This window comes from Nannobrachium achirus (genome assembly GCF_963921795.1).
Source record: "Nannobrachium achirus genome assembly, chromosome: 18".
Classification (NCBI taxonomy): Eukaryota; Metazoa; Chordata; class Actinopteri; order Myctophiformes; family Myctophidae; genus Nannobrachium; species Nannobrachium achirus.
In genome coordinates, this window is record NC_137825.1 from 61,416,089 (window position 1) to 61,560,267 (window position 144,179).

Here is a 144,179-nt window from a genome sequence, read left to right on the forward strand (position 1 = left end):
TGCCTGACTGTACCTCGCCTATACATTTCTGACAAATAAAAGTATTCAATCAATAAATAATCAATCAATCAATCAATCAATCAATCAATCAATCATAACACTGGGTTCAAAACCGTTGCAAAATCCAATCATGTTCCACGCTACAAAACGTGCAGCAGATCTTGAATGCTGCCTGCCTGCTGGTTGTCTGCGAGGAGAAAACAGTAACACCAGCTTTGACATCCCATTGGCTGGAGGGACAGTGGTCGCGCCGTGATTGGTTGGGTTGGTGGGTTGTCAGGCAACGGAACGCACTATGGTTTTTAATGTGCATACCAGTTTTACACACACACACACACACACACACACACACACACACACACACACACACACACACACACACACACACACACATAATTCTGTTCAATAGAGATTTGTTGAGTGAATTTTGGATGGCATATTTGATTGCGACCGTCAGGGAGCAGTTTACTATGAAAACCTCCACCGGCCGTCCGTCCGTCCGTCCGTCCGTCCGTCCGTCCGTCCGTCACACGTCACACGTGACCATCAACAAACGTCACACCTTTGTTGATGTTTAAATCGAAGAGTCTTGGTCAAATACTTCTGTTGGTTTCTGCACTGATCATTTATACAATTCAGCTGTGTTTGCTCGTGTCATCATGATGAGGTCATAAATCAGCCATGCCCAAATATAGATTTTACGGGTTTACATGCTTACTCAGTTATTCGTTATGTGAAAGTCCTATGACGTCTATGATATCTGACATCATCATACATACATTCCCTTTTATGCCCATAAATGGAGATCCCCTCTGTAGAACCAGCCACTGACATCACTGTAATGTCAGGGGAACCAAATCCCTTTTATGCCCATATATGGAGATCCCTGTGATGCCAGGGGAACCAAATCCCTTTTATGCCCATATATGGAGATATGGAGATCCCCGTGTTGCCAGGGTAACCAAATCCATTTTATGCCCATATATGGAGATCCCTGTGATGCCAGGGGAACCAAATCCCTTTTACGCCCATATATGGAGATCCCTTATGTCATCAATATTAAGCCCATATCTGTGAATATCTTTGGGTACCAGATGTCTCCATATATGGTTAAATGGTCCGATATACATCACTGGCCAGAAGACCAAGAAATGGTGCAACCTCGCCCTTTGCTTTTCTCCCTTAGGCATCTTACTGGTAGGTAGTTTAATGAGGAATGCAGTATGGTGGTAGGTAGGTAGTTATGGCCTTTGATGTAAGATTTTCACTTTCTAGGATAACTATATTTGCTATTCCCAGATGATGCCCTTTTAGGGTACCCCTCATGCCCATATATGGAGATCCCCAGGCTTTACTAATTAACATAAGTTTTATGCCCATATATGGAGATCATTGTCCCAATGTCATCAGATATATGGGCATAAATGGACACAGGCAAACTAGATGGGCTGTATGGATATCCAGATGTGTGATGTAAGTGTTTTATTCCAAATGTGGCACCCCACAGACATATTTCCAGAAACAAAATCCCTTTCATGCCCATATATGGAGATTTCTGATGTCATCAATCCCAGGCCCTGTAAAAAAACATGGTTGCTATGGTAAACAGTTGGTTGCTAGGGTAAACAGTTGGTTGCTAGGGTAAGAAAACATGGTTGCTATGGTAAACAATTGGTTGCTAGGGTAAACAGTTGGTTGCTAGGGTAAAAAAAACATGGTTGCTGTGGTAAAAAGTTGGTTGCTAGGGTAAACAGTTGGTTGCTAAGGTAAAAAACATGGTTGCTATGGTAAACAGTTGGTTAGTAGGGTAAACCTTCAATGATTTTGACATCTTGTTACTAATCTGTCGGTAGATAATGCCGGTCTTATATAAGGGTCATTTGTGTACGGTGTGGTGTCATACTGATGTCAGCAGTGTGACAGGAGATAAGCGACCAACGGTCGCTTATCTCCCGATTAGGGAGTCTTACTGGTTGATTGATTGATTGATTGATTGATTGAAGAAGTATTAGAAAAAAGTACAGTTTCATGACAGTACACTTCACTGGTAAAAGGAGATCCTAGTAAGCTTTATAGCTTATTTACACAGGAACCAATTATGTATCTCATATTCATATAGCCTAATATTGAAAGACAGACGGATAGAACACAGTAGTAGGCCTACTTTGCATAGGGAATTGTTAGTGGGTAGAAAATAAAAAGTCATAAAAAATAAAACAATACGTTTCGAATATAGTAGCCGTTTGTAGGTGACTTTTCAGACAAATTTTGAAGGAGGCTATGGATTTGCACTCCTTTAAGGCCTGGGCGTTCCACATTAGTGGGATGCATTTTAATTTGTAATTGCACTGTGTAGGCCATTCTGTTATCGTGTCTGAAGCATTTTGTAAACTAGTTTTTCCGTCTTTATTTCTGTATCTATTTTTATGTATCTATATGGATTTATTTAATATTGAATATTTATATTATTTTCTATGATATAAAATGTTATAGTCTAATGTCTAAACGGAAAGGCTGTCGAAACAGATAACACATTTTGGATTCAACTTAACACCTTCTAAGCCTGGCCGTACTCCCTCGGACTTCCTACTGGGTCCCATCAGCCACGCCGTCTATTCCCGGACTTTTGATATAAATTATAATAAAAAAAAAAAAAACATCGGAAATTCTTCTCTGTGTCTTTTTGGAGCGATCTGAAAGGGTTAATATGCTCTGACAGTCATTTTCTGGTGCTGGGTGTGATACTCCTAATATCCAGCAGGCCACGCCGTTGACTCACATTCTGGATGGATGGCTGGCCAGGAGGAGCCTCATCCTCTCCCCAGTGTTGAAACTCAGCAAGAAGCTCAAACAAGATGGCTGGTCTTTGTCTCTGTTCGTGGATCGCGGTTTCAATCACGTTCGGGCGCCGCTTCTCTATCGCTCCTTTCCCTGCTTCGCCGCACGTAAACGAATGGAATTGATCTCCCCTCCGCCTCGCCAAAGTAAGATCGCCGACCTCTGCAGGATGAATATGTACGCTGTGTCGAGCACTCCAGTACGTGTTGTTATCATGTGGGCTTTGTTTTTTTAAAACATGTTTGTAAATAAATGGCTTATTTCTTCGGCGCTACCTCTGTTCAGAGGGTTCTGCCGCGGCTTGCAACGTGTTAATTGAACTCTAAACTAGGATTATAGGAATGTATTAATGACATTACTCGAACCTTTGTCAGCCGGGTCGCCGTGACAACCGCCCTCAGCCAGCCAATCACCGCGCGGGGACCACCCACCGAACGTCCCTCCGGACCATGGGATCTCTAAACCCTACCGGGTTGGTTGGTTCAGCCCGGAGTTGTGCTCCCGTCGTACGACGGTGTCACACGGGAGGAAGAAGAAACACCCGACCTGCAAGCTCACAACGCGCCGCGTCCGCTGCGCTTTGTGAGCTTGCAGATCGGCTATTTTTGGTGTGCGAGACACCCTCGTACGACGGAAGTATAACATGAGAGCGAGCGAGTCCAGCTCCGTTCTGGTGGCAAATCTAGGACGTCCGGATTTTGAGTAGGCAAACATAAGCCTTGGGGTCGCCTTAAAAATAAGATCAGACTAATTAATGTTTTTAAAGGACATACATGTATATATATATATATATATATATATATATATATATATATATATATATATATATAGTCTATATATATATATATATAGGTCTATATATTAATAGACTGGATTATTATATTACAGGCAGCAGCCGTTCACAACTGGTAAAAACCTAGCCCAACCCTACCCTCCCTGCCCCTTCCTTGTATATACTGTACTGATTGTTTAGACTTACTGTTACCTGCCCCTTCCTTGTATATATTGTATATACTGTACTTACTGATTGTATAGACCTACTGTTTTCTTTTTCTTTCTTTTGTTCTTTACATGTCTACTGCATAGTACTGTGTTCTATTTGTCTGTCATTCAATGTTATATGAGATACTTAAATGGTTTCCTGTTGAAATAAGCTTAGTCTTTTCATGGATCTCCTTTTAGTAGACCTTGTACCAGTGAACTGTACCGTCATGAATCTGTACATTTTCCTATGCAAACTTCTAATAAAGCCTTCAATCAATCAATCAATATGGGGGCTGTTAAGTCTGACTGTTAAGTCTGACATCATTTTGTAGGCAGAGGAGAACTTTTGGGGCCAAAAGGCCCCAGCGCCCGTGAATCCTTTTACTATTTTACTATTTACACATTTTTCTTCTCTTTGTTGTTGAAAGGAAAGTGGTAGAATTATACTTTAGTCGTTGTTTTTGAGCACAGACCAGCACCAGCACAGACCAGCATGAACCAGCATAAACCAGCATAGACCAGCATGGGACCAGCACAGACCAGCACAGACCAGCACCAGCACCAGCACAGACCAAGCATGAACCACCATCTAAACCAGCATGAACCAGCATAAACCAGTATAGACCAGCATGCCCACTAAACAGTGTCCGTCTATTATACGTCTAGGCTAAATTTATACCGAATTTAGCCCGGCTATTTTTGGTATATTTTTAGACCGAATCTAGACCTTTGAATTTTAAAACATTATTCACTAAATACTGATTAATAAAACAATTGTACGTTACATAATGATCTCCAACTATTGGATTAAACTTTTGCCATTGATCCATACAGTTCAGTATATTTTTAGACCTCATTTAGATGTTTAATCCACGTCTATAATTATACCACGTTAGAATTATTTTAAATAACCTTTTTATTCGCTGTTTGAAGAAAAATAAATGAAGCCGGAAACAGCTCTTGTCTATAAAGTGCTCCTCGTGCCTATATTCAATATAGAAAAGATGAGATGTAGTAACAGCGACACGCTCCCATTTTAAGCTCAGAAAGATATGCGTAATCCTAAAGTTATTTCTAACCTTATTCTCAGTAAAACAAATACAAGAATAAAAATCTCTGCAAGTTTCTTTCCGGCCACTCTACCAGTACCGGTCACCAGCACTTTTGCCTAAAAAATATTCACCTAAACGCATTTGGTCCTTTCGCCTGGCATTAGCCATGGAGGAGAGTCTTTTCACCTTCTGCTGTCAGACTGTCCATGTTTGCTTATTATCCCTTTGTCATTTAAATATTATATTGACTGTGACAGTGGTGTTACAGTACCTGTCAAACGGTGACCATTACACACGGCTATCCTATGCACTCCATAGTAATCACATCAATACAGATGCCTGTCTGTCTGTCTGTCTGTCTGTCTGTCTGCCCACAGACGGACCCAGCATTTAAAAAGTGCGTGTTGACAGTGAAAGTTGATTCTACTAGGCTATTACATATATATTTTGTATAGCCTAATGTTAAAACAATTAATATACAATACTGTTCATTGTACAATACTGTTCATAGCCTATACTGCACCAAAGAATCGCCATGTCCATAGTGTTTATAATATCGGGACATTAATTAATTAATTATTTGGACGCACCTGATTCCAATAGCTCTAATCTGTATTGTTGTGATTACTATGGAGTGCATAGGAAAGCTGTGTGTAATGGTCACCGTTTGACAGGTAACACCACTGTCACAGTCATTATAATATTTAAATGACAAAGGGATAATAATTATGCAAACATGGACAGTCTGACAGCAGAATTGAGGGTAGGCGAACTGGCTCAGACAGGAAGGTGAAAATACTCTCCTCTGTGGCGAAAATGCCAGGTGAAAGGACCAAATACGTTTAGGTGAATATGTTTTAGGCAAATTCGCCTGACACCAACCTACTCATGTACCTGACAAAATACTTCCAAAACGTCAAGGATGTTCACAACACCAGAGGTAAGTCATGGTGACGCAAGGTTACGCCAGAGGCAGCTCCACAAATCACGTCCAACCCAGATTTAGCACAAAAGAAAAAGGTTAAATTTGTTCTCCTGTTATGCCACATAAATGTGGAACGCCCTGGCGGCCTTAAAGGGGCGTACTCCCCTCTACTCATTTAAAACCGCTCCGAAAAGTCACTTACAGGCTGTAACTGGAAACTGGTAAAAAGGACAAAGCCTTTCTTTACCTCCTCCTGACCTTTCTACTTTAAATACCATACCTTTTATTTTTATTTCGTTTTCTGACTGTCTTATGATGATATTTTCTGCATAGTAGCTACTGTGTTCTATTTGCCTGTCATTTGTATGAGTTGTTAAATTGACCCTTGTATGAGCTTTTGAAATTGATATTATCCTAGATAAAGTATTATGTTCTATCCATCCGTCTTTCAATGTTATATGAGATCAAAGTGTGGAAATAAGCCTCGGCTTTCTAGGATCTCCTTTTGACCTTGTACCAGTGATTTGTACTGTCATGAAACTGCCCTTTTCTATTGCAAACTTCGAATTCTTCAATCAATAAAAAATTTAAAAACAAACAAACAAAGCCAAAAGCTTTCTTGTGGTCTTTACTTTTTATCCTTTTAGTTGACCTTGTACCAGTGAACTGTACTGTCCTGTACCTTTTCCTATAGGCAAACCTCTAATAAAATCTTCAACCAATCAAAATCATATCTACAAATTAATCGTTTTCGGCCCGTCTTATTCTGAAGAGATCCACCACCGGAAGTATCAGATTTGCTATAGCAACGCAGCTTGCTAGCCAGACGTCGGGTATGAAATGGCAGTTTATGCTGCCTGGCTGCTGGCTCAACACTGCTGCTTTATTTATATTAACAAACACCACACGTTACACGACCATGATGATGCACTGACGATCCGGGACGGATTCTAGACTTTAAAACCTGAAACCCCAGACTGGACTGGATCCGGAGGTTTTTGGAATCATCATTACAGATATTAATATTGTTTTAGTGTTTGTTTTTCTTTCCCCTGTTGGACACAGACTGTGATTTGAATTCAAAGGAAGGGGAGAAGGAAAGGGAAGAAGGATCCACTACTGGATCGGAATTATAAGTCAAAGGAGGAGAAGGAGAGAGAGAGAAGAGGGTGAGTGGTCATGCATACGTGCGTGCGTGCGTGTGTGTGTGCGCGCGCGCGTGTGTTTGTGCGTTTTTTGTATTTGTTTGTTTGTTTATTCGGACGCAGGCCGTTTTGTTTTTGTGTCAGGCAGCGGCCGTGCGTGAGGGGGGTGGTGTCACGCGCCGCGACGGTGTAAAAAAAAAAAGAGGATATGATATTGATTTGTTAGCTGTAGGTGGTGTGTTTTTAAATGACACACGCACGCACGCACCCACACACACACACACACACACACACACACACACACACACACACACACACACACACACACACACACACACTCCTGCTGCCAGTGGTTACTCAAGTAGCCTGTACTTAAAGGGATATTTCACTTTCAAAAAAACTTTTGGTCATTTTATCGTCTAACCAGGCTTTTATGAACACCCTGAACAGTTTTTAATTTGCTTGATTCAATATTTAGATATTTGATGTAAATGTTACCAGGCCCTCCTCCTGCAGGACGTCTCCACATACACACCCATTGTAACTTCAAACTCCATTTTAACCATGATAGATTAATTAAAAACACCTATTATTTTTTCTGGTGACTCATACTACCCCCCTAATAGAGAAACGAAGCCATGTCGTCATTTGTGCGTAATGTCGCCCTTTAGGGGGTTCATGCTGGTATTGTTTTGTATTCAAATCGCCATTGGGGAATCTGCGATCGCCGCATATAAGGACTGTGTTAAAAAAACTAGACCAGGTCAACCTGGTTGTGCCAGACCCCCTGTCTGTCATCATCATTTATGACATCATGCCTTTTGTAGGCATGTCATCATCATGTCATCATCATATATACCCTTTATATAGAAAACCCGGACAGACCGACATTTGCTTATGTAGGCCTACCCATTTCATGGGTCTGGCAATAAACACACCATGTGCGCGTTTCTGTCAGCGGGGGGGTTCTGCATAGTTTATGATATTCATTCATATCTGATATAGCCTGTTGTAACTCGTTTCTAGCGTTTATTGTGTTACTCTTTGGGTAAATCTGTACATTTCCACCTTAGTCGATGCTTCATATCCATTTGGGTCAATCCGAGAGCATGGTGTGTTTATATTTTTAACACAGTTCTTATATGCGGTGATCGCAAATTCCCCAATGGCGATTTGAATACAAAACAATACCAGCATGAACCCCGTAGAGGGCGACATTTCACGCCATTTCACGGAAGTGACATCACACTTCGCTACTGAATATGTGAGCAGGCCGTGTTTTTTCATTTATTTTTAATAATGTTTTATTGTATTTCGTTTAAAATGGAGTTTGAAGTTACAATGGGTGTGTATGTGGAGGAGCCCTGCAGGAGGAGGGCCTGGTAACATTTACATCAAATATCTAAATATTGAATGAAGTAAATTAAAAACTGTTCAGGGTGTTCATAAAAGCCTGATTAGACCATAAAATGACCAAAAGTCTTTTTTAAAGTGAAATATCCCTTTAAGTATTATTTATTTATTTTATTTTTTTCAATTTCCAATACTTTCACTTCTACTCAGCTACATCTCAGAGAGGCAAATGTTGTGCTTTTACTCCACCCCAATTATTTGAAAACAGTTACTAGTTACTATTTTCAAATGGCCTAGATATAAAATAGGGCTAAAGTGGCCTATGTTTTATTACATTATATCTCCAAAGTAACTATAGTAAAAAGGTTTCATATAATTAGTGGCGTAAAAGAACAATATGTGGATCCCAGATGTAGAGGATTGGAAATTGGAAATACTCAATTAAAGTACAAATACCTCAAAATTGTACTCAAGTACAGTACAGTAGTAAGTGCATGTACTTAGTTACTTTACACCACTGCTACTGCCAGGCCACTGTAACCAGCAGCACACCGTGTTACTTCGGGATTGGCGACCTATAGAATTCCGTCACTCCCAGACTGGAGGTGTAGACCTAGGCTGTGTGAGACGGCAGCTTTTCTCTAACCCCCGTTCTCCGTGATGCGTTCTCTTTGGTTTTACTCTGTGACAAATGATTTAACTTGCTGTGGGAACAAAATGGTGATAATAAGTTGGACATAATTGATTGTAGAGTTGTTGGTCCCATCCTCTTTTACAGTACACTTTAAGACATAATAAGACAGAATAAAGCCATAATAAGAAATAATGTGTTGGTAATTAGAGCTAATATATTTTATTAGACAGAAACAAAGACAGAATAGTAGAAAGAGCGAATACATTCTCTGGCACCGTCACCTGCCGCGGAACTGCAGCGGCAGACACTGCCGCACGACCGCTAGTCCGACCAGCAGTCGCACTGCATCGCCGGCGATAGGACCAGCAGTCCCGCCAGTAGGACCGGCGGCCGCCGCACGGACCGTCAGGTCCCGTAGCGGTAAACTGCCCGTCCGTGCGGTGGTGGCTGCCGCGGCAGTTACCAGCGATGCCGGTGCCAGATAATGTATTCGCTTTCTGCTATTCTGTCTCAGCCACCACTAGCGAACTAGCGGTCGTGCGGCAGTGTCTGCCGCTGCAGTTCCGCGGCAGGTGACGGTGCCAGAGAATGTATTCGCTCTTTCTACTATTCTGTCTTTGTTTCTGTCTAATAAAATATATTAGCTCTAATTACCAACACATTATTTCTTATTATGGCTTTATTCTGTCTTATTATGTCTTAAAGTGTACTGTTAAAAAGGATGGAACCGAGTTTTTCACTTAAAGTGATAGTTCGCCTATTTTGTAACCAAAGCTGTATTTAATACTCACCTGTACTGGAGTTGTAGCAAGGGCATGAATTGGTCAACTCATTCGCGTGGACAGAGCTGTGGTAATTTTTGTGCTCAATTAAAAGTAGTTCCATTGAGTTGGCGGTCCCATTATTTTTTAATAAACTAATCCACAAAACTGCCGTCATTATTATTGTTGAAATATTTCTACTTCTACGAGTAATGCTCGTTCAACTTTGACCCCTCTGTAACATGGTACTATTTCTTCTCTCGAGTAGATCACTGCGCCGCACTATAACTTTATGGTGCCGCATCACTCACGGCGTATGCTCTGTGCTGCTATGAGCTGCTGCAGCACACGCTGTTTGTTGTGTGGTCGCTGCTGATCGCTCCTACTAGCCTTGAATAGCAGCTTAGCTAACCTTTATCTGCCATTGCTAACACAAGGGAGATATATCCACGCATTTCTGGGTAAAAGAAAAAACGTCTTCACCGTTTCCCCATGGATAAAGACACCAGACAACTTTGGCTTGTTAGAGCCAGCGACTTTTCCCCTCTGGTCCTGTATCTAACACTACGCTATGTCACTGGTGAGCACTTGCGCTCAGAGCCGCGGCAGCCCAGGCTGCTCAGCCTCTCGTCTGTAGTAAAAAATAAAATATACACTTTCACTACTCACCAAAACAAAGGCGGTTCTAAGATGTCGAAAGCCTACTGTCCTTAGTGGCAACACTCGTAGACCCCCACCTCACGTCTAAAATACACATTTGGTCCAGAAAAGAAAATATTTCACTGGAAGTTTTAGCTACTCCACACCGCCCTCTACAGATCTTGTAAATAGAAAAGTCCATTGACCAGATTTTGCCTTTGGGTGAAATATTTTTTCTTTTATGGCAAAAAGTGCATTTTAGACGTGAAATTTAGACAGATTGCCCCCACTTCTGAAAGTAGGCTTTTTACTCTATGAAGATGTCTTTGTTTTGGTGAGAAGCGAAACTGTACTTTGTATTTTTACTACAGAGGAGAGGGTGCACAGCCTTTCCTAAAGCACAAGGGCTCATCTGTGACATAGCACTACGCTATGGACCAGAGCTACCGTTCTTAGATTGCCGAGGGTAAAACAACACAGGACTAATAAAATATATCGTCTGTACCATTGGTTCTCAAAGTGGGATCCGGGGACCCCCAGGGCAGGGTCTTTGAGGGAATATAAGGGGGTCCCCAGCTAATAGTTAGGACGAAGGCGAGATTTCAGCTTTCTGGAGCGACCAGGCAGGCAGCTATCAGTGCAGACTGTTTTGGGGGCGTATGCTGCGGCTGCCGCGGGATGCGCCTGTGATACACTCGAGAGAAAAAATAGTACCATGTTACTGAGGGCTCAAAGTTGAACGAGCATTGCTCTATAAAGTAGAAATATGTCAACAATATTATTGACGGAAGTTTTGTGGATTAGTTTATTACAAAATAATGGGACCGCCAACTCAGTGGAACTACTTTTTATTGAGCACAAACATGACCACAGCTCTGTCCACGGGAATGAGTTGACCAATTCATGCCCTTGCTACAACTCCAGTACAGGTGAGTATTAAATACAGCTTTGGTTACAAAATAGGCAAACTATCACTTTAACATGATTCGTTGGAACTGTTGTGCATTGCAACAGATTTAATGCTATAGACCTAATAGTTCTACATACAATTCATGTCAATTAGTCAATTAAAGAGAGTGCCCTTTTCCAGTCTTTCACAAGATGAATTTCTCTAGAAAGCAGACTATTTCCCCACAAATAAAGAGGTTCCATGATTCAGAACAATGTCACAACATTGCTAACGCTGCAAGTATAGCGACCCCTGGAGTCACACAATCCTATAGGTTCCATGTTTCGTTACATCTTAGCAGAAACTAACCTTTATCTTGTCTCAGCTGTGTGCTTGAGAGTGGCAGCATTGAGCCTCATGTTTGTGTTCTATTCTATTCTATCTCCTGAGAGAGAGAGAGAGAGAGAGAGAGAGAGAGAGAGAGAGAGAGAGAGAGAGAGAGAGAGAGAGAGAGAGAGAGAGAGAGAGAGAGAGAGAGAGAGAGAGAGAGAGAGAGAGAGAGAGAGAGAGAGAGAGAGAGAGAGAGAGAGACCACAGGGCAGGTGGTGTGTTGTGTGTGAGACCCAGCTGGTTGGTTGGAACAAGCAGGTATGTTGTTCTGTGGGGTGAATCAATGTAGCTGTGTGTGTGTGTGTTGCAATTAATATTCCATCGCAACATGTTTCTATATGAAGACTAAAGACTGGTCGTTCATCAAAAGGCCTGTGTGAACTGATACTAAGCTGCACATTATTTAGTAGTGGCATTAATACTAAAACTCACAGACATTGTCTTCATCAAACTGAAGACACGCAGACAGACGCACACACACAAGGACAGAGCTGGCCTGTCACAGTGTCTCTGTGTGTCTGACAGACTGGCAGAATCGCATCGTCCAATGACAGTCCATGGACCTCCATTTGTTAAAAAATAAATGTGTCTCTAGGACCCCAGTCCAGTGTTGTCAGTTCAGCAAAAGCTAAGGTATGGCAACATGACTGGTGTCTTCGCGCGTGTGCAAGACACCAGTCATGTTGCCATACCTTAGCAACAGGCATGATACATTTATTTTAAGAAGTACATTTTATTTGTTTTCCCCCCTTTCTAATAGTGTTCACTATTATCATTTCCAACAACCAATCAGAAGCAGTGATCAATCATTTAGAGCAGCTGTGTTAACAGTCATGTGACCAAGTTAAAAATACAGTGTCTATGATGTCCTTTAGTATCATTGAAAATAAAACAAACAATACAAGGAATTACTAGTCATGCCAAAATAATACAAAGAAGTCAACAATACAAAACATTTCCAATAATATCATAATGTCCTACCACATTTTTTAATCACCCGCATACCGGCAAGAAGTTTAAGATAAACAGTATAATAACCTGTATCTCGACCCATGTAGTATATGATCAGATGCCCGTGTGGTCTGGCATATAATTGGTAAAACTACTAGACAGTTGAAACAGAGAATGAGTGAACATAAGAGCTCTATCCGCAGAAATGACCGTGATTATCCAGTTGCTATCCATTTTAATGACTGTAAACATGACATCTCTACTTTTGTTTTATTGGCATAGAACAAGTCAGTCTACCAAGGAGAGGTGGTAACCATGATCTTCTACTCAAACGCCGTGAAGCATACTGGATATATACCTTACAAACCCTACACCCTAGAGGTCTTAATGATGAATTGCTATTGAATGTAATGTTATAATTTAATCTTTTCTAAAACTTCTTAGCCGGTCCCTGCACAGTGTGTATATTTGTATCGCTTTTTCTTCTTCTTTTTCTTTTTCTTTTCCACTTTAAAAAAAAAAAAGTGTAGGACATTATGATATGATAGTATTGGAAATGTTTTGTATTGTTGACTTCTTTGTATTATTTTGGCATGACTAGTAATTCCTTGTATTGTTGTTTTATTTTCAATGATACTAAAGGACATCATAGACACTGTATTTTTAACTTGGTCACATGACTGTTAACTCATTCTGTGCCTATCCCGAACATGTTCGGGATATGTTCAATCCAAAACAATTTTTTTTTAATTAATTGACTTACCCTGAGCTGCTTGTAGAGTCGTGGGTGGTCCTGGCTCGTCCTACGCTAGCCAGCTAGCCATTTTACATGGTCCGACGATATATTCCATTAAAAATGGTTTAAAATACATTTTTGAGACCCCCAATGTTCACCGAATGTTCAGCGCCGCTTCCGGAACGTAGTCCAGTGTGCCTATCCCGAACATGTTCGGGATTTTTAATGAAATGAATAAAATGATCCGAGGCCTTCTGAAGCCTGAGCCTAAATTTAAAATCCAGTGGTCCAAATCCTGGGGAAGCCATGCCGGCCGTGAGCCGCGAACGTAGCCGCGAATCGCCGCCGAATCCAATGAAAAACCACATCGTTGGAGGCCCATATCTCTGGATTGTGTTTTTAGGGATGTGGCGTGAGGTTTATTTACGGCGAAATCGCCGAAAAATGATCTTTAAAATGACAAAATGGGAATAGCTATTCTGTTAGCATTATCATCCGGGACATTTCCATGACGTGCACGAACGTGAGCACGCGCGTCACTGCAACGTGAGTCCCCGGATGCTAATGCAGTCCCCTATGGGAGAAAGTCTGGCATTCTTTGGCGCCATCTAGGGGCTGGCACTGGTAGGGTTAACACAGCTGCTCTAAATGATTGATCACTGCTTCTGATTGGTTGTTGGCACCAGTGGAAATGATAATAGTGAATGTGTCAGCCACTGTTTGAGAAAGGTCTGGTGACCTAAACGTTGCTAGTTTAATAAATTCTCTGAAACGGACAAGTGGCAGTGTGCGGGTCAGTCTGTCTTTAAGTCAGATCTCCTCCTAAAGCTCCACAGCAATAACATTCATAGTGGATATAGCAGGTCTACAAGCTCTCAACACGTCGCATTGCAACGCGTTGTGAGCTTGTAGATCGGCTATTTCCACTATTTTTGAAAATGTTTGAAAATATAGCATTCTTTTACATTTTTCAACATGGAAACGATTATGACCAAATAATTATGATTATGACAATAGAATTGATGCAACATAATAGGCATTAATAACTGCAGGACATGTGAATTTTTGAAATGACACATCTGTACCTCACAGGCATACAGCGGAAATTGTAGATCTACAAGCTCACAATGGTGACACATAGTGTGAACTTGGAATGATGGGAATTCTGGTCTGAAAGTTAGACTACTTCTGCAAACTGTCTCTGTACTTTTGATCAGAGTCGTGTATACAATATGGCATTTATTTATTTTGTTTATTATTTTGCTGTCAGCTTGTTGGCACTGGAAATTCTGTGTTCTTTCAAAGGTGTCTGAATGATCCCGTAAGGCAGGGTTCCCCAATAGGCGGCCCGCGGGCCATTTGCGGCCCGCGGGGGGCTACTGTCTGGCCCACATCAACCCTAGTAATAATGGTGGTATAAGAGCAGCAACAACACTAGTATATCGTCGTTGTCGGGTGGAAATCTCGTATCTCCAAATTTGTACGTTATTTCGCAAATCATACAAGGCCGTCGCACAAAAGTAGTGAAAACAGCAGATCTTCAAGCAGACAACGCCTCGCACCGCGAGGCGTTGTGTGCTTGTAGATCGGCTGTTAGTTTAAATCATTTTTAAAATGATAAATTAAAAAGGAACAGTTTTGGACATACAAGATTTTCACCCGACAACGACAAAAACTGTCGCTGGAGTAGTGGGAATGCCACCGTCGGTCCGTCGCCCCCTGCAATGTTGTGGCCCTCGGCTTGGTACCCTAGACATAATTCGGCCCTTGGGGAAAACTAATTGGGGAACCCTGCCGTAAGGGACGGGCCACACTGAGGCAGCCAGACCCGGACATATTCATATTGGGAGGCCTGGGTTCATGTGGTTAAACATATAGGCCTGTGCTTTAATTTGAGAATGTTCAACAACATGCCTGAAATCAGAGTGTCAGGGTCATTGTCGTTAATAGCAACAATTGTGAGATATTGATGTTGATCAGGGTGGGATCCTTTTTGGGATTTGAATGATTCCAAGTGGACCCTTAACAGGTCTGTAACTTGTACCGAAAGTGTACAAATGGAACCAAAAATGTACAAATGGAACCACATGGATCACCATAAGTCTCCGAGTTATGGTGGTCTTTGAAATTAAAAAGTTTGAGAACCATATGATGCATATTGTCATTGCATAGCAGATACAGTATGAAGTCCACATACCAGCTCTGAAAGTGTGATAAAAAACATTTCCTGGAAACAGATCCAAATGTTATGGAATCGATATTCGATCCGGTTCCTCCCAAACCTATAATTTTAATGGATAGTTTGTTTCCCCCCTGCAGGGTTTAAAAAGCAAATGGTTTATGTGGTGGGGAGGAGTCACTACTAATGCATATAGGATTTGTTGGAGTTTTTAACAAAATGACATTTGCATTTCATGCAGCAGGACACTCTAATCCAGTCAGACTAATCTATGAGTACAATAGTAGAATGTTCCGTTCCTATTAATGCCAACATCACACGCAAACCACTATAAGTACAAGGGTCGTTGGCACTGGGCACCCTGCACATTATGCCTGACCTGGGACTTATTGTTTCACTGCTTTTAGCCACTGAGAGATTTACAGCATGATGCAGCACATTGCACATCGCTCTGTGTGTGTGTATGTACTAGGGCTGTCACGATAGTGGCATTTTACATGACGATTAATTTGCACAAAAAACAAAGATTGTGTTAACTCTTTCTCAGCCACGTGGAGCCACTTAATATTAAAACCGGATTAAACCGTACTTCATCTGTACTCGAATTAGCCGACCGGAATTTTCCATACTAGGTCATTAAAACCGAAATAAATGTTAATTATAAAAAATAAAAAAAAACGATATGTACTGGTCTTTCAAGTCCTTACATTTTTCACTTGACGGGGGAGTTTCTCCGGTGGGATGTAACGTGTGGAAGGAGCACTTCATTCCCACCAGTTCCTTTCCCCTCCATCAGGCACCCTGTCTGACCAGGGGGAGGCAGTATAGAGACCAGGATTACTGCATGTTTTTTTTTGTGAGCGTACCAACCAGTGGTGCACGACCCACAGCCCGAACGGAACGTAAATCAACGAATCCTCCCGCCCCGCAACCCGCATTTAAAAAAAAGATGGTATATCATCTCCACAATAGCTCATCTTTATACGGCTCTTCTAAGTACCCAAAGTCGCTTTACAGAAAGGTTTACAGTAGCGCAATATTGTCATGGTCTAAATAAACAAACGTGTTGTTAAAATTGGGGTTTAGCCTAAAAGACATTCATTCAAAGACGTTCGGCGGTTTTATGTCAATCATATTTATACAGCGCCTCGCACTTTAAACAGACAGCAAAAAAAAGACAATATTAAATCCTGTTGGTTGATTAATCACCAGATTGGAGAGATGGGACGACTCGAGGTAAGCGTGGTTGGTTCATTCAGTCAAAAAATCCGCCTCACTTACGAAAGTTGTGTTTCAAATCATATACTTTTGACTGGCTGGTTATATAACTTAACCGACAAAGTATTTAGCTATAAACGGACTTGTGTGGATGACAGAGACATATAGACCTAAGTGAAATCCTGATCAGTGACACGCGCTGAATTGTTTGTGCATCTTCTCTGCTGTGCTCACGTTGTGTCAAATGTTGGCAAGATGTGGTTCGCGGCCCCAACAGGAGCGGAATTGGGACGGTCCTCGCACCAAGGAGAGGAGGAGAAACCTGGCGCAATTTAAAACTTGCTCGCTCGTGCTCGTATTCAAACGTTCTATTCTTATAGGCCTACTCTTATTAAGAATAAAAGGCAAATAAGAACAGGTGATTATTCTTATTTATTTTTTGCACGTGAGAGTGGTGATAACCCGCCCGCCCGCCGCCCGCCTGAAAAGGTCTGAAACCTTGACCCACCCACCCGCTTGCGGGCGGGTTGGCGGGCGGGTGGGGGCACCGGGTTGACCCGCGCATCACTAGTACCTACCCTAGGGGACACGGGGAGAAACCTACTAAACCACACCGTACAGCCGGTGGAACAAATTAGCAGATGGATACGCAAACCTTCTGCTGGGCTGTTTCTGGAGCTAACTACGACTGTTTCCCTGTGAATTGTGAGCAAAAGCTGCTTACCCACACAGTGCAGTCTCTGGCGGGGTGCTGCATATAAATGCTGCATCATTTCACCAAGGATGTGCGTTTAGTGAAGTGAGTTTCTTTTTCTTTTTTTCATTGAATACACCTGCAGCTGGTAATGGACTGAATTATAGGCTCTATGCATAGCAGCCACGTTGGAAAGAAACTGGGCCGACTGAATCGGGTAGAATTAAACACTCAGGGCACGAACGGTTCTCTGCTCTGCCTCTGTGTGATGTGAGGGCTGACCATAGGGGCTGACGTACAAACGTAACGCACGAGCAGCACGCAACGCGTCTCTGAATGAAATTCAGTAATGTAAAAGTTCTCCATTAGAAAAATTATAGTTGTTTTACAATAGACTCGAACAAGTATTGCATAAATACAGTTACAGTGCTTGAAAAAAAGGAGTTTAGGTGTTTTTTGGCCAAAAATAAAATAAAATAAAATAAAATATATTTTTTTATATTGCCCTTTGATATCGCGATATGGCCTATCATAGATCAGGATGGGCGTGTACTTCTTTGATGTGATGTGCTGGTCGCAGTCTGTGACTGACTCCAGACAGTGGCTGGTAGCGTTATTTCTTCTGTTTGTTTGTTTTTTGGATCGCGTTACCGTTGAGTTTTAATTTAAATCCCAATCATTCATGATACAACCTAATGGACGTACAGACGCTATGAAAAGTGTGTGTGTGTGTGTGTGTGTGTGTGTGTGTGTGCGTGTGCATGTGTGTGTGTGTGTGAGAGGGAGAGAGAGATGGAGAGAGAAAAAGAGAGAGATCTGTCACATACTATGTTCAGATTTGCGCAGCGGCTGTATTTTCCTCGGTCCCGTGCTGCTGTTCCAGTCTTGCAGACCAGTAGTGATCCAGGAAAATATCAAACATTTTTGAAAAGAGTCGGGCTGGCCCCCCGATTATCGCGTAGTGCATGGCCGCCTTAAGGCTAGGCAATATGTAAAAAATGTATCGATATCGAGCTATCAACATGCATACATATCGACGAAGACAGCTTGAAATTAGGTATTGGTGTATGTGTCAAATTAATTAACAGACACACTATGCATGCGCGTAGCACATGCAAAAAAGCATTGGTTATTTCAATAAAACCATTGTTGGAAAATAAGGCATTTAATTTCTCTATTCTATGTGCAATGTGCATGCACGGATAATGCTATTCATTATCTGGGTTAAGGGCCGTTTATATAAGTGTTAACCGAAGCATTTAGCCAAAATATGTAGAACCACGGATTTCTTGACCCAACGTGATGTTTGGTAATAAGTGGTAACAGTCTGGACTGGTTCTGCTGCCTTTCGGCAATGTTACATCGCGGTAAATGTAACTCCGGCTGGGTACAGATTTAACCACATGGACCCGGTATCTTCTCACTCCTGGAATAAATATAACAAAACACACCCGCTCATAACGGTAGCCAGCCTATCAGCTATTCTTGTGTGCCTCGCTTTCTGTCTGTGTGTTGTGCTTTTGCTGCACTCATCTTGCTGTTGGAGGAGTGGCGGCGTGTGAGTGTGTGCGCGTGTGTGTGTGTTTGAGGAGTCGAAGTGTCCTCTTCACATGGTTGCAAGTGCAACGTTCCGTTTTCCTGTTTCTTGATATAATATATTTCTTATTGGGACCCATGGTTTGAGAACCACTGTCATAGAGCAAAGGAAAAGTAATTTTCCTCACAACTGCCCCTATGGTTGACAACGGTGGCCGCGGGTACTTCTTGCTACGGACACATCTTGTACGTTCAGTTGGGAGTTGTACGTAAGGGTCCGTGTACGGACCTAATTCATACAGAGTATTACGTACTGGGAGTAAGACCGTACTTCACCCTCTGTTTCTTGTGTATTCTTGTGGTCCTTATGTACTACTATGCATGGTATTTTAGGCAGGCAGGCAGTGCACCTAAAGCAGAAAAAACTATATAATGCAATTGTTTGTACTAATATCGTGATTAATATCGATATCGAGGTATTCAACAACGTTATCGAATATCGAAGGTTTTCCTAATATCGCCCAGCCTTACTTACTTCCTTCACATTCTCTGTTCCATTTAGTGTAGCACACTGGTTCTCAAACATCATTTCAAGGAACCGCCATGACTCTTGAGAAATGTGTACACTCTCAGAGTTGCACACCCATAAGGGGCCATTTGGAACCCCCTCAAGGAACCAAGAGGGTCCCTGGACCCCACTTTGTGAGACCCAATGGTGTAGCAGAGTGTTTCCAGTGAACCACACAATACTCAGCACCCAGACGCTGTTTGACCAGAATTCACCCTTTGTCAGGCTTCTGATTGGTCCCTGACTGACCAACCAGCAGGCTCTTTATGCCTTGTCCCGCCCTGGTTCCGCCTTTTTTATGTTGAATTTGCTAAAACATCATTTTTGGAGAGACAAAAACATTTAAAAACATGCCCAGTCACTATACTGCACCTGAGAGGCTCCTTTTTACTGAAATCAAGTTTAAGATGATAATTGAATACACAAAATAGCAATAAGAAGCAACTGAATTTCAATGGTAGTGGATGGAGATAAAGGACTTTTGTCCCAAGACACAGCAACCAATGGGTGCGAAGAGGGGTGGGACAACGGGCGGGACTTGACAAAGGGTGAATTGGTAAGATCCAGAGGTGAAAACAATACTCACATGTTGTACTTAAGTAAAAGTATCAATACTGCACTATAGTGTACTCTGTTACAAGTAAAAGTCCAGAATTCAAAATGTACTTGAGTAAAAGTATGAAAGTATTGGCATCAACGGGTAAAATAACTTTTACCAAAAGTAAAAGTACAAGATGTTTGAAAATAGCAGATCTACAAGCTCACAACGCGTCGCGACACGTTGTGAGCTTGATCGACTATTTTCAAACAGCCTAGGTATGAAGTAGGGCTAAAATGATTCATATATGTTTTATAATATTATAATTTATGTCTGCAAAGTAATTAGTTATTAAAGTTTTCAAATCATCGTAGTGGAGTAAAAGTACAATATTTGGATCTGAGCTGTAGTGGAGTAGAAGTAAAAGTTTTGGAAATTGGAAATACTCAAGTAAAGTACAAATACTTCAAAAGTGTACTTAACTCATACAGTGCCCCGGGCCACAAGTGGCCGCTAGAGTGCCAGAAATCTCTCTATAGACCTTCGCTCTAGCTTCCGTCGACACTGTCCCAAGTGCCTTGGGATTTCACTCCAGCCAATGCTATGTGGGACGAGAGGAGGAAGCTAGCTGACACGTAGCCAAAATGCTAACCCCTTTAGAAGCCCGATCTTGGCGATCTAAAGCTATTTCAGTCGCAAAAAACTTTCTCTTTGGGTCTGGGAACACAACCCGGAGAAAATCCTGTCTAAAGATGTGATTTATTATTGGAGTGGGCGGCGCGATGCGGCCGTTAGCGCGACTACGGCCCGGGTATGGCCGAGTGTTGGCCCGGACCATGGATGGACGTTTAGACCGGGGCTTCGTTGAGGCCTCCTAAATTCCGACTCCTCCCCCGAGCCTTGCGCCTGTGAAATTAGTCCATGGGCCAGACGGGTCGTCGAGTCGTCGGTATCAAAAAGGTGGCAAAGGTTACCATGCATTTTTGAAAAGCTCTATATCTGTAGATTATATTTTGGTATGATAACCCTTTCTTAGACACAGCTAAATTGGTGTTATCAGCCGCTGGAGTTGGTGTCCCATTAACTTTACATTACAGGGAAAAAAAGCAAAAAAATAATCTGCTTTTAGTAGCATAAGAGGGGTCAAACTAGGGGTTTGTCATGATGCCGAATCCATTGCAAGCATTTGTTTTGCACAAAAAACATTTCTTGGGCTATAAATGGCCTCAGAAAACGATGCATTCATGTTAGTCAGAGGCCTTAGGGTTTTATTTCTCGTGCTAATCAGTCTAAAAGAGCCAAAATTTGCACAGATGTAGCCCAGGGCATGCTCTAATGATTTAGCTAGGGCGCCCGAGTCGGTGACCTTCGGGGTCGCCACAGCTCCAGAAAAACATATAGCCCAAGGAATGTTTTTTGTGCAAAACAGATGCTTGCAATGGATTCGGCATCATGAAAACCCCCTAGTTTGACCCCTCTTATGCTACTAAAAGCAGATTAATTTTTTAACCTTTTTTCCTGTAATGTAATGTTAATGGGACACCAACTCTAGAGGCTGATAACACCAATTTAGCTGTGTCTAAGAAAGGGTTATCATACCAAAATATAATCTACAGATATAGAGCTTTTCAAAAATGCATGGTAACCTTTGCCACCTTTTTGATACCGACAACCCGTCTGGCCCATGGACTAAATTCCCCCCCACAGAATTCGGCCGACAACCCCTCCTCCCCACCAAAACATTAAACCAATGGGGGGCAGAGGGGGAGGTTTTTTTTTACGTCCCCCGACCAATCCCGTGTCACGGGGTTCCCCACACAGCCGTGGAATGGATTACGAGGAAGCGGAGCTTTTCCTTGTTGTCTATGTTTAGAATCAAGCGTCTGTTTCGCTGTCTGTACTTTACGTGTTGGACAACTTGGACTCCGCGCGAGTTTTTTTGCGGTGTGCTTTCTTTGGGCCACATATGATGTTTATTTTAGGTCGGATACTAAAGCGTGATTATTGCTTTTAATGTTTGTTTTTGACGTGATGCTGCTGTGAGCTGTGGCTGCGAGCGTGGGCTTATAGGAGCTCATCTCAACGTGAATTCACCTTGTGAATGTGAAATGAAAGGTCCGATTGCGGGGAATATTTAGTTTATTGCACCAATCACACCATGTTGGGGTTTAACACGCTAAAATGTTGCTCCACGAGTTGAGATTAATCTAGAAACGCCTGGGATCCTATGCTTTTAGATATGACATAATGAGCCTGTCAGCAGGCTGTCCTCGTCAGATCACGTTTGACTCTTTTCAAGTAATAGAATAGAACTAGCCATTACCCGTTCAAAGATATGAGCTCCGAAATGATGTGCAGTGTGTGGGTTATGGGATGTGCACTGTGCACACAGTATATGAGGGATGGAAAGTAACTTTAACTGGTGCTTGCATGCTAATATGTAGGAGCATCAATGTAAGAAATACCCGTTCCATTTAACGGCTACAGAGATACTGTGTACCGATCTGCATGATTTTTGGACAACATCTGTAACAGGGCCAGAACCCCCCCCCCCCCCCCCCCCCCGCCTGCCTGCACCCCCCCCCCCCCCCCCCCGTGTGTGTGTGTGTGTGTGTGTGTGTGTGTGTGTGTGTGTGTGTGTGTGTGTGTGTGTGTGTGTGTGTGTGTGTGTGTGTGTGTGTGTGTGTGTGTGTGTGTGTGTGTGTGTGTGTGTGTGGGTTTGTGTGTGATTGTGCATGGCCTGAACAACAGCGCCCCTCCCTTAACATGTGTGGTCACAAAAGGTACTGTAGGCTAAATAGATATAGATACACCATAGAAATGCTAATATACAGCATACGATTTGTGAAAGTGACAAACGGGCTTCACAGTTATGTCAGGTGTGTTCATATGCTGATGGTGATGCGATTTCAGATCAATTGCTCCAGCCACCGAGGAGAAACGCTGTGACAGACAGACAGACACTCACTCACTCACTCACTCACTCAGACATTCGCAAAATTATAGTATAGATATAAATATTTCTACATAACAATAGGCTATAGCCGAATAAAGGATAGCCTGCTGATTGTTGACACATAACAACAGCCATTGTTTAGCCTGCTATATTATGCTGCATTTGATTTCATACAGCAGTATTGATTGATTGGTTTGTATAGCCTACTTTATTTGCATAGGAAAAGGTACACGGTACAGTGATACATGGTCAACTAAAAGGATAAACACCACAAGAAAGCTTTTGGGCAACATTAAATGACAGACAAAAAAAAAACAGACCTACTATGCAAACAATATCATCATAAGACAGTCGGAAAACTAAATAAAAATACTAAATAAAAAATAAATGATAGGCTTACAGTAAAATAGGAGGGGGAAGCAGGCTATGTCAGAGATACTGTATAGCGATCATCATCATAATGGTGGTGGTGATGATTAAAGAGTGCACGTGTTCAAATGAGGTTTTAGGGACATATAATAAGGGACAACACAGTCAAATAAATGCTTATTAAATTCACCTGTATGGCATCTTAGCGGGCATAAGCATTTATAACATACTAAATGGATATGCATATCAGTTGCTATTCAGGACGTGTTAAAGTTGTACCATGTAACTTTTTTTATAAAACAAATCTTAAAATTGTCCTAACTGTTAAATCGCTAAAGTTTTAGAACACCCACTCCGTTATTTTCAGCTTCTGAAGCCTTCTCTTTATATGTTTTCTTCTTAGCAGTGACAGGGGCGGTATTTCGCGCCAAAATGACGTAATCTGCATCATCTGTATACGTTGTGTATACGTTGCCCAATCACATCGCCGATCATGCACACATGGTACACTACCGGCCAATCACAGCTTATCTGCTCTGGTCTCCAGGAAGCGCCTCCGCTTGGCTACAGTGTTTACCATGGTGAAGGATTTTAACCTCTTAATCCACAAATCCTGGCCAGAAAATTACGTTCTACCATGCGTTCTACCCCTCCACGGATTACTATCGGTCGCGGTGGTTTGCGGCGCCGCTACGGTGGTCCACGGCGGTGGTCCGCGACGACTCCGGCCGAAAAACGGCCGAAAAAAGCAATACCGCTACTGACCACTAGTTGAGCAACTTACACAGTATAGCTTTAAATGACTGGCTGACTGTTCGATTACATTCCTGGTTTAACAATAGGTGTTTTGACCTTATGTAAAATGATGGGTAGGCCATCTGCACTAATGAGCAGTGATTACACTGATAGGCCTATATCAAGCCAAGCCATTATTATTCAGAAAGGAAAAAATAGCCAACCAGCACACATTAAACACCACTGGTAAACATAATTCTGTGTTCTTTTAAAACAGTAGCCAATAGCCATTTGTACAGTTTTAAAACATAGCTAAACCTGCTGATGTAGGCTAGCATTGCAGTTTCTGTCAGCTCAATTGATTGTTATTAAGTAATATGTAATATGTCCTGTATCAATGTATTTGGCAAATAAGCCTACACTTGAATAGATTAATGACAAGTTTTAACTTGAATGAATGAAAGGCTCTTGCTTTTGACATCCCCATTGCATACATGTGTCCAAATATGGTCATCTGTGTGTCATCAATACCATGCCTAGCCATGCCTCTTCCTTTAAAGCTGCTGCTGGATCGAATCCCGTCAGTACCACATTCAAAATATCAAAAGTAACCAAATCAGACAGGCATCAAACAGAAATGGCAACAGAATAGACATTTTAGGACAACACAGTCACTAACTTGTTGAATGAAAGATAAATGTGAGTGAACAAGGCCAAATGCACGTATAGTTTCAAGGGATTCCCCAAGGTATTGTGACTCTATCCAAATAAGGGCATCTATGTCACTATGACACGCCCCTAATGCATCAGTTTCAGGAAGTATATGGCAAAAAAGGGCCAGCGGTTCGAATCCGCACATCCAAAACACCAAAGGTGACTCTTCCTCTTTTTCCTCTCTCCTTCTCTCCTTTTCTCTCCCTTTCTCTCTCCTCTCAATTTTTCTTCCTCCCCCCTGCCTAGTTGGCACAGTGGCCCCCAGCTTGGGCGCACCCCGGAATACGTCGCGCCGCCGACAGTATAGATTGAGGTTTTTTTTGGGGGGCTCTAAACTTTATTTTAAACCATTTTCAATGGAATAAATCGTCGGACCATCTAGCGTCTCTCGTTGGCTAGCGCTGGACGAGCAAGGACCACCCACGTTGCTCCAAGCAGCTCGGGGTAAGTAAAATAGCAAATAAAATATTGTATTGGATTGAAATAAAGCCGAACTTGTTCGGGATAGGCACAAAAAGGGTTAAGTACAGTACGTACTACTTAGTTACTTTCCACCACTGGTAAGACCTGTGAATGAAGTAAGGAGGAAGCCCATTTTCCAAAATGACTGCTGAGCCTGTTGTCCTGAAGAGGAGAGGCTGAGGAATGGAGGGATTGAAGTCCAGTGCAGGAGAGAGCAAAGAGAGGAGATGAAGGAGAGGCAGTCGAGGAGAAGAGAGGGGGAGGATATAGCAGTAGTCGTTGTAATGTAGGGATGGGACGATAAGTGATATTATCGTTTATCGTGATAAAAAACACTCACGATAATCGTATCGTGGAGATTTAATTTATCGTGACATCGTCCTCCGTCATGCACTGGGATCAATTCACTGTTTATTTGCCGAGCTGCATTTCCGGTACCACTTAAACCCTCTATGATTGGTAAAAAACTACTTATGATATACGTACTTGATACAGTATTTTTTCACTCTCTATCAAATGTCTTTGCCAAAAAATAGCCGATCTACAAGCTCACAACGCGTCACAAACGCGACGCGTTGTGAGCTTGTAGTTCGGCTATTTTTTGGCAAATGTTCCGCCCCAGGATTATGGATTTTGATTATCGCGCTAATATCGTAAAACGCCATTTCTTTTGTCACAATAATCGTGATATGAACTTTTCATATTGTCCCATCCCTACCCGGAGGTCAGACATGGTCCAGAGAATGTCCAGCCATCATGACACTCTCAGAGCTATGATCTACATTGGACTAATGATTTATACATAATATTGTATCCAACTCTTACTCATCTCTCTATCTCTCCTTCTCCTCCCGGCTATATCATGTATTACGGTTATTATTATAAAACAAAAATGAATATGATGATTTATTCATTCTATTCCAGTAATTGTCTGTGTTGTGTGTGCTGTGTGACGTGAGACTAAAGTAGGGCTGTCACGATTAATGACATTTTACATGACAATTAATTGTCACTCAAATAATTGCGATTTAACAAATTAATTGTGTTTTTGTCGTTGACAATTACATTTCTGTTAGGCTCTGTTAGGCACATGGTAGATATGACACTTAACCTAAATACACAAAGAAATTACTGACATATTTGACTACTTTATACTTAAAAAAGAACATTGATAGTGGAAATAGCCCATCTACAAGCTCACAACGTGTCGTGATGCGACACGTTGTGAGCTTGTAGATCAATTTTGGACTTTTGAAAAATATATGAACATTTTTCAACATGGAAACAATTATGATGATTATGAAAAATAATCGTGATTATTTGACATAATCGCGATTATGTAATAATTGTTACTGCCCTAGACTAAAGAGCGATCTATGTAAAATGCACAAATCCCCCATAGGAATGATGGCACTCCCAGAAAGAAGAAAAAAAATCATATTTTAATTGCTGTAAGATGTAAAAACCATGATACATATGTTATATTTTGGACAACGGCGCACAACGGCATCCACATCACCGGGCTGGCCATCGATCTTAATTGGGCCTCATTCATCAAGCACTTAACTCATACAGTGCCATCCGGCCACAAGGGGTGCTAGAGTGCCAGAAATTTCTCCATTGACCTTCTTTATAGCTTTCGTCGACCCTCTCCCAACTGGCCTGTGTTTTCACTCCGGTCAATCCTATGGGTGTCCAGAGGAGGAAGCTAGCTGACACGTAGCCAAAATGCTAACCCATTGAGAAGCCCGATCTAAAGCTATTTCAGCCGCAAAAAACTTTCTCTTTGGGTCTGGGGACACAATCCGGAGAAAATCCTGTCTAAAGATGTGATTTATTATTGGAGTGGGCGGCGCGATTCGGCCGTTAGAGCGAATACGGCCCGTGGATGGCCGAGTCTAAGTCCCGGCCAAGGATGGACGTCTAGACCGGGGCTTCGTTGAGGCCTCCGATAAAATAATTCATTTTATTAAATATCCCGGACTAGTTCGGGATAGGCACCCTGGAATACGTCGCGCCGCCTACAATGAACATTTGGTGAACATTGGGGGGGTCTAAACTTTATTTTAAACCATTTTCAATGGAATAAATTGTCGGAGCATCTAGCGTCTCTCGTTGGTGAGCGCTGGGCGAGCCGGGACCACCCACGTTGCTCCAAGCAGCTCGGGGTAAGTAAAATAGCAAATAAAAAAAAATGTTTTATCCCGAATATCCCGAACTAGTTCGGGATAGGCACTTAAAGGGTTAAGACCAAAAATACGATCATATTTTGTTCTTACCGGCATTTAGGATGATTCTCAAGTTGGGGGTCAAATTCATCATTGTATTTTGGTCTTGGATTTGTGCTGGAAATACGATGGAAAATACACCACCTCCGACCATGGTGTAAATCTTTGCTTATATTTAGGATGTTTTTTTCGGTCGGGAAATAAGCCATCAGCCCACGGCATGTGCCAAACACATGTATTTAAAGTTATACCATGTAACTTTTTTTATAAAACAAATCTTAAAATGGTCCTAGCTGTTAAATCGCTAAAGTTTTAGAACCCCCACTCCGTTATTTTCAGCTTCTAAAGCCTTCTCTTTATATGTTTTCTATGATCCCTGCCCGGGACCGGTTTTCGCGGAAAAATTGCGTCATCACACTACCGGCCAATCACAGTGAGGGTTATACACTGCCGGCCAATCACAGCGCAGAACATACACTGCCGGGCTCTCTGGTGGGTTTAGGAAACACGCCTTCAGGAAGTACACTGCAGTGTTTACACTGGAGGAGTCTAGCATGTAACTCCCCAACCGCTGCTCGTAGAAGGACACGGGAGACCTCATTGAAAGCGTCTCGGCGAGGCGAGGCGAGGCGGACGCGGTGGTCTGACGGCCCGGTCCGCGAGCGAAAAACGGACGAAAAAAGCAAACGCGACCGCGGTTTGCTATACTGCTACAGACCACCAGTTGAGCAACTTACACAGTATAGCTTTAAAAAATAAAATAATATGTCAATTGTCAAACAATTACATATTCAGTCGTGGATTAGCTGCCACTGAGTTTGTAACCAAATGGAGCCGCCAATGGGGGACCACTCACGCACCGCATGATGACTGCCCGCACTCGTCCATTTGGTTTCATTTTAAAGAGTTAAGGATCTATAAAGGCCCAAGGGTCTGTTTGACAAGAGACCACCAGAAAACCCCAGCACATCACTGTGGTCCCTGGACCACTGGTTGAGACCCACTGCACTACCTAGGCCTACTGTATTTGCCACTAGCCTATATTCTTACCTCTGATGAAGCAGCGTTTCACTTCGTGGATATTTCCACATAATTGTTTCGTATTATTCCGTGATGGATTGAACCTTGTAAACCACTTTAATCTATTACATTCTATACATTAGAGCATTACGTTCAGCATCCATTTTGAAATCTGCGGGATCAGAACAGTTGTATTTCATATCCTATGTTGTCAATGTGTCGCCGATATGTTTTTCTTTCCTTTTTTTCCTCTGTTTTTTGACGAGACAAGTTGAAGTTTTTATATGCAGCAAGTTCAAGTTCCGTCTGCCGGCGAGAAGGTGGGGGGCGTCGCGACCCTCCACTGATTAGGCTTTAATTTATAATAGACTATAGGCTACTGTAGGCCTATTGATCACATCAACACATAACGACACAAAAGCAAAATAAGTCTTACCTTCGGTCTGATAAGGATACATGTGGCTTTACAGGACAGTGTTGAAATATTAATCCAAAAAAAGAATTTCCCCTCAGTATATACATATAGGATAAATAATCAATAAAGCTTGCAACCTGCTGGTCTGGTCCATATCGGAAAGCAGTGCGTGTCACAGCTCATACTGTATATTCCTTCAACATTATCTTTTTGGCAATGTTCAGTAGAAAAGGATTATAATATCCATCCCATGTTTATTATTTTGTGATTGAGGACTAATTGTAGCCTTGTAAATGTGCCGATCTATAGAGAAGAAAAAATAGGCAGCCTATTCTTTTTTTTCTTTCTTTCTCCCTCTCTCTTTTTATCTTTTTCTTTTTTTTTTCTTCTTTTTGACAAGACAATTAAGTTCAACAGCATAGCCAAGTTTAAGTTGTGATTCATTTCTAGTAGCCTATGGTGTGAATAGGTTCCCAGATCATAAAGTGCTTAGTCATGCTCTCTACCATATATGGTCCTGCCATAAGTACTATGGAAGCTGCTCTCTCGTTTTTACCCTTGTTTTTGCACTTAAATTTACGTCCAAATTCATCATGACATACACCTGTGGATAAGCACAAAATGGGATATACTCACTGCTTGATGAATTTGACTGACGTTTGGACTTACTGAAATTTAAGATGAAATGTAAGGAAAAAAATACACCCTATTTACGACCAGATTGATGAATGAGGCCCATTATGTTGAAAGGATCCTGGCTAATACGACAAATATGCCTTAAAGGGATATTTCACTTTCAAAAAAACTTTTGGTAATTTTATCATCTAATCAGGCTTTTATGAACACCCTGAACAGTTTTTAATTTGCTTGATTCAATATTTAGATATTTGATGTAAATGTTACCAGGCCCTCCAGGCCCAGGGTCTCTCCCCACACACACCCATTGTAACTTCAAACTTCATTTTAACCATGATAGATTCATTAAAAACAACCATTATTTTTTTCTGGTGACTCATACTACCCTCCTAATATGTGTCCGAGGCTGGTGAAACCGTCCAAATGTCGGCAATTTTAAAAGTCAGAAAACGCGAAAACAAGAGTGATTTAGTTTTTTCTTTGTTTTTCGTTTTTTTGATATAAACACAGTTTGAATATATTAGAGGGTTTTCATTCCATAAGATATCTTTGTTAAGGTTGCCAAATGTTAACACTGGTGTAGTAAAGTTGCCTTACTTTGGAAGAGATTACAGACCGTTTCTGGAGGCGGAGAAGTCAGCTCTTTAGATTTGCATAGCGTTTCGATTGGCCGACGGAATCCATTGTTCCTCAGGTTTCACTCGTGTTCACGCTCTGAGCACCGCCCATACAGTGGTGCATCTGGTTCTAGTGTGTAAACACTCTCTCAGTGACTAACTTCATCTCGCTAATGTTATTGATTTGCAGAAGACAGTATTCTGGAAGGATTTATTTTTTGATTTATACGTCGTGATCTGACTCTCTGAGTCGCTCTCGGGCACACAAAGAAAGACAGCGATGATGTCTTCTCGCAATGGAACAGCCGGCGCTAGTGGGAAGCTAACGCTATACAGCGTATCTCACATCTCAGCCTCTCGTCTGTGGTAAAAAATAAAGCCCCACCGCTCACGAACGTTTCTTACCTTTTGTGAACATTCTGTCCAAAAAGTAAAGGTCCTATACACTTCTCTCAACTGTTTACTTTTCAAGCGTGGAAGAAAATCCAATCAGCGTGTTGAAATAAAGAGTTTATATCGCTCATTTTGTCAGCCGTTGCATTATTTTCCCCTCTATTATTCGTTGTGTCTATACCACGTGACCAGGGGAGGCAGCATGTCTAAAAACAAAGGACCGGCTGACAAAAATGAGCGATATAAACTTTATTTCAACAAGCTGCTTCGATTTTCTTCCACGCTAATGAAGTAAACAGATGAGAGACCGGCATAGGACCTTTACTTTTTGGATATAATGTTCACAAAAGGCAAGAAGCGTTCGAGAACAGCGGGGCTTTGTTATACTACAGACTAGTGGCCGAGATGCGAGATACGCTTTAGCGTTAGCTTCACGCAGTTAGCAGTGGCTAACGGCTAACACTAACGTTAGCTAGCGCTAGCTGCAGGCTAACGTAGGCATCTGTTGTATAAAACGCGACCAAACTCTATTTTTGCTCTTCTACAAGCTCACAACGCGAGGCGGTTAAGCATAGCCTGTAGATTGTGGTTCATTATCAGAGTCAGATGATCCTTCAATCTGACTGAAGTTACACAAACACTCGACGATGTTATATAAAGCACAGCGCACGTAATAAATTCACTTCAACCTCGTGTTGAGCAGTTAAACCTATTTGCTACGTACGTCTACACAAACTTTCATATTTCAAAGATAAAGTGCTTACTGAAGTCTCACAGATGTCACAGTATGGTACGCTCAAGCAGAATTACCCGTATCTTTCGTATTGTTTAATAAACAGCATTTTAATCCGATCAGACGCCATTTTCTGTTGTTTTTCAGCCATGCGACCCCATCGGTTGCGAGGTGTACTGCACTTAGATACATTAATACCTTTTTAAGGAAACGACGACCGATCGGATTAAAATGCTCCTCGTTAAATAATACGATCATTACGGGACATTCTGCTGGAGCGTACCCTATGGTGACATCCGTGAGCCTTCACTAAAGCAATTTATCTTTGTAATCTGACCGTTTGTGTAGACGTACGTAGCAAATTGGTTAAACTGCTCAACAGCAGATTGTGTTGAATTCACGGTTGGCGCAGCGTAGCGTCTTTACATTTAGCCCAATAATGCTAATCTAGAAAGCAACTAAAGTTTAAAACATACATAAACCACTTTAGCCCTATGTTATACCAAGGCTATTTGAAAATAGCCGATCTACAAGCTCACAACGCATTGCGGTGCGACGCGTTGTGAGCTTGTAGATCTGCTATTTTCAAACATTTTGTACTTTTACTTTTGGTACTTTAAGTACATTTGGATACCAATACTTTTGTACTTTTACTCAAGTACATTTTTAATTCTGGACTTTTACTTGTAACAGAGTGATTCTACATTGCAGTATTGATACTTTTACTTAATTATAAAATGTAGGTAATTTTGTAACACACTATTTTAGTGAAAAATAAAAACTACAAAAAGAAGAAAATGACAGGATGAGCATATAAGGAGGGGAGGAGGTAGAAAAGACCACTGGCCACTATTTCTGACATGGCTGCAAGCACTATAGCACAATATATTACCACAGGTCTACTACTAAATAGTAGTTTTAAATAATTGTAGTAAATAAAAGTAAATTTGAAGTTGACAGCTACCACTGTGGGTGTGGTTTGACTTGGGGGAGTGATTTAGGGGTGTAGGTAAGTACCTATTGTCCCTCCCATTGTCACACCCACTTCTGGCGACCTAGAGGTGTAAAAATGTTCCTGGCATTCAAATGGCTTTTTAAGCACTTTGGGGTTTATGGTGCAACAAGTTTAAAATGTCCATAACTTCTTCAAATATGCTCCAATTCCAACAAATGATACATCATATGAAAGCTTAGATTCTGTACTTGGATAATCTGTACAAAAAAGAAAAATGACCAATGCAGACATAAGGAACAAAGTACCAGACCTAGTCACATATGTGAGCAGGCCGTGTTTTTTCGATAACTTTTTTATTTTTAAGAATTATTGTTTTTGTATTTCATTTTTTCCATTTTCCCAAATAATTATTACAAATAAATGAAAAAAGTTATCGAAAAAACACGGCCTGCTCACATATTAGGAGGGTAGGATGAGTCACCAGAAAAAATAATGGGTGTTTTTTTAATGAATCTATCATGGTTAAAATGAGTTTGAAGTTACAATGGGTGTGTATGTGGAGAGAGGCCCTACCACTGCTCCCTGTTGAAAGTGGAATATCCCTTTAATACATTATAATTGTCCTCTATAACTACAATGTAAAATTAAAAACACCTTAAATAGTTTATTTCTTCAAGAAATAGCTAATCTTCAAGTTGATGATGTCATAAATGTCATGTGTGGTCTATCTCTATGGACTATATTGCATGAATGTGAAAATAAAAACACACAAACACATTTGAAATATTGATTTGATGCTCATATTAACCATAGGAAGTATTACGTTTGTTTTTATTTGCACATGCATGCCATAAATTCCATCATCAACTTGCGACGGGCATTTCCCCTATTGAGTGAAAGATTGGCTATTTCTAGGAGAAATAAAATAATGAAGGTGTTTTTAATTTTACATTGTAGTTATAGAGGACAATTATAATGTATTAAGGCATATTTGTCTTATTAGCCAGGGATCCTTTTGACAGCTGTCGTCATCTGATCCTGAGTGTGGTACAGACAGGGAGGCTGACGCAGGCGACCACAGGAGATGTCTTTCATGAGTCGGTCTGTGTTGTAACCTCAAAATCCTGCACAACTTCAAAGTCATACAATTCCTCTTGGCAGTTGGTTAATTAAAGTTAGTCCTTTTAAGTCAAATTGGGTCAAGTGTTCATAGAACGATGTGTCAAACTTCCAAAACACCCACAATGGTGTTCCTCTGAGCCTAGATAGATCCACATGTACCCCTGCTGGTTTGGGATACAACACAGTCTGCGCCTCAGCTTTCCTACTATTTGTCTCGCCTGCGCTGTCTCTCTCTCTCTCTGCTTTCCTACTGTCTATCTCTGCTACGCTATCTCCCTCTCAGCTTTCCTAATGCCTGTCTTCACAGGCTCCCTTCTCTTCTTTCCTAGTGTCTGTCCCTGCTATGCTGTCTCCCTCTCAGCTTTCCTAATCAAATGCCTCGTGCACACTACAGATATAAAGTTAAACATTTAGCTTGGTAATTCAATGTTATCTCTATGGAAACCAGCTTCCATGCTCGAAAAAAAGCTTGGGAATGAAAAGTTTGCTTTTTTCTCACTAGTCCTCAATTTTATAGCAGCTTCTTTTCATCGTTCACACTGGCTTTGTTTTGCCCAGCCAATCAGAGCACAGCATGATATGATGTGAGTAGGCGGGGATTCATTTAGCCCCCCAAATCAACTCGTCTGACCACAGACACGGAGCTGCAGAATTTGCGACATAAATATTTTCACTTTTTTAAAATAACGGCTATATATGTAATATTAATGATGATTTGGCATATATATATGGACTGAAATGAAAGGATATAAAACCAACAAGTCGTGAAAACACTGTGTCCTCCCGTGAGACCCCCCTGCATCCAGAGGTTGAGGAGAGGAGACCGGTCTGGGGGGAGCTGTGTGTGTGTGTGCGTACGTGCGTGCGTGTCCCAGCCCACGTACAGGCAACGGTACCGACCAAAACGGCTCCTTAAGTTATTTAAAGGTGATACACCATGAAATTTCACTTTTCCTATTTTAAAATCTTTTTTTGGGGTCCCACTAGCACCTTCTATCCTCACAAAGTCCCATTTCTGACCGTTGTGTCTTTCTCTGGTTTTGAGAAGGCGAAGGTTAAAAGTATCCCACGGGTTCTCAAAACAGGCTATCCAGATTTGCTGCCGATTGTGACGTCATCTGCCGATTGTGACGTCATCATCAAAACATTTTTTTTTTCAAAAAAAAAAATGTTTTTTCAAAAAAAAAAAAAAAAAGAAAGAAATTCAAAAAGATTTTTTTTGGGGGGGGGGGGGGGGTGGCGCAGTTCAGGCCAAAGGTAGTAATGCAGCTGAAATGCTCTGAGAGCCATTCAAAAATGAGAGAGGCTCTCTATTCAGGAGTGGTAATTTAGCCTCAAACCTTTTGAAAAACGTTTTTGGGACATAAACAATATGACATAAATACTTTTTAAATGCATGGTGTATCACCTTTAACAGTTTCTTTGAATGTTCTATTCTTATTTTTTTTCCAGAAAAAACTTATGTTGTAATCTAGAGACGCTATTTAGATTATAGGTTTCCGAATTAAAAGGACCTGTTTTGTCTAGTTGAAAGCAGGCTGACCGACCGCCAGAATCGAGTGACAGGTACCTCATCTTTCCTACTGTCTCTGTTACACTAGTGGCGTTTCCATATAGCCACTTAATGCTCATTAACGGCTTATTCGCAAAATCTTTTTATGGAAACACTTCAAAATGCGAATAAACTTTCATTATCCGCAAAAGAAATTATCCGCATGGAGGAGGTGGATTTTTAGGCTTTATCGAATAAACTAAATGCGCATTTGTGAATAGAAATGGGTCAGACAATAAATGCAAATACATTATGACGTTCTGGGTCCATATTGTCCTCCAACTTAACACTTTCCCCTGCCGCTTAACGTCCGTTAGCCCACAAAACAAACCGGTTGTTTGTTACACACGGAGTGACACGGACCGTGTGTAAATTCCTCCCGTTTTCACCTCCCGGAGTCAAGCCATCCGTGGCTAACCCTTCCTCATCACACGCCAAAAGTGGCCGATCGACAAGCCCACAGCAGCTCGCATCCGCGTCTCCGGCTCTCCGCGCCGCATTGTGAGCTTGCAGATCGGCCACCTTCCAGAGAACGCTGAAACTTGCAGGATGAGCACTGTGCAGCGACGCAACGATGATGGAGAGGTTATATAGCTTTATGTATTGAGAGGAACTCTTGCCAATTTCGTAAGAGACTCGTCGCCAATTGTAAGATATTTAAAAGTTATTTGGGGCCATGATGATTGATAATCCCTTCTTCCCACTTCTAGACAGCGACCGAGTCACAGCAGTCAGACGTGCAGTGCTCAGGTTCGGTCTGAAAAAATCAGCCCGATCAACTCATGCGACGTCGCTAATTCGAATGACACCCGCAAATGGAAACATGCTAAATTCGCTTTGTATTAAAGCGTATTTCTGATAATTCGCTTCTCTAATTCAAATAAGTTTATGGAAACATGGCTACTGTCTCCCTCTTAGCTTTCCTACTGTCTGTCTCTACTACGCTATATCCCTCTCAGCTATGTATGTCTTTTCTACACTGTCTTGCTCTAAGCCTGTCTTCAATGCCCTCGGCTTGTCTGTCTCCCTCTCAGCCTCCTACTGTGTGTCTCTCGCTGGGCTTTTCCTTATAAAAAAACAAAACAAAACAATACTATTTGAAGTGTTCTATAAAATAAAAAGATGAACAGCTTTCTTTTCATCAGTGTTGCTGGGGGTGGGGTGGCTTTGGGTCCCCGTGCTGCACTGTACCAGATGAAGCACTTTGTCACACTGAGTTGAAAATCGATACAGTGAAAATGGATGGCTGTGGGAGGATGCTGTCTGCGACCCCAGCTCCAACCGTAAATGCACTTCTAGGCCTGTGGTTCTCAACCCGCGGGCCGTGGCCCACACGTGGGCCATGAGGGTGTTGCAAATGGGTCCCAAATAATTGGCAAAACACTACGATTTCTGTATGGGCAAAGTGAACCTGTGTTTTGTAAACTTTCTGAGTAATGCGGCTGCACCATAGACTGTAAAACAATATGGACAGTCCGAATCCATTGGTTTCTATGCGGCGAAAATTTCGCTTTTTTTGTCCCTTGTATGGGTGTCGCCATCGTTGTTGGAATGGTACCCCAGGAATCATAAGGAATGCTAGTGGCTGCCAACGGTCACATGCAACCGCAGGGATACATGGGAGAATGTGGTCGGAGCCTCCCGAAATACAGCGCACGAAGAAGAACACAGCCTGCTGGTATCAGTTTAGTTGGCCACACCCCCTGCAACTTTAACATCAATTTGAACATAAATGGGATTTGCACCAAACGCATATCATGGTGATTGAAAGGCAGTTTTTCCACTAGCGACAGGAACCATAAAGTATTTATGACGATGTTTATTAAGGTTAGAAAATCAAAGGGGAAAATGAATAATGAAAAAATATTTTTGGTACCTCGCGGGGGGTAAACGGCACAGCTAGTGGCCAATCATGGGATCTTTCTCTTCCGGGAAAGCTTGATGAATAATCCAGCCAACAACACCCCTGGGCTGCACTTCACTTGACATCACAACACCTACCCTGTAGGGTCGGGGCAGCAGCTACAACATATATTGTATTTATTTATAACATTTTTCATATGTATAAACATACCATGTTATTGTACATTCAATACTAACTAAGCTATTAACTCATTCCCCGCCTCCCCCGATAGTCCCGAGAAAATCCCAATGTCGTTCCCCGCCAGGCCCGATAGTCCCGAGAATTTGCTTTTATATAATGTAATGTTTAATTACACTCTCCCCCAGCTCGTGACAAATTTTTATCCTTTTATCTTACAGAGAACCTAAAATATCACACATCAAAGTAAGTGTGTTTGAAAAAAAGACTGTAATAATGTATAAATTGCAATACAAATGCATATAAATCTCCCCATAACCCACAGTGAACTGGCACAGTGACGCATTTTGCGCACACAAGGCTGGCGGAAAAAAAAGAGAAGAAAAAAAAAGTGTGAGAACAGCTGTGTGTGTGTGTGTGTGTGTGTGTGTGTGTGTGTGTGTGTGTGTGTGTGTGTGTGTGTGTGTGTGTGTGTGTGTGTGTGTGTGTGTGTGTGTGTGTGTGTGTGTGTGTGTGTGTGTGTGTGTGTGTGTGTGTGTGTGTGTGAACATCTCTTAGCTGGCTGGTGGTCCACGGACCACTGTCTGTTTCAGTGGTCCCCCTGTCCTGATCAGCACAGTGCTATCAGAGTCTCTGATTCAGAGATCTGTCTCTCTCTCTCTCTCTCTCTCTCTCTCTCTAGATACAAAATAATTATCGCCAATTCGCCATATAAATGCTTCTAAAACATACCTGAGAATGATGATGGTTGATTAGAATCCACAGGTTATAATCCATATATCCAGGCTATAATATATTGTTTTGTAATGGTCCACAAGCAGCCAAGCAGGCCATTGGCGCCAGGCGGTCCTTTGCAAAGGGGGGTCCCTGGTCGGCTTTCTAACAGGGGGTCCGCGGGCCCAACGCTTCGCTCCGCAGAGCAGTGGGAACACGATAATCAACTCTTACAAAATCAATCAATAAAACTGCCCGATTACATAAAGTTCACGACGCGATCCAGTTGAGTCAGAGACAAGTGAAGTGGTCCCTGGAAGGGGGTCCGTCCTCTCATTACCCTGCCTGGTCTCCAGCCAACACTTCTCACGGACCACCACCAAAACTCCCACGCTCCCCCACCACGCTCCTCCCAAAAAGCAAGAGATCAACTAGTGTCGCGTTACTGAGCAAAGACGCAGAGGAGCTGTTTAGCAGGGCAGTGCAGAGGATTTTTTTAGGGGCAGGGGGAGACATTTTTCCAACATGTCCTAGAATGTGAAAATAGCAGATCTACAAGCTCGACTTTGATTGATTGATTGAAGACTTTATTAGAAGTTTGCATAGGAAAAGGTACAGTTTCATGACGGTACAGTTCACTGGTACAAGGTCTACTAAAAGGAGATCCATGAAAAGACTAAGCTTATTTCCACTGGAAACCATTGAAGTATCTCATATAAAATTGAATGACAAGCTCTCAATGTGTCACAGTCTCAGAGCGATGTGTTGAGCTTGTAGAGCTTGTAGATCTGCTATTTTCACATTCTAGGACATGTTAGAAAAAAGACTCATGCCCCCTTTTATGTCTATTTGTGTGTGTGCACCTGTACAGAGCAAAAGACAACCAGCAGACACACAGAGACAGAGAGAAAGCGCCCCCAAGTGGGGGCTCACAGAAATACTCACAGAAATACTGCAATATAGTATGTGAGTTTTTTGGTCAGATATAGCCAATAAAAATATTTTTCTCTGCATTTTTCTAAACAGAAAATTCTAAAAATAAATCCTATTACATAATTACATTAGTACACTTATCTGATAATGCCTGAAGCCATAAAGACACATCTCAAGTGAGTTATCCACTTGAAAACAGATCATTCACAAAAAGGTCAATAACTCCAATTATTTTGAATTTCCACCTGGATTTTGAAAAAACAAGGGGTTTGAAATGGCCAAAACTCTAGATTGCTACATCGTACATACAAAAAAATATTTTTTGGAGAGACTAGAGGATGTCCTCTTTTAATCCATGCACTGTATGACATTTTCGTGCAAACAGGGAATTTAGGAAAAATGTCTAAATATGAAGAAAATGCTTAAACAAAATGGCAGGGGAGCCTACAGTGAATGTTAAAATGGCGGTCAATGTGTTAAAGGGATATTTCACTTAAAAAAAAAAAAAAAAAAAAATTTAATTAATTAATTTTATCGTCTAATCAGCCTTTTATGAACACCCTGAACAGTTTTTAATTAGCTTGATTCAATATTTAGATATTTGATGTAAATGTTACCAGGCCCTCCAGGCCCAGGGCCTCTCCACACACACACCCATTGTAACTTCAAACTTCATTTTAACCATGATAGATTCATTAAAAACATCCATAATTTTTTCTGGTGACTCATATTACCCTCCTAATACGTGAGCAGGCCGTGTTTTTTCGATAACTTTTTCCATTTATTTTTAATATATTTTTTTTCCATTTTCCCAAATAATGTTTTTAAATAAATTAAAAAAAGTTATCGAAAAAAACACAGCCTGCTCACATATTAGGAGGGTATTATGAGTCACCAGAAAAATAATGGGTGTTTTTAATGAATCTATCATGGTTAAAATGGAGTTTGAAGTTACAATGGGTGTGTGGGGGGAGAAAAGCCCATAAGGTGTTTCCCTGTTGAAAGTGGAATATCCCTTTAAAGTAGACAGATTCATTTATTAGCTGTGCCACTGCCATATATAAACATACCATATCAAATGAGAACCAACGTTGATGTCAACAATCTGTCAAGTTGCAAGCGCCACCTCCTCTGCTCTGTCACCAGTAGTTTCTGATGTGGAGGGTTTCTCTTTTGTGGGATCTCTTATACGACTTTCAAAACCATCCATTTTGGCTCATAACAAGTGGAAAAAGTACTCACATTTTTTACTTGAGTAAAAGTATCAATACGGCAATGTAATCTGTTACAAGTAAAAGTCCAGAATTTAACATGTACTTGAGTAAAAGTATGAAAGTATTGGCATCAAAAAGTACTTAAAGTACCAAAAGTAAAAGTAAAAAAATGTTTGAAAATAGCAGATCTACAAGGTCACAATGCATCGCGATGCGACGTGTTGTGAGCTTGTAGATCGGCTATTTTCAAATAGCCAAGGTATAAAATAGGGCTAAAGTGGTTTATGTATATTTTATAATAGGCCTATTATAATTTCTATCTGCAGAATAAGTAGTAACTAAAGGTTTCAAATCATTGTAGTGGAGTAAAAGTAGGGTGCCGGCTGCGTTACATGTTTGTGAATCTGGATTCCCGGAAAGGACACAATGTGATTGGCTACTGGCTAGTAGTCACTTTGATTGACAGCTGCACCGTGTTAGTGTCTCGGCCAGTCAGAGAGAGAGAGAGAGAGAGAGAGAGAGAGAGAGAGAGAGAGAGAGCATTTCTGAATGAAGGATCTGTTCGCTACAATGTGGTGAATTCATGATGTTGTATATATTCTTTTTTCTTTTCTTTTTTTTTTTGTATTTGTTTTTGGGCTTTTATGCCTTGATAGAGCATCGCATAGAGCAAGTGGTTTACTGGTGCCAAAAAAATATATATATTTATAACAATTATGTTAAGCCTCGAACCAAGCCATCCAGGATGGCAGTGAATCATGACCATGAAACCTTTGTTTCTATGAAAATAACATTTTGAAAATCGCTAAACAAAGTAGTACAAAGGTAGTTATTAAATGTAGTATATCAAATAATTTAATATAAAATATATATTTTCACATAGGATCAAAGGTTGTATGGTCATGATTCACTGCCATCCTGGATGGCTTGGTTCTAGGCTTAACATAATTTTTATAAATATTTTTGTAAAAGTCTATGGAGAAAATTAATGACGATTTTCAAGTGGCACCAGTAAACCACTTCCGCTGCGATGCTCTATTGGATAGGACAGTAGACTGACAGGAAATGGGGGGAGAGATGGGGAGCGACACGCTGCAAAGGTCGTCCGGATCGGGAATCGAACCGGCAACGCCGCCAGGCATCCATGCCTATGTGGCAAATGCCTAAGTGGTATGCGCCCAGTAAGGCTGTCACAATTATTAGGTCTAATCGCACTTATTTGAGGTAATCCCAATTATTTTGCATAATCGCCATAATTTTTTCCATGTTGAGAAATGCTAATAGTTTCAAACACTTTCAAAAAAGTATTGGAAATAGCAGATCTACAAGCTTGTAGCTTGTAGATCGGCTATTTCCACTATCAATGTTATTTTTTTAAGTACAGTATAAAGTTGTCAAATATGTCAGTAATTTCTTTGTATATTTAAGTTGTGTCATATCTGCCATGTGCAACTTCAAAGCCTAAAGGCCAAACAGAAATGTAATTGTCAACGACAAAAACACAATTAAATCACAATAATTTGAGTGACAATTAATCGCACCGAGTGCCGCGCTGTGAGCTTGTAGATCTGCTGTTTTTGAAAAATGTTGAAACTTTGTGAGAGTCTTTGAATATTTTTGACCCCATTCTATATATTTCTTCAAAATCCCTCTAAGGTTTTTTGAAAAACACATGTTTCTATGTCAATGGATATATATTTCCCCCAAAAAAACACATTTTCAAAAATAGCTGATCTACAAGCTTGTATATCTGCCATTTTTTATAGTTTTAAATGGTGGTTAAAGTGCTTTCAGCTCTTAATGGGTTAAAACAAAAGGTGGGGGGTTCAATTCCCACTGCAACCAAGTGTCCTTGAGCCAAACGCTGAATATCTGCTCTCTCACTGTGTTTAGTCATTCTGAGAGTGAAGGGGAACATCCATTGTATGTAAACTTTGCAGTGTCATGGTCTTTTCCTGAAGCACAGTTTGGCTTAGGATCAGATTTAAAAAACAGAGCATTATTATCTCTTGTTACTTCTCCCTTACAGCTGCAGTTACACAAGGCTGTTTTTTCATTGAATGAAAACAATCCGATTGACCATTCCCTTATAAGTATTTACATGACCGCTAAATCAAATAACAGCAGGATGAGATGTCCTGCTGACGGAATCCACCAAAGTAATCTGGAAAAAAAGGAGTTCTGAAATGAGCAATTTATTGAATGCAGCACTCAGTCTTTAGCAAAAAGACAGAGCTTCCTTCAAGGATAGGGTTGGGATCCTGTAGGATATTACTGGTTCCTGTAGGATCCTGTAGGATATTACTGGTTCCTGTAGGATATTACTGGATCCTGTAGGATATTACTGGTTCCTGTAGGATATTACTGGATCCTGTAGGATATTACTGGTTCCGGTTCCTCATTCGATGCCATTAAGGTTCCTTTTAACACATTCCCCGCCATTTAACAATACCTTCGTACTCTATGGTGCCTCTGGTCTCCATAGACTTCCATGTAATTCATAGTGCACGGATCATGCACACCCATGCCTAGATAATGCACCATGTGTGTCCACATTGCTCACAGCTTTCAAACAAAAAAATCCGAATGGAAATCCGTTCAGGCATTCATGAGATACAAGCCATTATGTTTTCCTAAAATGTAAACAAAGATGGCTGCCATGTTTGATAGATGGGGTTGCTATGGGGGTTAAACATGCAATTTCGCGATTTCTATCATGCCTACTACATTTTTTGGGGTCCAAAAAAAATTTTGAAAAAAAAAAAAAATTGAAAAAAAAAATCTTTTTTTTTCAAAATGGTGGAAATGCTCGGGACTATCGGGCCTGGCAGGGAAAGACATTGAAAAAATCTCGGGACTATCGGGCCTGGCATGCAATGAGTTAATGATTCCTATATATATATATATATATATATATATATATACACAAATTCAGTATTGCATACATCTTATTGGAGAGGTTCTCAAAGTGAGGTCCAGGGATCGTTTATCATGATAAAAAACTTTATGGTAAATTTATGGTGATATCGTCATGCACTGGGATCAATTCACATTTTAACACAGCGGGTGCCCACGAGGTGTCTACACGACAATCTCTTTGATGTCCCGGGAGGCCCACGACGCGTTGACGTGTTTACTGTATATACAGTATTAACTTTCTCACCGTTACGTTGGGGCTGCGCCTGGATGTAGCCCATTAGCCGCTAGTCGCTTCGAGTCGACGCTGAGAGCATCGCACGGCCGTTTTTCTCCGTATACTCCAATGCATTTCCCCATCTTTAACGCCCTTTATCTCTGATGTTTGTTTTATGGCTAAAACTGTGGCCGCATGCGGCAAAATGTCCAAATTTTGATCGGCAATGAACAGCTATGATCTACACTGGTCCCTACAGTAAGTTACACAATAACATCCTGTCTGCGCTCATGTGACCAAGTGACGTCATCACGCATGCATTGACGCAACAGAGCCTTGTATTCTTCTATGGAAGTCTATGGAAGTGCCTTTGGGCACTTAGCTGGGGCTCTGGCGCCACCTGTTGGGCAGTCGATGGATACCATTTAAACCCTATAATTGGTCAAAAGTACTTATAATATACATACTTGATGAAACCTCATAACATTGTATTTCTCGTAAATTCATGCCCATCGATCATACTACAGCCAAAAGGAGCAGATCCACAAGCTTTACATTTTGAGCTTGTAGATCTGCTACTTTTGATACTTTTAAAATTTGAATCCTGAAACATTGTGGTTTCCAGGTTTCCACCCGACAGAGACTGTATGATATAACTGTGCATGAATCCTAATCGCAAAAACTTGAAATGATGGTGATATTGATTTGAGCCAAGGCCTTAGTAGCGACAACAAGCGATAAAAAACAAAGGCAAAAAAAAAAAAAAAAAAAACACAATACACATTAACATCCAAAGGGATTAAATGATCCAGTTTAATATCTTTCTGGAGCTGATTCCAGGACCATGGCATGTAGAAACTAAAAAGCTATCCTGCCAAATTATGTGGATAGGCTATTTTCACTGTTAATATTGTGGACCGCACAAAATAATTAAATGGGTCATTAATTTCTTTATATAGTTAAGTCATTTTTCATATCTGCCCTGTGAAATGGCTGTTTCCGAAGACTAAACAGCAAACACAAATGTTCCAGTGTTCAGTGGCACACAATTAAACAGTTAATCGCAATTATTTGTTTGACAATTCATCGTCAAGTCAGTGTCATGATCCTGCCAGCAATAGACAGAGAAGGAGTAATAGTACAGTAGACTAGAGGAACTTGTTTTACAATTAAGGCAATTTAAATTATTTGAAGAAATCTTTACAAGTGAGCTTATATAGATTTCTGTGAATGTTCCCCCCAGAATAGGGGTTCGAGTGGTTAATGTAATAAGGAAAATGGAAAAGGTCCTATACCACCATATTTGGCGTTCCCCTGTAACAACTATTAGGACCCTCTGTTGTTTTTTTTCTTTCGTAAATTAATTCCCTTCTGTACAGTATGTTGTCATTCTACATACAGCATCACACAAATGTAGTGAAGCAAGTTCACACCATAGACTAAATAATACTGTCCAATGGATCCATTGAAACACAACACACTCAGGTTTTTTCCCCCCCATTTCCTGAAACGTTACAGTTTTGGACATCGAACCCAGGACCTTCTAGCTGTGAGGCGAAGCGCTAACCACTGAGCCACCGTGCCTCCTCCCCTCACATGGCCCTCCTTTAACGCCACCTGCAAAACACATTTTTGGACACTGCTTCTACACATTTTGCCCAAAAATCACGCAAATCGGTACACAGCATGTCTAGACTCATGTCATCAACATGGATCTGTCCCATTTAGTGACTCCATCAGACCGATTTTTACATGCGACCTGACGGTCGCTTATCTTCCAATTAGGGAGTCTTACTGGTGTTAGATAGGAGGAGAGTGTGGAGGGCAGCGATCCAGGAGTCCCGAGCTGGTGTTGGCTAGACCACACACTCACATCTCAAGGGTCCATTTGGTTCCATTTGTACACTCTCAGAGTTACAGACATATAAGGGTCCATTTGGAGGTGTGTTAAAATGTTTTCATGTACTGCTTTCTATTGTTTTAGCGATTTTAATGATTTTGATTTCAGTGGGTAGGGGCATGCGTACAAGTGGCTAAATATGTATTTTTAGACAAAATAAGCCCATTCCCAAGATGCACCGCAATCTTTCCTGGGAAGATGTGACTTAGGGGGGCTAGTAATGTTACTGTAAATAGTAATAAAGAAATTGCCGGCTTACACATATTTAGCCACTTTTACGCATGCCCCCACCCACTGAAATCAAAATCGCTAAAACGATAGAGAGAAGTAAATGAAATCATTATAACACTCATCTTTTATTTTCTCTAATTACAACCTACAATATGAACCCTTGTTGTAAAAAAAAAAAAAAAAGTTGTTTTTAATGGCTTTTTATGTATGAGCCTTATTATTTAGTGTTTACTTTATTTTTACAGCGCGGCTCTAGTGGTCTATTCATCTGTGTGTGTGTGTGTGTGTGTGTGTGTGTGTGTGTGTGTGTGTGTGTGTGTGTGTGTGTGTGTGTGTGTGTGTGTGTGTGTGTGTGTGTGTGTGTGTGTGTGTGTGTGTGTGTGTGTGTGTGTGTGTGTGTGTGTGTGTGTGTGTGTGTGTGTGTGTGTGTGTGTGCGCACAGTATGTGTGTGTGGCCGAGCTAATCTTGCAAACCACTATCAGCACCAAATGTCTTGTTCACACACTACCAGTAGACCACAGAAGTACCTCCATTCTTTTTTCTTTCACATATCATGGAGTCGGGCAGAAAACTGGTATCTCCATAACTATTTTATACAGGTTATCTTTTTTTCCATAAATGAACGCACTACTTCATCATACAGTGTCGCACAAAGTAGCACACATACCAGATCTACAAGCTGAAAACGCTAAGCGTTATTTTTCGATTCTGAAAATGGAACCATTTTGAACGTATGAGGTTTCCACCTGACGGCAACACCAGGGACTTTAAACTCTGACGATTTTCAGAACGGCAACACCAGGCGGAGTAGGCCTACGGCTGCTGTGACGCAATTGCCGCAGCAGTCAAAATCGTTAAGCAAACAGCCGTCGGTGGACGGGGTCCGACCCCTTTTACTGAACTTTGGTTCCCATGGCGATGCGTCTATGCAGCAGATGTTGTAGCCACTATGTGGAAAGGAAGCTTCTGCCGTTGTAGGGATGGCTGCGATGGAGAGCAGGTTTATCTGTCGAGCGCTGATCCATTTCCGGTTGCCGTAGCCAACTGCCGTAGCCTTCGGAGCTTAAAGTCCCTAATATGTTTTTGGGATGTCACTAACGCTTAATTGAGTAACCGGTTAGCCCTCAGCATTAACCGCTTAATTATTTATTGTTATTTTTTCAACCTTTTTTTCTTTTGCTGAGCAGTTGAGATGAGGATGCAAAATGCGCTGTTCGTCTCAAAACATGATCGCCCCGGCCCCGGGATCAAATCCACCAAGTAAAACTGGGGGCGAGTGTGTTTTGGGCCGATCATTCCGGATACCTCAGCAGCGCTCTCTCTCTTGTCGTTTGGCGACAGGGCAGTGTATTCAGGTTGCAGAAATCACCTCACGGAAGCCTTTCACCACGACAACACTAATATAGTACCTTGGCATAATAATATCTTTGGCTATCATCTTGGAGTTGGCTGTCAAATCATCTTTTCTGCACGTGCATCACAGCGGCGAGGTTTCGTTTCACGGTTATCTCTGCTCCACAGCGTAGACCAGAGCTTCACGGTGAAGTATGCCACTGCTCTCTGACCGGGTGTCTCACATCAGTGTGATTTGACATCACTGATGTTGACGGCGAGGGATGCACATACTTTGTCTTGTGTTTAACTTTCATCGTCAATCTTGACAAAATCATCGCGTGCGACGGCGCTGTCATTTGATTTCCAAGCGACCTTTGGTTTCAAACATGCACACGCAAGGCAAGGTGGAGGAGGAGGAGGGAGGCAGGAAAACAAAACCCAGCACCAACCAGCAGTCTGTTTAACAAAATCACATCCTCATAGTCAAACAACACTTTCCAGGACCAGGACAATGCCATCACATTATTATGAAAATGAACCGTGAAACTGTTAAGCATAACCGGTTATTTCTTAACGATCGGCTAACTGGTTAAAGGCCCACTTCACCTCTGGGACAACCAGATCTTTCAGCATGACTAGTGATGCATTTTGCATCATATGATGCGTCATGCTGCATCATATGATGCAGAATGCATCACTAGTCATGCTGAAATACTAAAATATCTCAAAACACAGATTGAACACACACAATAACTCAGGATTGTGTTGATCGTGTCCCAAACAACACTACAATAAGATCTGGTTGTCCCAGAGGTGAAGTGGGCGTTTGACCGCAGACACCCCTAATATGTTTTAGCCTATATGTTTTTTTTTTAAATATTGTTCTCTATTGCATTTTGGGGGAAAAACAATTGCAACTTCCTGTGGAAAAAAAATACAAATAAAAAAATTATGTTAAAACCTTTCCACCTATAATGACATGCCTCCGTGCAGCCAGCCAGGTTGAAAGCGGAGTGTTTAAAGGTTGCGGCGGTGTGTTCCAGAGCTGTGTTTACTGGCTGTAGGAAGTAGATAAGCGTAGCTGTGGGCCAGACGGGCCCGCGGGGGCCGCGGGGGGAGTGTGAGAACCCAGCGTGATGGACAGTTAGACGTTGGATGACTCAGAGCAGGATGCTGCTCTCCCTGGCCTCAGCCCCCTAGTATAAAGAACTGTTAACTCTTTTACTGCCTTATTTATTATTTATTTATCTGTGCTACTGCCATCAAAAAGTAGCTTACCTTTGCGATGTTATAGAAAATTATCTATGCATTTTTTCCCAAAGATCATTTTTAAAATGATTCAATTATAGCTGTAAACCAGCCACACTGACTGCAGGGGGCAGCCAAATGCAATGAATGAATGTGCAAATGGCACTCCCCTCTTTCCGTAGTTCAGAGCATAGAAATGCATTTTCTAGATCAGGTCCACAGAAAACAGCCAGGAAGTGATTTGGGAATCCATTTTTGTTTATGTGTGGTGGAGATTTGAGAGCAGCGTTACGGGAGATGTTTTTACTGTACACACCCGCGCGACCCCTCATCAGATTACAGTGCTCAAACAAGGTAAAAGAACGAGCGTTCGTATTGGCAACAATACCTCGCCAGAATGGGGCGAACGTTAACGTACATAGCGGTTATGCTTTAACTTTTGAAACATAGCTAATATACAAGCTCACAGCTAGGGATGGGACGATATGAAAATGTCATATCACGATTATTGGGACTAAAGAAATCGCGATTTGCAATATTATTGTGATAATCAAAATACATTATCCTGGGGCGGAACATTTGAAAAAAAATAGCAAGTGAGCTTGTAGATCGGCTATTTTTTTACATTTGATAGAGAGTGAAAAAAACACTGTATCAACTACATATATCATAAGTACTTTTTTTACCAATTATAGAGGGTTTAAGTGGTACCGGATATGCAGCTCGGCAAATAAAAGGTGAATTGATCCCAGTGCATGACGGAGGACGATGTCACGATAAATTAAATCTCCACGATACGATTATCGTGAGTTTTTTTTAATCACGATAAACAATAGTATCACTTATCGTCCCATCCCTACTCACAGCGTGGCACTCGCGAGCTCGTAGATCTGCTATTTACGCTGTTAAAATGTGTGCACATCATTGAATATGTGTATTTTTAAAGCAAACTTTTAGAACCCAAATATTTCCTTCTAGGGGGTCCCTCCCTGATACATAATATTTTGAGATGGGGGTGGACATGAAAAAGCTTAAGCTGACATAGAAAAAACTCTCTAGCGCCCTCTGTAGGCCAGGAATAAGGTGAATATCCCATGATTTTGGGGGCACAGTGGCACAGTTGATAGTGCTGTCACCTTACAGCTAGAAGGTCCTGGGTTCGATCCCTGCCGGGGGCGCTGTGGGCGTGTTCTCTCCTCCGCGTCATCAGTGCCCATACCCTAGGTGGGGTTGGCAAAAGGGAGTGCTGCGCCCAGGATTACATTAGATAATTGAAAAAAAAAACACACGTGGTTGTTCTGTAGCTTTGTGTACAGTAGCTGCAGTTCAAGCCAGCTCAGCTTGGATTGCATAGCTTTGTAGCTTACTGAAGCAGTTACAAACAAACGTCAGGGGTGGATTTTTGTCTTCATGTGTAAGGGTGCAACAATACCTGTACCGGTATTGAACCGTTCAATACGAGGGTGTACCGAACCGAATGACCCTGTACCGAACAATACAATACAATACCACTCCACATCCACATTCCCCTGGAACCCCCTCAAGGGTAGTTATACAAATATATTTATAAAAAGTATCAAACCGTGACACCAAAATATCAAACCGTAGCGAACCGTGAATTTTGTAAACCGTTGCACCCCTATTCATGTGGCTGCAGGCTTGTGGCTTCCATTGAGGCTCCATATTCACGAAGACGATACACTGAGCCGTTTCCAAAACGTTTACTGCAGGGTCCTCAGACTTACTACAGGGGGGCCGCCAAAATCTTTGTGTATTAGGATCATTATTTTAAATGAACAACTTGAACCCTCGCATCCCTATTCCGAGGAGAAATTTAGCCACAAATAGCAGATCTACAAGCTCTCAACGCCTCGCGCTGCGAGGAGGTTGAGAGCTTGTAGATCGGCAATTTTCGGCAAATAGGTTTGGTGTAGAGGTAAAAAAGTACATTGTGAGAGGTCAAGTTTACAAAATATCAACGATTTAAGTGGTTAAATGTCTGAAAATACACATTAACAAGAATACAACATAGACTGATGACAGTGCTGTCAAACAAGTCTATGAATCTATCTCTGAAATCTATGAAAATCTCCATCACACATTTATATAATAATAGAGGGGGGTCCCTGCTTCATCCCTCTCTCAGCTAAGGGGTCCTTGGCCTGAAAACGTTGAAGACCCCTGGTTTACTGTACCAAAAAGCACCAAAAAGAGAGAAGAAGAGAGCGATGTTGTACTTTTTTTGCCTTTCTTTTTATCACGGAGGAGGGAGGAGTACAGTTTGTAAGGGCCCTATCGCAATCAGTAGCACAAACGCAACATGTTTGATGTTGTTGTTGGGAGGGGAGGGAGGGGAGACGCATGCGGGTTAGGGAGAGGTTGTGTGCAACGTCATAGTTTACAGGAATTATGCGTATTCGGCTGTACATACGGAGACACGGATTGATTCACTCTGGGAGCCGGTTTCAAAGATGTGCGTCTTCGGGCACCCAAGACGCCGTCTTTGTGTGGCAGAAAGGTCTAAGTGATAAAGAACTAGTGCACCCAATCACCCAAATTCATTTTCGTATGGACGCCACCTGAGAAATGAATGGCAGCCTGTGTGAACGCAGCATGGGAGTGGAGAAAGTTATTCCATAATCGCCTAATCACAATTTATTAGTATGACAAAGGATCGTCAAGTACAATTTCAGCCCTATGTAAGTGTGTATTTGCTGTTTGTGTTTATTATACGCATCATTTATGTGAAGGAATGACGTTATTAAATGAGACTATTCCCTTTTCATAAACACGGCTGGCCCTGGTGGGAATTGAAGTCCTAACTGTGGCCATGGGCTGTTAAACTACACAGGAAATGGAATCCCCATCAGACACTGGTCTCCTAACTACTGTAAACCAATCAGAACACTCAGATCATCATACACTTGCTTGTTAGACTAAAGGCCTGTCCACAGTCTCTCCGAAACTGAACTTTCCGTCGGAGAGTTCCAACTTTCCGACGTGCAGCTTTCCGAACTCTAATTCGGGGTGATGCTTTTCAGAAGTTGCGAGTGACGTCATTTTGTGTTGAACAGGACCTTTCTGATGAAAAGCTTGATTTTCGGAGATAGTATGGACAGGCCTTATATGTACCTAGAATAGCGATGTCACAATTATTACATTGTTTAATTGTTTCCATGTTGAAAAATGTTCATATATTTAAACAAAAGTAAAAAATAGTGGAAATAGCAGATCTACGAGCTCACAAGCTTGTAGATCGGCTATTTCCACTATCAATGTTCTTTTAGTATAGTTGTATAGTATAGTTGTCAAATATGTCAGTAATGTCTTTGTATATTTAGGTCATGTGTCATATCTGCCATGTGCAACTTCAAAGCCTAAAAGCCAAACAGAAATGTAATTGTCAACAACCAAAACACAATTAAATCGTTAATCGCAATTATTTGAGTACATTTGAGTACATTTAGTCGCTGTGCTCCTTCTCTCTGGAACAACCTTCCTGATGGCCTGAGATCTGCTACAACTCTATCATCATCTTTTAAAACGCAGGCTCAAGACCTTCTTATTCTCTCAGGCCTGTAGTCTAGTTTGTGTGTGTGTGTGCCTCTGTGTGTGTGTGTGTGTGTGTGTGTGTGTAGTACTGCATGCGTTGGCATTGCAGTATTGTGTGTGTGTAAGTTGCATTGCGGTATCGTGTGTGTGTGTGTGTGTGTGTGTGTGTGTGTGTGTGTGTGTGTGTGTGTGTGTGTGTGTGTGTGTGTGTGTGTGTGTGTGTGTGTGTGTGTGTGTGTGTGTGTGTGTGTGTGTGTGTGTGTGTGTGTGTGAGAGAGTTGTGACAGTGGTGCAGAATGCTGTGTTATGAGAATACATGGATAGATTTTGAAATGCTTTATTTTATGTGAACACAATATGTCATTATGGCTGTGTCACGCTGTCCCTAGGGATGGGACAATATGAAAATTTCATATCACGATTATTGTGTCAAAAGAAATCGTGATTTACGATATTATCACGATAATCCAAATCCACTATCCTGAGGTGGAACATTTGCCAAAAAAATAGCAGATCTACATCTACAGCTCACAACGTGTTACAACGCGTCACAACGTGACACGTTGTGAGCTTGTAGATCGGCTATTTTTTGGCAAAGACATCTGATAGAGAGTGGAAAAAAGACAAGTGTCAAGTACATATATTATAAGTACCTTTTTATAGAGGTTTAAAAGCTCGGCAAATAAAGGGTGAATTGATCCCAGTGCATTACGGAGGACAATATCACAATAAATTAAATCTCCACGATACGATTATCGTGAGTGTTTTTTATCACGATAATATCATGTATCGTCCCATCCCTAGCTGTCCCTTAAGCCACTGTTTCTCAAAGGCCCCAGCTAAATCAGTTCAAGCACTGTAACCCTATATAGAGGACATCAGCATATCTACACATACTGTACCTTTGAAACATTTTAACAACACAAAGCTTGTATGGGGGTCCTTGGAAACACATTTTCAGTTGGGAGGGGTCCACGGGCAAATATATATTAATTTGGGGGTCTTTGACATGAACACTGCATTCACCACTTAAACCGCAGCATATTATTATGGTGGGACCGTGGGAACTTTAGCCAAAAACAGAAGATCTACAAGTACACAAAGCAATGTGTTGTGAACTTGTAGATCAGCTGTTTTTGGCAACTAAGGTTCAGTTTACAAAGAGGGTTTTGCCCAAAAAATAACTTCTTTTCTATTAATTTCACACTCCAGGAAGCCTTGAATTTTTTTTTTCTTTTTTTTTTTTTACCAGCTGACCAGTCACCCTGTCATTGATTGTTGGCTCAGGAATGAGACGTTGAATTCAAGGCTTCATGTGTAATTGATAGAAAATATGTAATCTTTTTAGGTAAACGACTATATATTTCCAAATAGTAGCCTGGGCACTTAATTCGCACAATCGATTTGAACCTACAACGCTTAGAAGAACCGGGCGGCTATTTGTGATACTTATTTGCGTCCATTTGAATGGCAGTCGATATGAAAAAAGTGTCAGGCCCTCCGGCGGGTATTTGGTGCCCGGGGGCTATTTTCCCCCGGGCTGCTATTTGGAAATATACGGTACTCCTTTAAGTGGGTAAGCGGTAGGGATGGGACAATATGAAAATGTCATATCACGATTGTTGTGACAAAAGAAATCGAAATGTACTATATTATAAGACATTTGATAGAGAGTGAAAAAAAGACTGTATCAAGCATAGCCATAGAAAGGTAGACGCCTCCTTCGGCTAGGGGTGTATTCATTGAGCAACTAATGGAATCTTCATCACTTCCATTTTCATTGCTTCAGCGTGCGTCACACATACGGAAGTCGGTAAGCCAATCAGAGGCAGGTGGGGGCTGGTCTTTACGTATGCACTGCAGCCTGTAAGAACAGCTGAGCCGCGCAACATCGGAACTGGCTCTGTTGAATTGAATTGTAGTCATAATAATAATGGATTGCATTTTTATAGCGCTTTTCTAAGCAAGTTGCGAACTCAAAGTGCTTAATGTTCCATTCATTCATACATTCCTTACTTCATTCCATACATTCAGCAGTCCTTGGATAACTCCCGGAAAAGTCGCGCTGTGATTGGCCAGTAGTCACTTAGACTGACAGTGTTCCCTTAGTTTTTCCAGGAAGTCCGGACTAGAACTTTTGCACATTGCTCCGATTAACTGCAGAGGCGAACGAGGCATCTAGCTCTTTATATCTGTGGTATCAAGTACCTATATTATAAAAGTAATACAAAAAAAAGTACCTTTTACCAATAGAGTTTAAATGGTACCGGATATGCAGCTCAGCAAATAAAAGGTGAATTGATCTCAGTGCATGACGGAGGACCATATCACGATATATTAAATCTCCACGATACGATTATCGCGAGTGTGTTTTATCACGATAAATGATAATATTGCGTATCGTCCCATCCCTAGTAAGTGGTAAGCAAAAGTGTAAACGGAAGGTGAAAGAAAGGTGAAAAGATGACTCACCCTCTCTCTCTCTCTCTCTCTCTCTCTCTCTCTCTCTCTCTCTCTGTCTCTCTGCCTCCCCTCCTCTCCTCTCCTCTCCGCCCCCCCCCTCCCCCATCCATCTCCAGGTCTTGACAGAACATCTCAGCACACTGTGGATGTCCAGAACAGAGTCTTCTTCTCGCAGGCTTTCACCATGAACAGGAACAAGCGTGAGAAGGAGTACTACAGCTTAGATGTGGGCGACTCCACCTTCACCGTTCTGAAGCGCTACCAGAACCTGCGGCCCATCGGCTCGGGAGCGCAGGGCATTGTCTGGTGAGTAGGAACTGCAGCTATCGTTACGGTTGGAATTTTGACATATATATATATATTTTTTAATTTTGTGACAACATAATCAAATGTTTTATGGTCCTGAATCAACAGCAGCCTACTGTAGTTGGCTTGGTTCCAGGCTTAAAAAAGTGAACATAAATATTGGAAATCTCTTAAAGGGATCCCTGGCTAATACAGCAAATATGCCTTAATCTATCTATCTATAAATGCGACAAATCTCTGTCTGTTTGTTTGTTTGTAATCCGCGTATCTCGAGAACCGTTCGTCCCACCGGCTTCAGATTCGGCACGTGCGTTCCCCGCCGCCGCGCGGAGTGCAGTGCCGGGCCTCGACCCGACCCGACTCGCGGTTTTCCGAAACCGGCGCGAAACGTTCGGAATCTCCTTATGCGGAGCTGATTGTTGACATCAGGCTGTTCCGGAGGAAGCGCTGACTCATTGTGACATCACTTCATAAAAGGCTCTGACATCACGTACGCCACATGAGTCAACAAAAAATCTCTGTGAATGTGTATGTATGTATGTAATCCGAGTATCTCTAAACCATTCTTCCCACGTTCTCCATATATGGGCATAAAATGAATGCCCGTATGCGGAACTGATGTCTGACATCAGAGTTTTCCGCAACCGGTACTGTGTGTGCAGAGATCTCCATATATGGGCATAAGGGGACAATGGCAAACAGATGGTCAAAACGGGTCCTATGACAACAGGTATATTGGGGTTTGCATTAAAGGGTGGGGACAAAGGCTAACAGATGGTCAAAACGGGTCCTATGACAACAGGTATATTGGGGTTTGCATTAAAGGGTGGGGCAGGCATAAAATGGACGCAAATAGACAGATATCTCCATATATGGGCATATGGGCATAAAATGGACCCAGAACTATATCTGCAGTGATCTCCATATATGGACATAAAATGGACGCCGACAGACAGACAGATACAGATATCTCCATATATGGGCATAAATGGACACAGGCAAACAGATGGTCAAAACGGGTCCTATGACAACAGGTATAATGGGGTTTGCATTAAAGGGCGGGGCATTCATTCTCTATTTACATCGTTCCCGAGTTGGCCAGGTCGCCGACTAGACGCTGGGCCGCCCCAGCTTCTAGTACATTATAATTGTCCTCTATAAATACAATGTAAAATTAAAAACACCTTAATTATTTTATTTCTTCTAGAAATAGCTTATCTTTCACTCAATAGAGGAAATGTGATCTATCCCTATGGAATTCACCGCATGCATGTGCAAATAAAAACAAAAGTAATACTTCTTATGGTTAATATCAGCATCAAATCAATATTTCAAATGTGTTTGTGTTTTGTTTTTTTGCATGCCATAAAAATGACACATGACATTTATGACATCATCAACTTGCGACAGGCATTTCCCCTATTGAGTGAAAGATTAGCTATTTCTAGAAGAAATAAAATATTTAAGGTGTTTTTAATTTTACATTGTAGTTATAGAGGACAATTATAATGTATTAAGGCCTATTTGTCGTAGCCAGTGATCCTTTAAAAAAAATGGAAGCACAACATATCTCTGTAGAGCTGGCCGATAACATTTCCATTGTGAATTGCATTAATATTTTAATAGTGCTACACATGCTGTGTATAATTGTGAGTTTGTTCAGGCAAACACAATTTGAACAAATAACAACGTAACACAGCTTTACTGCTGCCCTGTTCTCTTTCTTTTACTTGTTGCACCACTTCTCACTCTAAAGGGGAACACACACCAGACGCGGAGGCGGCGCGGAGGTGGCGCGGAAGCTGCGTGTCAAAACATAGAGCCCCATTATTTTCAATGAACAAACCCACACTGGCGGCGTCAAACGCGCGCCTGCCGCACCGATACGCAGCTGTTCTATTTTTCCAGCATTGCTGCGCGGTGGACATGTTCTCCCATGGTTCTTCCCACGGGGGGGAAATGGATGTGTTGTGTGGCAGCACGCCGCATCCAGTTGGGGTTAGCGCGCGTCACTTCACGACACGTGCGTCGATACCGCGACGCAACGCTGCGCAGCCGCCCGCGTCCAGTGTGTGCTCCATTTTACCTTCTTTGATTAGTGAGAGAAATATAGTGTAGTGTTCGCCTGTCCTGCCAGTAAGTTTGAATCTGGGCTGGAATGGAGTCTATGTCATTCTCATGAATGTGTATGTAGGTATGTGCTCATTGGTGAGTCTGGAGCAACATTTCATTTTAATGATGTTCGTAGTGGAGAAGGCTGTCTTCACAACTGCATGTATGGAGGCAAACATGGTGGAGGTGTGTGGTGGTTAGGGCATTCACCAAATATTCGAATATCAAAGTCACTATTCGACGTTGTTCACCAATGTCGAATATTCGCTTATTTTTATTTTCTTTAAAAAAATATATATACTTTATAAAACTTGGCTAGATTGGAAGTCTTAAGAATGAGCTGTCAATGCCCTTGGTGGATGAATTTGTTAATGCTCTATACCAGGGGTTCTCAAACCTTTTTATGCTGTGACCCCCCAAATAAACATATTTGAACTGACAAGCACTTGGAATTGTAGGTATTACATTTAATGTGACTCGGATCCGCAGATAAATATTGTGAAAATAGCAGATCTACATGCTCACAACGCCTCGCAACCGGCTATATTTTCACAATGTTCGCCTCTTGCTTACTTAATATTTGACAGTTTGGCTAGTCCTGTAGAATATTCGACTATTCGAATACTTTGAGGTTGAATAATTCGAATACTAAAAATCACTATTTGTGAATGTCCTAGTGTGTGGTGGTGCTATTTTGGTTAAACCAGGGGAAACCGTCTGTAGCCAGAAAGAACATTGCAGGGATAGTAAGTCTTTCCAAAATCCTGTCTTTTCTGTCAGCAACATCTGTTGCCTGGAGATCATTCAGTTCCTTGTGGAGATATGCAGCATGCCCACACCGTCTGGAGCACTGTAGCGCTGATCATGAGTAAGGGATAAAGCGGATGTGGAGCCTTCTTTGCACTTCTGTTTCGTCTTTACAGTCGCACAAATGTACTGCAATATAAATCAAAACCATCTAAGCATATATACAGTATAGCTTGCTGCTTAGCAGAAATAGTATACAAAATATATTTTCGTGATTCGTGAACAGAAATGCTTCCGTTACTTGGTTTTTGGGAGGTGTATCCAGACTCTATTTAGCATTTGGAGATTGTGGAGTAGTTGTCTGTCTACGCAAGACTACTGCACTAGTTACTCTTATAGGTTCTCAACGAGCCTAACAGGCCACAATTAACCATGATTATTCCAACTGGTCCTGTATCATTCAGGACACACTTCCAAATCTGGAAGACGTTCGCGGCCCACTCATCCGACCACTTAACACGGCTGATCACATGCTTTTTCTAGAGCAGGTTTATTTTACCAATCTGTAAATCGACCCCTCTCACAATAGAACCTAACACGGTTCTAATGTGAAAATAGCAGATCTACATGCTCGCAACGCCTCGCAACAGACTATTTTCACAATTTCAGCCTCTAATATTTAACAATTTGACCAATATTTAATTTGTCATTTTAGAGGTATTAAAAAGTCCTCAAATGGTCACTTTAGTAATGTGCAGATGCCCTCTATACACGTAAGCGTAATGCTGGTTTGTTTAATGTTGAGTGAGAAAACAATGTTGCACATTAAGTTAACCATCTGGGGACCCCCCAAAATAATTCAGTGACCCCCCTGAGTGTCCCGACCCACAGGTTGAGAACCACTGATCTATATCACAAAACCTTTTTTTCAAGGTTTTGAAGAAACCTTTATTTTTTAATGAATATAAATGCTTACATTGTAATGTGACTCCCACTAGTGTTGACCTGTTTGTCTGTCCTCCCCTGTGCTGCAGTTCATCGTATGACCACAACCTGGAGAGGAATGTCGCCATCAAGAAGCTCAGTCGTCCCTTTCAGAACCAGACGCACGCCAAGCGGGCCTACAGAGAACTGGTGCTTATGAAATGTGTCAACCATAAAAATGTAAGAGAGAGACACACACACACACACACACACACACACACACACACACACACACACACACACACACACACACACAGTCATGCACGCACACACACACACACACACACACACACACACACACACACACACACACACACACACACACACACACACACACAGGGCTTGACATTCAAAATGTACTTGAGTAAAAGTATGAAAGTGTTGGCATCAAAATGTTTGAAAATGTTTGAAAATAGCAGATATACAAGCTCACAGCGTGTTGCATCAACGTGTTGTGAGCTTGTAGATCGGCTATTTTCAAATAGCTAAGGTATAAAATAGGGCTAAAGTGGTTTATGTATGTTTTATAAAATTATAATTTATATCTGCAAAGTAACTAGTGACTAAAGTTTTCAAATAATTATAATGGAGTAAAAGTACAAAATGTGGACCTGAGATTATAGAAGTAAAAGTATTGGAAATCGGAAACACCCAAGTAAAGTACAAATACCTCAAAATTGTACTTAAGTACAGTACTTAAGTAAATGTACTTTGTTACTTTACACCACTGTTTTTGAGGCACTTGTCCTTAGAACAAGTACATTTCACATTCACTGGTCCAGGTACAAAAGTCACTTGTCCAGATACAAATGAGCCATTTCATAGTCATTTCTTTTTCAGTTTTTTATTTGACAAATAAACCCCCTCCACTCCATAGTATCGCCAGTCCATAGTGCATACAGCACAAAGCTGCTAGGATCCTCACAGAACAAGTGAAACTAAGAGACGCCAACGGACAAGTACATTTTTGAGCGGTGGTCAGCCGTGTCCATGGCTATCTATCTGTTAGTCCGTAGCATGAATACCGCTGGTGACCACAGTGGCGCTGTTGAGTCACACACACACGCGCGCACGCATACGCACACTGCACACGCACCGCACGCACACACACACATGCACACACATGCATGCACACGCACACTGCTCATGCACCACACACACACGCAGGTGTTGTTGCGCAGCCTCCACGGCTCAGTTCACACAAGTGTGATTTTTAATGAACTTTTTGCCGCTGTTCATATCGTTGCTGTCGGGCAGGAGCCTCCATCTACTTTCTTTTGGTGTATTATCACCCTGCTTGATCACACTACAGCTTTATGTGTATTATCACCCTGCTTGATCACACTACAGCTTTATGCCTCGCTGCAAAGCTCGGGGGGAGTGGTTCACCCCCGAAATGACTTTTTTTCTATTAATTAATCACACCATGGAGACTTGAGTTCAATAATATTTTTGTGTATTTGTCACAAAAAATAAATAAATAAATGCATTGATTCTGGATGGGGACCCAAATAAGGCCCTGGATGGGGACCCAAATAAGGCCCTGGATGGGGACCCAAATAAGGCCCTGGATGGGGACCCAAATAAGGCCCTGGATGGGGACCCAAATAAGGCCCTCTGGGGACCCAAATGCATTTGGGTCAAAATCAATGGGGGTAAATTTAGGGTCAAGGGTCAAGTAAATTTACCCCCATTGATTGTCACTCAAAAAAAAAAAAAAAAAAAAGCATTTGGGTCCCCATCCAGAATCAATGGGGGTAAATTTACTATAATACATTTTTTGTCTTAGGAATGCGACAAATACAAAAATAATCTATTATTGAACTCAAGTCTCCATAGTGTGACTAATCAAGCCATTTGGGGGGTGAACTGCTCCTTTAATATCCTGCCGATTACTTTTATTATGGTTTTCTGCCATAGTTTTAACCACTTTCACTGTGACATCCTTATTTTGGGCATGGCATGATCTTGGCATAGGCAGAATCTTTCAGAAATGTTCAGAAATAGCTAACATAGACCCATCTACAAGCTGAGACATGTTGTGAGCTTGTACTTTCTCTGCATGACACCATCATATTGCATAGTATAAATTGGGGGTCAATTGGTTATCAGTGACAATGTTTTCCAGAAAGAAAAAATATTTTGGGTCTTATAAAATCAATGAGTGGCCATTCTAAAAACAAATGAAACATTTCAGATAATGTGCCACTACTGCGCTGCTGTGCGATCTCGTATGCAAACCCATTTCACCAAGTCTAATGCCTTTCGTACATCGAAAATAGCCGACTTACAAGCTCACAACACATCGCGTCGGCGATGCGTTGTGAGCTTGTAGGTCTGCTGTTTACGGCGTGCGACACTGTCATGCAACTAAGTATGAATCGGGTGGCTTAAGCATAACAATCTAAATGTCACTGCATACTCTGTGTCTCTGCCATGACATTTCACTGATGCAGTGCTGGTTGTTTTCAAATGCTGAAGGGCATGAATATTATTCACTACCCCCCTCCTCTGCATCCCATAATAATAATAATAATAATCATTAAAGTGAGTGTTTTCTTCTTTCTTTGTGCAGATCATCGGCCTATTAAATGTATTCACGCCACAGAAGACGTTGGAGGAGTTTCAAGACGTGTGAGTATTTCTCTGTTGTGCAGCCAACACATGCTGTGTTGGGACTCGGGGTTGTAAACAACAATATCTACACCAGGGGTCTTCAACTGGGGGTCCGGGACCCCTAGGGGGTCCTCAGAGTTACTACAGGGGGTCCTCAAAATCTTTGAGTGATAGAAACTTTTTCTTCTTTTTTTATATTAACCACTTGAACCCTAGTGTCCTTATTCTGAGAACTTTAGCCATCTAGCAGATCTACAAGCTCACAACGCCTCGCGCTGAGCTACCCGGACACTATTCACTTAGAAATATATAACCTATGTCAAGATATTCTATTTTTGTAAAGGCCTACATCAGCTTTTGACCATAATCACCCTAATGTCATTTCTTTCCAAATTGTTCTCTCTTGCAATTAGCAAGGTTAACAGTTCATATAATTACAAGCAATTAGAATGTAGCAATTAAAAGCAATGTAGCAGATTTTGCAGTGTGATACAGTAGGTTAATGAGTCACCTGTTTAAGCCAGAGATCTGTACTGTGGCAGATCTCACTCTGTTGGACCAGTGGTAGGGTGGGGGGATAATCATCAAGTTCAAAATTTGAACACACCCATTTGGGACATGATTAACACTATCAATACAAGACTTTTGAGTTTTGACACCAAAAGTAACTCTGTATCTTGAAAATAACCCCCCACCCCTTGAAAATCAAAAAACACCCCAAAAAGGGGCATTTTCTGCCAATTCCGCCTGGTATGCATGAGCTATTCTTAATGTTTGCCTATATACTGTTGAATAAATACTTTAAAACTCATTTGAGAATGAATAAACACAATAAATAGAAGAACTGTTACACCTCAAAGTAACACTGTACCTTGAAAATAATCACTCATCCCACTTTAAAATTAAAGATAACACGAAATAATTTAGTTTTTGGCTTTTCCACGCATACGCAGTCCACGTATGCCGAACACGTCAACACGTACATCGCACTGGGCGCACCCGCCTTCCCCACTGGGTCTGAGTCTCGCCGTTTTACCCGTGCTCTGTTGGACTTCCTCGCGTGGATGTCCCTGCAGTAGCTTCCTTGGCCTCCTGTGAGGACGGCCAAGCCTGCAATAACCCCCAATGACTGGGGCACCCGGCGATTCTCATGAGACCGCAGCCGACACCTTGAGTCCTTGAGGGCTACTGAGAGTACTGGGTGAGACTCTGGTGTCTATGGGTGCCCCGTCACTGGACAGGGTTCTCCTCTCGCCCTTGGTGCGACTGTCGAACTCCTCCTGCCCCCAGTGCGTCCTGACCACGTTGTGCTGCCCGGGCAGGGACTGGCCCTCGTACAGCGGGCGTGAGGGGTTGGCAACAATTTTGGCTACCCACCAGACCTGTCTTGAAACACGGACCAAGGAGTCCAACTTGTGTGTGAGTCGTAGGCTCACTCGAAAGTCGAAACCCTGTGGCGCAATTAAAGTGAAGGATGGACCAGGCTGCCCCAGGTGGGATTGTGCATGCTCCACACGATGGGACCCGAAAGATGGTGAACTATGGCTGGCTGGGCAAAGCCAGAGGAAACTTTGGTGGAGTCCTGACGTGCAACTCGTCGTCCAACCTGAGTATAGGGGCAAAAGATGAATCAAACTCTCTAACTAATCGCTCATCAAGCCCCATTAAAGGTGTTGGTTGATAAACAGCAGGACCGTGGCCATGGAAGTTGGAATCCGTTAAGGAGTGTGTAACAACCTGCCGAATCAAGTAGCCCTGAAAATGGATGGCGCTGGAGCGATGGACACGGCCGTCGTTGGCCACGAAATGCCACTATGATGATACGCGATGAGTAGGAGGGCAGCCGTGGTGACACAGAAGCCGCGGGTGCAGATCTTGGTGGTAGTAGCACAAGTTCAAAGGGTTCCATGTGAACCCCAGGCTCCCACTCGCCATACCGATGCACAACCTGTCGTGCCAATAGGGCTGAGTCAGATTGGCAGGGCTGTTGTGTGCTGGGTCTTGGCTGTACTAACTATGGGGGTTACAATCACCCCTCCCGACCCCCCCGAAGTGTGAAGCGCGTCTTCACGCTGCAGACCGCTGCACACAACGTCCCTCCATGTCCCTCGTGTCCCTCATGCAAGGATATCACAGGCACATGCAGAGTGGTGTGGGGTTGCTTGGGCACTTGCCCTTTTGCCTCAAAGTTCACTGTTGGATGCTAAAAACGTTTTGATTCTAAGTTATATATATGCTAGCTACTGTACATTTCTGGTGTGAAATGACACAAGGGACCCCACAAAAAGACCACCCCCAAAATCGACACGTGCTGCCCACAGAAGGGCCCATCTGTGTGGTTCAAACACCTGACCACTCAGTGCCCTCTGCACAGCCCTGCGTGCCACTGCCTATATGGCTGAGCCAATTGGCAGGGCTGTTTGTGCGCCGGATCTTGACTTTACTAACTATGGGGGCTACACTTGCAGTCAACCAGGAGCCATAATGCATTATGTAAATGTACTTTATTACATTATAACTTTGCAACCTCTACCAGGTGAACCAAAGTCCTCTCTATACAAACAGTACAAAAGAAGGGCCAGGGAAGGGTAGGGCTGGGCTAGGTTTGTTTTTACCAGTTGCGAACGGCTGCCGCCTGTAAGTGGTTTTTCAGGGTGATTTTAAAGGATGCTAGTGATCCACACTCCTTTATGGCCTTTGGTTGTATAGCAGAAGAACGAGTTTGACCCTTTTTTTTTGTTGACTCTGGGTTGAACGTGATCTGTGGCGCTGCCTCTGGTGTTGTAATTGTGGACGTCCTTAACGTTTATAAAGTATTTTGCCAGGTACATGGGTATCTTAGTGGTGTAGTGTATCTTGTACACCAGGCCCATTGCAAGTTGCTGTACTCTGTCATCTACTCTATATATACCCAGTATACCCAGTCTACCTTTTCTCTTTATCAAGCCTAAAAGCCAAACGGAAATGTCATTTTTATTCATACGACAGAAACGCAATTACATTGTTTAAACCCATTAAGACCGGGAACGCAACTTTGTTATGTTAGATTTTAACCGTTATTTTTATGCTTTAACTTTAAAATAAATTGCAGATATAAAAGCTCTCGTGCAGCACAATATTATATAATACAGGAAGGGTTTATGTACAGTTTAATGGGGTGCCTTGGGATGTTCAGATGGCAGCTAGAGAGCCGTGGCTGTCACAGTGCATGTCTCTAGGCCCTGTGTGTGTGTGCGTGCGTGTGTGCGTGCGTGGGGACACATTTTAGTGTCCCACAAGGTGTTTAGGGGTTAGGTTAAGGGTTAAAAATGAAAGGAATGTCCCCACAAATATAGTAGACTATGTGTAATGTCCCCACAAAGTAGTAATTGCAAACCTGTGTGTGTGTGTGTGTGTGTGTGTGTGTGTGTGTGTGTGTGTGTGTGTGTGTGTGTGTGTGTGTGTGTGTGTGTGTGTGTGTGTGTGTGTGTGTGTGTGTGTGTGTGTGTGTGTGTGTGTGTGTGTGTGTGTGTGTGTGTGTTTCAAACTGCAGCTACCTGGTGATGGAGCTCATGGATGCTAACCTGTGCCAGGTGATTCAGATGGAGCTGGACCACGAGCGTCTGTCCTACCTGCTCTACCAGATGCTGTGTGGCATCAAGCACCTGCACGCTGCCGGCATCATACACAGAGTGAGAGACGCACGCACGCACGCACGCACGCACGCACACACACACACACACACACACACACACACAGCCTGAATGCAGTTATTTGAGATAATCGTAATTATTGTGCAGAATTGTGCGCTGTTGGCACTGGGGGCGTGTAATCTCCTCCGCGTCATCAGTGCCCATACCCTCGGTGGGGTTGGCAAAAGTGCCTTTTTGTGTTGGGTTTGCATGTTCTCCCCTTGTCTCTTAGGGTAGGTACCATGTTTTATATGTTTTTTTTTCTCGTTGATTCGTCATCGATAACGAGGTACAGCTTGTAAGCATCGGGCATTCGAGGCATGAGCTACACAGCCAAACGTGTGGGTAGCACCGACCAAGATTTTGCCAAAATGGCTTGCAATACTGTTCTGCTGTACTCTCATTTTGGGCTTCCGTGACAATGAACATTAACAAAGTGTGCAAATTATTACTGTGGGAGAGTGCAATCATTCAATGCTCCAAGCAACAAAGGTGAACACCAAAAGAACAGTATTGCAAGCCTGCCAGGCCATGTTGACCATTTTTGGAGGGCGCTACCCACACGTTTGGCTGTGTTGCTCATTCCACGAATGCCAGATCCTTACAAGCTGTACCTCATTGTAAAGGTGACAAATCAACGATAACAATGATATCAAAGACAATACCATTGGCATAATTAACACGTTGCAAGCCGCGGCAGAACCCTCTGAACAGAGGTAGCGCCGAAGAAATAAGCCATTTATTTACAAACATGTTTTAAAAAAACAAAGCCCACATGATAACAACACGTAATGGAGTGCTCGACACAGCGTACACATTCATCCTGCAGAGGTCGGCGATCTTACTTTGGCGAGGCGGAGGGGAGATCAATTCCATTCGTTTACGTGCGGCGAAGCAGGGAAAGGAGCGATAGAGAAGCGGCGCCCGAACGTGATTGAAACCGCGATCCACGAACAGAGACAAAGACCAGCCATCTTGTTTGAGCTTCTTGTTGATTTTCAACACTGGGGAGAGGATGAGGCTCCTCCTGGCCAGCCATCCATCCAGAATGTGAGTCAACGGCGTGGCCTGCTGGATATTAGGAGTATCACACCCAGCACCAGAAAATGACTGTCAGAGCATATTAACCGTTTCAGATCGCTCCAAAAAGACACAGAGAAGAATTTCCGATGTTTTTTTTTTTTATTATTATAATTTATATCAAAAGTCCGGGAATAGACGTGTGGCTGATGAGACCCAGTAGGAAGTCCGAGGGAGTACGGCCAGGCTTAGAAGGTGTTAAAGGGGGGATATAATTAGGGATGGGTATCGTTCACCTCTGAATCGATACGATACCTTTTTCGATACCTGGGAATGGATACGATACCTTTTTCGATACCGTTTTCGATACTTTTTTTATTTATCATTATTATTATTATTATTATTGTTATTATTATTATCATCATCATCATCTTACCTTATTTTAGTTTTCGATCACGACATTGCATTTTTTTTTGCTTCTTGTCCCTGTAGAGTAGGCCTAGTGACAATAAGACCTTGCTTCTCTTTATTCTTAAACCTCACATCAACAATTTGCGCTGTTGAATGCAACACCATTGAACGTGAATGCGCGTTCGTGTCTACTGCATACATGAACGCGCAGCATGGAGTTACAGACACACAGAGGCAGGGCAGGGTGGCTGTGCTGGCGAAACAAACATGCGTAAAAAGTTTGTTTCAACCGATCAATTACTTTTTCTAGACGGTCGGAACTAAAGACACATGTACCATACTGATACTACACATCTCTCCCGGGACTGTATTCTTTTAACACATTCTGTGCCAGCTTTTCACCACTAGGGGCGCCCAATGGCCACAGAAATCACCATAGATATACGCTGGTACATGCACAAGCCGTGCGCAGCCGTGACGCGCCTGAACACTTTCCTTTGTGGATGACCTGGAACAGAATGAAGTTAGCTTGACGTTAGCTATTGGCTACCAAGCATTTTAGAAGCTCTATTTTCGTGATTTAGCCATGATTAAACCTTGCACACCTCATGGATATGCTTGGAATAGAGAAAATGAGCTCTAAAGATCCTGGATTGCATTGGAGTGGATGGGAAATATCGGCGGCGCGACGATCTCGCGGGCCGTGTAAACAGATGACGGCCGGCGGCCCGGCTCGGAAATTTAGCCCGGTGCTTCGGTAAGGCCTCTGGAATTTTTTTTTCTTTTTTTTTTTAAAGCCGGACTAGTTCGGGATCGGCACCCCCGAACATTAATAAGGTCCAAATAAAGCCGAACTAGTTCGGGATCGGCACAATAAGAGTTACATTTTTTTTTTATATACGACACAGAAAAAGGCTTTCACGGAAAGGGTGACAGTCCTTTGCTGCCTACAGACAGAGCAGCGAGCGGAGAGGGGGAGAGGCGCTATGGGGAAGAGTAGCTCTGGTCCAGAGGGTTAGCGTGGGGACTGGGGTGAAGTGACGATCAATGCTCACACAGTGTCACAGCCGGAGATCATAGAAGTTGGATCATCATAATAACATTATTGGCTATTGTCGGATGTTTTCAGTTGTGGGCCATTTTCACAGTAACGCAACTATGCAAGTTTACTAAAGCAATTCAATGTTGTTACGGATGCGACCGGCCACGGGTGCGTTCAAGGGTATCGAAACGAGGTACCGTTTGTTTTTATGTGAACCGATACTCGATAGTATCGATGACATGTGTTCGATACCAATAAAAGTACAGACTTAGGTACCCAACCCTAGATATAATGGACCGAATGTTGGCACATTTTGGGTCTGCGCTACCCAAACATTTGGCTGTGGTGCTCATTCCACGAATGCCCGATGCTTACAAACTGTACCTCGTTGTAAATGTGACGAATCAACGATAAAAATGTAATAAAACACAATACACATTGGTATTATTAAAGGGGAAATATAATGGACCGAAGTCAGGTTTCCTTTCTAATTGTGCTGAGTTTTATTGCGACCGAAGGTCGCATATACTCTGAAGAATCGTGTCGCTTGAGTGTCCTTCCTTCCTTCCTTCCTTCCGTATCCTCGTGACCGTCCTTCCGTATCCTCTGTGATGTCAGTGTGATGTCAGCGAGTTGTGACATCACTTCCTGTACAGGGCGGCTACACGAAATGTGGATAACACTATATATGGAGATAGTCCAGTCCATCATGTCATATGGGACTACCGTCATAGAAAGTAGCCATTGTTAGGCCGGAGTCATTGGCTGTCTAAACATGGAGATGTGGATAACACTATATATGGAGATAGTCTAGTCCAATATGTCATATGGGACTACCGTCATAGACAGTAGCCATTGTTAATCCGGAGTCAATGGCTGACTGTCTGTACAGGAAGTGATGTCACATGACATACTTTTTATGCCCATATATGAGTCCTAACATGGAGATGTGGATAACACTATATATGGAGATAGTCTAGTCCAATATGTCATAATTATGGAACTACCGTCATAGACACAGCCATTGACTCCGGCCTAACAATGGCTACTGTCTATGACGGTAGTCCCATTATGACATGATGGACTGGACTATCTCCATATATAGTGTTCTCCACATTTCCATGTTTAGGCCCCATCGCTCACACCCTCGATGGGGTTGGCGATAGGGCCTTTCTGTGTGGAGTTTGCATGTTTCCCCGTGTCTCCTAGGGTTGATACCCTCACAAAAACATGAACAAACTCCCCCCAGAATGATAACAACTAGAATCGTCAGAGAAACACTGTGGTTGGCCAGATAGTCAAGAATTGGCGCGACCTCGCCCTTTAGGGCGAGGTCGCATGTCACCCTGAGGTGTCTTACTAGTATACTGTGTATATTATGTATATACAGTATATACAGTATATGGCTTCTTATGTATCCCTCACAAGTATAGTAATACAAGTACACGCACACACGCGCACGCACGCACGCACGCACGCACGCACGCACGCACGCACGCACGCACGCACGCACGCACGCACACACGCACACACGCACACACACACACACACACACACACACACACACACACACACACACACAGAGAGAGAGAGAGCGGGCTCTTTCAGCCTCCTACGGAACAGAGAGTGGTGTAACAGTGATCGCTCCCTTTGCTTGACCGAGCAGAACTAACACGAGCCATAGGCAGAGGGACTGGCGAAGAGCTCGCACGCAATGCAAGCCCCCTCTAAAAGTGAATCACATACCCCCCCCCCCCCCCCCCCCCCCCAAAAGACAGCGGGCACTCTCTGCGTCACTGTCCTGTCTGTGCCTCACAAAGGGACTGCTTTAGTGCCTTCACGTCGTCGCTGTCGGGCAGAAACCTTGCATCTGTGTTCAGGGGTGTCACAAGGGGGGGGAGTGGGACTGAGTTATTAGGGCCCAAGGTGGACGGGCCTTAATTATTTCATACTTTAGCTATAGAAAAATAGCAGATATACAAGCTTGCAGATCTGCTATTTTTTTTAAGTCGTGAAAATGTGTGCAAGTCTTTGAATGTATGTCTTTTTTAAGCAAACTTTTGTAAAAATAAAAAAAATAATATTCTGGTCGTCCCTGGAACTAAATATTTTGAGATGGGCATCCGTTGCCAAATACATATCATTTTGGGAGTCCTTCACATGAAAAGGTTTGACTTAGAAACATCGTTTTTTTCAAAAATAGCAGATCTACAAGCTTGAATATCTGCTATTTTTCAATAGTTAAAGCACAAAATGTGAGTGAATCCTTGTACCCAGGGCCCAGAATTTGTTGTGACAGCCCTGTCTGTGTTGTAAAGGTTGACCGATTTGGCCAAGGCTCCAAAAAGTGTCAGATTTAGTTCAAGAATACCATTTAGGGTGTTTTATTCGTCCCCAAAGTTTTATTCGTCCCCAATGCAGCTTGAACAGAGACAAACACTAAAGACTAAACTTACAAAAAGACGAGATGAAAATGAATTTGATAAGAAAACAACCCAACATGAAAATAAACCGTAAATGAACTCTTCCCTGGAGGGACCCCTGGCAGCTCTCCCTGGGTGTTAGTTACCTTCTTGTTGCCCAAGCGGCCGCTGCATCCTGCAGCCTCCCTTTCCTTCTAGGCAACTTAAAGTGCCTATCCCAGGTATACGTGTGATATATAAAAGGCTGCATAAAGTGCTGATCCCGGGTATACACTAGGGCATTCACGAAAAAGTCGACAAGTCGACTTCATTACACAAGTCGACTCCCACCAGAGAAAGTCGAAGTTGGAAAAAAAATACTTTTTTTTTTTTCTCTATCATTATTTTTGCTCAATGTGTGCATCTATACAGCATTCAAACAGTAGGATTGCTTATTGTCAAGAACGGAATGATCCAATATTACAGTGCTACATTACATTTGGTATAACATGGTTCTATCGTGAAAATAGCACACATCAGCTCCCGCTCAGTCCCCGTCCGTGTCCGCTTGCTCCGTCCGGACGCGGACAATCCGATCAGCGGCTCTTACTGGGAAAAAGAGCGGTTCTCTGCCTTCTCTACGTTTGGTGGAAGTAGATTCCGAGATAAAGCCGTTTCTTTGCATCAGCAATGAATGTGATGGTGGTGGCCCAGGTGCATCATGGGATATGTAGTGTTTTCGCTTACCAGCCGCTGCCGCGGCACCTGGTAACCATGGTAACCAGTTAACTCGTCTCTGGACGGGATAACGGGGCCTTGACACCACCCCCCCTCTACGAGGCAGTGTGACATTGTAGGTATTTTTACAATTTTAAATTGTTTAAAATATAATAATAAAGGAACCGTTTTTGGACTTGCAGTACGAGGTTTACACCCGCTATACTGTTGCAAACCAAAACCAAATGCTATTACACTCAGACGTTTGAAAACAAGATGCCACCTTGCACTAAACAGTTAACCCAAATAATCGATTTAATCCATTTAGTAGAAAACAACCAAAACCAAGCAAAAACAAAGGGATACTTTGTTCCCTATATTTTTCAGGACACACATCTTAAGTTTAAACAGCTCATACATATTCTATAATACAGGCCGTTAAACCCTCTAGAGTCTAGACCATTGATTCTCAAAGTGGGGGAGTTCCAGGGGGTCCCCAGCTAAATGATGTTTAGGAACCAAATGGACCCTTATGGCGTTTTGGTTATGTAACTCTGAGAGTGTACAAATGGAACCCATTTTGCGTTCCATTTGTACACTCAGAGTTAAATTAACATTGATTTGACTATATAAATTAGGGTCTTAGAGATAGAAATGCCATTAAATGGGGGTTCTTGAAATTAAAATGGTTGAGAATCACTGCTATAGAGCTGTAAAAATCTTCTCTTATGGGGGTTCCTGGCATAGCCATTCAAATGGGGGTCCTCTGGCTACTACGTGTCATTTCGGGGGTCCTTGACACCAAAAAGTTTGAGAACCACTGCTCCAGACTGCTCTAGGCTCTAGTAAACTGGACCTCAGTTGTCTCTGTACTTGGACCGCATTGTTCTGTCTACACCAACATCTCTTTGCCAAAAATGGACGCTCTACCAAGCATGGTAGAGCCCCCCGAATGAAGATGTGTGTCTTCACCTTTTATGATGCCATCCCATCAAAATGTGTTTGTCTGTCTGTGTATAGTGTGATGTTTATAACAGTGTTTGAGTGATTGACCTAGGGCTGTCACAATATGACATTTTACATGACAATTAATTGTCACTCAAATAATTGTGATTAACAATTTAACAGGCAATTCTACTGCCATATTTATTATTTATGTATTTGTCAAAAAGAAGCTTTCCATGTTATAGAAAATTGTCTATGGATTATTTCCAGACATAATCGTTTTCAGTGGACACATATCTGTACTGTAGCTAAAACTGACATCATAAGGGCTGCCTTGTGCAATGAATGGATGTGAAATGGCCCTCCCCTCTTTCCGTCGTTCAGAGCGTAGAAATGCATAATCTAGATCGGGTCCACAGAATACAGCCAGGAAGTGAATTGGACATCCATTGATGTTTACTTGTGGTGGAGATTTGAAAGCAGCTCTACAGGAGATGTTTTTACTGTACACAACCGCGCGACCCCTCATCAGCTTACAGTCATGAAAGGGTAAAAGAACGGCCGTTCGTATTGGCAACGCGCCACCGTCAGAATTGGGACGAACGTTAACGTTCGAAGCGGTAAAATAGTTAATTGTATTTTTGTCGTTGATAATTACATTTCTGTTTGGCTTTTAGGCTTTAAGTTGCTCATGGCAGATATGACACATAACCTAAATATACAAAGAAATTACTGACATATTTGACAACTTTCTACTTGAAAAATAACATTATGCGATGTGTTGTGAGCTTGTAGATCTGCTATTTCCACTATTTCTGAAAATGTTTGTCAATGTACAGTATGAACATTTTTCAACATTCACGATGATGACGATTGTGACAAAATATTAGCGATTACGTCAAATAATTACGACCAGACGACTATGTAATAATTGTGACAGCCCTAGATTGATCCCGTTCCGGGTGGTGTGTTGTGTCTCTGTAGGACCTGAAACCCAGCAACATTGTGGTGAAGTCCGACTGCACCCTGAAGATCCTGGACTTTGGCCTGGCCAGGACGGCGGCCACGGGCCTCCTCATGACGCCCTACGTGGTGACGCGCTACTACCGCGCCCCCGAGGTCATCCTGGGCATGGGCTACCAGGCCAACGGTGAGTGGCCGGGGGCAGGGGCGCCACAAGGAGGGACTGGGTTACCAGGGCCCAACGTGGAGGGGTCTTATATTTTGGCTATTGAAAAATAGCAGATATACAAGCTCACAGCGCTGCGAGCTGGTAGATCTGCTATTTTTTAATAGTCATGAAAATGTGTGTGAATCTTTGAATATATGTGTCCCAGCACGGCTGACGGCTAGTCATTGAATTTATTTTCATTTTCATTGGGAATCATAGCTACAAAATGATATATTGGTTGTAGAGATTGACCCAACAGTTTTGAAGATATGGCTTATAGAATGATGCCATGCTGAAATACTACTTTTGAGATATTCAAGTTCTAAATAAATGTCTAACCTGCAATGACCTGCATGATCTCTCACATTAATTAAAAAAAGTCTTATTTACATGCAGAGTTAAGCTCTGGCGTTTAAGTGAAATGTAGCCTGATATTTATGAAATGCTTTTGTGGCTTTATCACATTTTAGTGAAAAAATAAAAATAAAAAATAATTTCAGCTGTGGTCTAAAGTAGTAGCATCCGAAATGACTGCCCCTGGCTGTGTCACACTCAGTCACATATGTATTTTTTAAGCGAACATTTGTAACTCAAATTTTGCTTCCGGGGGGTCCCTGGAACTAAATATTTTGAGATGCCGGTCCATGGCCAAATACATATACTTTTGGGGGTCCTTCACATGAAAAATTACAAATGTTTGCTTTAAGAAATACATACATTCAAAGATTTGTACCCATTTTCACGGGAAAAAATTGACAGATCTCCAAGCTCGCAGCGCTGTGAGCTTGTATATCTGCTATGTTTCAATAGCTAAAGTGTAACATAATTAATTTTCTTAATGGGTAAACTGAGCTTTAACTGGCATTCGGAGCGAGATGGGAGCTACTACTGTCACTACTGCTCTACTACTGCCTAGGGCTGTCACGATTATGACATTTTACATGACGATTAATTGTCACTCAAAATAATTGCGATTAAGCTTAGGCTTTGAAGTTGCACATGGCAGATATGACACATAACCTAAATATACAAAGAAATGACTGACATATTTGTCAACTTTATACTTAAAAAGAACATTGATTGTGGAAATAGCCGATCTACAAGCTCACAACGCGCTGCAATGCGACACATTGTGAGCTTGTAGATCTGCTATGTCCACTATGTTTTACTTTAAACAAAAATATTTGAAACATTTTTTCAACATGGAAACGATTATGACGATTATGATAATCGCGGTCAAATAATTGCGATTAGACGATTATGTAATAATTGTGTCAGCCCCACTAACGCCTAACTGCAGAGCAAAGCTTGGCCTTGACGCATGCCCCGCCCACACACACACACACACACACACACACACACACACACACACACACACACACATTCACACACACACACACACACACACACACACACACACACACACACACACACACACACACACATTTGTATTATCATACTTTTGAGGACATGAGAATTTTAGACGGCATTGAAGATTGCAGAAGATAACCAAAGAACTGCAGCTGTTTAAAGGAGAATTCCGGTCCAAATGGCTTTCTTACCTTATTTTGTTGTTAGTTTGTCTCCAAAAAACAGGTCAAGGCGTTATTTTTATTAAAATAAAACACAATATTGTCCATTTTGGCCGACCCCACCACAGCCTAACCACAGCCCACAACGGTAGCAGCGGGGCTTATGCAAAGCCGCTTGCTTCCATAGTTTTCATTTATTCATACACACCGACGGGGCAACAACATTATACTCCATTATACGTCCTTGTTGAGATTCTGCCGTACAACGGTACTCGCTTTCGAAATCTCGTCTCGCAAGACTTAAGATTTGTTGGATTCAATACGATGTAGAGATTTTTAAGCCGAAAAATGGATTTTAAAACGATGGATCTGACCTGCTACTACTAGGGCATTCACGAATAGTGATTTTTAGTATTTGAATTACTCGACCTCAAAGTATTCGAATAGTCGAATATTCTACAGGACTGGCCAAACTGTCAAATATTAAGTAAGCAAGAGGCGAACATTGTGGAAAAAAGCCGGTCTACATGCTCACAACGCCTCACATTGTGAGGCGTTGTGTGCATGTAGATCTGCTATTTTCACAATATTTATCTGTGGAGTCACATTAAATGTAATACCTACAATTCCAAGTGCTTGTCAGGGTGGGGGTCCCCAGTTCAAATATGTTTATTTTGGGGGTCACAACCTAAAAAGGTTTTGAGAACCCCTGTTATAGAGCATTAACAAATTCATCCACCAGGGGCATTGACAGCTCATTCTTATGACTTCCTATCTAGCCAAGTTTTATAAAGTATATATTTTTTAAAGAGAAAACAATAAAAATAATAAAAGCTTCTGTGAACAACGTTGAATAGTGATTTTGATATTCTAATATTCTAATATTTGGTGAATGCCCTAGTATATACTTGAAGGGGGATATTTGGTTTTCACAAGTATCCTAATAAACACACACACACACACACACACACACACACACACACACACACACACACACACACACACACACACACACACACACACACATACACACACACTGCTTTGCCTCCCTCTTCCTCTAAAGGTCAGGACTCCGTGGGGAGGAAGTTGGCACGTTGGTGCAGTGCATGGTGGGACACTTCCTGCTTTGAGGAGCCTCTGCAGCTGCAGCTTGTTTGATGTTTTATTGAGCTACCGTAGCACAGTGTGAATAATACGCTCGGAGTGAAATCGGTGGAGGTTTTTACCAAAGTCGACGCCCCCCAGGCTTGCGTCGCGGCTAGGCTTGCGATGCAGAAGGGAGACCTTTTGTGTCAAGCGCGTCTCCGCAGTAAGCGCAGTAGTAGAGGGCGACGCGTAAATAAAAAAATAAACACTTCTTTGGTATTTTGTTACAAACTCAATTTGCGCTACTCAATAAAAAAATAAATGGTAAAAGATAACAAGGCCAATATCCAAATACCATTTTGCTTAGTTTTTCCCCCCTGTTTTCCTGCATAGCACTGTGTTTTATTTGTCTGTGATTTTATGTTAAATGAGTTAAAAAGGATCCCAATTGAAACAAAACAAGCACAAAAGATTTTCTGATATACAGTGTCCTTTCAGTTGACCTTGTACCATTGAAGTCTACTGTCATAATACTGTTTCTTTACCCATGCGAACGTCTAATAAAGTCTTCAGTGTGCTGCTCCCAAGCCGCAAGGGGCGTCAACTTTGGTAAAAACTTCAGCTGATTTAGCTCCTCGCGAATAATAAACTGTTTATGGAGCTACTGTAGCATAATCACCACCAGTGTGAATAACACATTGGCTGTGTGCCTGTGTGACAGTCAGTGCAACACTCAATTCAACCATTTTTGGTCCCTAAAACGGACCTGGAAATATATATTTTTTTCACTCTACCAAATCTCTTTGCCAGAAAATAGCCGATCTACAAGCTCACGACGCGTTGTGAGCTTGTAGATAGGCTATTCTTTTGGCAAATGTTCCGCCACAGGATATGGATGTTGGGGACATATTAATTATCCCGATAATATTGTAAATTGGAATTCCTTTGGTCACAATAATCGTGGATATTTTCATATCGTCCCATCCAAATGTATAATTGGTCATCATTACTTAAAGTAAGTACATTTGGAACTCTTGTGAGCGTACAAATGAACCCTTGCGAGTCCATTTAGTCGTGACAGCCCTACGCTTGGCCCCTAATGGCTCCCCTCTGAGTGCTCGTCACCTGAGCAGCCATCAGTAGGGTGAAGCTGGAACTGAAATGAACAGCACCAGAGTTATTAGTGTTGCTGGTTCCTTTTGACCCTCCAGCATGAGGGGACTGCCCATAAGTCCGAAGGTTCTAATAGTCAGAATTTAGTTAGGGTTACTGAGGTTAGAGTTAGGCATAGTATTCTTAACAAATTCGGACTAATGAACCTTCAGACTAATGAAGCTTCAGACTAATGAACCTTCAGACTAATGAACCTTCGGACCAATGCCACGGCACCCAGCTTAAAGCAGCGTTAAAGCAGCATTAACTTTAACACCAACATCAACTTAAATTGCACGGTGAAACAGGCTCCAAAGTAACAGTTTTCAGGCAAAGCGGATACTCTAAAATTCCAAAACGTTGCTCAGTGCCCTTTGGAAATGCATTTGTCAACTTTGTGTTCATTTTACGATTTCAATTAGTATTGTAATATAGTAGGTACAAATGACTTCCTCGACCAAATCACCCTGTTTGTTGTCGTTGTGTGTAAGAAACAATGATACTGGTACTGTACCATTCATTGTAAATGGATTAAAGAAAAGCAGTTGAGTTGAGATGAGTTTCCTTTTATTTGGCAGTTAACTGTGTATAGCAGGGGTTTTCAAAGTGGGTGACGGGGCAGCCACCTGGACTGCCGTCACGGCACTCCAGGGAACCGCGAGATCATTTGATAATATTTGGAATTTATTTGGACACTTGAAAAAATATTTAGTATCAAGTACAAAGTTATATTCAGTCAGTATAACCAAAATGGCTATTATGTCAACGTTTTCCTCGCAACATAATCACTAAAATATCATCACTGTCGGGCAGAAACCTTGTATTTCCAAGGCTGTCGCACAAAACTAGTGAAAACAGCCGATCTACAAGCACACAACGTTGCTTGTAGATCGGCTGTTTTCACTAGTTTAGTACATATTTTACACAATAAATAAAAAACAACCGGTTTCCACCTGACAATCCGATGATACGCTATAAATATAAGGTGCTGGGAGTGAAAATTATAACGTAGGGGTGCCTCGGATTAAAAAAAAAAATGTTTTGGGGTGCCCTGAGACAAAAAAGTTTGGGAACCCTTGGTGTATAGACATGACATTTGTAAGATGAAGCAGGCGTTCTAAAAAAGGATGTATTGGCTTGTTCTGAATGAGCAGCACATACAGATGTGTCATTTCAAAACATCACTCGTCCTGCCATTGGCAAGAATTTCAGGGGATTCGCAGAACATTGAGGTTGTAGATCAGCTATTTAGAAGTTTAAATCTACCCATGAAGATGGATTCTGTTTTTTCAACCATTCAATCAACCATCCCATTTGCGAGTTTCTGAAAAAAAATTAAAAATACGCTCCATTCTCCGTACAAATTTGAAAGACAAAACGGGAAAGAAACCTGTGGAAAAAATGCATTTGCAGTACAAGTTCAGGAAATAGCAGCAAATACCGAAGAGCTGAAACGCCACATCTGTAGCACTATTTGACCGTAAAATCTGAGCGTTAATGCAAATCAGGGAGGGAACCAAATGGACCCTTACTGGTCCATTTGGTTCCATCTGGATTGAATTAATCACTGAGGAACTTTACTGTGTAGACTAGAGCAGGGGTTCCCAAACTTTTTCACCCCTACATTATAATTTTCACTCCCAGCACCGTTGTCGGGTGGAAATATTGTATGTCCAAAACCATTCGTTTTGTATTTATCATCTATAAAATGTACTAAACTAGTGAAAACAGCAGATCTACAAGCACACAACGCCTTGCATCGCTGGGCATTGTGTGCTTGTAGATCGGCTGTTTTCACTAGTGTTGTGCGACAGTCTTGTATGATGAAGCAGGGCTTTGCGTTACAAAAAGACGTACACATTTGAAACTTGGAGATACAACGTTTCTGCCCGACAGTGACGATATTTTAGTGATTATGTTGTGAGGAAAACGTTGAGATAATAGCCATTTTGGTTAAAACTGACTAAAAATAACTTTGTACTTCAAGTTTAAAATCTTACTAAATATTTTTTCAAGTGTCCAAATGAATTCCAAATATTATCAAATTATCTCGCTGCACCCCTGGACTGCCGTCACGGCACCCCAGGGTGCCCCGTCACCCACTTTGAAAACCCCTGGACTCTAGAGTCCTTCCCTGCCCTGCTTCGATCAAAAAATAACACTGACCTTAATCTTTCCTGCTGACTTGTTGCTTCTTTCTTTTGCTTACTCTCTTCCTCCCCTCACTTCTCCATTCCTCCCACCCTCCCCCTCCCTCTATGCTGCGCGTATGTAGTGGATATTTGGGCTGTGGGCTGCATTATGGCCGAAATGGTTCGCCACAAAATCCTTTTTCCTGGAAGGGATTGTATCCTTGCTGCAGCGGAGTGTGCCCTTTTCTTCTTCTGAAACTAAAGAAAAAAATAACAATACAAAAACTAAACAAAAAAATAACACCCGCAAAAAGTCCTGGTTTATTTTCTTTTTTCTTCCTGTTCTAATCCATTATCAATTCATTAATTGTATTTTTTTCGTCAAATCATCTCTTAGAGATCATGTGCATGAAGCATGCTATAGAAATCTATTTCAAGACATGCCTGACACCTCACGTGCAAGCCTCCGCCTTCTGTCAACGCACTCACGCACGCACGCACGCACGCACACACACACACACACACACACACACACACACACACACACACACACACACACACACACACACACACACACACACAGACTGTCTCACCCCCCACCTTCCACCTAAGCGTGGTGACAGTCACAGAGGAAAGCCACCTGAAATAGAATTGACAGTAGCTTTTCTCTTTCATCCCAGTGAGGTGCAGGAAGACACCCTCATTAGTTCTCCCAGCTTTCCATGGAGGCGTCGTAGGTGGCGTGCATGGCCCACGCTAGCCTCGCAAGCCATCCCGAGTTATGTCATCGCCAATGTGCTTCCTTTCTCGGTCTGGTGTCCCTCCCATCGAGTCTCTTTATGAGAATTTTGGTTCTCAATTTCCAATCAAAAGGCAGCATTTCGAGCGAACCCGCCTCACACCGCTCCTGATTGGTCGAGTGGCTGCTACAGCTCTCGCATTTTGTAATAAAACATGGCGGACCCCATGTCCGATGCGAGTTCACAAATCGCAAATAAAAGCTGCATTAAGCGAAGTTTTATCTGAAATCAACGGCATCTCATAACTTAAAAACGAACAACAGTTTGCACCTTTGGAATTTCTGTCTGGAAAAGACGTATTTGATGTTCTCCCGACGATGTTTTGATGCGCTGATGACTACTGAATGGACCTGTCAGTCAAATTGAAACTACGTCATCACGTAATGCATCGTCTATGGAGAACTCCCAGAGAGTCTGGCTGGGTGCGAGGCTAGTCCCACGCCGCCGTGCAGTGGTGGAAAAAGTACTAAAATGTTTTTCTTGAGTAAAAGTATCAATACTGCAATGTAGAAATACTCTGTTACAAGTAAAAGTCCAGAATTCAAAATGTACTTGAGTATAAGTATGAAATTATTGGCATAAAAATGTACTTAAAGTACCAAAAGTAAAAGTACAAAATGTTTGAAAATAGCAGATCTACAAGCTCACAACGCGTCGCATCGTGACGCGTTGCGAGCTTGTAGATCGGCTATTTCCAAATAGCCAAGGTATAGAATAGGGATAAAGTGCATTAATGTATGTTTTATAATATAATCATTTATATCTGCAAAGTAACTAGGAACTAAAGTTTTCAAATATAGTGGAGTAAAAGTACAATATTTGGATCCGAGATGTAGTGGAGTAGAAGTAAAAGTACTGAAAACTGGAAATACTCAAGTAAAGTACAAATACTTTACACCACTGCCGCCGTGGAACAGGAGGAGCGTTTGGCTCTGGGAACGCTCGTGTCATGTATTTTTGTGAGAGCATAGTATGAAAAGCTCATACAAACGTTGCTGCCTGAAGTTTTCACCTTCACCACTTTGTTGGTTGAAACATTCGTGCGCTAGTTTTAAAGCTCTCAAACAATGGTATCAAAGGCCCACGGTTTCGACCAGTCCTCATCAGGCGAATTGTCTGATGAAGACCTGTCCTATGTGGTCGAAACCTTATTGCGCCATTAATACAATTGTTTTGGAGCTTTTTAGTTAAAAAAAAATCCATTGTTAGGTCCAAAAGAAGCCTCAAAAAAAATGTGGCGCTTTTATCCGCTTCGTTTCGATAATTACCAGAGTTAAGCAACCACACTACAAGCGAATTAGCTAACTTGGTTGACTGTCGTGTTGTGTGTGCGTAATGCCCCTTCAAGCTGAGTATGATATTATTTCTCCTGTCGGGTGGAAAGTTCCAAAAATTCAAATTCAAAAGTAGCAAAAATGTTGAACTCGTATTTTAGTGACTTTTGTGTGACACAAGTATGAAGTAGGCGGGCGTAGATTTAAAATATAATATCAACATATATTAAAAGTTGAAATGCAAGGTTTCTGCCCGACAGCGACAATATACCTTATATACTGTAAATCTCTTACTTTGCAGTTTTTAGATTATAATTTGACCAGCCATCATTCTCCCCTCACCTTGTAATTCAGCAAACTCAAAGCCGACAGCTTTTTTTTATATACATGCTGATTTGCTCTCTACACCCTCTTAAATGTTTACGTGAACTTGTGTCCCGTTAATAAGCAATCTCTGCAAGCCAAAGAGCTACATTGTTTTTTTATTTTTCATTTTTTTTGTTAAGCCTTGTGGGACATTGACCTGGGTTTGACATGTGAAAGATTGCATGGCACTGCATGCCAAACTGTTTATCACTATTATTATTTGTGATCTTTTTCAGTCAAACGCATTGTTATCATCCTATTCTGCATCGTCTGTTCCTCCCCTCTCGCTCCATTTGGTTGATTTCTTTTCAATTATTATTCATCCTTTGTTCCATTTGTCTTATTGGGGTTTTGTTTTTGAGTCGTTGCATGCTAATGTGTTTTGGTGGATGTTGTCATTTTTCATTTTTTTTCAGTTGATGTCTGGTCTATTGGTTGCATCATGGCTGAAATGGTCCGGGGTAGTGTGTTGTTCCCCGGCACTGACCGTATCCTTAAGACCTGGGGACCCCCGAAGCACCGTCTGCTGTGTCCCGTACTCTCCACCGCCCTGAGCCCTCGGCGGACCCCCGGGGTCTGATCATGTGTCACCATGTTCTGAGGCACTTGTTTCCATTCCAACCAAACCAAACGCTTAAGCCATTTAGGCCAAGAATTATTTAATGATTTAACTATTGAAACATAGCAGACATACAAGCTCCGAGTGCCGCGCTGCTTGCTTGTAGATCTGCTATTTTTGAAAAGTCATGAAAATGTGTACAAATCTTTGTTTGGTTGACATGAAAGCGTGCATGGACAGCACATGATCGGACACCCCTGTCTCAGTGTCCTGTTGTGTGTATTCCAAACAGACCTGTGTTGTGTTGTGTTTATGTCAGGGGTCTTCAACGTTTTCAGGCCAAGGACTGAGCTGAGAGAGAGATGAAGCAGCTACATATTGTATAAATGTGTGATGCAGATTTTCATCGATTTCAGAGATAGATTCATAGACTTGTTTGACAGCACTGTCATCAGCCTATGTTGGATTCATGTTTTTAGTTAATTTGACCTTTCACTCTGTACTTGGTCTGCTCTTTTTTTTTACCTCTACACCAAACCTATTTGCCGAAAATAGCTGATCTACAAGCTTGTGGATCGGCTATTTTTGGCTAAAGTTCTCCTCAGAACAGGGATGCGAGGGTTCAAGTTATTATGATCCTATCACAAAGATTTCGTGGCCCCCCTGTAGTAACTCTGAGGACCCCCTAGGGGTCCCGGACCCCCTGTTGAAGACCCCTGGTTTATGTATTCATCTTTATGCGTGTGGGTGTTTATGAATTATCTGCAACTGTCCATCATTTTCTCAGTGATTATTCTATCATTTTTATGTTTTTGATTCATTGAATAATGGAGGAGCAAATGTCTTTGGTAATGAAAACAATATAAGTGAATTAACACTTAAAACTTAAAAATAGATTTGTTTTTTATAATGAACAAAATTGATTAACCACTGAGGCCCTATTTTATACTAAATTAAAGTGGTTAATCAGACTAATCGATGTTGTTGATTATAAAAAAAAGTTTAGAATAGGTTTAGAATGGGCAAAATAGGCTTTTAGGTCAGTTGTGAACTTGCAGATCGTATATTTTAGCCATTTGGAAAACCTTTGCTACTGTATGTAAGAACATTTTATTAAAGGGATTAGGGAACAAAAACAACCTAAATCTATGTATTTAGTTCAAATAGATTTTATATATTGTTTATAATTTATTTAGTTCAATTAACTGTTACACCCCTAGTCTGGATTTGCAATTTGGGTCAAATTCGGAGTTGCGCCCAGTCCATCCAAACCAGTTTAGTCAGGTTCACTATGTATTTATGTTGGATTTCTTTGGGGATTTGTAAAACTATACATTTTTGGAATCTTCAGAGCATGGGGAATCCAAAAATCTTTGTTGGCATTTGCACAGACACCTGCAAAGCCGCCATTTTGGACGTTCAAAATGGCCGACATAAAATACATAATTTGTGCTATCTTGGCTTCTAGACAACCTAGAAATTTTATTAAACATGCCAATCCTATATTTTCTGGGTCAAGGAATTGAATGAGTAAATGATGGGTGTAAAATGTTCCGGACCCCCACCCCCTTTCTTGAGGTTATCTATTTTGGGACCTCCCAGAACAGTACGCCAGCCAGTTAATGTCCGATTTTCATAATATTAGAGTTGTTTTGTAGGTTTTTAAACATCCTGAGTTCATTTATTACACTTCTAAAGCAGACTGAATAACCCTTCTGACTTTTGGTTGGGGTCTTTCCTCACCTGGGACCCCCTAGACAGACCCCTGAGCCTATCTCAGTAAACGCTCTGCTCCTGTTCCAGAACAATGTTAAATTAGATCATAGTTGAAGCATAAAAGTTGTTGTAGCTGGGCTCTGAAAACAAAAATGAGTTGTAGTAAATACCAGGGGTCTTCCACGGGGGGTTCGGGACCCCTGGGGGGTCCTCAGAGTCCCATCAAATCTTGATGGGATCTTTTTTTTTAATGTAATGTTTTCTGGGGTTATGTATTGTACTTTGATGGTTTATTAGTATTCTCACACATGCACAATCTATTCGTCTTCATCATCGTCATCTTCAATGTCCAACCTAATAGTGTTGACACAGTCTCCACCACAGCATAGAGTGAAAGGCAGGTTATTTGAGCAGCTGCACCGTCCCTTGCAACCTGCTTAAAAGCTACATTGAGCTCACGTACTGCCTTTGGAGCAGGGAGGGCAAGACACCTGACTGGAACAATCTCCAATCTCTGAATTCCATCTTTTTACTTTGATTGGTGGAAGCTCAGGGCAATTTGTCAGGTATGATTTATCCTGCATTGTGACGTAGTTGGCACAGAGGATATGGTATTAAGTTGGAGGTAGCATCTCACCCTCCAAGTTCTTTGACAGAAATAGTTCCCATCTGAGTAATCGCAGGGTTGTTGGACCTTTTGAAATGTAAACACGGCATGCAAAATGCTTCAATGACTGCAATGTTGATGGAAGCTCACCATTAATAAGCTCAGGAGGAATGGAACCCTTGCTAATGGCTTTTTCATCATTATCAGGCTTCAATTAAGTTGGTGCTGACCAATGTCTTTTTTGGAGATTCCAACAAATGTTCTTCCCCTGTCAGCACCAAGAAAGAATGTGTAGGCCAAGGAACCCTTGACATTTGTGACATCGAATAACTTGAAAACGCTCGAATATATTGATTTCCATAATTTTTTCCTACCTTTAATACCTTTGACTGTTGCAAATTAACAGCAGGAGGACATCAGTGTCGGGTGACCAAACGCATACAGTATGTCTCACAAAGCACCATAAGCAGCAGAGGCAAGGACTTGATGAGGAATCAGGGTATCAGCCTCTTCATGTGTGTGCACTTCCTCAAAATCATGTCCCTTGATGAAGGTATCATATTATGATTTGTCATACCTGACAAATTGCCCTGAGCTTCCATCAATCGAAGAAAATAGATGGAATTAAGAGAGTGGAGGGTATGTTCCTCCCTGCTCCAAAGGCAGTACTTGAGCTCATCAAATGTGTCTCCAAAGCAGGTTGCAAGGGTATGCTACCGGTATGGTAGAGACTGTGTCAACACTATTAGGTTGGACATTGAAGATCCTGCATGTCTGAAATTACTGTATTGTAGTCAGGGACGTACTGGGCCCCTGATTCAGCCCGGCAAAAAGAGTTGGAGAGGCCCTCATTGCACGCTATAGAGAGAGATCTCTCTCTATAGCGCTGCTGCTACTCAAAGATTTGCCATTTCAGATCATGACAAGTGACAAGCCAGTGGGCTAATTACTGTCCATGAGTTATATTTCATCGTTGTCAGGTGGAAACCTTGTACGTCCAAAACCGTTTGTTTTGTATTTATCATTTTAAAATTGATTTAAACTAGTGAAAACAGCCGATCTACAAGCACACGCCTCGCACCGCGAGGCGTTGTGTGCTTGTAGATCGTCTGTTTTCACTACTTTTGTGCGACAGCCTTGTATGATGAAGCAGGGCTTTGCTTTGCGAAAACAATTACAAATTTGAAACTTGGAGATACAAGGTTTCTGCCCGATAGTGACGATTTACTTTGTTGGCCGCCCAGCCCCCAAAATGGAACGAAGGCCGACATTTTATTTTTAATTTTTTCCTAATGGCCGGCCTGGACCGGCCAGGAATGAACCGGCCGTTCGGGAGTTGTCCCGCTTTTCCCAATGGCCAGCACGTCCCTGATTGTAGTGAATCTCTTTGGGCATAATTGACCATGATGGGCTCTTTAAGGATAGGGTGAGGGCTTTGGGGTGACAATAACAAAGAGGTGTGTGTGTTGTGTTGTCAGTGTGAGTGCAGTGCAATAAATGGACACGTTGTTCTGCGCGCCCAACGTGAGAATTTGCAATACCTTCATTATTGCAATCCCTGCAGTAACAGCTGTCGACCATAACTGTCTAACACAAAAATTGTATAAATAATGCTGAGAATACTAATAAACCAACCAATAAAACAATACATAAACCCAGGATACATAAAACCATTCAAAGTTTCAAATGTAAAAAAAAAAGAGATCCTATCAAGATTTGGCGGGCCCCCTGTAGTAACTCTGAGGACCCCCCAGGGGTCCCAGACCCCCTGTGGAAGACCCCTGGTATTTGCTACTACTCAATTTTGTTTTCAGAGCCCATCTACAACAACTTTTATGCTTCAACTATGATCACATTGTTCTGGAGCAGGAGCAGTGCGATTACTGAGATAGGCTCAAGGGTCTGTCTGGGGGTCCCAGATCCCAACCAAAAGTCAGAAAATTTATTCTGGCTGCTTTAAACATGTAATAAATGAACTCAGGATGTTTTAAAACCTACAAAACAACTCTATTATGAAAATCGGACATTAACTGGCTGGCGTACTGTCCTGGGAGGTCCCGAAATAGATAACCCCCAGAAAGGGGGTGGGGGTCCGGAACATTTTACACCCATCATTTACTCATTCAATTTCTTGACCCAGAAAACATAGGATTGACATGTTTAATTAAGTTTCTAGGTTGTCTAGAAGCCAAGATAGCACAAATTATGTATTTTATGTCGGCCATTTTGAACGTCCAAAATGGCGGCTTTGCAGGTGTCTGTGCAAATGCCAACAAAGATTTTTGGATTCCCCATGCTCTGAAGATTCCAAAAATGTATAGTTTTACAAATCCCCCAAAAAATCCAACGAATAAACATGTCTTAACATAGTGGACCTGACTAGTTCCTCCATGTTTCTACTTTGTACCAATTGGACTAAAAAAGGAATCTCAACATCTCATATTTATTTCATGTGCATCGACACTCTAGCTGATTCAAGGGAATCTTTTTTGAAAATGTTGTTTGTGGCAAAGAACACATCATTTATATTCTATCTTCTACCAATATTCCATCCACAAGAAACAGCATCACGTCACACTGCAGGTACAGTAACTATGCTATCATATAATAAACAGCATCACGTCACACTGCAGGTACAGTAACTATGCTATCATATAATAAACAGCATCACGTCACACTGCAGGTACAGTATGTACAGTAGGTATGTACAGTAGGTACAGTAACTATGCTATCATAATTGCTGTCGGGCAGAAACCTCTTATCTCCTTATTCTAACGTATTGTATTTTTTCGAAAATTAATCTCCTAGTTGATCATACTATCAAAAGTAGCAGATCTACAAGTTCCAAACGCGGCGCGAAACGACTCGTTTTGAGCTTGTGGATCTGCTACTTTTGAAAAATAACATTTTTGGACATCTGGGGTTTCCACCCGACAAGACCCGAGAGGTCTCTTGTGTCTCTTAATTGTATGTGCAACATTGTTTTCTCTCTCAACAGTAAACAAACCAACGTAAAGTTTAAGTGTATAGAGGGTATCTGCACATTTCTAAAGTGACAGTTTAAGGACTTTTTAATACTTCTAAAATGACAAATACAGATTCACTGGCCAAATTGTCAAATATTAGAGGCAGATATTGTGAAAATAGCTGATCTACATGCTCACTACGCCTCACGTTGCGAGGTGTTGTGTGCATGTAGATCAGCTATTTTTCACAATAGAATTATGTTATACTAAATGTAATGCCTCAACTCTTAGTGCTCGTAGGGTGGGGGGTCCCCAGTTAAAATATGATTATTTTGGGTGTCGCGGCCTGAAAAGTTTGAGAACCACTGGTCTATGACCTATGACTCCAAATTGGGGCACGTTTTCAGCCCAATCCAAACTATATTAACTTTGAAATAAGTTATTATTTAAACGCCCAGAAGATGGCGCCAGAGACCCACCTCCATTGTATTGCGCAACGCCCCAGCGGTCATGCGTGCGTCCGTCATGTCGTTTACATCATGTCACATGACCGTATCTGTATAGCCTAAAGCTAATGTTAGCGGATCATAATTTGGCCATTCTGCAATGAAAAGAGGTTGTTCTCTGCCATAAAAACATACATCAGAGATAAAGAGCTTTAAAGTCTGGGTGATGCATTGGATTAAATGGAGAAAATCGGCGGTGCGATGCTCTCAGCGTCTAATGGAAACAACCCGCGGTCATCGGCCAACATCCATGGGTAGGCCCGACGTTATGGTAAGACTTAATATTGTTACTGTAAAACGCGTCAAACGCGTCGATGGGCCTCCAGCAACATCAAAGTTATTGACACCACGTGGGCATCCGATGAGTTAAAGGAAGACTTTGCCACTTTTGAAACTATCTTCATATAATAGGTCCTCGTGATAAAATAGCAAAAAAAAAAAAAAGAAATGTATTGGTCAGTGTCTCAGTTCGAAAACCGGTCTACCAGTGACATCATCGATGGGGAATCCAAGCTAATAGAAATGGCAGGCTTTCTATTCCTGAAACGTTTCTATTCCTAACATGCCCTTGAGGTGTCCGGTGCACACAGAGCGCTCTCTTTCCTTGACCCCGCCCCCTGAACTAGACATAGACCAATGGAACAAGGTGATCGAACAGCTGGGCACGCCCTCACAGGACTTCCTGCTGAAGCTCAACCAATCGGTGAGGACCTACGTGGAGAACCGGCCGCGCTATGCCGGCTACAGTTTCGACAAGCTCTTCCCCGACGTGCTGTTCCCCGCCGACTCCGAGCACAACAAGCTGAAAGGTCAGTGTGGTCATAATTATTACATAATCGTCTAATCACAATTATTTGACAATCGCGATTATTTTGTCATAATCGTTTCCATGTTGAAAAATGTTCATATATATTTTTTAAATAAAAAATAATGGAAATAGCAGATCTACAAGCTCGCATCGTGACGCGTTGTGAGCTTGTAAATTGGCTATTTCCACTATCAATGTTCTTTTTTTAAGTATAAAGTTGTCAAATATGTCCTTAATTTCTTTGTATATTTGGGTCATATCTACCATGTGCAACTTCAAAGCCTACAAGCCAAACAGAAATGTAATTGTCAATGACAAAAACACAATTAAACCGTTAATCGCAATTATTTGAGTGACAATTAATCGTCATGTAAAATGTCAATCTATTTTTTTTTTGGCAAACGTTCCGCCCTGGCATAATGGATGTTAGGTAGGGTAACCAATACCATACGTCCTCTTTTACCCGGACATGTCCTCTTTTAGGGGGCTGTCCGGCCTATCCGTGGGGGTTTTATAAATTCCTTCAAATGTCCGGGGTTTCGCGCATATCACAGTTAAAGCATGGGCATTTACAATGCACGTTCAATGGTTCGTTTGGAAACACACTGGGAGAGGCAGATTTCCACCCCAAACCCCGGAATGTGTATTATTCATACTACTCACTCTGCCTGCGCTGCGATTGCTCCCTCAGCCTGTCTCGTTCAGATCAGAGGCAGAGCAGAGCTCGGCAGCAGCTCGCGCTGCTCAGAGCCAACAGAGCCAAACGAACGCACTGCAAACGCAATTAATGCTGTTTCACTGATGAAATGTACGGAAAGTGCCAGTGTTTCCGTCTTGGTGACCAACAATGAGAAGCAGAGTGTTCTGTCTGCAAAGCTGGTACTTCTGTATCCATTACAAATACAAGTTCTGCTTCAAGCCCATACACTGCAAAGTAGCCTACAAGACAGTCTGTGCGAGGTGAGAGCTCTTCTGCTAACTGACAGAATCTTTTGTACAACCTTGTAAAGCAGAAGATATGGCGGTTTGAAGAATGGGCTACCTCTCTTTTATTTCGTTATAATGCTGAACGTTCATACAGGAGTCAAAAGGCATACTTAAAATCAGTTTTGGAACCCCCTCAAAAATAAATAAATAACTAATAATAGGATATTAGTGGTATAGGGCATAATTGAGCTGCAAACTTAGGAGTAGCCTACGTAATAGAGATATTTTTGGGGAAAAAAATAATATATATATATATATATATATATATATATATATATATATATATATATATATATATATATATATATATATATATGCATGCCGGGTAGAGTGTCCTCTTTTTGGGTTTTCAGAATATGGTCACCCTATGTTAGGGATATTTTGATTAGAACGATAATATCCTTAATCAACAATTTATTTCGTCACAATAATCGTGACATGACATTTTCATATTGACCCATCCCTAACACGCACACGCACGCCTGCAACTGTCCCTCACGTCAAGGACCCTCAAATGAATAATTATGTATTTGGCCGAGGACCCCCATCTGAAAATATTTTGTGCCAGTACAGGAATCCCTTCTGTGTGCAAGATTCAGAAATATTCAAAATGTCCGAGCTCACAATGTGTCGCATTGCGAAGCATTGTGAGCTTGTGGATTACGTTGGTGTCTTTTCCTGATCTCTTGTTCCTAGGTTAAAACTATATAGCTATGTTCAGTACATATTTTGCTGTGGACTTCTGGAACCCTCCCAAGGACCCCTGGATGTCTGTGGACCCCTCTTTGAGAAGCACTGCCCTATAGAGTCATTTAGTGCAGTTAAAGCCTAATAATTCATACTCTGTAGTATATGACAGTGTCGCTGACATTATCTAGAAGCCAACTCACAACTGCTAGGTTTCATGTGGCTAAAAATACATCATCATAGGGGATCCTAATAGAAATAAGCCTTGTGCCTTTTCTCATGGTTTTATCCATATTTTGTCAACAACAGTCCTATGACAGTAAAGGCCCATTCCCACTGGTCCAGATAACAGATAATAATATTTGTCACAGATAAAAGTATCTGTGGCAAATATCTGTGGTAGATATTTTTTTTATCTGTATCTACCATCCACTTTGAATGGAAAAATATCTGGAGAAAGAGATTTTTTTATCTGTTATCTGGCCCAGTGGGAATGGGACTTAAGCCTGCAAATCTTTTACAGTACAGTCCTAGTAGTAGCCCAGTATTCAAAATGTAAATGCAAAAACACAAAGGTATTGGCATCAAAATATACTCAAAGTACCAAACATAAAAGTAGTCATTTTGCAGAATGTCCTATTTTGCAGAATGTTGTGAGCTTGTAGAACGGCTATTTTCAAATAGCCAAAGTTTAAATAGGGCTGAAGTGTTTTTGTAATAATTATCTACAAAATTACCTATTAACTCATTTCAAATAATTGTAGTGGAGTAATAAAATATAAATACTAAAGAAAGTAAGAAAATTGTACATAAGTACAGTACTTGAGTACATATACTCTCACAAAGCAAGAAACGATTCCCCTGAGCATGTGTGCAAATCTTTTGAATATATATATATATATTTTAAAGCAAACTTTTGTAACTCAAATCTCTGCTTCTGGGGGGGTTCCTAGAACAACATATTTTGAGATGCGGGTTCATGGCCAAATACATGTAATTGTGGGGGTCTTTGACGTGAAAAAGTTTGAGAACCACTGATTTAGAAGAAGAATTTAGGAGACATTTATAGAATCGCATCAACATATTCAAAGATTTGCACTAACTTTCACAATAAAAAAAGAAAATAGCAGATCTACAAGCTCGCAGTGCGGCACTTGCGCTGTGAGCTTGTAGATCTGCTATTGTTTAATAGTTAAAGCATAAAATAATGGTTAGTAATAATGTGTTCCGGTACTTTGCCGAAAGTAGCCCCAGAATAGAGGCGCTAGGGTTCATGTGGTTAAAAGACACCATCAACTACCTTTTATGATGCGATTGTGGCGTTCATTAGTAATCATGTTCCCAAGAAATGGACCTGTACAGGAAAGAATGAAGGGAACTTTGGATTGAGGAGGAAAAGATTTATGGAAGGAAAGAAAAAGGTTGAACGGAGGAAGGGATACGCACAGACTGGTGAAAGGAAGGAGCGAGGGATGTGGTCGGAGGGGGAAATACAATGAGCCGAGAGAGGGAGAGGAGAAAAAAAAGGACAATAATGTCGTTGTCGGGTGAAAACCTTGTATGTCCAAAACCGTTGATTTTGCATTTATCATTTTAAAAATGACTTAAAGGACAACTTTAGTTTTTTACAACAAGGGTTCATATTTTAGATTGTAATTAAAGAATATAAAAGAAAATGATTAAAATGATTTCATTTACTTCTTTCTATTGTTTTAGAGATTCTTATTTCAGTGGTTGGGGGCATGCATACAAGTGGCTAAATATGTAATTTTACACAGAATAAGCCCATTCCCAAGATGCAACGCAACCTTTCATGTTTGGATGTGACTTATGGGGGCTAGATGGGTTACTGTAAATGGCAATAAAGAAACTGCTGGCTTATTGTGTCTAAAAAGACATATTTAGCCACTTGTACGCATGCCCCCATGCGTACGCATGCCCCACATTTTAGCACGGTAAACGCAATAAAACAATAGAACGAAGCAAATTTGAAAACATTTTAACACTCACTTTTTCTTTCCTCTAATTACAATCTAAAATATGAACCCTTGTTGTAAAAAAACAAAGTTGTCCTTTAAACTAGTGAAAACAGACGATCTACAAGCACACAACGCCTCGCACCACGAGGCGTTGTGTGCTTGTAGATTTGCTGTTTTCACTACTGTTGTGCGACGGCCTTGTATGATGAAGCAGGGCTTTACTTTGCGAAAGAACATACACATTTGAAACTTGGAGATACAAGGTTTCCACCCGACAGCGACGATATGATGGATGGAAGGAAAGAGTGGGGGAGAAAGAGACAGACAGACAGACAGACAGACAGACAGACAGACAGACAGACAGAATTCTTACCTGGGTGGGACCCTTAATCACTTGAACCCCTGTGCCCACTATCCATGGGGTAACATTCGCCCGAAATAGCTGATCTACAACTCACAACGCATATGTTCAGATGGGGGTCTGCGGCCAAATATGGTCATCTTAGGGCATTCACGAATAGGGATTTTTAGTATTTGAATTTTCGACCTCAAAGTATTCGAATAGTCGAATATTCTACAGGACTGGCCAAACTGTCAAATATTAAGTTATTATTTTCACAATATTTATCTGTGGAACCGAGTCACATTAAATGTAATACCTACAATTTCAAGTGCTTGTCAGGGTGGGGGCCCCCAGTTCAAATATGTTTATTTTGGGGTCACAGCCTAAAAAGGTTTGAGTACCCCTGGTATAGAGCATTAACAAATTAATCCACCAGGGGCATTGACAACTCATTCTTCTGACTTCCTATCTAGCCAAGCTTTATAAACTATACATTTTTTAAAGAGAGAAAAAAAAAAAAAATAAGTGAATATTCGACTTTGTTGAACAATGTCGAACAGTGACTTTGATATTCGAATATTCAAATTTTTTATTTTTTATTTTTTTATTTAACCTTTATTTAACCAGATAAAAAACACATTGAGACATGATCTCTTTTTCAAGTGTGACCTGGCCAAGAGGCAGAAATAAAAAATTACACAATCCTTGCTTACATACAAGACATCACAACAAAAAATAGAACATCCATGATACACAAACAGATACCTAAGAACTCCAAAAATACAAAATGTACACTAAATACTAAACTAGTTTACAATTCACAGGTAGCAGTACACGCACAGTATGCCCAATGAATGTACCCAAAGGAAGAGATCACAGAGCAAATTAATTACAGGTCTGAACAAGTGCAAGCATTTGTAGATCTGTCTAGAGTGATTCTCTTAAAACTTCTCAAAGGAATAAACACAGCCAATTTGAGTCTGGAGTCTGACTGAAGGTCATTCCATGACCAGGGGCCAAAAAAGGAGAGGCTTTTTTTGCCTCCCTCAGATGAAAATGCAGGTACTACACAGCGTAACCAGGCATTTGATCTGAGATTTAGCCCATTCTTGACCAGTACAAATTTGGAGGAAATGTAAAAAAGAAGCTCACCAAGTAAGGCTTTGTATACACAATTCAACCAATGTTGTAACCTGCGAGATGTCAATGAAGACCAATCAACTGCAGCATACAACATGCAGTGATGAGTCCTGAAAGGCGAATTTGTTCTGAATCTCAGAGCTGCATGATAAAGGGGATCCAATTTGGCCAAAGTGGAGGCACAAGCAAACCTATAAATGGTGTCCCCGTAATCCAGCTGGGACAAGAACAAGCCATTTACCAATCGTTTGCGAGAGGAGCGAGCAAAACAGGCCTTCAGCCTGTAGAAAAAACCTAAAGTGAATTTAAGCTTCTTTCCTAGAGCATCAATATGAAATTTAAAGTTGAGATGTTTATCCAGCCAGAAACCTAGATATTTATAACGCTCCACCCATTCAATGGGGGTACCATCTAGAGTGGAGATATTTACTGTTATTGGATACGCTCTTGGAGTGAACAGCATAGCCTTTGTTTTGTTACCATTTAACAACAATTTGTTTCTTCTCAACTCATGCTGCAATGAGATGAAATCAGAAGACAAATCATTTACAGCCAGTTAAAGCGTAGGCGCACAGGTGTACAGAACCGTGTCGTCCGCATACATATGGTACCTAGAATGATTTGACTTACTGCAGATATTGTTAATGTACAAAAGAAAGAGTAAAGGACCCAATATAGAGCCCTGAGGGACACCCTTCTCCAGAGCAACTTTATCCGACACGATGTCACCCAGTTTAACACATTGCGAGCAACCCATCAAATAACTGGAAAACCAACCAATCGCATTTTGGCCCATGCCAATATTTGCGAGCGTCTTTAGCAATATGGGCAAATCCACAGTATCGAAAGCCTTGGATAGGTCGATAAACAAGGCTGCACAGACATAAGAATCTTCCCAGGCTGCTTTGATGTCATCTAAGACAGTAAGGCAAGCCGTAACGGTACTATGCTTTGATCTAAACCCAGACTGCATGGTGTTTAGGATCTTATAATGATCAAAAAATTGATTTACTTGAACAGATACCTGCGCTTCCAGGATTTTAGCTAGAGCAGAAAGATTAGAAATTGGCCTATAGTTATTTACATCAAGGGGATCACCTGCCTTGAGGAGGGGGGAAACATGTGCTTGCTTCCACACCAAAGGAATATTCTGAGAAGTTAATGAAAGATTAAATATGTCAGTTATAGGTTGGGCTAAAACTGTTGCAGCTATTCTGCATTGTTGGTGAATGCCCTAGTGCATATCAATTTGGGGGGTCCTTGACATGAAAATGTTTGAGAACCACTGATGTGGACAACACACATCAGAAGTCAGACGGTGAACATAGTTTTAACTCTTTGGACGCCTCGATAGTGGAATCCCCTGAACGCCTGCCCCCACCCCTCCTTCCTCAAATACTTGAACCTATTTAGGCCTAGAATTATTGAATGCTTTAACTATTGAAAAATAGCAGATCTACAAGCTCACAGCGCTACGAGCTTGTAGGGCTCTAGGGCTTCTCCCCATACACACCCATTGTAACTTCAAACTCCATTTTAATCATGATAGATTAATTAAAAACACCCACTGTTTTTTTTTTCTGATGACTCATACTACCCTCCTAATCTGTGAGCAGGCTGTTTTTTCGATAACTTCTTTTTTTTTTAACTCATTTCCTGCTATCCCCGTCGAAACCGGAGATTTCCCGTCGATCCCGGAAATTTAATTAGCTTTAATCATTATGAAACTATTAAAAGTATGATCGCTGATTATAGCCGATTCTGGCTCTTTAGGCCCGCCTCCTAACTGTATCCGGTCGTATTTCCGGTTTGGACCGGATCTAGGTTTCCATATCCGGTCTGAGGTCCAAACGTAGCTCCGGTCCCATAGGTTTCCATTGTAAACAAGGAAGCTGACTGCACGGCTATAACATGGTATTTTTTCATGCGTTTTTTATTTATTTTGCAGCTGTTTGATTCTTTTACCCGCCTGGCATATGATCTGCGCACATATCGTCTGCTATGTGCGCGAACGTGTCCACGTGTTACCATAGCGCACAGCTGGCTGTTTCCAATGTTTTTTTATGTAAATACTGGCGGATACAGCAGGGATACAGCCTGGCAAAGGATATGTCTATTTCAATGGGGTTTTTTTTATTCGAAAGCTGTCACCGAGTCTACACGTCTACTCGATGAGTCGCGCACAGATTGTGCACGATGCGTGCACGTGCCCACGTTAAAAGGTAAGGACAATTTGGCAGGAAAACAGTTCAGCCTATGTTTAAAATAGCAGCAAATGAGTTAATAATGTTTTATTGTATTTATTTTTTTAAATTTTCCCAAATATTTTTTTAAAATGAATGAAAAAGGTTATTGGAAAAAAATAATCTATCATGGTTAACATGGAGTTTGAAGTTACAATGGGTGTGTATGGGGAGAGGCCCTGGGCCTTGAATCAAGCAAATTAAAAACTGTTCAGGGTGTTCATAAAATCCTGATTAAACGGTAAAATGACCAAACGTTTTTTTGAAAGTGAAATATCACTTTGATGGGTTAATAAGCATGTTAATCACCTGACTGTTGTATGTGTGCCATGGTTGTGTTGCAGCGAGCCAGGCTCGTGACCTGCTATCCAAAATGCTGGTAATAGACTCGTCCAAGCGGATCTCAGTGAGCGAGGCACTGCAGCACCCCTACATCAACGTGTGGTACGACCCTACTGAAGTGGAGGCGGTAAGACGGTCATGTACCACTGTGTGGTTTGGGGGGGGGGGGGGGGGGGGAGAGCTAATAGTGTGCTACAGGGATGACTTAAAACTGCCATAGGTTCCTTAACACATCTGCTGCCGTTGACATATGAGCTCATCAATGATCAAGGGTTAATATCATGACGCCGTTGATGGGTCACCTCATCACTGTTACAGTAAATACATTAAAAGTATTATTACTTACTGTACGTCGCTCCGGTCCCTCCCGCATCGGTAATGTCCATGATTTGTTTACAACGCACGTTGGGCGTGCACGCAAAGTGAAGCTCCTCCATAGCAAATCCATTGAGAGACCCATAAAGAGACTTCATTTACTCAAAAAAATACATTTTGATCCCAAGGCTGACATGTTTACAGCACAAACTGCCCTCGGCTGGAAACGGCCATGACACTTTTCTGGGCCCACACTGTCATGTGACTAGATGGGCTAAACGTTGAAGTAGGGGGGGGGGGGGGAGAGAGCTAATAGTGTGCTACAGGGATGACTTAAAACTGCCATAGGTTCCTTAACACATCTGCTGCCGTTGACATATGAGCTCATCAATGATCAAGGGTTAATATCATGACGCCGTTGATGGGTCACCTCATCACTGTTACTGTAAATACATTAAAAGTATTATTACTTACTGTACGTCGCTCCGGTCCCTCCCGCATCGGTAATGTCCATGATTTGTTTACAACGCACGTTGGGCGTGCACGCAAAGTGAAGCTCCTCCATAGCAAATCCATTGAGAGACCCATAAAGAGACTTCATTTACTCAAAAAAATGCATTTTGATCCCAAGGCTGACATGTTTACAGCACAAACTGCCCTCGGCTGGAAACGGCCATGACACTTTTCTGGGCCCACACTGTCATGTGACTAGATGGGCTAAACGTTGAAGTAAAGTGATAATCCATCAGCGTAAAAACAACCCCGCCCGGCCCTTCAAAATAATAGCGGAAGCCTATGGAGGAAGCGGCGCGGCACCAAAGAAAATTCATCCTTCAAAGTAAGAGGCAGCAGAAGTGTTAAGGTTTGCAATGGTGTTCTTGCATTCATTACTGGATAAATGAAGAAAATAAGGTCTTGCCTTCATAAGTTGTTTCTGTGTAAATTACAGAAAAGACTCGATTGCCATGGCTGAACGTTCCACACATATCTTGTTGTTGGTGCAATTTTTGAACCAAATGTAATTATTGCTAAAGAAAAAAAAGTCAAAACCCCCAAATTCAGGGTTGAGATATTATATAAATCAAACTTTGTATTGTAAAAAGTTACAGGAAATCTGGTGTGGGAACCCATTCCGACCTCTCTTCTAGCTTTTAGGAAAACACACCCTATTGGCCTTTTGCTGGTAATACGATGTGTGTGTCTGTGCAAGTGCGAGTGTGCGTGTGCCTGCTTTGTGGGTGCACAGTATGAAAGCGTGCTTGTGAGGTGAATGGGTGTGAATGATGTAAATGGGTGTGTCATTTTAGATTCTAGCTATATACTCTATAGCAACATACATTTTTCAAAAAATGTGTAGGATTTAGAACGGTGGTTCTCAAAGATAGCAGATATACAAGCTGCTATTTTCAAACATTTTCTGAAGAGTCTTGTCTACTGGGGGTCTCCTGGCACAAAACATGTTGCCGCGCTACGTAGATCAGTATTTAGATCAGATTTTTTTTTTTAGATTGTATACGTTTTTTATCATGAAAATGTTCAAATCTTTGAATATATATTTTAAAGCTATACTGTGTAAGTTGCTCAACTATAGTGGTCAGTAGCGGTATATCAAACCGCGGTCGCGTCTGCTTTTTTCGGCCGTTTTTCGCCGCGGACCGGGCCTTCAGACCCCCGCGTCCGCCTCGCCCGCCTCGCCAAGTCGCCACGCATCCGTAGAGGTCTCTCGTGTCCCTCTGCGGACCGGCGTTGGGGAGTTACAGGCTAGACTTCTAGACCAGCGTAATTTCCTGAAGAGACGCAAGATGCACTGTCATTGGCCGGTAGTGTATCATGTGTGTATGATCCGCAATGTGATTGGCCAACGTATACCCAACGTATATGGATGATGCGGATGACGTAATTTTGACGCAAAATCCAGCCCCTGTCCAGGCTAAGTAGAAAACATATAAAGAAAAGTCTTTTGGGGCTGAAATTAACGGAGTGGGGGTTCTAAAACTTTAGCGATTTAATAGTTAGGACAATTTTAAGATATGTTTTATGAAAAAAGTTACATAGTATAACTTTAAAGCAAGCGTTTGTTACTCAAATCTTTGCTTCTGACAGGGTTCCCACGGTCATGAAATTCCTGGAAGTATTTTGAAATTTGAAAAATATTTTTCCTGTACAGTTTTGGAATTGATCAAGGGTCCTGGAAGGTCCTTGAAAAAATAGCTATGCATTGTCTTTGGTTATTGATTTTGTTAATACCTCTGAAATGACAAATTAAACAATGGCCAAATTGTCAAATATTAGAGGCAGAAATTGTGTAGATCGGCTATTTTCACAATAAAATTCTTAGTGCTCGTCAGTGTGCCGGGTCTCCAGTTAAAATATGATTATTTCGGGGATAACGGCCTGAAAAGGTTGAGAACCACTGGCATACACTACTTGTCTTTGGGCATTGCGCATAGTAGTAAGCGACTCGTTATTGAGCTGAATTATTGTTATATAGTCCTGGAAATCGGGTTAAATATTCTGGAAAAGTTTTGGAAATTAATTGGTAAAGATGTCTGGGAACCCTGTTCTGAGCACCACAGATACAGTAGGTCAGAAAACCATCAGAATGTAGATGACATTTTTAGGCATTTAAAGCAGTGAATATCATTTTGGAGGGCATAAAAAGGAGAGAGATCAGTGCCCATGGAGCTCACGGAGCAGCTTTTATGGACTGGGGAAGGGACGATATGAAAATGTCATGTCACAATTATTGTGGCCGATTTACGATATTATCGCGATTATCAAAATATCCCCAACATCCATTATCCTGGGGCGGAACGTTTGCCAGGACATTTGCCAAAAAGGAATAGCAGATCTACAAGCTCACAAAGAGATTTGGTAGAGAGTGAAAAAAAAGACTGTTATTTCAAGGTCCGTTTGACCATAGGGTTTAAATGGTACCGGATATGCAGCTTTTAAATCTACACAATACAATATGTGTGTGTGTGTGTGTGTGTGTGTGTGTGTGTGTGTGTGTGTGTGTGTGTGTGTGTGTGTGTGTGTGTGTGTGTGTGTGTGTGTGTGTGTGTGTGTGTGTGTGTGTGTGTGTGTGTGTGTGTGATGTTTTCGCTTTGGACGACAACACTTCCGGTTAATTTCAAAAGGTCGTCAAGTAGGAATTGTGAGCGCGATCTACTTCCGGCCTTCAAAATAAGAGACTGGCCGCGGACGGAGCAGGCGAACGGCAGCTTGGACTTTTAACACACTACTTGATGGTTGTGTGTTTTAGAATGCTTCATGGGTGTTCCTCTCTTTTCTTTTCAGCCTCCACCCCTGATCACAGACAAACAGCTGGATGAGAGGGAGCACACAGTGGACGAGTGGAAAGGTAGAATGGAAGCCTCTTTCTGTCTTGTCTCTTTCCCTCCCTCCCCCTACCCCTCCTCTCTTCTCTTCTCTCTGATACGCAGGGACATGCTGGGCCCCTGATTCAGCCTGGGAAAAAGAGTTGGAGAGGCCCTCATTGTGCGCTATAGAGAGAGATCTCTCTCTCTCTCTCGCTATAGAGAGAGATCTCTCTCTATAGCTTTGCTGCTACTCAAAGATTTGTGACAAAGTGACAAGCCAGTGGGCCAATTACATGAGTTATATTTCATTGTTGTCGGGTGGAAACCGTGTATGTCCAAAACCGTTTGTTTTGTATTTATAATTTTTAAAATGATTTAAACTAGTGAAAACAGCCGATCTACAAGCACATAACGCCTCGCACCCGCGAGGCGTTGTGTGCTTGTAGGTCAGCTGTTTTCACTACTTTTGTGCAACAGCCTTGTGTGGTGAAGCAGGGCTTTGCTTTGCCAAAAAAATGTACAAATTTGAAACTTGGAGATACAAGGTTTCTGCCCGACAGTGACGATTTACTTTGTTGGCCGCCCAGCCCCCAAAATTTGATTTTTTTTTCCTTTTTCCGGGAATGAACCAGCCGTTAGGGAGTTGCCCCGCTTTCCCCAATGGCCAGCACGTCCCTGCTGATACGGTTGTTCTTTGATGTTCTGACAGAAGTAGTTAACTCATTCTGTGACTATCCCGAACATGTTCGGCTTTATTTCAATCCAATACAATTTTTTTTTTATTAATTGACTTACCCTGAGCTGCTTGTAGAGTCGTGGGTGGTCCTGGCTCGTCCTACGCTAGCCAGCTAGCCATTTTACATGGTCCGACGATATATTCCATTAAAAATGGTTTAAAATACATTTTTGAGCCCCCCAATGTTCACCAAATGTTCAGCGCCGCTTCCGGAACGACGTCCAGTGTGCCTATCCCGAACATGTTCGGCTTTTTTAATGAAATTAATAAAATGATCCGAGGCCTTCTGAAGCCTGAGCCTAAATTTAAAATCCAGTGTTCCAAATCCGGGGGCCGCCATGCCGGCCGTTAGCCGTGAACGGCGCCGCGAATCGCCGCCGAATCCAATGAAAAACCACATCTTTGGAGGCCCATATCTCTGGATTGTGTTTTTAGGGATGTGGCGCGAGGTTTATTTACGGCGAAATCGCCTAAAAATGATCTTTTAAATGACAAAATGCTAATAGCTATTCTGTAGCCATTTTCATCCGGGACCTTTCCATGACGTGCACGAACGTGAGCACGCGCGTCACTGAAACGTGAGTCCCCGGATGCTAATGCGCTCGCCTATGGGACAAACCCTGGCATTCTTTGGTGCCCTCTAGGGGCTGGCACTGGAAGCGTTAACTGTGCAGCGTGTTGCGTAAGGCTGCCCTATCGCTGCTTCAAATGTAAGAAGCAGAATCCCAACTCCGCTCTAAAAAGGCTGGCACTCCACATTCTGGGCTCTATTTTGATTGTCTTAAAGGGCAATTCCAGGCTAAACCATATGCTCCCCTTAATTTGCCTTTTATCATGATTGTTCCTAAGTGGTTTGGTGGATTTCTGTTATTGTCGCACCTCTTCAGAGATCTCCCTCCCTCCCTCACAGTGAAAATGCGGCTAAATATACACAGACAAAAGCCCTAATTTCTGCCGTTCCAAAGTTACTTTTTTCTTCATGAATCGCCGTTTTTATAGTTCCAAGAGACTAGAATCGACGTGCTGTTAGATCCACCACTTGCAGTAATTCATGAGCAGACTGTTAGACTGTGTTTACTTTCCAGAGAGCTTAGGCGATTTCCGGTTACTACGCTTTTAGCGTAAGTTTACAGTTTACAGTTTAGGCATTTAGCAGACGCTTTTAATCCAAATAGTAAGGGGAACATAAGAAAATCTGCGAAGTAAATTGTTACCAAGAAATTTCTTCACCAATGTGTTTCTAAAGGTGTGTATTAATATGTACTAAAAGGTTGAAATTCAACTCCCAGGGGAAACCTCATAAAAAACGGATTTGTGTTTGTGTCCCATTAATTTACTATACAGGAAAACAATACAAAAAATAACTATGCTTGAAGTAGCATGTGAGGGGTCAAACTAGGGGTTTTTCATGATGCTGAATCCATTGCAAGCATTTGTTTTGCACAAAAAACATTCCGTGGGCTACAAATGGCCCCTACAAAACCGTGAAAAGTGATGATTCATCACTAAACCATCGTTTTGTGGGTCTGTTATTAGCTCAAGGAATGCATAGTTATTTTTGTATTGTTTTCCTGTATAGTAAATTAATGGGACACAAACACAAATCAGTTTTTTATGAGGTTTCCCCCGGGAGTTGAATTTCAACCTTTTAGTACATATTATTACACACCTTTAGAAACACATTGGTGAAGAAATTTCTTGGTAACAATTTACTTCGCAGATTGGTCAAATATCTTATAAAATCCCCTTACTAAAAGCGACTTACAAAAAAGCAGACAATACATCTCTATAATAAACAAGATAACATGTCAGAATATCAACAACAATATAGCAAATGCATATGAATATCTAAAAAACTATTAAAAAAAATCAGTAAAGAAAAGGATTCTAAAAAAAAAACATAAAAAAATGCTAACTAGCTTCATATATGGTCATTGAGTGTTTCATTAGTGCTAAGGGTTCAGTCAACGGCGAAAGGTAGCAAGTGAGTCCGTTGTTCTAAGTGCGACAGGGAGTTTATTCCACAGCTTGGGGGCCAGGAGGACAAACTGTCTCTACGTAACGTAACGTAATGTAACGTAACGTAACGTAACGTAACGTAACGTAACGTAGGTACGTAACTATATAACTTCTCATATACTACTAGATTCTAGCAATCAACAGACTTAACTAGATTTATATTCTTTTCCTGATATTTTATGTATTTATACCACAATGCCTTGTTGTGTATATGTCACAGTTATTTATTTATTTTTTGTTATTTTTTTATTCGGCATAGTTTTACAGAGATTAGGTGAAGTTTGCTTTCAGGTTGCCCGACTGGGCAAGTTTATTTGAGAGGGGACACAACTGCCTATAAACACCAGATATCTGTCTAAACATCTGAAAGTGGTCAGAGCACTATGTCTCCTGGTCTGTGGAATGTAAAATAAGAGCACCGTTTATCTATAATGCGCACTTAAAAATATAAAATAACGTGTGAAACCACAGACATATTTACAGGGGCTCTGTACATATTCAATCATAGCTATGTAGGTATTTGGATTTGGAGGTATTGAGGTATGACATTTTTTTAATCGCACAGCCCCAGAAAAAAAAAAAAAAACAAGTGTTAAATTGAGCGGTAATTAAAATCTTGCCTATCATTTTATAATGGACGATTTACTTTTCGGGCAAGTGGGAATGACATTTGGGCAAGTAGAACATGACCTGTACTTGCCCGACAGGCAAGTGCCTCTGAGACCTTAGTGTCACCCCCTGGATTAGGGTTAGGATTAGGGTTAGGTTTAGGCATAGTTTACTGAGGTTAGGTTTAGGCATAGTAACATTCACCAGGTTAGCATTCACCAGCGTGGGACTAATGGGAACAATGGAGGAACAATGAGACCTGCGAACAATGCAGTCAAATGCTCTACCACTGAGACATGGGCTTCTTCCAGGGACTGCCCATAAGGTGAACTAAAACAAGAGCTCCAACCCCAATCTTACTGGTACCTCAAACAAACTATAACATATAAACTGGCTGTAATAACTCCAGGAGAAAGCCTTCTTTGTGCTAAAGAAGTTACGCTAAAAGCATAGTAACCGGAAATAGCCTAAGCTCTGTGGAAAGTAAACACAGCCATCTGCTTATCGATTACTGCAAGTGGTGGATCTAACAGCACATCGATTTGTCTCTTGGAACTATAAAAAGACGATTCATGAAGAAAAAAAGTAACTTCGGAGCGGCAAAAATGTGCGCTTTTGTCTGTATATATTTAGCCCCTTTTTCGCTGTGAGGATGGGTTGGGAGATCTCTGAAGAGGGGCGACAATAACAGAAATCCACCAAACCAGGTAGGAAGAATCATGATAAAAGGCAAATTAAGGGGGGGATATGGTTTAGCCTGGAGTTGCCCTTTAAGTATCAGCTCTTGTGCCTTAAAGGCCTGTCCATACTGTCTCCGACCATCAAACTTTTCATTCAACGGGTCCGGTTCAACTACAAAATTACGTCTTTCGCATCTTCTGAAAAGCATTAACCCGAATTAGAGTTCGGAAAGCTGCACGTCGGAAAGTTTGGTGGTCGGAGACATTATGGACAGGCCTTTAAATGAAGGCATGGAGCTACTCAACAATAACAACAGCTACTAACAATTTAAATGTAATAAAAACTCATAATATAATAATTAAATGCATAACGTAATAAGGGATTTTTCTATAATGTAATAATGTGTTACATTAACTCTCCTACTGCCAGATTATTTATTTATTTATTGGGTCTGGCGCCATCAAAAAGCGGCTTACCTTGGCGACGTTATAGTAGATAGACAGACAGACATTTATTTATTTATTTTTATTTTTTTTGGTTGTGCAATAGTGCACTTTGGTCTGCCAGGCAGCAGAGGGCGGCGTCATGCGAGAATGAATGTGAATTTGCCTGTTATGTGTTGAAGAAGAAGAAGACCAGTCACTGGCCACAGAGCCTTACAGCCGGAGGAAATCAACAAGGAAGTGAATTGTTCTCCGTTGATCTAACGCATAATGGATTTTTTACACCATCACCGCGGAAAATGTGTTTACAGTAGACGGCCGCGCGACCCCTCATCAGCTTACAGTCATCAGACGAACGAACCGAACGAGCGCCGTATTGGCATCGAGGTTCTGTAAAAAATGGGGCGAACGTTAACGTTCAAAGCGTGGGAAGAGTTAAGAACCACACGTAGCCGCTCATAATGTAATAAAAGTTAATAATCTAATAACGGCCCATATTGTGGAGAAAAGTCTTACATGGTCCAATTTTTTACCTCTGTTGACAAATGTAGCAACTGTTAGCTGGTAACAGACAGACGGATGGACTAGGGATGTCGGCGGTTAACCGGTTAGCCGACCGTTAAGAAATAACCGGTCATGCTTAATGGTTTCACGGTTAAATTTCATAATAATATGATCGCATTTTCCTGGACCTGGATAGTGTTGTTTGGCTATGGGTATGTGATTTTGTCAAACAGACTCTGGGAGGCGCAAGAGAGTAAGTAGTCTTATGTCATGTTCAATATATGGAGAGCTGTACATATTTGGTGGCTGGAATGGGAAATGGGCCTTAAATGATTTGTGGAATTTCAGTCCAGAGACCTTTTCCTGGAAGCAGGTTGAGTCTAAGGGGAAAGACCCCTGTAGGATGGAGGGGATGTGCTGTTGCATGGTGGGAGATTGTATCGTCATTTTTGGAGGATACAATTACAAAAACTCATTTTTGGATGATACAATTACAAAAACTATGCTATCACTGATGATGACCTGTACATCTTAGATTTAAGTCCTAGCCTGAAGACGTTATGCAAGCTATCAGTTATTCATTATGGTCTGGATGAGTCTGAACTCCCACATGACATCAGGTGGGAACTGACAACCATGACTACCAACAGCAACAAAACTAAATGACAGACACATTGAGCCTAGCTCAGCCTACTACATTAAATAAACAAACTAAACATTATAAATGAATATAACTACATGTGGCTACATGGTATAAGCATAGGAAAAAAATGAGCTGTGCTATTTATGAGTTAATTTCATCAATGGCCAATCATTGTGTCCCGTGAAGCTTAGGCAATGGGGCCCTGGACGTACAACACACTTTGAGCCGTTTGTGCCAAGATGTAGGCCGTATCTAAGCCATCTGGCTTAGATACGGCCTACATCTCATACGGCCTACAATTCAAGATGCGTGGCATCTTGAATTGTTCACCTACAATCAGTATATTTAGATATAGTAGTATCTACAATCATCCGGACTAATATTGCTTGGAAAACAAGCAGCTATGCTTCTGTGTGTTCTCTCTTTTTTATAGCTGTTTATTGCAGTTTTCTTTTTTTTTATAGGAACAGTCATATCTGAAGTATAGAATGTTTACAAAATAATATACAGATATATTCAAACATCACCTTCCAAATAAAAGTGTACAACAACAACAACAACAGCAACAACAACATAAAAATAATAATAATAAAAAAAAAACATACAAAACCAAACGATACACAAAAAAGAAAAGGACCACTGACTGATGGCAGTACACACTAGAAGGGCCGTAAAAACAGCATCTCAAACTGTCACTCCACAGAAAAAAACATTTTTGGCCCTCAGTCTCTTTTTTTTTTTCATACCGTTTGCAAAACCTTAAATATGCACTCCCAAGCCACACACATTTACACTGTAAATGCATGATGTGACATCATAATTAATTCTGGAATCTGCGATCCAAGACAACAGACCTGAAATGTACAGTAGTAATAATCCACGATGCTCAACCTGAAAGGCGTAATCCCCAATTATGAATCTGAATCGCGTAATCCCAAACTGTAATCCACAAGACTACACACCTGAAACGCTTAATCCGAGATGACAGAACCTGAATGCATAACCATGTCTAGAATTTCGTCGTTTTAGGGGCAAGGCCAATTGGCCTTTGTTGTTGTACATTTTGGGAGGGCACAAAGGCCAAATGCTAGGGTAGGAAGGCCATCAAATAAAACAAGGTTTAGTCCATTGAAATAAATAATTGGTTAGGAGGTTAGGATGATTTTGAAATGTAGACTATCTGCAGTGAAATCTCAGCCCTGCACAAATCAAACTTACTGCATTGGTCATGGGTCATCAACCCCTGGGCTTGTGATGGACATTTTCCTCAAAATATATATTTTTTTGCCACAGACATACATTACCATGAATAAAATACTAAATGTACTAGTCCAGTAGACATGATGGAGAACACCTGCTGTGTTGGAAAGCTGAGAGGGAAGGTGTAGATAGAGCAATTTATAATCCATTTTCAAAAATTGATTTAAAAGTCAAGTGTATTATTGTTATTATTTCCATGGCCATCTCTGAACCTTTTACTACTTTCTTACCTTCTTCACTTTCTATTTTTTCCAAAGTGATGGCTTTGAACTTTTCAAAGCACTAAAGGCAATTAGAGAAGAATTGTCATATTGACATCATCCACATTATTCATTTGCTTAAAAACGGGGTCCCATCCCTTTCGCTGAACTCTTTGGTTCCCAAGGCGACACGTCTACGCAGCAGGCGTTGTAGACGCTACGTGGAAAGCTAGCTCTTGTCGTAGTAGAGACGGCCGCAACAGCGGCAGGTTGATCTATCGATCATTTCCAGCTGCCATTGTCATCTTCCGTAGCCGTACAAAGCTTAAATTGGCTATTGACAAGAAAGAGACAGAGGAGAAAGTGGTACAGTCAGCTGGGGCATTAAGGCCACTGTGGCTTCAGGTCATGCCATTTTTTGGAGGGGCACAAAGCCAAACTGAGGGGCAACGACGGCCATGGCCTTCATGGCCTCCCTGAAATTCCTGCCCTGTGCATAACAGAAGATTATGATGGCATGAATGTAAACTTTACCTGTCTAAAATGTGATTGAACAGATGAAACTGACAAGAAGATATAATTAGATAAAAAAAAAAAAAGATTACTCTGACTGTGTATAAATGTAACTCAATGGACCCGTAATGGTCTTTCAGTACATATCGTCGCTAAAAAAACGTGTATCTCCATGCAAATAAAAAGGTGAAACCAAGGCACTCTTGTGGAAAATAGGTTAAAAAGCCTTTATGTGTTGGCTAATGCATAGCAAGAATTAAAAAACACCTATGTGTTGGGGCCAGCAATGCCTTCTTCAGGGTGACTTGTATCTCCATATTTCAATGTTTTGGGTTTTATCTTTGACATTTTGTAAATTAATGCCGTTGTATAAGAGTGTCACGTAAACATGCAGTTCTACAAGCTCATAATGCACATAGCCACATTGTGAGCTTATTAGATAGACTATTTTTACTACTTTTGTACAACAATATAATATCATGAAGAATTAGGCAGTTAATTTACAAAATGACAGCGATGCTATGCTCATCTAGATTCAGGACTAGTAAGCTCTGCACAACAGCCATATTGGACAGGAACTGGACCTCTTCCATACTTCCTTCACAGGTCTTACCAATTATACTAATTAAGGCTCTGTGTTCCATTTAGTGTAGCACTGTGTGTAAACTTTTTAATTTCAATGACCCCCATAGAGTGTACACAAGCTGGTTCTTACTTACGTAAAGCAGACTCTGAGAGTTACGCACCTGTAAGGGGCCATTTACAAATCCCTCAAGAAACGGCATAGTTTTACTGTGTTTAGGGTTAGGTACCGTCTTGCGTAGCCAGACATCTATTCCACAATCTCCGAATGCTATATCGAGTCTGGAACTACACCTCCTGAACGTGGATAAATGTGCGCGATGTTAAAAACCCAACGGAAGTGGGGAGCAGGCTTCACTTCCGCTTTAACAGGATACTCATTGTTCTTTTTACGTTATCTATGACGGGAGCATTTGCAAATCGCGGAGTCAACAGTCTGGCCACGCGAGTCTAGGTACCGTCAGACTAATGGGACTTTGTTACAATGGGAACATCAGAGCAACACTACGCGACCTCAAGTAACCAAGTATGAGGGTCCCTGGACCACACTTTGAGACCCACTGGGGTAGCAGAGCGTTTCCAGTGAGCCAACATGCACAATACTCAGCACCAGGGCAGGAATTTCATGAAGTCCATGAAGGCCATGGCCACCGTTGACCCTCAGTTTGGCCCTTTTCAATATGTCGACACCAGTGTCTCTTTCTTGTCATGTAGACACCAGTGTCTCTTTCTTGTCATGTAGACACCAGTGTCTCTTTCTTGTCATGTAGACACCAGTGTCTCTTTCTTGTCATGTAGACACCAGTGTCTCTTTCTTGTCATGTAGACACCAGTGTCTCTTTCTTGTCATGTAGACACCAGTGTCTTTTGTTGAGATTCTGAAATCTTAACTCCCCTGAGTCCCCTGGATTAGAGACTTTGATTGGTGCAGGGCTGAGCATGGATCAGATTGCAAATACCATCATTTATCTATTTCACTGCAGATTAGCTCATCATTCCTAACCCTTAAATTCAACAAATTCTTTCAATGGACTAAAATCTTGTTTTATTTGATGGCCTTCCTGCCCTGGCATTTGGCCGTTGTGCCCTCAAAAAATGGACAACACCAAAGGCCAAGTGGCCTTGCCCCTAAAAAGACGAAATTCCAGGCCTGCTCAGCACCCTGACTCTCTATGACCAGAATGGAACAGAGATGGACATTACAGTAGATTAATACAGTGGTTCTCAAACTTGGGAAATTATTTTCTGGGGTCCCCAGATGATTAGCTTAATGTCATTTTCTTTCTCACTCAATGGTAAAAAAAACACACAGTATGTGTAGGCCTATCTGCACCTTTCTAAACTGACAATTTTAGCTGATCTACATGTTGCGAGAATATTTATCTGTGGAACAGAGTCACATTAAATGTTATACCTACAATTCCAAGTGCTTTTCAGGGTGGGGGTCCCCAGTTCAAAACGGCCTAAAAAGGTTTGAGAACCCCTGCATTAGTATCATTGGTCAAACCTGTGAAAAAAGTAAGGAAGAGGCCCAATTTCTTTCCATTATGGCTGCTGTGCATGCATAGAGCAGGATTTTGCACAAGAGCCAGTCACAACACATCTGATTCTTGTGCTTTGTGGAAAAAGCACCCACATGCACATTGTTTCGGGATTTCATTTTATATTATATATACATCAGCACACCAGTCAAAGGGACTCGCTGGTGAAAGCAACTCACTGTGCTGTTATCCATTGGGCGATGGCATCATCATGAAGTGTATAATGCTCATAGGCTCCTATTCATTGCGCTGCAAAGACACTGCTTTATCGCCCAAAAAACGCTTTTATCGCCCTTTATTTTCACACTGGGCCGCGACCGTCAGCTGCGGTTAGAATTTTTCTTCTGCATGTAAAAGTAAACAATCTGGTCGACATCCGGGTTAAAGTGAATTTCCACAACATGGACATGATCGTGGCTTCCGACTTTTCAAAATAAAGCGCAGTGAATGGCGGATAATGGTGGCACTCTATGTTTGGATTATTACAAATAAATAAAAGCACCAAAAGTTTTACATTCCAGGCTGTTACTCTTACAGAGTATTTCTACATGGCAGTGTTGATACTTTTACCTAAGTACTTTTTTCACCACTGGTCATGTTCATTAGGTCTTAGATTCTTACTACATCAAAGTCTACATTAATCCATCCATCCATCCATCTTCAACCGCTTATCCGGAATCGGGTCGCGGGGGTAACATATTTATTATTACAATAATATCTATACTTTTTTATTGCTACCGTAGGTCGCAGTTTATAATCAGAAGCGTCACAGCTTGTCCGTGCACACCCGGACAGGTAACGCCTGACACTGTGGTTCCCCTGACACATCACTGTGACATCACAGGTGACATCACAGTGATATCACAGTGATGTCAGATACTCAGAGCAGGGATCTCCATATATGGGCATAAACAGGTGACATCACATTGATGTCAGATAGTCAGAGCAGGGATCTCCATATATGGGCATAAAAGGGATTCTGTTAGGGATCTCCATATATGGGCATGAAAGGGATTGTATCCCATATGATGCCGTGTAAGGAGAACCACACTAACAGAATCCATATATGGCCAAGACAGATGGCACACCTCACCCTGCTTTTTGCCCTTAGGCATCTTAAAGGTATGTTATGTGAAACGGCACATCATGTCTTCGTCTGGACGTGTACGCTTTTTATAGTCTATGGGTTTGCTGCTCTGACATCACTGTGATGTCAGGGGAACCACAATCACAGAATCCCTTTTATGCCCCTATATGGAGATCCCTGTTTGTAGAACCAGCCACAAATATATGGACTGTCTTGGCCATCTGTGTTGGCCATATATGGATTTTGTTAGTGTGGTATGTGGCCTCCATACTGTATGGGCATTCCCATATGAGTTTAGTGTGGTATGTGGCCTCCATATACTGTATGGGCATTCCCATATGAGGTTAGTGTGGTATGTGGCCTCCATACTGTATGGGCATTCCCATATGAGGTCAGTGTGGTATGTGGCCTCCATACTGTATGGGCATTCCCATATGAGGTCAGTGTGGTATGTGGCCTCCATACTGTATGGGCATTCCCATATGAGGTTAGTGTGGTATGTGGCCTCCATACTGTATGGGCATTCCCATATGAGGTTAGTGTGGTATGTGGCCTCCATATACTGTATGGGCATTCCCATATGAGGTTAGTGTGGTATGTGGCCTCCATACTGTATGGGCATTCCCATATGAGGTTAGTGTGGTATGTGGCCTCCATACTGTATGGGCATTCCCATATGAGGTTAGTGTGGTATGTGGCCTCCATACTGTATGGGCATTCCCATATGAGGTTAGTGTGGTATGTGGCCTCCATATACTGTATGGGCATTCCCATATGAGGTTAGTGTGGTATGTGGCCTCCATACTGTATGGGCATTCCCATATGAGGTTAGTGTGGTATGTGGCCTCCATACTGTATGGGCATTCCCATATGAGGTTAGTGTGGTATGTGGCCTCCATACTGTATGGGCATTCCCATATGAGGTTAGTGTGGTATGTGGCCTCCATATACTGTATGGGCATTCCCATATGAGGTTAGTGTGGTATGTGGCCTCCATACTGTATGGGCATTCCCATATGAGGTCAGATGGTATGTGGCCTCCATACTGTATGGGCATTCCCATATGAGGTTAGTGTGGTATGTGGCCTCCATACTGTATGGGCATTCCCATATGAGGTTAGTGTGGTATGTGGCCTCCATAATGTATGGGCATTCCCATATGAGGTCAGATGGCCTCCATACTGTATGGGCATTCCCATATGAGGTCAGATGGCCTCCATACTGTATGGGCATTCCCATATGAGGTCAGATGGCCTCCATACTGTATGGGCATTCCCATATGAGGTCAGATGGCCTCCATACTGTATGGGCATTCCCATATGAGGTTAGTGTGGTATGTGGCCTCCATACTGTATGGGCATTCCCATATGAGGTTAGTGTGGTATGTGGCCTCCATATATGGGCATTCCCATATGAGGTCAGATGGCCTCCATACTGTATGGGCATTCCCATATGAGGTCAGATGGCCTCCATACTGTATGGGCATTCCCATATGAGGTTAGTGTGGTATGTGGCCTCCATACTGTATGGGCATTCCCATATGAGGTTAGTGTGGTATGTGGCCTCCATACTGTATGGGCATTCCCATATATGGGCATTCCCATATGAGGTCAGATGGCCAAGACATGGCGCGACCCGCTTGTCGCCCTTAGGCGTCTTACTGGTATGCTTAATATTGTTTTGATTTTCCAAAATAGGGAAAGTTCTCTATAACTTCTGTGCAATATGGTTATGTTGTTTTTTTTTGTTTTTTTTGCGGTGGCACACGTCTGCTATGCGTGACTGCGTGTGTAACTATGTATGTAACTTTGTATGTATGTAGCCTGAGCTGCAATACTGAGTGACCAAGTGGTGCTGTTGAGCAGCCCAGACGCACAAGCGCACACACACACACACACACACACACACACACACACACTCACGCGAGTGTGTTATTCCTACCGGAGCTGAGGAGAGTAGGGGGAGGAGCTTGTGCAAGTACGTGCTGTGATTGGTCAGTAGTCAAACGCTCTTGCCTAAACATTATTGACTATTCTGTCCCCCGGCCCTGGGTACGTAAACTGAACGGCGCTGAGTCGGCTCAATCGACCTTCACAACGCTCGGCCCGGCGACTCGCTCACTTTAGCTCATTCGGTGGAGCCTCACGTGGCTCATAGTCGCTTCAGATGGCGCGACTCCGTCATGGTTTTGTCAATAACTATACTTGGCCAAAACCGCAAGAGAAGCACTTTCATGCGGGGAGTGGCCTCTGATAAGGGGAATTATATATGTTTATTTCAAACCTTATATTTCACTCTAAACTATATGAACTTTTGAAAGCTGACAGAGTAATGATTGAAGCCCCCATAAGCCCCCATACCTTCAAACGGGTTCTCACAGACTCACAGACCCCATATAGTGTGTGTGCTCTTTTGTTTCAGATTGCTAATTAACGACCGTCTGAGCTTAATGTATTGAAAGTCTTTTGACAGTGTTGTCCTCTAATATCCATGTGTGAGGTTTGTCTCAGTCTGCCAAAGGTGTTAGGGCCTTGGTCCGGCCTCCCTGGGGTTGTGGGAAGAACTTGACTCAGTATATGAGATGATGTTTTTACTGTATGCTTCAGAGCTCTCACAAATAAAACCAAGAACCAAGTACGTCTTTCTCCTCAACTGCGTGATTATTTTCAGACTAATAGGTGGAAAATCCTATCTATCAGACTTTTCAGGAAAACGCCCTCTACTATAAAGGTTTTCAAGGAGTTCATTTAATACTGTACATAGATTTGTTCTGTTTTACCTCCCATTTCTCTTGTCATGTCTTCTTGTCATGATGGGTGTGTGTGTGTGTGTGTGTGTGTGTGTGTGTGTGTGTGTGTGTGTGTGTGTGTGTGTGTGTGTGTGTGTGTGTGTGTGTGTGTGTGTGTGTGTGTGTGTGTGTGTGTGTGTGTGTGTGTGTGTGTGTGTGTGTGTGTGTGTGTGTGTGTGTTCTTGGTTTCAGACTTGATATACAAAGAGGTATTTGACTGTGAGGAGAGAACAAAGAATGGCGTGATCAGAGGACAGCCACCATCTTTAGGTTAGTGGACTTTGTTGTTCTTTGTGTGTGTCTAAAGCTGTCACGATTATGACATTTTACATGACCATTAATTGTCACTCAAATGATTGCGATTAACAAATGAATTGTGTTTTTGCCGTTGACAATTACATTTCTGTTTGGCTTGTAGGCTTTGAAGTTGCACTAAATCTACAAAAAAATTACATATTTGACAACTTTATACTTAAAAAATAACAATGACAGTGGATATAGCCGTTCTACAAGCTCACAACGTGTCGCGATGTGACGCGTTGTGAGCTTGTAGATCTGCTATTTCCACCATTTTTTAAATGTTTGAAAATGTATGAATACATTTTCAAACATGGAAACGATTATGACGATTATGATAAAATAATTGCGATTAGATGTGTTATGTAATAATTGTGACAGGCCTATGTGTGCGTGTGTGTTTGTTTTTGTCTGTTTGAAAGAGCTCGCTATCAACCCACTGAATGGGAATTTGTCACGTCTTTTCAGACCTTTGAATGGTGCAGTAGGCGAGATACTGAGCTATCAGTAGGTTGTTGTCACCATTAAATGCATTGATGGCAGTAGGTTTTTGTCATCATTCAGTGGGATTTACGATTTACGATTCTGTCCCCCTGGTTTACAAATTCTAACGGCAATGAGTCGGCTCATGCGACCTTAACGGTCGACACGGCCACTCACTTGCTACCGCTCATTCGGCGGTGTCTCCAGTGGCTCATGGTCGCCTGAGATGGCGCGCCTCCGTCATGGTCAATAAATATACTTTAGTATCAATGGTGTGATTAACCTACCCTGTAGCTCCATATCTCAGCTACTGCAGCATTCAAAGGTCTGAAAAGACGTGACAAATTCCCATTCAGTGTGTTGATATCATTCGAATGGGGTGCTCCTGTTTTCGTCAGATTTTCAACATCTGAAACATTTTCAAAATGACAGTACACATTTTCTGAAATGACAAAAATGGCAGATCTACAAGCTCACAATGTATTGCATTGTGACCCGTTGTGTGATGTGGATGTACTATTCTCACCGATAAATTATATAGGTGTTAAAGTCAATGATGTAATACCCTTAAATAATTTCTACGTTCTGATCCACAGAATCAACATTCTCAGATGATTCCGGTGTCTAACTTTTTTCAAGCTATGTAGATTATTGCCAAGGCTTTTTGTAAACGGGAGTTCCTCGTCACGGAAGACGAACGTCTTTTCTTTCACGCGGAAAAGAAAAAAATACAGCAGGGATGATCCGTGTGTAAGTTATGGTTCATAGAAGCGCGCGATCAGGGAAAAGAATCCGAGATATTTATATATTTTTTGGGCGGCAGCATAGTAGTGCCTGGAAAGCAGAGATGGGAGAGATGTGGTTCCCTTCTCTAGAGCAGGGGTTTTCAAAGTGGGTGACGGGGCACCCCTGGGGTGCCGTGACGGCAGTCCAGGGGTGCCGCAAGATAATTTGATAATATTGTGAATTTATTTGGACACTTGAAAAAAATATTTAGTATCATTTTAAACTTGAAGTGCAAAGTTATTTTCAGTCAGTTCTAACCAAAATGGCTATTATCTCAAGGTTTTCCTCGCAACATAATCACTAAAATATCGTCACTGTCGGACGGAAACCTTTTATCTCCAAGTTTCAAATGTGTACGTCTTATGGTAAAGCGAAGCCCTGCTTCAATCATCATACAAGACTGTCGCACAAAACTAGTGAAAACAGCCGATCTACAAGTACACAACGCCTCGCATCGCAAAACGAACAGTTTTGGACACAAGGTTTCCACCTGACAACGACAATATGCTATAAATATAAGGTGCTGGGAGTGGAAATTATAATGTAGGGGTCCCTCGGATTAAAAAAATATTCATGGGGTGCCCTGAGACAAAAAGGTTTGGGAACCCCTGCTCTAGAGCTCTGTGTGGGACTGCTTCCTGCATTCCGGGCCTGTAGGGCTCAGCCTAGCGCTGGACTTCTGACCATTACAGTCTGTCACCCGCAGCGGTTTCAATTCATCCCGTCCGCGGTATTTCGTTTGACCGCCCACTCCTACCCGCAGCTAAGTTTAAGCACCGTCCACTGTCTAAATAATTTAATTGGGACCCAAATACCAACGGAAAGACATGAGAGGCATGAGAGAGCAGTGTTTTTTTTTACTGTTTTGACTGTTTCAGTACCATGGACTGAGACACGGTAGGTGAAGTAGAGCTCGGCTTTGGCTCTGACGCAAGTTCGTTTCTCTCCGGCAGAACCTCTGACGAATGTCTGTTAGGACTCTTTCAATACCTAGCCCGTCCTATCCCTTTGGGTATATTTACCTACTGGGGTCTAACTAGAGTGCTGTGCTTAGCTTAGTGAGTTCTATGCTTAGCTTAGTGATTCTTCCTGTGGTCAACTGGAGTCGAGTCTCTGGAATCTGACCCCGATCTAGGTGAGAAGCCGGTTTATATGCGTTTCTCTGATGTCACATTGATGACATCACTCTGACACGTATGCCGTTCATTCCTGGTTGCCATTGACTCCGGCCTAACAAATGGCTACTGTCTATGACGGTAGTCCCATATTTATGATGGAATGGACTATCTCCATATATAGTGTTCTCCACATCTCCATGTTAGGCCAAACAGGTTCGCTCCATATCTCCATGTATAGGTCTAAATTCCCAACGTTGAGCTTGGCAACAAAACGTTCTTAACAGTAGGCTAGGGGCTAACAGCTGTTCAGTATTGTTAAATAGGGGCCTATTTAAATTTGTCATTCAGAATTCTGATCTGCTCTCCCGGGAGGCAACGAAAGCCAATTCTGCCGAGTCAGAAGCTTTTCTGATTTCATTAAGTGTGCCTGCCATGCAATGGCAAAACACTTATTGTACTCCCCCATACTTAATTAAGTGTGCCTGCCATGCAATGGCAAAACACTTATTGTACTCCCCCATACTTAATTAATAATGATCCCACAAATTTGGAGCCGTAATAACTGCCGCACGATTTACGCCACCACCGCAATATATACATCAAAACGTGCGGCTCGGCCGGGAATGGTGTGCTATTACTTTTCTAAGAGAAAAGTTGTATCGTTTAATTGATATTAATTTATTAGTGAATTAATTTTACCCATTGACTTATAATGGGAATCGCAAAAACTCACATTCAATATTTTTTTTCTCGCAAACCATAGGGGCTACAGTTTCAAAACTTGGAGAGGAGATTTATAATGATATCAAGGATTAAATGAAAAATAATTTCGTCAGTTGGCCTCATGGTGGCGCTATAACAGTCCACTTTACCTTTCGGCCTGTAACTCTTGAACCGTGGGTCGGAAAATTAAAATTCCTTTTTCCCTGGATTCCTTGGGTCATGACGCATCTCCTCATATAGGCCACGCCCATTTGCGTCAGGATAGATTTTCCGCCATTTTGAATTTTCTTCAAAACACACTTTTTGCTCCTTTTCCTACATATTTTCTCCAAATGTCACAAAAATCGATACACACGATATGCACTCATGCGATAAACATATTTAAACGATATTTTGATAGTCCATACCGTTCTTCCGTAACAGGGTTCCAAAGTTAGCGGGAGGAGCCCGTTTTGTAAGAAGTAGCCATAAATCACAAACGAAACATCCAGTCAACACCAAATTTTAACCACAAGTGGGGGGCGCTATACTGAACATATACCCAAAAGCATTTCCACTTCCACCCATAGGGGGCACCACAAACGCGCAAAACGTAACCGTTTCATGCCAAAACGTGTTTTTTCAGGGGGAACGACCCTCTCAAAACGAAACACAAACGATCTCGGGAGCGACGGGACAACGTAATCGCCTTGCGGAACTTGTGGGAGGAGCCTATTTCTTAAAAACAAGAAACCATATTGCTAATGCTAACACATGCTAATGCTAACACATGCTAATGCTAACAAAGATGCTAATGTTAACACATACAAGGTTGCACACACTTAGCGAGCTGCAGGCACACTTAAAATTTCTTCGAAATTTTCTTTTCTAGTTAATTAATAATAATGATCCCACAAATTTGGAGCCGTAATAACTGCCGCACGATTTACGCCACCACCGCAATATATACATCAAAACGTGCGGCTCGGCCGGGAATGGTGTGCTATTACTTTTCTAAGAGAAAAGTTGTATCGTTTAATTGATATTAATTTATTAGTGAATTAATTTTACCCATTGACTTATAATGGGAATCGCAAAAACTCACATTCAATATTTCTTTTCTCGCAAACCATAGGGGCTACAGTTTCAAAACTTGGAGAGGAGATTTATAATGATATCAAGGATTAAATAAAAAATAATTTCGTCAGTTGGCCTCATGGTGGCGCTATAACAGTCCACTTTACCTTTCGGCCTGTAACTCTTGAACCGTGGGTCGGAAAATTAAAATTCCTTTTTCCCTGGATTCCTTGGGTCATGACGCATCTCCTCATATAGGCCACGCCCATTTGCGTCAGGATAGATTTTCCGCCATTTTGAATTTTCTTCAAAACACACTTTTTGCTCCTTTTCCTACATATTTTCTCCAAATGTCACAAAAATCGATACACACGATCTATGCACTCATGCAATAAACATATTTAAACGATATTTTGATAGTCCATACCGTTCTTCCGTAACAGGGTTCCAAAGTTAGCGGGAGGAGCCCGTTTTGTAAGAAGTAGCCATAAATCACAAACGAAACATCCAGTCAACACCAAATTTTAACCACAAGTGGGGGGCGCTATACTGAACATATACCCAAAAGCATTTCCACTTCCACCCATAGGGGGCACCACAAACGCGCAAAACGTAACCGTTTCATGCCAAAACGTGTTTTTTCAGGGGGAACGACCCTCTCAAAACGAAACACAAACGATCTCGGGAGCGACGGGACAACGTAATCGCCTTGCGGAACTTGTGGGAGGAGCCTATTTCTTAAAAACAAGAAACCATATTGCTAATGCTAACAAATGCTAATGCTAACAAAGATGCTAATGTTAACACATACAAGGTTGCACACACTTAGCGAGCTGCAGGCACACTTAAAATTTCTTCGAAATTTTCTTTTCTAGTTTTATATTCTTATTATATATATGACCTTTTATTGAAAGGATGTAGCCCCTTGAGATGTAGCATCTCATTTTCTAGAGGGTCCCCATTATTCAAGGTCGGTTATCCAGAGATGCTGTTTGTTTATCCATACGCTAGTCCACTCAGCTCTCTTTGATTTGCAATGCACTCCATAAATGGTCCAAGTCCTTTTTTCTTTTCTTTTTTTAAACAATTTCAGTTTCCAATGTCATGTGTATGCTGTATGAGTTGGTATCTCGTACTGTAAATGTATTTACAGTTTTATTATATATATGTTACAGTCAGTTTGGGTAACTCAGTGAGATTGGGGTAAGAGCGCTCGTTTTGTCGTTCACCACACACCCCTAACACCACCTGGATCAATATTCACCTTGATATTAGTCTCTTATCAGCGCACCTGTGTAATTCTGTGTATTCACCATGAGATGGCGACAACAGCCATTCACTTGTGTAGTCGCTGACATCACTCATTTGCAACACCTCTTTCTTTGTTTATCTAGTAGCCTAGCTCAGCTGTGTTTAGGCATTAGCTTACTATGCCTAACTCTAACCCTAACCCTAACCTTAACCTCAGTAAAACTATGCCTAACCCTAACCTCCGCTTATTCCGGCCCACGCCGCACGACGAGCGCTCCGGTTCTCAATTTCACTGAAACTCAAATAAACTTATATATATATATATATATATATATATATATATATATAGCTGGAGAGACGGGGAGAACCTTGTTACTGAACAAACATATCGTCGTTCTCGGGTGGAAACCTTTTTCAAAGTTTCAAAGTTGTACGTTCTTTCGCAAAGCAAAGCCCTGCTTCATCGTACAAGGACGTCGCAAAAAGTAGTGAAAACAGCAGATCTACAAGCACACAGCGCCTCGAGGCTATTTTCACTAGTTTAAATCATTCTTAAAATGATAAATGCAAAACCCGACAACGACGATATACTATAGAAATGACTATCTGAATTTAGAGCTATTTAACACATAGCGTCCACTCTGTCTAGCCCTGACGGCAGGTGTGTGTGTGTGTGTGTGTGTTCCTCATTAGCACAGGTGCAGCAGTGAGCAGCAGCCCCCAGCAGCAGCAGCAGCAGCATCAGCACCACCCCTCCTCCACCGACCCCGCCCACAGCAGCTCCATCGCCACGGCAACCCCCTCCACTGTCGCCACGGTGACCAGCTGCTGCAGATGATGATGACGATCGATCGCTGACCCCAAGTGGTCTGTCTGGTCTGGAGCTAGGCCACGCCCCCCTCACCAACACTGGCCCCTCCCCCTTTAGCCCCTCCCCCTCGCCTTCCTCTCTGCTCGTCTTGGGTAATAGTAGTGTTTTAGCCGTTTGATAAATGTTAGGTTTTTCTTTCGTTTTAATCGAGACTCTTTTATTTTTAATGTTTTTTTTAAATATTATTATAGTCTTTTTTTTCGTTGAATCTTGTCTGTAATTTATTGTTATATAATTTTTTCTTTATTATTATTATTTTTTTACTTATTGAAATGAGAACTTTTACGATTTCACTACATTGCGGTTTTGAGAGTAACCGACGGTGAGGATTTAAAAGTCAAAATCTTTTAATGTGATCTCTATTTTTCTTATCTATTTTTTTCTCTCTTCTAAAGATCATTCATTTAATTTTTTTTAAAGCTACTGCTATTACAACTTGCCATATAAATGTAGATTGAGTTTGTACAGATTTTATGGTAAATATATTTTTGTTTGCTCAAAAGTGAGTTTGCAGTGAGCCATTTGAAACATAATTTAATTGACAAACTTGTATGGCGTTCGTGCTCCCCTCATATGAATATGTCCTCAGTGTGTCTCACACCAAATGGATGTGTTTATTGTATAAAAAGGAAACGCTTTCTTCACGTCAGTCACTACTACTACTACTTTCCTTGTAAAAAAAACTTTTATCTATATTTTTTGCCTCTGCTTGATCATACTACAGTGTCACACAAGCTCGTAACGCGGTGTGAAGCGATGCGCTTCGAGCTTGTTGATCTGCTACTTTAACAATGTTTTAGTTTGAATCCTGAAAAGTGACCGTTTTGGACTTTCCACCCGACAGAGACGATTAGCATTTTTTTTCCCCTTCCTGTTTAGTTTTAGTCTTAAGATTATTGATCTGGAAATGCTGTTCCGTTTTCATTGCTCACTGCTTGTCCTGTTATGAGAATCTCATCATGTTTGCTTGATTCATCCTCTCTTTGTGTTTGGTTTTCCCTGTAAGCTATATGTGGATTGAGATGGCACAGTTAGATGGGGGACACGCGAACATGTGAGTGAACATGGAGCTTTTTCGATGAGTTGGTTGGTTTCTTTTCTAAGTGCTTGATGAACTGCATCTTGTCTGCAACCAGCTGTGGGCGACATTGTGGTATATTGTTGCTTTGATTACAGCCTGGATGGAGACCCATTGCAGTGGATGCTTTGTCATAGCTTTGCTGTTGGTTGAAAATCTTTGTCCAAAACTGTCCATTTTAATTAAATGGAAAAAAAAATAAAAAAAATAAGTTCAAATAGCTTTATGAGACTTAGTCTCAAGCTCTAATACCTTTAATTGGTTAACTGGTTAATTTGTTTATCCAGGCGTCTCTATTTTGATCACTCTTGGTCAACTCTGCCTAACCAAATGGGGATGTTTGTCCCATCTTTGTATGTTTGTGATGTGGGGAAATCACTGACAGAAATTCAGTAACTTGCTATTCTCCTTGAATAAAGAAAATATAGATTAAATATCTCATGCCATCACACAAGACTGTTGCACAAAACTGTGAAAACAGCAGATCTACAAGCACACACTGCGAGGCGTTGTGTGCTTGTAGATTGGGTGTGTTCTCTATTATAAATCATTTTTAAAATGATAAATACAAAACCAACAGGTTTTGGACATACAAGGTTTCAACCCAACAACAACAATATGCTTTATTTGTCGGTCCTTAGGCTTGCTTTGACCGTTGAGGTGACGTTGAGGGCTGGATGACCAGGGAATGTGTCATTGTGCTTTGAGAGCTTTTGTAGGAGATGTGGAGTTGTGTTGAGGTTGTAAAAAGCCACGTCGAGGTATGGGGCTTTTAAGCCGTGACATCATTTTGTAGTCAGACCTCCAAGCAGATTTATTGTCAATATCTGTCCCTCGCTATTTCAACAGATCCGAGACAAAAATAACGACTAAAGTATAATTCTACCACTTTCCTTTCAACAACAAAGAGAAGAAAAATTAGTAAATAGTAAAAAGATTCACGGGCGCTGGGGCCCTTTGGCCCCTAAAGTTCTCCTCTGCCTACAAAATGATGTCAGACTTAACAGCCCCATACAGTAAGTCAGGGGTCTTCAACAGGGGGTCGGGACCCCTAGGGGGTCCTCAGAGTTAATACAGTGGGTCCTCCAAAGCTTTGTGTGATAGATTTTCTCCTTTTTTATATTAACCACTTGAATCATATTCTGATGAAAAACAGTTGTGAGCTTGTAGATAGGCTATTTTTTGACAAAGAAGTTTGGTGTAGAGGGGAAAAAGAGCAGACCAAGTACAGAGTGAAAGGTCAAATTTATTAAGTGTTGACTGTTCAAGTGGTTAAATAGCCTATCTGAAAATACAAATTGACATGAATCCAAAATACACTGATGATTGTGCTGTCAAACGATGAAACTATATGGAATCTGTTGTGGGGGTCTGTTGTGGGGGTCCCTGCTTCATATCTCGCTCAACTTAGGGGTCCTTGGCCTGAAAACGTTGAAGACCCCTGCTGTAAGTAGAAAGTGTTTTGGTGAAGTCAGAAGTAGGGAGTTGTGATATTGACAGTGCTTGTGAAAGTGTCTTACGGTATTTTTAGGGGGGAGGAATAGAATTGTGCAGCCGAGATAAGTGATGAAAATGCTGAAGATTTCTGACATCCTGCTATTAGTGAGTAACTCGACAGATGTATTTTTGTGAATTATATGCCAGCTTTCAGTATGCCTAAATCCAGAGGTCTGAGAAAATAAGCCAAGCCCCTTCCTGCCTAAAAGCAGTTTGCCCTTACTGCAACAGAATTAGCGTGAATTCCAAATTAAACCAAGGGAAACCAAGGGATGTATAACAAAGGAATTTCTACTGTATGCAATAATGGAGTCCTTCTGGATAGTTTTAGATTTTCGCCTCTTAAGGAAAAGTGCCTGTTGTTCGTCGATCATTCATTACTGGCCAGTGGAAAGAAGAGTATTTGTTTAGTTTTTAGGATATTTTTATTATTACTAAATCGGGATGATGTGAAAAAAGAAAAACCTAAACAGGCAACGGTAGTTTCCATGTCAAAGTCAATCACATAAAAGGTGGTTGTTCTCACAAATATTATATTATGTATATATTTTTTCTACTGTTTTTGGTTTTGACCCCAAAGTTGGAGTTTTTTGCAGGGTATATGGTGATGTCAAGGTGTGTAATTTGAGATACTTCAGCACGTGTTTGAGTAATTCAAGCCGAACGGGCAGATTCAGCAGGGTTCTTCGTCAAAGTAAAAAGGAGATTTATTATTTTCCTGCGCAGTGACATTAACTTGGGTTGTAGCTTTCTAGCAGATTTCCTTTGCATATCGTTACAATGCGATGATGATTGTGGGAGAAGAGGATCAGAATATTCCTCTTTTTTCTTTTTGAACTCGCTTCTCAAACAAATGATGTCAAACCAAACTGCATTGAATGAAAACGGGAGCTGCTTTATTGTTGATAATGTGTTAGGAAGGAGCGGTGAGTCAGAATGTATAACGACCAGTTAGTAAGGGAAAGTTAGCCTATAAATCTGGGAACTAAATCTAAATCAATAGCTTTCTTCACAAATGTGTTCATAAAGGTGTCTACTATCACCTCTGAACTTTGTCAAACCCAACTCCCTTGACATACTTTGTGGGAGCCAATCAAAGTTATTGGGTATCCCGAGGGCCTGGGATTAAAGGGGGAACAATATAAAATGGCCAATATGAACGTATGAGGAGTGTAATTTGGGTATTTTGGGGCTGCTGAATTCATTCCAACCATTAGTTTTCAGTTAAAATGACTCCTTGGCCATAAAATAGGCCACAGCTACTTTTGTCTGTCCAAGAGACGTACTGTATAATATTGGCAATAAAAAAAAGTTGGGAGTAGGGTTTGAATTCATGAAAACTATTCAAGATCAGGTGGGTAAGCACACATCATGACACACAGGATAACATGATACAATCTGACAAGGAACACAGGGTTTAAAACAGGGACTAACAGGACACAGGTGAACTCGAATGACATGATTGGCTAAACCATAGCCAATTATGCCTTTTTTATGGCCAAAGAGTCATTTTTACTTATAACTAATGGTTGGAATGGATTTAGCAGCACAGAAATACCCTAATTACACACCTCATACGTTCATATTGGCCATTTTTTATTTTTCCCCCTTTAATCCCAGGCCCTGGGTATCCCGATACCCCCAACTTTGATTGGCTCCCACAAAGTATGTCAAGGGAGTTGGGTTTGACAAAGTTTTCAGATCCTTCCTTGAACATGAATTGCTGACAGGCGTTGGCTTCCTGACGAAGGATTCAGAAGTTTCGACTAGCTGGGGGAGAGAGAATGAGTGCCTTGGTAATCTGGTTCTGTTGTATCACATCCAGCAAAGCAGTGCTTCTTAACTGTATACAGCTCACAACGCGATGCCTCTTGTATCATCATCAGACGTCCAGCTTGGTGTAGTGGCCTGTATCGAAGAGGCCGGCCTCCGAAGGTGGTCTACCACCTCCGAAGGTGGTCTACCGCGTGATTATGGATCCCACTGGGAAAGATGGATGGAAACGGCATAGAGCGCTCGTTTTCACAGTTATTGTCCACGACATTGCAAGCGGCGCGGCCGGCGCTCCGCCGCGCGAGTTACGAAGCCGTGGTGAATGCAATCGTTCTATTTATGCCCAGGCCGTAAGGCCTGGGCAAGCGCACGATAAACGCAACGATAATTGGGTTTTGGTGCACCTCGCGCGGTCCAAGAGACTACAACGGAGCGCTCCCTACGTCCGGTTCAGCCAATCACAAGCTTCCGGGGCGTGGTTATCCATCTTTCCCAGTGGGATCCATAATCACGCTGGTCTACCACCTCCGAAAGGTGGGCTATGCAGGGGACGGGTAGAGATCATGTGTTCGGCAGTCTGCTCAGGCTCCCCACGCCAGTAGGAGCGAGATCATTTAGCGACCTCCAACCTGGTCGCAACCTGGTCGGTAGTTTTCACCGACCAGGTAGATTTAGCGACCCGATCGGTGATTTACCGGCCCGGTCGGTAGATTTATCGACCCGGTCGCTGAAAACTACCGACCAGGTTGCGACCAGGTTGGAGGTCGCTAAATGATCTCGCCCTCTCTCCCCCACGCTTGCATGCTGCGCTGTCTGCCAGGCCAGTGGGCAATTTAAAGGGCAATTCCAGGCTAAACCATATTCCCCCCCTTAATTTGCCTTTTATCATGATTGTTCCTACCTCGTTTGGTGGATTTCTGTTATAGTCGCCCCTCTTCATAGTTCTCCCGAGTCGTCCCGAGCCCATCCTCACAGCCAAAATGCGGCTAAATATACACAGACAAAAGCGCTAATTTTTCCGGTTCCAAAGTTACTTTTTTTCTTCATGAATCTTCTTTTTATGGTTCCAAGAGACGAATCGACGTGCTCTTAGATACATAACTTGCAGTAATCCATGAGCAGACGGTTGTGTTTACTTTCCACAGAGCTTAGGCGAGTTCCGGTTGACTTACGCTTCTAGCGTAGTAAGCTTCTAGAATACCTTTAGTTACGTACCTATGTTACATAGAAGCATACGTTACGCTAAAAGCTTTAGTAACCGGAAATCGCCTAAGCTCTGTGGAACGTGATTACTGCAAGTGGTGGATCTAACAGCACGTCGATTTGTCTCTTGGAACTATAAAAAGAAGATTCATGAAGAAAAAACTAACTTTGGAACCGGAAAAAATGTGCGCTTTTGTCTGTGTATATTTAGCCGCATTTTCGCTGTGAGGATGGGCTCGGGACGACTCGGGAGAACTATGAAGAGGGGCGACTATAACAGAAATCCACCAAACGAGGTAGGAACAATCATGATAACAGGGGAATTAAGGGGAGAATCTGGTTTAGCCTGGAATTGCCCTTTAATGGACGTTTTGAAGCAGTCAACCCCCCCAGTACGCAGGCGGTTCAGCTGGGTCCTTTGCCGGCGTGGTAGATCTTCTCCTTTGCATGGGTGCCGAGTCTTGAGTCTGGCTTTCCTTGCTAGAGCGAGGGTAGCAGCTTCTCGTTGGAGGCCGGCCAGGGCAATTCCACCCTTAGGACTGGTAGGTAGACTGGGGAGGGCTACAGGCAACCAATTATGATCATGAGAGCTACTAGTAACCACAAACCCAATGCAACCTGTTGTGAGCTTGTAGAAGAATTTTGATTGTTTTTAACAGCCCAGATCTCTCTCCCTGGTACACAATCTTTTCAGATCCTTGTCCACAGCCAAATAGATGACATGAACATGCAAACCTCCGTAGTAAAGGCTTGTGTTTAGTAGTAGATGGTAAAGTCCAATAAAAGGACTGGTGGTAAAACATGTGCTAGCAGGTTAAATACAGTACTGACTGAGGCTAGGAGGTACTCCACTCTACTCTTCTATGATTGGACATATCATCACACTACTCTTCCCTGATTGGACATATCATCACACTACTCTTCCCTGATTGGACATATCATCACGCTAATCTTCCGTGATTGGACATAATTATCACTGTCACCCGGAAACCTTGTGTGTCGAAAACCCTTACTCTTCCTTGGTTCTAACGGATCCAACGTAATTATTATTTAGACACAAGCTTTTCAAATGTTTTCTTTGTGAGCTTGCAGACCTGCTACTTTTGCACAATGAAGTATAAAATGGGGCATTCATGTATTTAAAGAAATACACAAAAACTAAAATATCAGGAGATGCAAGGTTTCTGCTCGATAGTGATAATATTCAATATACAGTTTACAGTTTAGGGCATTTAGACTTACTGTACAATAAGCAAGATAATACATCAATACAATAAGCAAGGTAATACATCAATTGCATATAATAAAGGTTTACTCCATAAGCTGTTCTCAGATGAGGCATGTTTCTGGGCGGGGCCATAACTATTCAACATGCTAATTGGCCTAGAAAGTTGCTTACCTAAGTTTCCGTCATGTTGCCCCTCAGTGTTGAAGTGTGACATAATTGCTTGTCGTAACTCAACATGAAAATTAATTAAACATTGTTTTTAAGTGCTCTTAATTTTCTTTAGCCCAACATTTTAGCCATTGGAGTTATACAGTTTGCTTTTGTTGCCCCCCCCCCCCTCCCCCCTGCTTTCTTTAATTGTTATTACCGCATCTCTCAAAAGAAAAACTTTAATCATGATTTAAAGTAGGCTTTGATGAACTACCTCAGGCTAAATTTCTACCAGCTCTTGGAAATACTTAGTTGCCCGCAGAATTAGCTATGGAAGGCGTGTGAATAACAGATTCCATTATTTATTTATTTGAAAGTGTACTATTGTCAATTTTAGCAGACTTCTAGTTTTGTACATTATGAAACTTCACCTTGAAGTAAAAGAATTGTTGTCTTTTTTTCCCCTTTCATTATTATTATTATATTTTTATTTTATTTTATTTTTTTACAGTTAATGTGCAATACCTTCGGCAAATCGTGCTAGTAGTTAGTGATGGGCCTAGCCTTGTTAGCTGTCTCCTGAAGGTAAAGAAATGTTTGGTACTGTCAATCCATGTCCCCCTCCCCCCACCACCTTTTGTTTCCATTGTTTTTGTTTGGTTTTCCTGTGACTTGTTTATAGTCATAAATAATGTTATGTCAAGGGTCTTCAACAGGGGGTCTGGGACCCCTAGGGGGTCCTCAGAGTTACTACGGGGGGTCCTCCAAATCTTGATATGTGATAAAAGCGTAACCACTTGAACCCTAGCGTCCATATTCTGAGAACTTTAGCCAAAAATAGCAGCTATTTTCGGTTTGGTTCAGAGGAGAAAAAGAGCAGACTAAGTACAAAAATGTCAAGTTTGTTAAGTATTGACGGTTCAAGTGGTGAAATATCTGAAAACACAAATTGACATGAATCCAAAATACACTGATTATTGAGATGAGACTATATGATAGATAGGGTTGTGGGGGTCCCTGCATCAACTCTCTCTCTCTCTCTCTTTCTCTCTCTCTCTCTCTCTCTCTCGACTAAGGGGTCCTTGGCCTGAAAATGTTGAAGACCCCTGTGTTATGTAATCAGCCTTTCCTGCCAATCAAATCTGCAGCCAGAGGTGGATACAGAGACTGGGGGAGATCTTTGTATCCCTTGTGGATAAAAGGGCTATTTTCCTTTAAAACACTTCATTTTAACATCTATCCAGGGCTTTTGTCTGCAGCCAGACCGTTTTATATGTTGCTTGATTCAATATTTAGATGACTGATATTCATTTTCCTAGTCACTTCCCCTGCCTAAATACATTAAAGCTCATTCAACTTCAAACTCCAGTTTAACCATGATAGATAGGCTCATTGAAAACACTTCTAGCGACTGACGTTGTCCTTCTAACGCGTTAGGGGGCTGTTTTCAATATCTTTTTCCATTTATTTTACTTTTCATTTTCTAATTAATTTATTTACAAGAAAAGGAGGGGGGAAAGTTTCAGTCTCAAGTTCATAAAACGACCACACGGAAGCCCTAAAATGACCCCAAAAAAGTGTTTTAAAGTGAAATACCCCTATAAGTTTTGATTGGCTATCGTGGTAAGGCCAAATAATGTTAATAAACAAACAAATGAAAAAATAAAGGGTAAAGTAAATGCCTAAAACAACAAACTGGTTATATGTATGGTGCTGGTTTGAAATGTTTGCTAGTGAAATCCAGCCATGTAAAGTAGTTTTAAGAATTCCTGGCTCCGTGCATCGACGCACACCAACCGCAGCCAAACAAGAAGTGCACTACTAGAATACCTGCACTGGGATCCAAGGATGCCAACTCTTGAAGAAAAATAAAAACACAAAAACATGAAATGCAAATAAAATAAATTTGATTTGATTCTCGACTGTTTGCCTTCTTCTGTTCCCTAGGGGCATAAGGTCACTGCACACCACTTCGCCACTTGTCAACCTGTCTTCATAGAATTGGTCCTCACTGATGTTCACGAGAAAAAAAAGTGGAAACATTTATATTTCTATAATCACGAGAACAATGGCTTCCATTATAACATTGTAACTTTTCAGGAATAGAAAGCCTACAGTTTCTATTAGCTTGGATTCCATCGATGACAGACAGATTTCTGAACTGCTCATAGCCCTCCTATGAGACCCAGACAGAGTATTTTTGCCTCCACCAGCCTAAAGGCATGGGAGAGACTATGTTTTCGCCTCTGTCCGTCCGTCTGTCTGTTAAAAGCTAATCTCTGTTGCTGTTGGCCCGGTCGCTGCAAAACTGCACACACACTCCCTGGATACCAATTCTGAATCTCTGCCCCAAATGTGTCCAATTTCACATGGGCCTGTTCTAGCGCCACCAGGAGGCAGATTTTTGCAAAAATTTACTTTTGCCAGTAAATCGGTAGACAGTATCTCTACAGTCATGTGATCGACATGGATCTGTCCGATTTTCCATATTCCATCCTGATTGGCTATACTGGCTTCCGAAGTTTGCAGGATTGGTCTGTTTGGAACAAAATGCCTGAAATCATGAACGCAGTGTGCAATTTTGGGGAATTGTGCATGCACATTCCCACTAGGTCAAGGAACAAATGCCACCCTTTTCACATTGGACTGTTATAGCACCACCAGCAGGTTGACTTAAGTTAAACACTTTTTTTTTCTATTATTCCTTGAGATCAAAAATCATGCAAATCAGTACACAGTATCTCTATAGTCATGTGATCAAAATGGATCTGTCCGATATTTGATATTCCATCCTAATTGGCTAACATTGGCTTCCAAAGTTTGCAGGATTGGTCCATTTTGAACAAAATGACTTAAATCATGAACGCAGCTTTTGTGGTTACAGAGAAATTCTGCACGCACATTCCCACTAGGTCAAGGAACAAATGCCACCTTTTTCACATTGGACTGTTATAGCGCCACCATCAGGTTGACTTTTGCCAAACAAATTTTTTGAACGAAATGCCTCAAATCATGCATGCAGCATCACATTACCGTTAAAGTCCAAAGAAGACATGTGATTTTACCCCACCATGTTTTGGATCAGGTCAATAAAAATACAATTAAAAAAGGAACACAAAGAACAAGCCGTGTTTTATTCCACTTTAGCAGTTCAAGTTTAAGTACAACTATATTTTCTTTTCTCCATGATTATTGCTGTATTGGTTACAATACAGAAATGTGTCAGGACAAAAAAAATAAACAATCTGTCTGTATTCATAACTATCAGAAGATAGTAATAAGTGGTATCCACTATTTATCCTACTGCAGGGGGTACTCTGCCCCCAAAAAATAGAAACAGAAACAGAAAAATAGAAGTATAAAAAAATGAATATTATTCATACTTATGTTTAACGATGACATTTGGAGAAACTTGTTGTGAGCCTGACAGTTGCTAACCCATGAATTACATGGTACCAGGCAACTGGGATGTGTTTGAATGTAAGTTATTGACATGAAAACTGGACTGAAATGTCATGGCCATAGTGTTGAAAATAAATCTGTTCAGGAGGCACTATTACCGTACAGGAAGTGATGTCACGTGACATCACCTCATCTAATATCAAACCCTGAAAACGTTAATATTAAGTCCATATGTATATGCATAGATAAAATAAATAAAATGTCCATATACACTACAGTATGGGATGAGGTTTGCCCATATATGGAGATCCCCATGCAGGCATTTTGATGCCTGCATGGCCCTAACTCACCAAGGCCCTGCTTGGTTTTACTAATATGTTTTATGCCCATATTTGGAGATTCCTATATTATAAATATTAAGGACATTATTAAGGATATTATGTTATCAATATTAAGGACATATCTGGGTATGCACATATTTGGTAATGCCCATATATGGGCATGTTTTGACCTAACATTGTTGACTATCAGGCAGGGGTCTCCATATAGTGAGTAACTGGTCCCATACATCACTGGCCAGATGGCCATGAATTGGCGTGCATGTCACCCTGTGGTGTCTTACTAGTAATATAACAGTGTAATGATGGGTGCTATGATGGGTGCTAGTCATTAACATTCACCCGCGCCGAAAGAATGGACCGTCGAACAGATGCTATGTCGCAATATCGACACGCTCCCAATTCCTTCAGACTTCTTTATTCAAGGTTTTTATTCTTTTTCAAAGATTTGTTTTTGGGCTTTTATGCCTTTATTGATAGGACGGTAGACTGACAGGAAATGGGAGGAGAGATGGGGAGTGACACACGGCAGGGTCGGGAATCGAACCGTGCAGGCATCCATGCCTATGCGGCAATGCCTAAGTGGTACAGTATGCGCCTGGACCATACAGTAGGCCAGCAGGCGCCCCCAAGGTTTTTATTTTGTCACGCTTTTATATACGACTTAAAGGGATATTTCACTTTCAAAAAAACTTTTGGTAATTCTATCATCTAATCAGGCTTTTATGAACACCCTGAACAGTTTTTTGATTTGCTTGATTCAATATTTAGATATTTGATGTAAATGTTACCAGGCCCAGGGTCTCTCCCCACACACACCTATTGTAACTTCAAACTCCATTTTAACCATGATAGATTCATTAAAAACACCAATTCTTTTTCTGGTGACTCATACTACCCTCCTATGTGAGCCATTTTCCCAAATAATTATTAAAAATAAATGAAAAAAGGTATCGAACAAATACGGCCTGCTCACGTATTAGGAGGGTAGTATGAGTCACCAGAAAAAAATTATGGGTGTTTTTAATGAATCTATCATGGTTAAAATGGAGTTTGAAGTTACAATGGGTGTATATGTGGAGAGAGGCCCTTCCACTGCTCCCTGTTGAAAGTGGAATATCCCTTTAATGAACTTGCCAAAGGACATCACTGCAATTTCATGACCATTATTTTCACGTAATAATACAATAAAGCAGGTAGTGATTGATCTCCGCTCAACCTGACCTCAAACAAAGCTTTTTTTTTTACCACACGTGCAGCCAGGGTACCAGTCTTGCATACAGAACATGCAGTGATAACATCTGGAATGCATGCAGATGTACCCGTGCACTAGCCTGATTTCAGACTAAGCTGAAGCTTTAGTCTGACATTGAGCGATTTAAGGGGGGAGGGACTTTTACTTCACCGTCCTAAACCAATCACTAGAGATCAGCGCCTCATGCTACGAAGCGTTGAGAGCTTGTAGATCTGCTATTTTTGGCAAATAGGTTTGGTGTAGGGGTAAAAAAGAGCAGACCAAGTACAGTTCAGGTCAAGTTTACTAAGTATCGACGATTAATGATTTTAAGTGGTTAAGTGTCAAACAACTCTATGAATCTATCGATGAGAATCTCCATCACACATTTATGCAATATGTAGAGGGGGTCCTTGGCCTGAAAATGTTGAAGACCCCTGATTTAAACCAACTATTCTTCGATGCAAATAGACTCCCTTGGGTCTATATATTCCATTTTCCCCATCCTAGGCAGTATTGCGTTATAAGGAAAAGTGCTTAGAAAAGGAATTTCGTTCCCACGTCTGGGCACTACTCATTCAATGCATTTTTGCATAGACAATACCCTTTTGGACTTTGGGTTAAAAGTTCTACGCACGAAACCTGCACGACTTTTGTCACCAGCCAGATTTGTATATAAAAGTGAATAACAAAAAACGAAAATATTGTGCTGCTGTTTTTGCTTGTAAAATGTACTATATTGATTTTGGCAACACAAAATCTTTCTCAAATGTCATAAATACATCTACTTAACATCTGAAACAAGTATTGGTGCCTTTGTATTCTCATAAGTGAATTTGTATCGCGAAATATAGCAAATTTGTTGAAGAAAACGCCTCAATGTACTGTATGTGATTGGCACCCAGCAAAATGAAACATACACATAGTAAATTTAGCTAAAAGCTTATGTCTCATACATAAGACATCTCACAGCCAACTGTGTAATGAAAGGTACCTTGGCCAGAAATTGATGAAAATCAATCAAACTGCTATCACACCCCCCTAAATTGGAAACAATCCCAAAATGGACAAGACTATAATAAATGCACAAAAGGTCATGTCAGGTATAAAATATGTATTTAAGTACCACAGAGTGTCCCAACATCTGTCATTTGTAGGCTACATCAAGACACCCCCCAACTAGTCTCGCGAGGCCAGACTGTTGCCTCCGCGATTTGGGCAAATGCTCCCGGCATACAGTCTGGCAAACGGAAATAGAAACGATGAGTGCGAGATAAATCGGATGTGGCGCAACCGCTCCCTTGGTGCAGTAGCAATAACATGTCCTACTGGAAGCGTTATGTCTCCTTTTAATATTTCTGGGGCAGTTATTTTGTCTTTCTCTGGTGTTGTTGGTGTTACCTCCATGATGTTTTCAAACGTTTTCTTAAACTATACACCCATAACAAGAATAGGCCGCTCAAATGACTTTGTCTGAGCTATTGTGTTTCTGTTATGTTTCCAATGGGACTACCAGGGGACTACAGTTCAGTGCAGCACTGGCTACTTCCGATACTCGCCGTTCGGGAGCTGCCGTTCCAGACTCCATATAGTATTCGGAGATTGTGGAATAGTTGTCTGGCTACGCGAGACTACCCCCCAACCAAAACAAAAACGCATACAAATGTTGGCTGCATAAGTAAACGTAAGGCTGTGCTGTGACAAAATACAGCAAATATTAAGCTTTTTCCTCCCACATGTATGTATTGCATAAGCAAATCTTGAAATATTAATATAGTATTTAGCAAATTTTACATGCTGACATGGTGCGTATATTACTCATCCCTATCACGTTCATCCAGGGGTCATCAATATGTCTGTACTACGGACAAAATGTGTCAGTGGCTGATTTTATATCTTATAATGTTCTTGTTTTTGCAGATCCAATTACTGAATTCGAAGTCGACAGGTTTTCTTCAGAATATCTATGACATTGTGACATTTTGGCATAGTAGGAGTCCAACCAGTACTAGTACGGCCTTAACTATGAGATTGTACAAATGGAACCAAATGGTTCTCAGAGTTACACACACGTTATGGTCATTCAGGGCTTGCTCTTCTATGTGTTTCTGGTATATATTATTGTCCACTCATTTAGTATGTCAGTGGCAAAAAAGATATTTCAACATAAATCTCCACCAAAAGCCAGCATGGTGATGAATGACCCTTGCTTAATCAGAGTCATCATCCCATAAAGCTTGTTTCTTTTGAAACATTCTCACAGTTCTGGCACTCCGTTTCCGACCTGTTCTGGCACTGAAATAAATCAGACTTGCAGACATACTGTACAGGTTTGCTTGTCTTCAACTATAGTGAACAACATGCAAAACACTTGACTGTGGAATCAGCACACTGTCCTGTAGATATGTTGAGCAAGGATGATGTGGTCACTGTAGATGGGTTAGTGTCCACTGCTGACATGGTGTGGGTTGGAGGGGTGGAGGTGGAGCATAGACTTGAGCTCTGCAGAGACAGGGCTGAGTGTAATGCCATCCAGACTGCTTGCTTCCTTGGCATCAGCATTTTATGTCTGTTCCAGTAGCATGTCAAAAGAAACACTACTGTTGTGGCTGCCATCTGCTCGTCAGCCAACATATACACCTGCCATCAGTGCTTCATGTACCTCTGAAGCTGTTTCCGGTAATTTCTTCATCTAAGGCCAATACAAAGGTAAAGATTGCTGCCCGTACTTGTAGTGGCCTACTAAAGTGAGGTAGGGTAGCATTCTTGCTGATTCACAGAGATGTCTTGTCCAGTCACCTTCTCGCTCTTAGTAGATAAACCTTTGGAGAATATAGCTTGTTGCAGACTTGCTGCAACAAGCAGATCATCTGCCCCTGCATCCCTGATAATCTTGCAAATAGCCTTCATGTTCAGTAGTTGTGAGCTTGGTGGAAGCCTCCCAGCAACAGGACTACATTGCCAAACTCATCTTGGTGCTGTCTGATCTCCAGTGATAATGGTGTACTTATGTAGTGAGTCGTTTCATCTCTTTTCTGAGGACAGAAGGATCAGTTGGCGATGCTGGGATGAGTGGAAGGTAGCCAATAATGCTAGCCTGTGGGTGAAAGTTTACACAGAATGCTGAAAAGCCAGGTAAACCAGCTTCTGCATCTGGAGGAGCATTCAGCAACTGTGATGTTGGAAGCTATTCTACCTACAGTAGGTGCCACACGAGTAAAAGGTCTTCAGCCAAGCCATCTGAAGAAGTCTCTAATCTCCAACTTCCCAGTGCTCAGGAGACCTGGACTTCTGTCTGTCTTTGCTTGCTGACAAGAAACACTTGGGAGTAGGTGGTTCAGCAATGTGATGAATTAAAAATGTCATCTTTAAGATACATTTAGCTGTATGTACGTTTTCTCAGATTTTTCTCCGCAATCATCCCCACAACTCTTGACAGAGGTAAAACTGACCATAATGTGGTCATATTGCTTTTGTCATAACAGCCAGCTGTCACTGTAAAGGTCATAGTAAAGCTCTCGGGTGGCGGGTGGCGTCCATCTTGGAAATATGTAAATTAAGATCCAGACACACCCAATCATGAAGATAAGTATTCCATTGAGTTTCTCTTGCTGTGAAATCCAAATAGACACCAAGTTTACTTGTCATTATAACAAAATTACAGTCACTGACAATCACTACATTGAAGCGTTGTTTCCTTCAACAAATTTGCTACATTACATGATCTAAATTTGCATATGAGTATACTAATGCACCAATACTTGTTTCAGATGTTAGGTAGATGTATTTATGACATTTGAGAAAGATTTTGTGTTGCCAAAATCAATATATCAAATTTTTACAAGCAAAAACATTTTCTTTTTTTTGTTATTCCCATTAAATACATTTCTGGCTGGTGACAAAGATTGTGCAAGTGACACGCGGAGAACTTTTTGTTTCTTACTTACTATCAATAGATCTTTCTAATTAAGCAAAGTTTATGTAGTGCCCATGGGGCGGGAACGAAACCGAACGATACCAGCCACGCAATACAGCCTATCCACACAGAATGGTGGAAATAGCCTATCTATAAAGCGATATTATCATTTATCGTGATAAAAATAAAACACTCACGATAATCATATCGTGGAGATTTCATTTATCATGATATCGTCCTCCGTCATGCACTGGGATCAATTCACATTTTATTTGCAGAGCTGCATATCCGGTATCACTTAAACCTCTATAATTGGTAAAAGGAACTGGTAAACCACTAGTTATGGTTTTAATTGCATTTGTATAAGGAACATGTTGTGGTCGAGTGAATCTGGGAAAAGAGGTACTCAAGCCAAAAAAGATTGAGAAACACTGCTTTAAGGTAATTGCCAGACAACGCCACCGGGGGAGTTGCGCCCCCGGAAATAGTTACATAATAGAATTAGCCAATTTAAACACCTTAAGTTCAAGGGAACACACAAGTTCTTTATTACCAAATAAACCAAGGCAGAAACATGTTTGCCAAAGTACAAAAACAAGTTAGGCAGATTATTTCAATATCACTTCAGTATCATATCATTTCATCATCATTTTAATAATCAGTTTAAAACTGATAATGGTTTTAAAAGGGGACAGTGTAATTAATGTAAATCAACAATAAAACCAGTAAGACTCCCTAATCGGGAGATAAGCGACCGTAGGTCACTTATCTCCACAAATAGGGCAAAAATGTGTTTTGCCAAAATCTTCCTGATCCATGTTGATGACATGAGTGTAGACATACTGTGTAGTGATTTTCGTGATTTTAGGGCAAAATCTGTAGGAGCAGTGTCCAAAAATGTGTTTTTAAAAATCGGCCTGGAGGTGGCGCTATATGGGAGAGATTCATGTTGATGGGATGAGTGTAGACATACTGTGTACCGATTTGCGTGATTTTAGGGCGAAAATTGTAGGAGCAGTGTCCAAAAATGTGTTTTGCAAGAATCGGCCTCATGGTGGCGCTAGAAGAGGGCCATGTGAGAAATGAGGGGTGGGGTCTCCGCGCCGGCAAGGCGGACGAATAGGTACCGGCCCCGGCTGTCCCGGTCGCTCCTAGCCGGAGTTACGGCATTTTATGTGAGCTGCAGTGTAGAGGGTCCTCCACTGGGGGCGCCACCACTTTTGCATCCGTTTTGGAGCACCAGGAGTGGGTGGTCCCCGGGAATTCCCCGTGAGCCGCCCCGTTGGGGTGGTCATTTGGTCAGCTCATTTTTTACATCTGGGGGTCCCCCAGGGACCTGGGGGTCCCTGGAGCTCCGGGGGTCCTTGGAGGTTGTAGTTTGGCAGGTAAGGAACGTGTGTGCAAAATTTGGCATGGATCGGGGCAACGGTTGCGGAGATATGAGCAGGGCAAGAGTGTGACGTGTGAGGTGTGACAGACAGACTGACACTGACTGACTGACTGACTGACTGACTGACGGACTTACACTTTGTGCAGGGTTTGATAGTAAATGCGACCTACGGTCGCAATAACCATTGGACTAACTATGGGCCAGTGCAAGGGCAAGGGGAAGAGGGACAGGGCGACCGACCCAGGGAAGTGGTTCTCACAAACACAGCAAAATCAGTATAAACCAAATTAACGAAATCAAACACAGCAAAAGGGATTACCACAACCCTGGGCGGCCGTCCCTGTCCCAAACGTAGGGCCCCAGCACCATAGCCTGCAATAGAAAGACACCAATGTTACAATGATTCACAATAGTTCCAGGATCTGGCTTGTTTCACTATATACTAGAACTAAATAATGCTGTCTGTTTAATGAAGGGCCTAGTGCCCACTATGTAGCCTCAAATAAAGCAGACACAAACTAAATCAAACAAATCCAAAACAATAAGCGCAATTAAAGTAATAGCTGGGAGGGAATCCGTCAAAAAACATCAACTTTGGGTACTTGGTGACAAGTTTTTGATTTTTGGTATGGTGTTAGGTATGGTTATAAGGTTTACAAAAACCATCGCAAACAAGTTGGGCTCGCCCCCTAGTGGTCTGTTTGCGATGAATCAAATATTCGATACTCCAGTATATGGTTGAAACCCCAAATAATTGATAAAAGAGATTTTTCAATGGATTCTGTTACTATTGGGTATGATAAACAACATACAAATAACTACCGGAAAGGCACCATTTTCAAGATGGCGTCCACGATGGCTGCCGGGAGCTGAAAATGCCTATAAACTGGGTTTTAATGTGTAAAAATTCATAATAAATCTGCACTTGGTGAAGAGTTTTTGATTTTTGGTATGGTGTTAGGTATGGGTATAAGGTTTTCAAAAACCATCGCAAACAAGTTGGTCTCGCCCCCTAGTGGTCTGTTTGCAATGAATACAATAGTAGATCTGTCAGTAAATGGTTGAAACCCAAAATAATTGATAAAAGAGATTTGTTAATGGATTATGTTACTATTGGGTATGATAAACAACATACTAAAAGTTTAGGAAAAAATAACTACCGGAAAGCCATCATTTTCAAGATGGCGTCCACGATGGCTGCCGGGAGCTAAAAATGCCTATTTAATGTGTAAAAAATCATATAAAATATGCACTTGGTAACTAGCTTTTACATTTTGACATGGTGTTAGGTATGGGTATAAGGTTTTCAAAAACTATCGCAAACAAGTTGGGCTCACCCCCTAGTGGTCTACAATATACTGACCTATCTAATATTTGATTCATTGCAAACAGACCACTAGGGGGCGAGCCCAACTTGTTTGCGATGGTTTTTGAAAACCTTATATCCATACCTAACACCATACCAAAAATCTAAAACTCTTCACCAAGTGCAGATTTATTATGAATTTTTACACATTAAAACCCAGTTTATAGGCATTTTCAGCTCCCGGCAGCCATCGTGGACGCCATCTTGAAAATGGTGCCTTTCCGTTAGATATTTTTTCCTGAATTTTTAGTATGTTGTTTATCATACCCAATAGTAACAGAATCCATTGAAAAATCTCTTTTATCAATTATTTGGGGTTTCAACCATATACTGACAGATCTACTATTGTATTCATTGCAAACAGACCACTAGGGGGCGAGCCCAACTTGTTTACGATGGTTTTTGAAAACCTTATACCCATTCCTAACACCATACCAAAAATATAAAACTCTTCACCAAGTGCAGATTTATTATGAATTTTTACACATTAAAACCCAGTTTATAGGCATTTTCAGCTCCGGGCAGCCATCGTGGACGCCATCTTGAAAATGGTGCCTTTCCGGTAGATATTTTTTCATGAATTTTTAGTATGTTGTTTATCATACCTAATAGTAACAGAATCCTTTGAAAAATCTCTTTCATCAATTATTTGGGGTTTGAACCATATACTGATGTATCGAATATTTGATTCATTGCAAACAGACCACTAGGGGGCGAGCCCAATTTGTTTGCGATGGTTTTTGAAAACCTTATACCCATACCTAACACCATACCAAAAATCAAAAACTTGTCACCAAGTGCCCAATATTTACGAATTCCCTATAATAAACAAGAAAGCAAAATAACCAAATATAGCTGGCCGTAGGCCAGAGGCTATGAACCGCCGTTTAAGGACGGCGGCATGAATGGAACCGCCCGAGCGCCGTGTCCTCTCCCATTTACATGAAACATTAGTACTACTTTTTTGTTGTTTTGTTCTGTCTCGACACTTTATGTATATATATATTTTTTTTTTCTTTTAACTTAATTGCTCTGTATGGTTGATTCTCCTGTATTGTTGATTCTTCTCTCTTGTTTGTTTTTGTCGCTCGGCTGTACACAACAATCCTTTTCTATCTACCTATCTATTATTATTATTTTTTTTTTAATCACAGTTTTGGACCAGATTTGGAGACAGAAGATTATAGCAACATAATAAAATATAAAAGATAGGGTAGATTTTGAAAGGTGTTTTTAGTAAACATAGGTTAGGATTTAGAAGGTGTTTTTCAATCGGCCTATGTCTATGTATATAGAAAACATACTAGATTTAGGCTACATACTAGGTTTAGAAGGAGTTTTTAGAATGGGTCCATATCGGCCCATGTCTACGGTGGAGTAGCCAGGGGTCGCTTCCAATTTCGGGCTTTTGATCCGGTTTGGGAGCGGATGGTGTCATTTTGTAGTCAAAACGGACAAACCGGAATCAATTTTAACACAAAATAATTCCCACGGCCATAACGGCGCACCCGCAGTAGCAGCCTCACTGTCCACTGGGGATGCCCATCGACCATCTGAGGGGGTGGGGGTTTAGGGGGTGGAGGTGTCAAGGGGCATGACGCTACAGGCTTGATCTTGGAAACGTGGAAGACTGGGTGTACTCGCTTCATGGAGGAGGGAAGTTGGAGGCGCACTGCAACCGGATTGACAACGCGCTCAATAGGAAATGGTCCTAGGAACCGAGGTGCCAGCTTCCGGAAATAGGGGAGGCAGGTATCCTAGGGAGCACTCAAAAGGTGACATGCCAGTGGCAGCACTGACATGGGTGTTCAATGAGTATTCAACCCAGGGCAGGTCCTTACTCCAGGAGGACGGATGGAGAGCAGAAGCGCACCGGAGGGCGGCCTCCAGGTTCTGATTGGCCCTCTCAGCCTGTCCATTAGTCTGGGGGTGAAATCCCGAAGAGAGACTGATGGTGGCACCGATGCCCTTACAAAAAGCCCTCCAGACCTGGGAGGTGAACTGGGGACCACGGTCACTGACGATGTCAAATGGGAGTCCATGAAGGCGGTAAACGTGTTCCATGAGTAGCTCAGCTGTCTCCTTGGATGAAGGAAGCTTAGGGAGAGCTACGAGGTGCACCGCCTTGGAAAAACGGTCTACCACAGTGAGGATAACGGTGTTGCCCATGGAGGGGGGAAGACCGGTAACGAAATCCAGAGCGATATGCGACCAAGGACGACCAGGGACAGGAAGGGGACGTAAGAGACCAGCAGGGGACTGATGGGATGACTTGCCTCGAGCACACACCGAGCAGGCGGTGACAAACCTCCGGACATCTGCCACCACAGTAGGCCACCAGAACCGCCGGCGTACGAAAGAGAGCGTGCGATGGATCCCTGGATGACAAGCTTCACGGCTGGCATGGCACCACTGGAGGACCTGGGGTCGGACCGCATCCGGAACGTACAGTCGGTTGAGGGGTCCAGTTCCTGGATCTGGTTGGGTGCGCTGAGCCCTCCTGACCGCTGCCTCAAGCCTAGTGGTGACTACACCAATCACTTGGGAAGCAGGAAGGTTTAGGCCACTCCACTACAGCTTGAACCTTCCGTGGGTCTGGCAGAGTCTGTCCAATCTCAATGATGAAACCCAGGAATTCCACAGAGGGAGCGTGGAAGGTGCACTTCTCGGCCTTGATGAAGAGGCGGTTCTCCAGGAGGCGTTGGATGACTTGACGGATGTGTTGGACATGTTCCTTAGCGTCTCTGGAGAACACCAGGATATCATCAAGATAGAGCACCACAAAGATGTCCAGCATGTCCCTCAGCACATCATTCATCAATGCCTGAAAAACTCCAGGGGCATTGGTAAGACCGAAAGGCATGACAAGATACTCGTAATGCCCCCGTGGAGTCTTGAATGCGGTCTTGAACTCATCCCCCTCACGTATCCGAACGAGATGGTAGGCGTTGCGGAGATCCAACTTCGTGAAGATGGAAGCTCCCTGCAGAGGTTCGAAGTTGGAACTGACGAGGGGAAGAGGGTACTTGTTCTTCACCGTGATCTTGTTCAGTTCCCTGTAGTCGATACACGGCCTAAGGTCTCCACCCTTCTTCTTGACAAAGAAGAAACCTGCTGCCATCGGGGACCGGGAAGGACGGATGAGGCCCTCGGCCAAGCATTCAGATATGTACTTGTCCATGGCTGCCTTCTCAGGGAGGGATATATTGTACAGCCGACTGGCAGGATAGGCTGCGCCCGGGAGGAGATCAATGGCACAGTCGTAAGGACGATGGGGAGGCAAAGAGCGGGCTCGCTCCTTACTAAATGCTTCACCCAGGTCATGGTAGACAGACGGTACTGTAGACAAGTCAGGAGGAGAAGGAGTGTCAACAGGAGACACTGAGGAGGAGTTAGTAGCAGCACAGAGACAGCGGGCATAGCAAGCAGTGCTCCAACTGAGAATGCGTCCCGTGCTGTAGTCCACATGGGGGTCATGCAACTCCAACCAGGGTCGGCCTAAGATGAGAGGAGTGCCAGGGGATGGTAACACATGGAAACGAATCTCCTCGACATGGTTACCGGACACGGTCATCTTGAGGAGTTGAGTATGGTGTGTAATAAGGCCAATCTGGTGTCCATCAAGAGCAAAAGTAGGAATGGGTTCATTTAGGGCAATGAGGGGAATGTTGGCCTGAGTGGCCAATTGGAGGTCGATGAAACTCTCATCAGCACCAGAGTCAATGAGAGTGCAGACGGAGAGAGAACCCCCCTGCCAGGAAAGATGGACCTTGAACTTGGCAGGGTTGGTGGATGTAGGGGAACGAGAGATTTGGCTCACCTGGAATCCCCTGGTCTCCAGTGAGCCTAATCTTTTGGTAGCTTTGGACAGTCCTCCCTCAGATGGCCCTTCATTCCACAGTACATGCAAAGGCCTCTGGTCCTCCGGTGCTCCTTCTCCGCGGCAGATAAACGCATTCGGCCCACCTCCATTGGCTCAGAGTCTAAAACGAACGTCTCAGAAGAAGAAGGACTGGTTCTCAGGATGGGAGTCAACCGGGAGGAGCCTTGATGTGAATGTGCCCTGGTCTTCTTGCGTTCCCAGAGGCGTTCGTCTATGTCAATGGCGAGACTGATGAGCTTGTTAAGGTCGGTGGGCCTATCTCGAACCAGCTCGTCCTTCAGCGTCTCGGTGAGGCCCTCTCGGAAGATGCAGCGCAGGGTGGAATCCTCCCACCCTGTGCTGGCAGCGAGTGTGCGGAACTCAATAGCATATGCAGCAACAGTGCGGGAGCCCTGCTTAATGTGAAAGAGCTGTGAGGCTGCATCTTGACCAGCGATGGGGTGGTCAAACATCCTCTTGAACTCTTCCTCAAAGTTTGGATAGTTGAGTCTTGCCCCAGGGTTGGAGCTCAAGAAAGACTGGACCCAACAAAGAGCCTCACCGGTGGTATGGGTGGCGATGTAGGCTACCTTGGCTGCATCGACGGAAAACATACTGGGCTGCAGGTCAAAGACAAAGTTGCACTGTAACATGAACCCACGATAATCTGAAAATGCCCCATCATAGGGCTTGGGGCTGGCCAGGTTTGGTTCCCGGCTAGGCTGGACGACAGGCCCAAGAGTGTGGGATGGAGCCGAAGTGGCACTGCCTTGAATCTGAGAAGCTGATGGGGCTGCGGTGCCAAGAGCAGCCAACTGGGCAGTCATGGTTTGCATCTGCTTTAGTAAAGCATGTTGTTCGTTGAACACTTGTTGGAGCTGTTGTAACTGGGTCTGCTGTTCAGTAGAAATATCGTGCACCATTACTGAGGCCTCCTGCAGTAGGCGAGCATGGTCAGCAAGCACCTTCTCCTGGCGTCGAATAGCACGGGCAGGGTCAGTAAGGAGCCCAGGTGGAGATGACTGCAGTGGAGGCTGACCTCCTGAGGGTGCTGGGTTTGTCATGGCCAGAACTTCTGTTAAGACTTGGTTGAGTTTGAACCCGTATGCAACCACTCAGGAGTCAAGAAGGAGTTAAGGCCTCGCAGGGCGTTTTAATGTTCAAAGCAGGCACAAAAGGTATAGATATAATATATAAATCTACTATATATATACAATAGTGGCACAAGATGTATTAGTATATATATATATATAGATATAGATATTATATAATATAAGACTACTTAATATAAGGGAGATCCAAGAGATTGGTCTGAGTCCAGGCGTGTGGGTCGGTAGCCAAACAAACGGTCCAGAACAATGGTGACGGCAGGTAATGGCACAGCAGGTATCCAGGTCAGGTAATTCTTTGGGAAGTTCTGGCGAGAAGTGGCGGTGAAGCTAGGGTTCTTGAAGACTCTGGTGTTGATTGGAGAATGGGAGCAGGTGTGCTGTCCACACCCAGCCTGCTCATCACCGGAGTGGAAAAACACTGAGTTGAGCCTGAGTGTCTAGGTGGCAGTGTGAGGATCTGACGCACTCTAGAGGTAGAAGGTGGAGGTGAAGGGTTCAAAACCGTAACAACACCAGTGCCACTACTTTTCCAAAGCCCCCTCAGATAAAAAAATAATAATTGGTGGGTAGATCATGTTGAGCATGATCTACTGCTATAAGCTAACAACATTGTTTATTTCCCTAGGATGGAATCATGGATTTTGTGATTTGTTATACTCTGAAGTTTCCAAAAATGTATAGTTTTCCTAATCTCCAGAAAATTTTTACGAAAATACAAATAGAAATGGACTATATTGAGGTTTTTAAGTCCCTTCATAAGACTGTTTTAATCTGTCTTTTAACCACAGCTTTTAATTTTTAACTTTTTTATTTTTTCTTCTCGCTTGCTTGTTAATTTGTCTGTATTTTGGTTGTATTGTTTTCGATTCCACTGTTTTTATTCTGTTGTAAAGCACTTTGGTCGGCAATGTCGACCCCCCCCCCCCCCCCCCCCACACACACACACACACACACACACACACACACACACACACACACACAGACACACACACCCAAGACGCCACCTGCAAGTACCAATATTTACAAGCAACTTCACAGACAAATAAGCCCAAAGTCGCTTATAATTAGCAAACATGGCAACACTAAAACCTCCGGTTTCTGGTATCGCGCGATTTGGCTGCCAGACAGGGAACGGTGGACAGTCTCGCGATACTTTGGCACGTTCAGAAAAATTCTTGGTACTCTTTAGATGCCTCTATAAAATTGCACAGTGGCGCACATTGAAAAGTAACATAGCTGAAAAAAATATTAGTTTTATATGATGTCTTTTATTTTCCAGAAGTGATTATTTGACAAAGGCCTCTGCAGTCATTCAGAAATAGTGTTTCTGTTCCACAGGCTTCAATTGCTCCAGTGCATTCTATTGAACTTCCCATGGTGCGACAAATCTGCCGAGTGGAATTGCCTTCTTTTCTTCTTCTTCTTCTTGCCTACCTTCTTTTTATTTACCTTGACTTGAGACTGAGAGGAAGTGAAAAGGTGTTGAATGAAGCAGCACACAGGGAAAAACTCAACGGCACCCTCTGTAAAAAGCAATGCTAAACTGTAGATCATGTTGTGCTTACTGTGCAGTGGGTCTTTAACACAAAGCATTCAGCGAAGTCTTTTTACTGGATATGTCTTAAGGCATGTTTTCATTGCAGTTCCGGAATTTTCCCGGCAAAATAAATAATTATAATTAGCATAACTTGCCGGGAGTTTAGTTTTTTGGGTGTTTTCACATGCCCTCA

At 41.9% G+C, this 144,179-nt stretch overlaps 1 protein-coding gene across 2 annotated transcripts; it reads left to right on the forward strand.

Moving 5' to 3' along the window:
- Positions 1 to 6,647: 6,647 nt before the first annotated feature.
- On the forward strand, positions 6,648 to 119,108 carry mapk8b (mitogen-activated protein kinase 8b). Of its 2 annotated transcripts, none has more exons than XM_080748201.1 (12): positions 6,648 to 6,968; positions 53,819 to 54,008; positions 57,902 to 58,031; positions 60,427 to 60,485; positions 64,000 to 64,138; positions 71,660 to 71,825; positions 80,605 to 80,676; positions 87,169 to 87,351; positions 95,074 to 95,198; positions 98,687 to 98,750; positions 112,508 to 112,585; positions 118,728 to 119,108. In XM_080748201.1, the coding sequence occupies exons 2-12, from the start codon at positions 53,887 to 53,889 to the stop codon at positions 118,865 to 118,867; spliced, it is 1,278 nt and encodes a 425-aa protein (XP_080604327.1). In that variant the 5' UTR covers positions 6,648 to 6,968; positions 53,819 to 53,886; the 3' UTR covers positions 118,868 to 119,108. The 2 variants fall into 2 exon arrangements, with proteins under 2 accessions (XP_080604327.1, XP_080604328.1); XM_080748202.1 differs by having other exon boundaries at positions 118,723 to 118,835.
- Positions 119,109 to 144,179: the final 25,071 nt, after the last annotated feature.

Coding starts and splice junctions, on each gene's coding strand:
- mapk8b (XM_080748201.1), top strand. CDS start 53,887: ATGAACAGGAACAAGCGTGAGAAGGAGTACTACAGCTTAGATGTGGGC. Junction 98,751..112,507: donor CACAGTGGACGAGTGGAAAG/GTAGAATGGAAG, acceptor TCTTGGTTTCAG/ACTTGATATACAAAGAGGTA. Junction 112,586..118,727: donor AGGACAGCCACCATCTTTAG/GTTAGTGGACTT, acceptor TCATTAGCACAG/GTGCAGCAGTGAGCAGCAGC.